Source organism: Gopherus evgoodei, chromosome 2, assembly GCF_007399415.2.
Source record: "Gopherus evgoodei ecotype Sinaloan lineage chromosome 2, rGopEvg1_v1.p, whole genome shotgun sequence".
NCBI lineage: Eukaryota > Metazoa > Chordata > Testudines > Testudinidae > Gopherus > Gopherus evgoodei.
This window is the reverse complement of record NC_044323.1, coordinates 30,870,249-31,014,427: the sequence shown is the minus strand read 5'-3', so window position 1 is coordinate 31,014,427 and position 144,179 is coordinate 30,870,249. Positions and strand designations below refer to the sequence as shown.

The 144,179-nt window shown below is 43.6% G+C and overlaps 2 protein-coding genes across 5 annotated transcripts; one reads left to right on the top strand and one right to left on the bottom strand.

Moving 5' to 3' along the window:
* Positions 1–48,931: 48,931 nt before the first annotated feature.
* On the bottom strand, positions 48,932–74,688 carry MAP3K8 (mitogen-activated protein kinase kinase kinase 8). Of its 2 annotated transcripts, none has more exons than XM_030550272.1 (8): positions 74,615–74,688; positions 64,669–65,023; positions 61,472–61,636; positions 59,723–59,984; positions 55,246–55,352; positions 52,861–53,013; positions 51,931–52,177; positions 48,932–50,346 (listed from the first exon to the last, which is right to left on the bottom strand). In XM_030550272.1, exons 2-8 carry the CDS (start codon positions 64,996–64,998, stop codon positions 50,213–50,215), a joined length of 1,398 nt encoding a protein of 465 aa, XP_030406132.1. In that variant the 5' UTR covers positions 64,999–65,023; positions 74,615–74,688; the 3' UTR covers positions 48,932–50,212. The 2 variants fall into 2 exon arrangements, with proteins under 2 accessions (XP_030406132.1, XP_030406131.1); XM_030550271.1 differs by lacking the exon at positions 74,615–74,688 and adding an exon at positions 70,545–70,906.
* A 409-nt stretch (positions 74,689–75,097) lies between these two features.
* Positions 75,098–97,743, top strand: MTPAP (mitochondrial poly(A) polymerase). Of its 3 annotated transcripts, none has more exons than XM_030550270.1 (9): positions 75,098–75,188; positions 78,186–78,358; positions 79,006–79,239; positions 82,016–82,240; positions 88,098–88,309; positions 92,410–92,636; positions 94,016–94,108; positions 94,189–94,262; positions 96,840–97,743. In XM_030550270.1, the coding sequence occupies exons 2-9, from the start codon at positions 78,284–78,286 to the stop codon at positions 97,203–97,205; spliced, it is 1,506 nt and encodes a 501-aa protein (XP_030406130.1). In that variant the 5' UTR covers positions 75,098–75,188; positions 78,186–78,283; the 3' UTR covers positions 97,206–97,743. The 3 variants fall into 3 exon arrangements, with proteins under 3 accessions (XP_030406130.1, XP_030406128.1, XP_030406129.1); XM_030550268.1 differs by lacking the exon at positions 75,098–75,188 and adding an exon at positions 75,240–75,414; XM_030550269.1 differs by lacking the exon at positions 75,098–75,188 and adding an exon at positions 75,788–75,887.
* The last annotated feature ends 46,436 nt before the right edge of the window (positions 97,744–144,179 follow it).

Genomic DNA, 144,179 nt, shown 5'->3' with positions numbered 1-144,179 from the left:
TGGCTCACCACAGAAAAGAACATCCAGCAAACTACACATTTTACACAAAAATGGGACGTAACCATGTTTTTCCTCCCTTGGAAGAGTTTGAAAGTTCTGTGCTGATGCTTTCTTGGACTTTCCAGTGAGATCACTTTTGAGGGATGGGAGATAAGTTTAAAGGTTAAGCCGAAAACTGAGTTCAGGGAAGTGACCTTTGTGAAAATGGAGTCATGTGAATGGACACTTATAGAGTTAACGAGGATTTCTGTACTGGTTGTAGAGTTGGGCCAACTTTTTCTGAAAATATCAGCTAGAATTTTAAAACAAATTCCTCTTGACTGTCCACACTCATGCTATCTGTAATAATGTAAAGAAAAGTTTAAAACGAGAGGAAAATTGCAAAAGGGCCATTTCCTGCCATTGTTCTGTCCCACACGTGGGATTCAATGAAACTGCTGGGAGTTTGCTCAAAGATCAATGCAGCATATGGCTTTTACACAGTTGCATTAAAGTATCTTAAAAACAGTGCTAATGAACTAGTAAGGCCATTATTTAGCCAATTCACATGTGTTCAGGCTTCTTACTATAAATCTCAATGTATCTCTGGCTAACACACAGATGTCTCAGTTTCCCCATTTCAAAGTTTTCTGTTTGTGAACACCCTGCTCGAGAGGACTGAATTTAGGTGACTGGTAAAACTGTTTGATTAATGCTTGATGTTTTCCTGTCAACAATTTACCTAGGTTATTTTTGTTAATTGCTGTACGATTTGCATAGGTCACTTTAATATTTCATAGTATGTCTTGCATCTGATGACTTTAATATTCTATAACATCTTAGGGTTGTACAAAAATTTTCAACTGTTGAATCATTTGGAGATTTTACCCCTAATTCAACCTGTGTAAAGACATACAGAGGCTCCAGGATATGCATAACTGTGGATTTAGACTTTTTTTTATTCTTATTGTCTCCTTTAAGATGGGGGGAAGGAATTAATAACTGAAAAGTCACCAGTGTTTTCTAGATTTTGAACATGCAGTACAAATTGATGGCTGCTAATGTACTTGGATTACAGCAAATTGATCGATAGCATATCTATCTGCACGCTACGAAGTGTGTTATTCATACAGGGATACATTTGGGAAAAGTGACGTACACAGTAGATAAAGGCTGCTTTGAAAATGCTTATTATAGCATAACACTGAGAAAACTTGCTAAGTTGCCATTTTTACTGCAGTTGTAGTAGCATTGTTCTTTTTCTTCTTTTTCTTCCCATACCTTTGAGGATAGAAACAGCATGCTTAAATTTGCCTTTAAAAAGATTAAGGGAAGTGTGAAATTTGAAGAAACATCACTAGATGGCATCAGAAGTTTTCAATCTGATTGTCATGCAAGAAATAAAGTTCTCAAAGAAATTGCATGTTTATGATTTGTATCAGAAGGTAGAACCGTGCTTTGTGCTTCCTATTTCCAAACAATGACACTGTATGAAACCTACAAACAAATGAATCAGGATTTGTTGGGCCCAGTGCTGGAGTCTGGCTGATCTGCACAGAGCACAGGTCAGAGGATGTGAGAAAAGATTTCTTATTTACACCCCATGATCCCAAACAGGGCTGATCTCCCTGTGCACTGGTTCAATTTCACTGGCTCCCAACAGTCCCAAAGGGCCAAAACTGCTGTTTAGGATTGGTATGGCACAGGGGCATCTTAGCTATGCCTCCTTTCCTCAGGTCAGGCCCTTTTTGGCCCAGTTAGAGTGGGCAGCAAGGTGGAAAGGGGACCTAACTGACCCTGTGCTGACTCTGTCACCAGAGGATCCAACTTCTCATAGAAATGTCAGGCTGGAAGGGACCTCAAGAAGTCATCAAGTCCAACCACCTTTGCTGAGGCAGGACCAAGTAAACCAAGGCTACATCTACACTACAGCATAAAATCGAAATTACTAAAACCGGTTTTATAAAACTGATATTATAAAATCGATTTTATGCGTCCACACTAGGGCACATTAATTCGGTGGTGTGCGTCCATGGTCCTAGGCTACCATCGATTTCCAGAGCGGTGCACTCTGGGTAGCTACATTAAAGGAATGAGACCAATAACTTCGATTTCCGTCCACACTAACCCTAAATCGATATAGTAATATGGATTTTAGGGTTACTCCTCTCGTTGGGGAGGAGTACAGAAATCGATTTTAAGAGCCCTAAAAATCGATTTAAAGTGCCTTGTAGTGTGGACGGGTACAGAGTTAAATTGATTTAACGCTGTTTAAATTGATTTAACTATGTAGTGTGGACCAGGCCCAAGACTGTCCCTGAAAGGTGTTTATCCAAACTATTCTTAAAACCATTCAGTGATGGGGATACCCCAACCTTGTACTAGGCTGGCTTTCCTCAGGCTGGTGATAGCACTTTTAGGGCCTGCCTATTCAGACATGAGGTAATCAGCCACATTCTACCACACACATGCTGGCTCATTGTATTAGAGTTATAGCTTCGGCTTTCTGCAGGAGCTGTATGACTTTTTAGTGACCAGAGTCTCAATTGTCACATCATTCAGAGGCAAAGCGTTTCTATCTGTTCACTTCCTTGGGCATGTCAAACTCTTGATCACACTCAGAGCCTCACACCATCAGTCTTACTGCACGTGGTCCTTTCACCACAGCATTTCCACATGGCAGCATCTTCATAAATCATAATTACTCCACCTCTTAGTGGGTAGTTTTAATTTGACTCCTGATGCAAAGAGGGAGGGAGATTCAATGTAATATTATTTAGAGTAAAGTCATCACCAAGGGAGTAATTTGCATGACACAGTGTTAGTATAGTCCCGAGGGAGGTTGTAGGAGGCAAGTATTTTTGTCACACGTGGTAAATGAGATTAATTGGCTTTTTGTAGAGCTGACCCTTGTTGTCAGGCAACCTGCACAGAAATTTCAGTTGAGATTGAAGTGAAAATTAAGAATGGGTTCAAATAAATTGCACTCTGCATCATCTCTTCACCATCATGCAAATTCACTGCAGCAGAGACACAATTAATTGATCCTCTTTGGAAAATAAATGCTTTTGTCACGTCAAAACATGCCCCTACTCAAAATGTGTCTGGGGGCCATCTTAACTTTGGGCACTGTAATCTTTGGTTGCACATTTTAAGGGGAATGAGGGGCCCATCGCAATGTGCCCAACCTCTGAATTTCCCCACCATCCCAAAGAAGACATATTTTGATGGGTATGGAAGCCTGAGGAAATGTACTCATCTTCCAGATTTCACCTCTGGCCCAGGAGATGTCACATTTTGCTAGGAATGGAAGGGCCATCAAAATGTGCCTTCCTTAGGGCCAGGTGTAACAGTGCGTGTTGGCATGTTTTGGTGGATTCTCTGTACTGGTCAAAATGTGCCTTCCCCATGCTGGAGTGAAAGCTGGGAAGAGGGCACACTTTGATGGCTTCCCATACCTGTCAAAATGTGCCCTCCTATCGACCTTTCCTGCTCAGTGTATATCGCATGCCTCTCATGTTATAAGGTGAGTATCCAGATAAAGTCTGAGCTCCACAATGTAGATAAAGCAACCTTAGATCTGGATAAGAGAGTCTTCTTTGGGGTTTCACTACCATCTACTACAACTCCAGTCTCACATATCAAGCTATGGTACTTATATGGCCCCCCACTATCACAGTGTCTGAGCACCTCACAATCTGTAATGTATGTATTTTCACAATACCCCTTGTGAGGCCAGGAAGTGCTATAATCCCCATTTGACAGATGGGGAACGGAGGTATAGAGTGGCTACATGACTTACCCAAGGTCACACAGGAAGCCTATGACAGAGAAGGAAATTTTATCCAGGGCTCCCAAGTCTCAGGCTAGTTCCGTAATCACTGGGCCATCCTCACTCTCACACATTGTTGCTGTGCTGACTTGGTGTTCTTGCTGACACTGAGAATAAAGTGCAGAGTAAAAGCAGGGAGGGGACCAGATGTGAAAGTAAGCTGGTCCGGTCTGATACGCTGTGCCGGACTGGACCGGCTTCTCTGGCAGCTATTTAAAGGTCCCAGAGCTCCGGCCACTGCAGGGAGCCTCGGGCCCTTAAAGCTCTGCCTGAGCACTCCGGAAGCACAACAAAGAGCTAGAGAGGTGATATTTTGAAACTCTGGAATGGGGAGGATGGGGTGGACTCAGGCCTGCACAGTGCGGTATAGACACTGGAGCCCCAGATTGGGACCAAGAGTTCAACAATTCCTAACCTCAGGTTACAAATGAGTGTAGAGGCTCAAGCCCTACGTTACCAAACCCAGAGTCTGCTAACTCTAGTTCTGTGCAGTGTAGACAGGGACAGACAACAACCCTGAAAACCAGGCCATAAGTAACTTGCCTGAGGTTACACCCCAAGTGTGGGGCAGGAATAGAACTCAACTGTACTAAGTCTCAGCCTTGTATCTCATCTAGTAGACAAAGCTTCTACAAGTCCAGCACGCAGTTGTGCTGGGTTTGGTCAGAGAGATCCCGTTGGGACTATTACCTGATGTGCTGAGATTACCTCTGAGCCCGTTTTCCCTACCAATTTGGGACTCCAGAACCCTGCCTTGTTGAGCCAGATATGCTAGCCTGCTGCAACACAGACCCCGGTCTGGTCCACGCCCCCAAAGCTGCAGGTTTAACTGAAAACAGCTTAGCAGGTTACCTGCCTCCAGCACTCAGACACTCAGCTCCCAATGGGATCCAAACCCCAAATAAATCTGTTTTACTCTGTATAAAACTCATAAATCATCTGCCCTCTATAACACTGATAGAGAGGTATGCACAGCTGTTTGCTCCCCCAGGTATTAATCACTTACGCTGGGTTTATTAATAAACAGACATGATTTTATTAAGTATAAAAAGTAGGATTTAAGTGGTTTCAAGTAACAACAGACGGAACAAAGTAAGTCACCAAGCAAAATAAAGAAAAAAAAACACGCAAGTCTAAGCCTAATGCATTAAAAAAACTGATTATAGGTAATATCTCACCCTCAGAGGTGTTCCAATAAGCTTCTTTCACAGACTAGACGCCTTCCTAGTCTGGGCCCAATCCTTTCCTCTGGTACAGTTCTTGTTAGTTCCAGCAGACATCTTAGGTGGAAAACAGGGGCTCTCATGAGTGGCCACTCCCTTTATTCTGTTCCACCCCCTTTTATAGCTTTGGCACAAGGAGGAATCTTTTGTCTCTCTGGGTCCCCACCCTTCCTTCTAAATGGAAAAGTACCAGATTTAAGATGGATTTCAGTATCATGTGACATGGTCACATGTCACTGTAAGACCTCATTCTTCATTACCCATGGGCTGGCCCACACATACACAGGCAGGCTTTGTAAAACCATCTACAACCAATTGTCCTAGTCAATCGGAGCCATCAAGATTCTAAACCACTATTAATAGCCCACACTTTGCATAATTACAATAGGACCTTAGGGTTATATACTTCATATTTCTAGCTTCAGATATAAGAATGATACATACATACAAATAGGAGGAATATATTCAGTAGGTTATAACCTTTGTTATAATACCTTACAAGAGACCTTTCGCTTAAAGCATATTCCAGTTTACATCTTATTCACACTCATAAGCATATTTCCATAAAACATATGGAGTGCAATGTCACAAGAGTAACATTTTAATTCATAATAATAATAAAACTATTATATAATTATTTTCACCAGAAGATCTCAAAGCACAAATATCATTATCCTCATTTTACAGATAGGAAAACTGAGGTATGGAAGGGAGTTGCCCAAGATCTCCCAATAGGGCAGCAGCAGATCAATGCATAGAATCCAGCTTTCCTTAGCACCAGACCAGTGTTACTGCCTCAAGCCTATACCACTCCTCCCACTATGGCCTAATAGAACAATTTCAACAGAAGGGCATTTAAGGTTTTGACCTAAGAGCTGTTTGCTTCAGATTCATTCACATATTACAGATATTGGGTAAACTTTACAAGCTGAAGCTGATGAATATTGACTTTTAAATGATTTTACAAAAAATGCAAACACCTACACACAAGACCTTACTGTTTCCATATGTGTCCCTCTGTGTTTTAATCTGTATTTGCTGTTGTATCTGACATTATATGTATGATCTCTCCCTCACACACACACACACACACACACACACACACACACACACACACACACACACACACACACACAGATGCCTGGGAAATACAAAATACCCTCAGACATTGCCTATCCTCTTTTGCAAGGTCTGCTTCACAATGTGGGAATGCTCGAGATATTGCAAGATCTGATGAAATTGTGTGAACACTTTCTCTGTTGATATTCTCACTACATTCATTAGAGTTTCACCCATCTCTAGAAAATAGGGCAATGGTTGCTGTTAGTAATAGTTCTAAGCCTTATACCTAGCCCCTCAAATCCAGCACCCTGCCCTTCAGCATCCCCATCCCTCCACTTCACAGCACCCAAAACCCTCCCTTTTGTTCTTCCTATAATCTAAATACCACTATCCTTTGGGACACAGAAAAAATTATGGTCCTTTTTTGGGATCACTGACCCCAAAAGGTTGAGAAGCACTTCACTAGGAGGCATATGAGCTTTCCTGCATGCAGGGCCGGTGCAAGGATATTTTGCGCCCTAGGCGAAACTTCCACCTTGCGCCCTCTGCCCCCACCCCTCCCCCCAGAGCATTGCTTATTATAAACTTTCAAAAATGAATACTGCATAATGTGGCATTGTTCATTAGAATTAATACATATTCGGCTTGAAAATTTATTAATTTCATTATTTAGCCTACATATTTAATGAAAATAATTGAATAACCTGACAGGGTGTGGAGCTGGCTGGCTCTGGGCAGGGCAGGGGATGCAAAGCTGGTTGGAGATGGGGTGTGGGGTTGGCTGGAGACAGGGGGTGCGGGACTGGCTGCATGCAGGGCAGGGGGTGTGGGGCTGGCTGCAGGCAGGGCAGGGGCTGCAGTAGGGGCTGGATGGAGACAGGTGGTGTGGGGCTGGCTATGGACAGGGCAAGGAGTGCAGGAGAGGCTGGCTGCATGCAGGGCAGGGAGTGAGGGGCTGGCTGTGGGCAGGGCAGGGAGTGAGGGGTGGCTGGAGACAGGAGGTGTGGGGCTGGCTGTGGGCAGGGCAGGAGATGTGGGGCTGGCTGCAGGCAGGGCAGGGGGTGCAGCAGGGGCTGGCTACGGGCAGGGCAGGGGGTGCGGGGCTGGTTGAGGCAGGGAAGGGGGTGCAGGGCTGGCTGCGGACAGGTAGTGAGGAGCTGGCTGGATACAGGGGTGTGGGGCTGGCTAGAGACAGGGCAGGGGGTGTGAGGCTGGCTGTGGGCAGGGCAGGGAGTGCAGCAGGGGTGGCTGCGGGTAGGGCAGGGGGTGAGGGGCTGGCTGGAGGCAGGGAAAAGGGTGTGGGGCTGACTGAAGGCAGGGGAAGGGGATGAGGGGTTGGCTGCAGTCAGGATAGGGGGTTCAGCTGCCATGGATGGAGCTGGAGCACAAAGAGCAGCTGCAGAAGGAAGAGCTGTTGGATAGAAGCTTCTGTGAGGAACCGGCTCTGTCCCATGGAGAGGTACCACTGCGGGATCTGCGTTTTAAATAGCAGTGGGGACGCCCCTGCAGCGCCTTGCCCTCTCAGCCTCCTGGGCACTGGCTCTCTGCGGCTCACTCCGTAGGGGCTCAGCCCTGCTCTTCTTTCCCCCAGTCCCTCATTAGGCCCGGGTGCCTGTAAAGCATGCAGCATATCTTTGTACTGTGTTAATGACTCCTGAACTGGTGGGGGCTATGCCTAATTGCTGCCACTATCTCTTTCTTTGCTGGGCAATTAGATGACAATTAACTTGGAATAGCCCAGAGGGGTCAGAGTAGAGAAGGAGGGAGGAGAGACCTTTAGGTTTCAGTTCTGTGCAAAGCCGGTTAACTTTTCTTTTCAGCTGCCTATAAACAAACCTAGTAGAGAAAAGAGTTTCTTCCCCACATCCCCTCCCCCAAAAAATCGGTTATGATTTTAATGGATCCAGAAGCAAAATAATTCTGTAATCAAAAAGACAAGTTTCCTGCTTTCCCTTCCACAAAGATCTATTTCCAACCCAGGTAACTTCTTATTTATTATCTGTAGTAACTATGTTCTCACATTTGAATGATACACTGTAGTGGTGTTGGAGTTCTTTGGAAATCCCTCAGCTCTTTTGCGGTGTTGGGAGTGAATGCTAGACCCTTGGTTAATTACTTTTACCTTACTTCACTGCCCATCTTTTGGTCATTAATTTTTGAAGTTAAATTAGATTTTCAAAACTCAGCTTTAAAATGATGTTCATGCTGACAATTGCAATTTAATTGTCCAAACGGGGAAATCGATGCCTTGAAATTATGGGACCTAATTTTAAAATTGTATTAAAAATGTGGCATTATAAAGGGGAACTATTTTAAAAGGTTTTACCAGCATCCCCATTACTGTTACCCAGGATTCTGCTTCAAGCAGTAACACAGGAGGGAGAGGGCAATGGACAGATTAGTGTTCAGTGGTACTTCAAACAAAAAGACATTTACTCTTAAATTATCTCCTTGATGCCTAATTGACGATCTAATAGCATGCATCAAGTACATCAAAACTTCACTGAATAAGCTTGTTAGCATTTCTAAGGGGGACACTGAACATTCCAAACAGTGATAAGTGGTGCCTGCCGTCGGTCCACCGGAGCTGCGTGAGCAGCCGACCGTCCACAGTCACGACTGCGGCAGCTCAGACTCCCTCTCTGTCCCAGCAGCACTGGCTGCTCAACCGTTTAAAAAAAAATTTGAGGGCGCTTTTTGGTGCCCTCAAATCTCGGTGCCCTAGGCAACCGCCTAGTCTGCCTAAATGGTTGCACCGGCCCTGCCTGCATGATAACTGAGAACCTCCACCTCTGCTCACCATCCAGAGATGATAATAATAATCTAGCACTTCTATATTATATATCAGGTTCATCCGTAGATCTCAGAGTGGTCAGTATCAGTATCCCCACTTTGCAGAGGGAAAACTGAGACACACAAAGAAGTGAAGTGAATTACCCAAGGTCTCCCGCCAGGCTAAGAGTAGAGCCAACCCAGGTTGCTTGAGCAGGGCGGCCCGGGGCGGGGGGGGGGGAGGGGCAGCAAGTGGGGCAATTTGCCCCAGGCCCTGGACCCCATAGGGGCCCCCATGAGAGTTTTTTGGGGCCCCTGGAGCAGGGTCCTTCACTCACTCTGGGGGCCCCAGAAAACTCTCGCGGGGCCCGGGCCCCCGGAGCTTCCACTCCAGGTCGTCGTCAGCAATTCGGCTGCGGGGGGTCCTTCTGCTCTGGGGCAGAAGGACACCTCGACGTTGACTTATCGCCGAAGACCCATCACTTCGGCAGCAGGTCCTGCTTTGGCAGTAATTCGGTGGCAGGGGCCCCCCACTGTGGATCTTAGGGGCACTTCGGCGGTGGGTCCCACAGCAGAAGGATCCCCCGCTGCTGAATTACCGCCAAAGAGGGGGCCCCCCGCCGCCGAAGACCCCACACGCCCTGAATCCTCTGGGCGGCCCTGTGCTTGAGTCCCACATCGGTCCTCTATCCACTAGGCTACAATGCCTCCCATACAAGAGCAAACATTCCAAGCATCACACCAAAGTGATTCTTTCTGAAGCTAAGGAAAAAAATGCCCACTGTGAACCGTGCTTGTCAGAAGACAGAAATTATCCATAAGGTGGGTATTTCAAAACCCTTTTTCATCTAACAAGATGAAGCACATGTTCCTTGGTTAGGACTACATAATATATTTGCCAGTTACCACCAAGCTTTTCAATAGCACCTAAGGGAGTTAGGAGCTCAATTTTCCTTGAATTCAGTGGTAGGTGGGAGCCTCACTCCCTTAGATGGTTTGGAAATTCCCAGGATATGATTTCAAATAAAACCATTTTTGACTAACCCATGCACAGACAGAGCAGCTGACAACTTAACAGAAACAAATTGCCTCCTCCCGCCATACGCCGAAATTCAGTTAATGCAAAAATGATTGAATGTGTTTTTTACAAAAAAACTTTCCACAAAACCAATTCACTTCTGCGCTGATCCCATGCATGAGAGATTTCAGCTTGAGAAGGCTGTAAATAGGGGAATAAACTGCAAGTTGCCATCTCAACTGGAACGATTGGGTCATTAACTGGACATGATCATTTCTCCCTCATCTAGCTGTCGTAGTAGCTAATACTGTACATGTGCTTACTAGTGAAATGTACAGGTCGCTTGACAGATGACTCACTGTAGTGAAATGTTGGTATGGGGAATACCAAATGTCTCCTACCCTAAAACCACAATAAAGGAAGAGTCATACAGTTTTTGTGTGCAGTACCCAGGCAAGTGCACGCAAATGCATGCCAATTCTGTGTGCATGTGTATTGCTGTTTACATATTCACAGGGCAAGGCAGGCACAGATCTAATTATGAGCCCAGTTGCACACATAAGACACACACATCCAGTGCTGCTTGCAAATACACTCATATGTGAGTATGGAGAATTAAACCCAAATGGGCCAAGTCATTCTGCCCTACTTCCATTACCACATTGTAATTTTCTGAGAATTTTAAACAAATGCAATATCTGAGCATATGTGAGAAGCCGATTTCTGCATTTCACATCAATGCAAAAGTGGTTTTCAGTGTCCTATTGTTGTTTTGCTGGTCCTATGTACACATGGCTCTCCTACATCCCCCTCCTCCTTCTGGGAAAATGGTAGGGATTACTGGGGGAGGTTCTATGGCCTGTGTTATGCAGGAGGTTGGACTAGATGAGCATCATAAAATCTATGTGTCAATGTCTCTTATTTTTGTTTTACTCCTTTTGCTCCCAAAATGCACCTTTCCTCTCTCCTTCCACCTGTGCACACAGGCACAGCAAGTCTAGATACTTACTGCCCGGATTAAGCTGCACCACTCAGTGCCAAAATCATGGCAACAGCACCGATATCCCCTTAGGCAGGGCCGTCCTTAGGATTTATGGTGCCCTAGGCGGGATTATTAAACTGGTGCCCCTGTGCCTGTCTTGCTCTTAGCAACACAAACATAAGCTTACAGTATTGGAAAACTTGCCACAGGCATGTTACTAAAACCAGTTTAACTTAATTAAGCACACTGTAATACTGATGAACTAACACTAAAAAGTTGCACTATAGAAAAAATTCTGATTTGACAGAATGATGCAAATAATATATTTTTTTAAATTTGTCAACATTTTATTGGAAATGTATATGAAGAGGTATTGAAACAAGGATTAGTTTTTGATTAAAAGCAATCTTTCTGGCTTTTTTGGCTGCAAAATCAGTAATAATGTCATGGTATGACAAAGACAAAGTGATGTCTTGTTCGATTGTCAGAATAGCAAGACCAGTCAAGGTTCCTGACTCATAGTAGAGTGCAGATAGTTTTTAATGAGCTTTAGTTTTGAGAAACTCTATTCTCCTGATGCTACTGTTACAGGAATTGTCAGTAGAATATGAATGGCAAGTTTGCTGGTATGAATAAACTGTACAATGTCCATCACTGATTTTGCATGTGGCAACAACTCAGTTCTTCGTACAGTTCAAGTCCATTTAAATCAAAATGATCACCATGCTTCAGGAGGCTCTCTAGGTCAGGGATCCACAATGTGGTGCCCGCGGGTGCCATGGCGCCCACAGGGGCTTCTCAGTGCACCCACATACTGGCCGGAGGACGAGCATCTGCAGAAATGTTGCCGAAATTCGGTGGCATTTTGGCGCCAATGCCTCTGGATGACACTGCTTGCCGTCGAATTTAGGCAGCATTTCTGCGGATGCTCGTCCACCACCACGGTCCTTCGTCTGGCGCACGCCAGACGAAAAAGGTTGGTGACCACTGTTCTAGGTTCTTGCACTTTGTCATTAGTTGCTCTTGTTTTCCTATTTCGTTGAATTTAGTCCCACTCAGCCTGCTGCCAGCTGAGTGAATAGAACACCAGGCCGACAGTGGGTTGAGTGGCTCAGCTAGGGTCTCAGCCGCTGGCCTGCTCAGCCTGCTGCCAGCCTGGGGTTCCTTGGGGGTCTCCAGGCCAACAGCAGGTGCTGAGTGGGGCTGGCAGCTGGGACCCTGAGTGGCAATGGGGCAGCAGCCGGAATCCCAGAGCAGCGGCGGGCTGAGCCATTCAGCCCACCACTGCGTGTCATCAAAAATCAGCTCATGTGCCACCTTTGGCACATGTGCCGTAGTTTGCCAACCCCTGCTCTATACACTAGTAAGGAGATGAGCATATTACAGTTGTTGGAGGGCTCTATTTAGCAGTAACAGGCTATAGGAAAGTCAGTCAACATTTTTTGTTTCTCTGATGAAAACTGGCCCACTCCCTTCCCCATTCCAAAATTGTCACAAATAATTGTCAACAACTTAATTTTCTGTTTTTGGCTAAGATATTGATTTTTTTAAAAAAAATATATATATATAGAAATTGAATTCAGGATTCTTAGCAAGCATTTTTAGCAAAAAAATTTGCTCAATGACAATCAAAATGGCAACACGGTACCACTTTCATGCTTGGCTCACCCCCCCAGCCTGCTGGTTCAACAGCTGCAGTAGAAGAGGAGAGGTGGAAAACTGCAGGACCCCAAAATCCACATCTTGGGGTGCAGAGCGGCAACAGCAGCAGCAAATCCTCAGGTCTGATCACACACCAATGGGCACCACCGCCAGCTCAACGGACCATGGTGAAGTTAGCACAGCATCTGATCTCAGGGACGGGGCACCCATGGAGCCACAGCAGCTCATCCTGCCCTGTGCAGCTCCCCCCGGATGAGATGGATCACTGCCAGTCCGGGGGAGAGATGCACTCCCCAGCTAGGGTGACCAGATCCAGATGTCCTGATTTTATAGGGCCAGTCTCGATATTTGGGGCTTTGTCTTATATAGGCACCAATTACCCCCACCTAGGGTGACCAGACTGCAAGTATGAAAAATCAGGATGGGAGGTGTGGTGCAATAGGAGCCTATATAAGAAAAAGACCCAACATATGGGACTGTCTCTGTAAAAGTGGGACATCTGCTCACTCTACTGCAACCCCCTGTCCTGATTTTTCGCACATGCCATCTGGCTATCCCCAGCCCAGCTGTGTGTGACCATTCCAATCCTGGCTGCCTGCAAGGAAGTGAGTCACTTTCGCTGTCATTCCTCAGCAGGTAGGCAGCCAGCCTCACCTCCCCCCCAGCACCTCACCCAATACAGCCCTGACAGCCCTCACGCCAGGGGAAAGAGTCACACTCACAGGTGAGCATAGGCAGCAAGTTTGTTTAATTTTTGGTGGTGCCCAAAATGGTGGTGCCCGCCCCCCTCCCCCCCGCTGTCGCCCTGTAAGCCGATATAAAATGAAGCTACAATGCGTTGGCACCACAAGATTACAAGGGTCAATTAAAAGTGTAAACTCAGAAGCAGCACTTGCCTGCTTCAATATACAGTATTATATTTTGTTGCACTTGTGAAAAAGTGGGAATGTTCTAAATGTTTTCTCTGAATACTGTGTGGGTGCCTCAGTTTTGCCCTGCAAGGTGCCAATTGAAGGTGCTGGGGACAAAGGGATCAGAAGAGATCCAGAAGAGACACAAAGGCTAGAGGAGGGAGTGTCAGTTTGGAGCTGACTGGGGAAATGGGGAGAGGCCCAGAACTTGGGTCTAGGCTCCCCACCCTCCAAGATGGACCTGACTGAGGGGTCCTGTTTTCTGTACCTATAAGCTTTGTTTTAGACAGTGATCCTGTCATCTAATAAACCTTCTGTTTTACTGGCTGGCTGACAGTCACATCTGACTGCAGAGTTGGGATGCAGGGACCTCTGGTTGCCCCAGGACCTGCCTGGACAGACTTGCTGCGGAAAGCGCACAGTGTGGAAGGGCATGCTGAATGCTCTGAGGTCAGACCCAGGAAGGTGTAAGCATCTTGCTCTGGAGACAGTATGCTCAGAGAGAGGAGGCTCCCCCAGAGTCCTGACTGGCTTTATATGGAGTAGTTCCAAAGCATCCCAGCATCCTCTTCCACACCATGCACTTCCCGGAAGTCCAAACAGGCACTGACACTCTCTCCTCTGGCCTTTGTCTCTTTTCCAGGCATTAGGAGGCCACCTGATCTCTTTGTTCTCCAACACCTTCAGTTGGCACCTTGCAGGAGAGCGACCCAGGCCATCAGTTGTCCGGAGACAGGGTTTCAGCCATTCTCTGTGCAAACGGCATCACACTGGCACTCTAGGGCTCTACAACAATCACACATCCTTATCCCACCATCTAGATCCTTGAGAAATGCATAGGGGAAACTGAGGCACCCACACAGTATTCAGAGAAAACATTAAGAACATTCCCACTTTGTAATACCTGTATACTTTAAAGGGTGTAAAATAATCAAGTATTGTGCTAAACACAATGATACTCCAAACTGACCACCAAATTTAAGTTGCATGTTTTTCCCCTCAAGTGAGGGCTCTGGGATGGGGCTAGGGATGAGGGGTTCACACTGCAGCAGAGTGCTCAGGGTTGGGGTGCTGGGGTCACAGGCTCTGGGGTGGGGCATGGCTCGGGATAAGGAACTTGGGATGCAGACAGGCTGCCCAGGGCTGGGGCCAGAGAGGACTCTCCCCCCTCCTTACTGGCAGAAGCAAGCTCCAGGGAAGGGACCCCTCCTCTCTCTCCTGCCCCCCACCCGCAGCACACTCATTCTGCACCACAGTCATTGCACGTGCTCCTAGTGACTCTCTCAGGTCCAGAAAGCCCACTCGCCTCCCCTATGATGGGTACCAGGGCGGGGGGGTTGCCATCATGTGTGGCCTCCTCATCCCTGCTGCTGCCACTGAGTGCCGGGGGGGCAGGGGAGAGAGCTCCCAAGCATGTGTGTGCCTCCTTCCTCCTCCTCTCTTCCTCTTCCCCTCCCCCAGTGCTCCAAGAGGCTGCCTCCCAATGATCTCTATAGCCTTAGGCAAAAGCAGCCCAAACAAAGGAGAGAGGCACTGGCTGTTTTCTTTCAGCCAGGGAAGTTCCGAGGTGGGGGCAGAGGAGAAACCCAGCTCCAAATATTGGTGGAGCACAGCCCCCAGCCTTGAATATTCCTGGTGATTGAGCACCTTGAGCCCCTATAAGCTCCCACCTCTGCAGGTGAGTTCCTTCCCCTACCCCTTCCCAGAGACTTCCCAGCAGCCAATCTCCTCCCTCAGACTGTGCTGCATTCGGCTCTCTCTAGGACCCAGCAGGCCTGCTCTTACATTCTCCACTGCTTCCCCTCTGTCTGGGCTCCCTGCAGAGCGGTGCCCCCAGACCTTTTGGTACCGTAGGCGGCTGCCTATTCTGCCTATGGCTAAGGACGGCCCTGCCCTTAGGGTATGTCTACACTGCAATTAGACACCTGTGGCTGGTCCATGCCAGCTGACTCAGGCTCACGAGGCTCCGCTAAGGGGCTGTTTCATTGCAGGGTAGATGTTCAGGCTCAGGCTGCAACCCAAACTCTGGACCCTCCCACAGTGCAGAGTCCTAGAGCCTCGGCTCCAGCCTGAGCCCAAACGTCTATACTGCAATTAAACAGCCCCTTAGCCCGAGCCCCTTGAGCCTGAGTTTTAATTGCCACGTAGACATGCTCTTAGTGTCTAAATACAAATGTAGGAGTTTGAGAGGGAGTGAATAATAATCCTTGCTGTATTATCCTGGTGTGGAAAGCTTTTATGTGTAAGATGACTATTTCTTTTATGAGGTGCTACCTGTTTACAATAGCATGGCTTGTTAGATACAGCTGACCAGCTATTGCTGTGGCAAAGGCGGTGCCATATTGCTTTGTATTGAATTCTTGAGGTCTCTGCCCTGTATGAAGTTAGCAGCTGAAGACAATTACAGGGGCCCTCCCAAAGGTTAATAGCTCAACCATGAGTAATTACGCAACAAACAGGTAGCTAGCAGTTAGAACAGGAGCGTTGTGTAAGAGGGAGGATCGCTGAATTCAAGTGGGTTTCCTCTTTGCTGGCAAGAAAGCTCCAGACAGATTGTATGGGACTTGCGGGGAGATCGGGCAGATCGTACAAAATGGCTGATACCATCTTGGGGGATAGTGATGCCTAAATGAAGGCCAGACACAGAAGCACTTCTTAGGTTGGATTGGTAAGAGGGATTTAGATACAGAGTCTGATTCAGGCTAGGTTAGGGTGGTAGTAAAGGAGGACAGAGAGACACAGGAAAGTTCTACATTGGAGCTCGATGTTGTCATTTCCAGCTCTAGTAGCCATATTTGTGCTAGCATGTTAAAAATAGAAGAGTGGCTGCTGAGGCATAAGCAGGGAGAGCCTACAGTCCCATATCACAAGGGAGAGCCCTTATTTTATCCTCTCTGTACAACAAGATCAGGAGTTGTTGAGTGCTGCAAACAGCAGCAGGAAATAGCCCTGGTGAATGTAGGTGAGTACTGCTCATTATGATGATGATGATAAAAATTATAATAATATCAGGCAGAAGGGTGGGGCATGGCAGATGTGCTAAAAAAACAGTCCCTTCTTTTTGAAATACAATGTTGGCAACCCTAGGAGAGGGGCTAACACCACCCCCCTAAGGACAATCCCATCCAAGATCCTAGGCACATCCCCAGGTAGCCAGCCTCTCCCACTCCGCCATGGCTACACTTCTATTTTTAGCACTCTAGCTCAATCAGTGCCGGCATGGGTATGTCCCCTCAAGCTGGGAATGACACTTTCCAGCTCCAGTGCAGACATAGTCACAGACAGCAGTTGCTCCTGGCTAAAGGGGTGGGACACACACACATGTTTTAGCTGAAGTCCTAAAGGCAGTTTAGGAAAAGCTTGTTGCTTGGGCATTTTACCTCAAGGTGAAGAGAAACTTGTGTAGATATAGTGAACTAAATACACTCTGGAAAGTATCCTGAGGAGATCGTGTGTCGTACGTCCTACAATGACCAGTCTCTTCCATTTCCCATTGCAACCATCTCAGGGCTTGTCTACACTACAAAATTATGTCAACCTAAGTTATGTCAGCATATGGCCACTGCAGTAATTAAATCATTTTTGGTGTCCACGCTATGCTCTGTGTGTCAGTGGTGCGCATCCTCACTAGCAGGTAGTAGCACTTGCAGCGATGCAGAGAGCACTGCACCCTGGGTAGCTATCTCACTGTGCAACATACCACTATCTAGCACAGGGTGTTTTGGGCAGGTTTTGCAATGCCACCATCTGTGTCGGAAGCATTAGTCCTGCACAGCTGTGCACTATTGTGATGAGTGTTGTGAGCACAGGGCGCCTGATCCTGCAATATTTGCAGAGCCACCAGAGGAGCCGCGGAGAACATCATGATTCCTTGGATCTAGACTGCTGTGGGATATAAAAAGAAACTATTCAAAGTTGTTAGTAGCATTCCCAAAGCAGCTGCAGGTGGTGGCGTGCCAGTTCTGGGCCCGAGAAAGGAGCACTGATCAGTGGGATCTCATTGTCATGCAGGTTTGGGATGATGAGCAGCGGTTGCAGAACTTTTGGATGCCCAAGACCACATTCCGGGATCTGTGTGCAGAGCTCGCGGGCCCAGCAACACCAAAGTGAGATCTGCACTGACAGTGGAGAAGTGAGTGGCAATCACTCTGTGGAAACTTGCAATGCCCGATTGCTAGTGAAAGAGAGCCTGAGACATGATGCCTGGTGTAAGGCCTGAGGCCTGAACTAAAGTCAGGCCGTGCTGAGATGAAGCAAAGTTAGCAAGAGTCAAGCTATGAGCAGAAGTCAGGCCCTGTTATAAAACATTCCTATTTGCAAGTTCACAGTACCTGGCAGAAACAGGGCTGATATTGCAAAAACAGAAGCACTTCTAGTCACTAAGTGTTCACGTAAACACATTCCAGAACACTCCTGTTAAGGCTGATTCCCCACTCTTGACACTTCAAGTGCAGAATGTGGGGGCCCACAAGGATTCTAAAAATTAATACTGGCCACTCCAGGCTTGTATTAAACTCCATAGGTTGCAGCTTTTCTCTGACCTTGGACTGGTAGATGCTGCCACCACCCAAGTGCAGAAGCCCTTTGAGAACCCAGGAAGGAGCACTTGGGAATTCCTTCCTGTGGGGTACCCTCAAGCCCTTTCACCCACCCCTCCCCCATGAAGAGCTGAGAAAGAAGAAAAAGGGAAATCAGCAGTTGCCACCAGCGAATTAAACAACATGTACACAGAACTCTTAAGACACAAAAATCCAATTCTGTTCTTAAAAAAGGTAAATTTTATTAATAAAAAAAAGAAGAAAATACATCTGGAAACTTAGGCTTTTGCTAGATTTAAAAAAAAAACAATTACAAGGATTAAGCATCAAGAATAGCTTTCTTGAGGTCCATCTTAAAGGTTACAAGCAAAATAAAAGAACTTGGGGTTAGCACAGAGGAGTACACAAGCCATAAAGAAATAAAAAGAGATTAACCTAATCACGTCTTCCTAGACATTTCCTGATCTATTTACATACCTGGGCTTCAAATGAGTAGTTTCTAGGTATGATACTGAGCAGTTTTCATTCCTGGCTCCAAACTTCTTACAGCATAACTCTGCCCTGTCCCCTCTCTCTGAGAGAACAATCACAGACAGACAAAAAGGGGAGTAGTTTTTCCATTTTAAAAAGTTCTAGCCTTCCCATTGGCTCTTTTGGCCAGGTGCCCACTCACTTCCTTTTACCTATGCATAGCAGTGAGACTTTTTTACCCTTTTGAGGCAGAGCGATTATAGAACAGCTACTAAGAGGGATTTTATAGCTATTGGCTGTCTGGGTGTCCATAAAAAGGAGCTTCCTCCCCACACACCCGCTTTGTTTATCATAACCCTGATACAAGGTTATGGTGTAAACACACTCCTCGAAGATGATTCAGGGACACAATGGCCTGTCTTAAATATAAGGTCAGGATGACAGCGTGATAGAAAGATGTTTTTATTGAACCAGCATGTACTAGGTGAAGTGTGGTAATGAACCATATCAGAGGGGCAATATGTAACTTGTTTGTATTGACATATAAAAGGGGGTCATAAAGGGGATATCTTTGTCTGGTCTTGAAGTGGGGAGGGGAGAGAGGAATGGAAAGTCCCACCATTCAGTGAACTGAGTCCATTGTCATGGGAATATACATCTTATTATCCTCGTAGAGTCTGCCAGGTGCTATTACCGTGCTTCATTGACAATAAACCTGGCCAGGTGCCTTTGCTACAGAACAGTCTGTGGGTTTCTTGGGCAGTTGGATTGGAGCCTGCTGTATGGGCTATCTGGCCAGAGCCAATGCAGTACGCAGAGAACACACATACGCAGCCAACAACTGATGACGCCGATCCGTCGGGAATCAATCTGGAGCTGGGAAATCAGCCATGGGGGTTGTTTTGATGCAAGTGTGCAGGGCCATTAATCACCTCTTGCTAGGAAAGTGTGACTCTGGGCAGTGTGCAGAACATAGTAGATGGTTTTGCAGCAATGGGGTTTTCAAAATGAAGTGGGGCGATAGAGGGCATATCCCTATTTTGAAACCAGAGTACCTTGCCACAGAGTATGTCAACAGAAAGGGCTACTTCTCTATGGAATTACAAGTGCTGATGGATCAGCAGGATGCTTTACCAACATCAACCCAGACTGCCCAGGGAAAGTGCATGACGGCCACATCTTTAAGAACACAGGACTGTTCAGAAAGCCACAAGCAGGGACTTTCCAGACCATGGATTACCACTGGGGATGTTGAAATGCTAGTAGTGATCCTAGGAGACCCAGCCTACCACTTAACTCTTGTGGCTCATGAAGCCATACACCAGCCACCTTGATAGCACCAAGGAGAGCTTCAACTCACAGGCGCTGACTTTTCATTGTCCTGCCTCAGGTCCTGCCCCCGCCCCACCTTCCCCCCCCCCCTGCCCCGCGTCTTCTGGCCCGTTTTTCACCCTGCCCCGCTTCTTCTCGCCCTGTTCCGCCCCCTCTCCCAAGCATGCTGCATTCTCACTCCTTCTCATCCCTCGCAGACTCCCTCCATGCCACAAAACAGCGGATTGCGGCGGACAGGAGATGCAGGGAGGAAGGGGGAGGCACTGATTGGTGGGGCCTACCAACGGGCAGGGAGCACTGGGGGGACAGGGAGGTGCTGATAGGGAGGTTGCTGGTGGGTGCTCAGCACCCACGATTTTTTCCCTGTGGGTGCTCCAGCCCCAGAGCACACACAGAGCCGGTGCCTATGCTTCAACTCCAGGCTCAGCAGACGCAGGATGACAGCTGAATGTGCCTTTTGGCCATTTGGAAGGCCACTGGCACTGTCTACACACAAGATTAGACCTCAATGAAAAAAAAGTATCTCAATGGTTATAGTTGCCTGCTGTATCCTGCATAATGTCTGTGAAGGAAAGAGGGGAAAGTTTCTGCCGGGGTGGAGGTGGAATGGCTGTCTGCTGATTTTGAGCAGCCAGATACCAGGGCTACACAAAGAGCTCAATGAGGAGCTATTCGACTCAGGGAGCCTTGAAAAGACCATTTCAATAGTAAGCCACAGTAATGTGTGTTGCTGTAGTGTGCTCTACCTGGCATTGCTCTTTTCCACCCTGGTATGAACCTCATAGTGAGTAGTCCAAGCAGGAGTGCATCTGCGGTGTGTATCAATACCAGAGAGTTGCTAGGTGTGCTCTCCAAGCAGGGCAATCAGGAAATGGATTTTCTAAAATTCCTGGGGCTTCAAAAGGGCTGGGTATGTACCTGTGTACCAGGCCACTGGGCAGCAGGGTTCAAAACGGTGACCAGAGAGGTCAAAGTAGCATTGTGGGACACCTCCTGTAGGCCGCTAAGGTCAAAGTAAGTAACATGTCTACACTGACAGTACGTCAACCTAATTATGTTGACCTAATCGCTACGCCTCTCATGGAGGTGGAGCTATTAAGCCAATGTTATAGGCAAGTTATGTCAGCAGGAGCGAAATTTTAGTGTAGATACTTGCAGAGTTAGGTCAACATAAGCTGCCTTGCGGCTACCTAACTCTGTAGTGCAGACCAGGCTTCAAAGTATGTGTCTTATTCTGCAATACTAAGCAGTACTGGAGCTGCACTGGATTTACGGTCTCTTCTGCTGAGAGTTGTTTGGGGTGCAGAGATCAAGCGCAGCTGGAGAGGAGGGTATGGATCCGTTTCCAGTGATGACACTCGAATGGGGCCGAGACAGTGTTAGTCCCTTCTGCGGGCTAGAGTTCCTCTTGTGTCTGCCAGTTTTGGGTATAACGATTGTATAAAAGTTTCATCATCATGCAATATAAGGCCGTGCCAGCCAAGATTTCACATTCTCTCTCCATACAGAACTTTCATCAATATCAGTGGGAGGTTTGTACAAAGAAGAGAATAAATCTCCTGTTTAGAGGAGAGTTACAGTGCTAATTCCCAGGCGGATTTCAATTCACAAAAGCCATCAAGTTAGGAGACCATGTACTAAACTTCTGGCTCCATCCTCACCTGCTCATGACTTGCCCCCTCTATGGTGGAGAGATTTTCATGGGCTTGGAGAGTACACTCCTGAGTCAATGCTATCCCTTTCTTGCCTCCAGTTGCCAACGCAAGTGGAGGGAGCATCTGGTTATTAGGGCCACCTGCAGTCCTGAAAAAGCATTTCAACATTTGGCCTCCTGGCAAATGATGGGGGGTTGTGTCCTAGTGCCAGACAGCAAACTGTGGCACTGCTTCTTCATGAGGTCTACCATGGAGTTGAAAGACGCTTGTCCAGGTTGTCTTTTGCTCAGAACCCAGTTCCATTGCTGGCCAGATTTCTCTTTAATTATGTTTCTATTTTTAAATGATTTGGGCATGTTAGTAGGAGCTGCTGTGAGGCAGAAACACCAAGTGCTGGCTGATTTGTTATCCCAAGGGGACAGAGCCAACTTTGTCCTGCCTTCTAAATGCTGGGTGCTGCTATTTAGTGACATGCAGCTACATTTACAGTAGAGTGGCTAGAAGTAGGGATGGAGGGACCCCCTGTCATGGGCAGTGGGTGAAGCTTCCCCTGGGAGAGGGTAACTCCCTTTTCCACCTCTTTGACCTGTGGCCCAACTCTTCTGTCCATGGTTCCACCCACATTTCACCCCCACTCTGCCCCAGCCTCCCTCCCCACTTGGCCCCCCCACTGCTGCTCACCACATTCCTCCTCTTCTCCTCCCCCTGAGGCCCCCACCACTCACGGTTCTCCTCATCCCTCCTCTCCTCTAACCTCCTCCCTTGTGAGGCCACCACTGCTTATGCTCTCCGTGTCCCTGCTCTCCTCCAAACACGCCCTTCCTCCACAAATCCTCCACCTCCCATAGGGACATGGCAGGCGGGGGGGGGGCTCGCGAGGAGAGTGTTGGAGGAAAGGAGGAACGCAGGAAGTGGGGGGGACCTCCAGAGAGGGAGGATGGAGTGGAGGAGAGGAGGGACTCACTAGGCAGCAGCAGGTGGTGGGGGCCTCGGGGATGAAGTTGAGCAGGGAGGGGAAGAGGAAGAGTGCAGGCAAGGCCACCACAGCCCAGGCATCCAACATTGGGGTGTGGCAGCTGCACCAGGGGAGGCTTAGCCTCCCCTTGCCTATTACACCCACTGCCTGTGCCCTATATGAAGCAGATAGAGACTAGAAAAGCCATCTTTTCAAGTAGGCCCTTAAGAGAGAGGTATTCTTTTGGTAACTGAAGTTGGATAAGCAAACAATGCAGGAAGAATCAAGTTGGTAGCAGGTTTTGGGAGACTTCCATTGGCTCTAGCAGATAATGAGATGAGGAAAGATCCAGTCGAAAGACTTGCCAAGTGGCCATGTTCCAGCAATCAAAGTAGAACATCTGGATAAAGCAGAATCCCTAGCAATTAAGGCATTGTCCTCCTTTCTCCTATCCTAGAATAAGAGGAGGCGGACATTTGCGGCAAGTCTGAGAGGCATGCTTAATCTGGATCAGACTGCAGCTTCCCTCCTGCTTAGTCCCACATCCTAGGCTGAACCTGAAGCACAGCTCAGTGAGGTGATGAAAAGAAGTGCTGCTCCCTTCCACTGACTGCTTGCAGCCCCATAACATCTATCTGCCTGTTGGCATTAATCCCACAGAAATACCCAATGCCTATACGAATACCCATCTTGCACACTTCATCATGGCAATTGACCTAAAAAATTAGACATAAGTTGCACATGCATTTTATATGTTCAATTGATTGCACACAGTTTTTAAACTCAAGCCCCAAACCAACATGCCACTAAGTTTATGCAATCTCAGTTTATTGATATCGACATCTCAGCTAAAGAAGCATGCACTTAGGATGGAAGAATTCCATTCACTGTTACAGACTAGGGACCGAATGGCTAGGCAGCAGTTCTGCAGAACAGGACCTAGGGGTTACAGTGGATGAGAAGCTGGATATGAGTCAACAGTGTGCCCTTGTAGCCAAGAAGGCTAATGGCATTTTGGGCTGTATAAGTAGGGGCATTGCCAGCAGATCGAAGGATGTGATCATTCCCCTCTATTCAACATTGATGAGGCCTTATCTGGAGTACTGTGTCCAGTTTTGGGCTCCACGCTACAAGAAGGATGTGGAAAAATTGGAAAGAGTCCAGCAGAGGGCAACAAAAATGATTAGGGGGCTGGAGCACATGACTTATGCAGAGAGGCTGAGGGAACTGGGATTGTTTAGTCTTCAGAAGAGAAGAATGAGGGGGGATTTGATAGCTGCTTTCAACTACCTGAAAGGGGGTCCAAAGAGGATGGATCTAGACTGTTCTCAGTGGTACCCGATGACAGAACAAGGAGTAATGGTCTCAAGTTGAAGTGGGGGATGTTTAGCTTGGATACTAGGAAAAAAATTTTCACTCAGAGAGTGGTAAAAGACTGGGATGGGTTACCTAGGGAGGTGGTGGAATCTCCTTCCTTAGAGGTTTTTAAGGTCAGGCTTGACAAAGCCCCGGCTGGGATGACTTAGTTGGGAATTGGCCCTGCTTTGAGCAGGGGGTTGGACTAGATGACCTCTTGAGGTACCTTCCAACTCTGAGATTTTATGATTCTATTCTATGTTCAAGCACACTTTACAATGATGGTTCATTTAAAAAAACACAATATTTCAAAGCTGACCGAGTTCCTTTGGAATTGAATTCATATCTCATTTGGTACTCAGTTACTGGCAGCTTGATGCTATTCCAGACACTGTTTGCAAGTAAAACACTCAATATGTCATTTCTGTCTGTCAGGTGGTTCTGGCTTTAATTTTGCATGCATGCAGCTTGCCTCTGCCAGAATTGCTTCTCACATAGCAGTGACTGTGGTGCACTGAAACCACTTCCTAGATATAAATAGAAGGGATTTTTTTCTGTTTACAAAAACAGTGTAATAAGTGAAGTGTGGTGACCTTCACGATTGTAAAAATTAGAAAAATTATGTAAAAACATTAAAAAGGACAGTGTGAAAACATGGAAGTATGGTTTATGGCCAACTTCTGGCTAATAAGCCAGCTCACTGCAGTCTGAAATGGGCATAACTTTCCTTAATACAAATAGTGCTTTCCCACTTCCACATATGAAAAAATAGCTGAAAGGAGGACAGTCTATTACTGTCATCACTTATATAGTTCCTTATGCAACCCTTCTGTCAGGTGCCAATGGCATCAGCAAGGATCAGGTTCAAACTCCCTAAGGGTCCCCGAGACGTACTCCTACTTCCAGCCCTTGGAAATTAAAATAAAACAAATAAAACATTGCCAGTCTGCCTTGCATGTGGTTCTTCCCCTCTCACAAGCACTCGAGGTCCTATAGGAACATGAATCCACAAGTATGTTTTCACCAGAGGACAAGGAAAAAACAATCAAAAGAAACACAAAAGTCCAGTTATAACACAGAGACCCATAGGTTCCAGTTGGCAAAGAGCTCACTACTCTGTAACAAAAAATCCTCACAGGCCTAACAAACTCACTACACCTAAGACCTTGCTGTCATAGTATTTATCTATAAAGAATATTGTGTGAGATATCAACACTGGTCATCATAAACATTGCAAAATGTATGTATGGTTGGTGTGTAAGGACTTATGGTACCTACTAAAATACGTTTCAAGCTATGTAGCCAGCAGGACTTGACAAACAGATTTCTTCCAGACAGGAGATAAGATGTGTATCTCCCTGACACATGTAAATTAAGCATTACAAGCAAACCACAATGGGAGCTACACTGGCATTCCAAGTCAACATGAGGATGTGAAGTCAACATGGGATGATACTGGAGATTAAAATCACAAGTGGTTGTCTTGTCTTGGGTGCAGAGACAATGAATTGTGGGGTATAATAGGAAGGCAAAAGGATCCTGTTTATCCATCACTGAGGGAACAAAAAGGACTTTATATTTTGTTACTATGAATGGTAGCTCTCAGCCATGTGGGCTGAAGGCTTTGGGAAATTGCTTTAGGTGTGAAACTTCTTTAGAGTACGATTTTAGCTTATAAACATTAGGTTTAGACTCTAATAAAAATATATTTACTCAAGTATACAAACTTTTATTTCATATGTAACCTGTCATTCTTACCATCCTTGCTCTATCTCTTTAAATGTCTGCTTTTTTAATAAACTTATTCTTGTTTATATTATAAACACATTTCAGTGCTATGGTGTTAAGCAAAGTGTGAATCTTCAGTTGAATCAAACAAGCTGGTGTGCACACTCTCTTTTTGGAGACAGCTTACCTGGTTATTTCTGTGAACGTCCAGTGACAGGAGTGGATACTACAGGGAGACGCTTCTGAGCAGGGCAGGGACTGGGGTACACCAAGTGTTAACCTGCAAGCCAAAGAGGGGGTTGGCAAAGCCCCAAGGAGAATGCTGAGGAGCTGAAGGGCTAGCAGAGTCAGGAAGCTGACATCCACCTACGACAAGAAAGACCCCTCTCGCTAGAGGCAGGAGGGTAGCATGGTCACACCACAGTCCTGGACACCCCCAGAAAGTGTCACAATAGCATATTTCCATACGAGAAACTGAACAACCCAAAACTGCACATCTGGAGACTGGTCAAAGCCCTAGTCCCAAATAATAATGGCCTGGCGTCTTGAGGTTCAGAATGCTTACTTCCATCACAAGACCCAACCATGTATAACCCCACTTACAAGTCCAGTTAAGGTTGGTGATGGTGATGGTGAAGGTGTGGGCTCTGCTGATCTGCTCCACACCATAGAGGATGGCTCTGCCAGATCCTTCTCCGATGTGTAGCTACCTGGCTCAGCTCTGTTATATTAGCTCTGATTCCACAGGCTTGATAGGCCAGCGTGCTGTGAAGTCAGCTCTACATTGTTGCTGGGCTGGTCAAACCTTGCTAAGAAGTGAGCTCTTCACCATCATCATTGTTGTGGTCATCATCAACACCAGTCTATTCCATTCAGGGTACAGAATCTCCAGGTGAGGACCATAAAGCAAAACAGGACCATTTGGATAGAGCAGGGGTAGGCAACCTATGGCACGCGTGCCAAAGATGGCATGCAAGGTGATTTTCAGTGGCACTCACACTGCTCAGGTCCTGGCCACCGGTCCGGGGGGGCTCTGCATTTTAATTTAATTTTAAATAAAGCTTCTTAAACATTTTAAAAACTTTATTTACTTTACATACAACAATAGTTTAGTTACATATTATAGACTTATAGAAAGAGACCTTCTAAAAACTTTCAAATGTATTACTGGCACGCAAAACCTTAAATTAGAGTGAATAAATGAAGACGCGGCACAGCACTTCAGAATGGTTGCCGACCCCTGGGATTGAGTCTCTGCTCTTGCGATTGAGCTCCTGGCTTTCCTGTTGAGCTTAGATTTTGTTACCAAACTTAAGCTCACTGCCTGTGACCTCAAGGTGACCCACTCACTCCAGGACATATCCTGCACATTCTGGTGCACTTTCACAAGTAAGTAAAAATAACAACCTATGACCATTTATACTAGGGGTGGCTAAACTTACTGACTGTCCGAGCTGCATACGACAATCTTCAGAAGTTTAAGAGCCAGGGCGCATCTGCCAGGGCTTAGGGCTTCAGCCACGCTGGGAGGGGGACTTGAGGCTTCAGTTTAGGATTGCCAGCTTTCTAGCTGCACAAAACTGAACACCCTAGCCCTGCTCCTGCCCAAGACCTTGCCTCTGCCCCTCCCCTTCCCCAAGGCTCCACCCCCTACTCACTACATTCTCCCTCCCTCAGTGGCTCATTCTCCCTCCACACACTCACTTTCACTGGGCTGGGGCAGGGGTTGGACTGTGGGAGGGGATAAGGGCTCTTACTGGGGGTGCAGGCTCTGGGGTGGGGCCAGAAATGTGGGGTTCTTGGTGCAGGAGAGGGGTCTGGGTTCAGGCTGGGGGTTAGAGTGCAGGAGGGGTGAGGGCTCTGGGCTGAGGATACTAGCTCTAGGGTGGGGCTGTGGAAGAGGGGTTTGGGATGGAGGAGGGGGCTCCATGCTGGGGGTTGGGACCAAGGGATTCGGAGTGGGGAAGGGGGCTGCGGGTGCAGGCTGGGGGCTGGGGTGCAAGAGAAAAGGATAGCTCTGAGCTGGGGGGTGCAGGCTCTGGGATGGGGCTTGGGATGAGGGGTTTGGGTGCAGGAGTGTGATCTGGGTATGGGGGTGCTCAGAGCTGGAGCAGGGGGTTGGGGCGCAGGGATTGGGATGCAGGTTTATCTCAGGTGGCTCCCAGTCAGCGGCGCAGTGTGGGGGCTAAGGCAGGCTGCCTGCCTGTCCCAGCAGTGCACTGCATGTGCCCCGGAAGCAGCCAGGAGGTCCAGGTCCTGTGGGGAGGGGTCAGGAGACTCCACAAACCCCTCTCACTTGTAGGCACCACCCCCCGCTCTCATTGGCAGGTTCCCAGCCAATGGGAGTGTGGAGCCTGTGCTCAGGGTGTGGGCAGTGCACGGATGCTGTGCCACCCCTCCACCCCTCGCACCTAGGAGCCGGACCTGCTGGCCGCTTCCGGGGCGCAGCACAGAGCCAGCCAGGACAGGTAGGGACTTACCTGCCTTAGCACTGCAGCACCACCGACCAGACTTTTAATGGCCCGGTGAGCAGTGCTGACGGGAGCCGCCAGGGTCTCTTTTCAACTGAGTGTTCCAGTCAAAAACTGGACACCTGGTCACCCTACTTCATCGCCATGGGAGGCGCCTGCCTGGGCTCAGGGCTTCAGCCCCACTCCTGCTGAAGCCCCAAGCCCTGGCAGGCACACCCCACATGGCTGAAGCCCCAAGACCCTCCTCCCCGCTGTGCAGAAGCCGGAGGTGACATGTGCTGGGGGGCACATGGGGACACTTGTCCCTCCAGATTTTTGCCAGGGTTTGCTGACCCCACTTGGTCACATGGTGCCAGTAGGCCCCCTCCCCCACGGCAGCTGCTGGAACAGGGAAACTGGGAGCTGTGACCATGGGGAGAGGCAGCAGCAAACAGCTGGGATCTGCAGGGAGATCTCCTGCTTTTGCTGCTGCCTTTCCCCACAGAGCTAAAGTAGCAGCCCCTGTCATCTCTGGCAGAAGCCCCAAGTGCCCCCCCTCCCCCCCCCACAATCTGGCAGGTGGAGAATGGGGGGACATGGAGGGCTTCGCGAGCTGCACTTTAACTGTAAAAGAGCCTCAGTTTTGAACAATCAAAACAAACAAATTCCTGCGAAAGCGACACAAGTCAATAGATGGAATTCTGGGTAAACAATATTATAATTCATTTAAATGAAGCTGGCCAGAGCTAACTTTTGCCTTCTGCCCTTACAGAGGGAGCAGAGAATTCCATCCCTCTAAATCTTCTGACCATGAGTTTCACATATGGAGTCAGGGCTCCACATCACAATGATTTTACCTCTCTGTTGTGATGGCAAACTATGAACCTTGTGAACAAGGTAGAAACAAGTGGCCAGGATCTGATATGTTTCTCAAGTAAACTAGAATATTTCACACGAGTGGCAATGCTGCTCTTTCCCCTGTTCCCATGGCTTTCAGTGTCTGGGAGTATGCACAAGAGTTATTTCAGCCCAGGACCCAACTATTCCACATGCTTCTGAGGCCTGCATATGACTAGGGTAAGTTTTGATTTAACATGGCTACTTGTGCACTTAAGATACACATGAGTTTTTGTTCCTTTGATACTAGAATGTGGGTGCACATGAAGAAAAGTGCAGCTATGGAGAAGTGCTCTCCACATGAAATTGGTTCTGTGCAGAGCTCACCCCATAATTTAGATAATAGCTGAAGTTAATGCCCATATTTGTATTACAAAAAAATGTTTCTAGCCAGCCAACCACTATTTACGTGCAATTCAGAAGGAAGTGCCACATCTCTCTTTTTCTCTTTCATTTAACTTTTCATTTCCTGGTTCTTATCAAACACATGCAGTGTCTTCATACCAAACGGTTAAAATAAAATTGTTTGTAGAACAAACAAAAGTGTTAAGTGTGCTGCACAACCTGAAAGATGTGGTGTGAAAACCACTAGGAGTGTTACATAGCCTGGCTTGCAGAGAGACCTATGGGCCTGCCAGCCAGTGGACAGCACTTGTTACAGGCAGGGAACCTGAACCAAACGTATGAAGGCAGAACAGAAAAGGCATCCTCTGTAGCTGCCCAGGCCACCGCCCAAATGAACCCCATAGAGTGTCACATGGAGAATCAAATTAGTTTCTTGAGGAGTCAGAATGAAAAGCAATTGAACTAAATTATGAAAGTGTATACACAGATGAAGGATAGTTCTTGTTCCATGTGATTCACAGAGCCCCCAACCCCATCATAGCTCTACAGCAGGTATCACATTGCATCATCACAACATGCTCTCATTGGCTGACCCTGGCCTTGATTCTAGGCTGTGCTAAGCTCAGCTCAGTGCAGTGCAGTCTGGGATGGACCCAGAAGGCTGTATACCACTTTTGAAGGCTCCTGAATGCTAGGGCTGGCAGGGATCCAGTCCCAGGTGTAAGCGAGAGAAGCCAGAGGGCTGCTTTAATTTACATTTGGTTGCACTGTCCTGAAAGCCTCCTTGAACATCAGGGGCAACCTGCTCCTCTCTGCAAGAGGAAACATGGTCACTTCTGGAATGTGAGTAGAAGACACTGAAAGCTTAATCTGGCCCTGTGGGTGCTGAGCACCCCCTATATTTTTTGGTTGGTGCTTGAGCCCCAGAGCATCCACAGAGATGGCACCTCTGGACAGAGCAGTTAAAGACTTCCTCTTTGTACAGAACTCATGAGGGGTTGGGTTTGGGGGGGAGGGGGCGCGGCGGAGGGAATCTAGAGTTGATCTTGAATTACTGTAAGTGAGAGTTAAAGAGGAAGGAAATCTTGCTTTTCTCTCCTATTATTGCTGTTTCAGCCTCCTCACTGTCCTGTGACACAATCTAGCCACTGAGGGTGTGAGAGCTCTCTCCTCCCACAGTTCCTGTCATCTGGAAAAGCCTTCCTGTGTATCCAACAGAGGGACTCTCCACATCTCACTTCAAATGAAAGATTAATACCCTGTCCCCACCACACCGCTATTCTATCTCTCTGAAATGTACTATTTCATTGCGTGGCATTGTGTTAGACAGTTTGTATGAGAGACAGTATCCAGAGTAAAGCTGGATTTTTTTTTTTTAATTTCACACATCACAGTCAATTTGTGTGGTTACGGTTTTGCCTCTTTGCTCTGGATTAAAGAAGAGCTATCTAGGTAATACTTAGGGTATGTCTACACCACAGGATTATACCAATTTTACAGAAGCCAGTTTTTAAAAACAGATTGTATAAAGTCGAGTGCATGCGGCCACACTAAGCACATTAATTCGGCGGTGTGCGTCCATGTACTGAGGCTGGTGTCGATTTCCAGAGCGTTGCACTGTGGGTAGCTATCCATAGCTATCCCATATTCCTGCAGTCTCCCCCACCCTTGGAATTCTGGGTTGAGATCCCAGTGCCTGATGGGGGCAAAAAACATTGTCACGGGTGGTTCTGGGTACAGCCTCACCTCTCCCTCCATAAAAGCAGCAGACAACCGTTTCTCGCCTTTTTTCCTGGGTGAACTGTGCAAACATCATAGCACAGCATGCGTGGACCCTGCTGAGCTCAAAACAGCAATCATGGACGTTGTAAACACCTCGCACATTATCGTGCAGTCTGTGCTGAACCAGCACCTGCAAAACCAGGCAAGGAGGAGGCAGCTATCGCAGCACGGCGATGAGAGTGATGAGGACATGGACACAGAATTCTCTCAAACCGCGGGCCCCTGCGCTTTGGAGATCCTGCTGGTAATGGGACAGGTTCTAGACATTGAACGCCGATTTTGGGAAACAAGCACAGACTGGTGGGACTGCATAGTTTTGCAGGTTTGGGATGATTCGCAGTGGCTGCAAAACTTTCTCATGTGTAAGGGCACTTTCATGGAACTTTGTGACTTGCTTTCCCCTGCCCTGAAATGCCAGAATACCAAGATGAGAGCAGCCCTCACAGTTGAGAAATGGGTAGCAATAGCCCTCTGGAAGCTTGCAACGTCAGACAGCTACTGGTCAGTCAGGAATCAATTTGGAGTGGGAAAATCTACTGCGGGGGCTACTGTGATGCAAGTAGCCAAAGCAATCATTAAGCTACGAAAGATTGTGACTCTGGTAAATGAGCAGGTCATAGTGGATGGCTTTGCTGCAATGGGATTCCCTAACTGTGGTGGGGCGATAGATGGAACCCATATCCCTATCTTGGCACCAGAGCACCCAGTATGTAAACTGCAAGGGGTACTTTTCAATGGTTCTGCAAGTACTGGTGGATCACAAGGGACGTTTCACCAACATCCACGTGGGATGGCCAGGAAGAGTTCATGACGCTCACATCTTCAGGAACACTACTCTGTTTAAACGGCTGCAGCAAGGAAATTACTTCCCAGACCAGAAAATAACAGTTGGAGATGTTGAAATGCCTGTAGTTATCCTGGGGGACCCAGCCTAACATTTGATACCATGGCTCATGAAGCCATGCACAGACAGCCTGGACAGTAGTCAGGAGTTGTTCGACTACAGGCTGAGCACGTGCAGAATGGTGGTAGAATGTGCATTTGGCTGTTTAAAGGCGCGCTGGCGCACATTACTGACTCGCTCAGACCTCAGCCAAACCAATGTCTCCTTTGTTATTGCTGCTTGCTGTGTGCTACACAATCTATGTGAGAGTAAGGGGGAGACCTTTATGGCGGGATGGGAGGCTGAGGCAAATCACTTGGCCGCTGATTAAGCGCAGCCAGACACCAGGTGATTAGAAGAGCACAACACAAAGCGGTGCGCATCAGAGAAGCTTTGAAAACAAGTTTCATCATGGGCCAGGGTACGGTGTAACTGCTGTGTTTGTTTCCCCTTGATGAACCCCCCCATTTGATAGACTCATTCCCTGTAAGCAACCCACCCTCCCCCTTTGATTACAGCTTGCTTAAGGAAATAAAGTCACTATCGTTTAAAAAGCATGTATTCTTTATTAATTCATTATAAAAAAAGGGAGAGAACTGACAAGGTAGCGGGTGTGGTTTGGGAGGAGGATAGGAGGGAAGGAAAAGGCCACTAAAAGAATTTCAAAGTAATGACAACCTTTTGGCTGGGCTGTCCACGGGGGTGGAGTGGGCGGGTGCACGAAGCCTTCCCCCACGCGTTCTTACACATCTGGGTGAGGAAGATATGGAACATGGTGAGTGGTGAAGGTGGTTACACAGGGGCTGCAGCGGCACTCTGTGACCCTATTGCTCTTCCTGAAGCTCCACCAGACACTGGAGCATGTCAGTTTGATCATGCAGCAGCCCCAGAGTTGCATGCCGCCATCGCTGAGCTTCCTGCCTACACCTCTAATCTTCCTGCCGCCACCTCTCATCTCGAGCATCTCTCCTCTCCCCATGTTGGTCCCTCCTGTCCTCACGTTGGTCCCTCCTGTCCTCACGTTCACTGGCATCTTTCCTGTAATTTGATACCACGTCCTTCCACTCATTCAGATGAGCTCTTTCATTGCGGGTCACCCCCATGATTTCCGAGAACATTTCATCTCACGTCTTTTTTTTCCTCCGTCTTATCTGAGATAGCCTTCGGGATGGAGTAGGGAGGCTTGAAAAATGTGCAGCTGCATGAGGGAGGGAAAAAAGAGAGAGAAGTATTTTAAAAGATACATTTTACAGAACAATGCTTATACTCTTTCACGGTGAACAACACTATTCACCTTACATAGCACATGTGATTTCACTACAAGGTCGCATTTTGCATCTTAATATTGAGTGCCTGCGGCTCTGTTGTTAGAGATCTCACAGACACAGGTCCAGGCAGCAGAATTCAGCTTGCATGCGGCCATGGTAAGCCATGGTCTTTCGGCTTCTGCAGCCTTCATATATCCAGCAACCTCCTTTATCAAATAGCAAGCAAAACCCGTTCAGTGCTGCTTCTTTCCTGTTAACATGCAGCAGCAGAAACCACTCCCCCATCCAATTCTCTGGGTTGATCGCTTTACCCCTACTCCCACCGTGTGGCTAGTATCATGGAAGATCACTGCTAAACACCCTCCCCCCCACCGCGTGGCTGGTAGCAGGGAAGATCCCTGCTAGCCAAACATGAAAAAGCTCAGCGCCAATCACCTGCCCCCCTTCCCCCTGCTTGGCTACCTGCAAGGAAGGATTTCTTTTAAGCAACAGGCAAACAGCCAAGTAGGAATGGCCATCTCTGTCCCCTTAATTAAATGCCTGAATTTCAGCCAGGTTACCATGAACGTTATCACTCTCCTGAAGATAGCACAGCGAGATAAAGAACGGATGTTGCTTGAATGCCCGCAAACACCGGGACCATACGCAGCTGGGCTTTGTCATGCAATGATACCAGATTACTTGCTACATGCATGGCGTGGTCAAGTGTCCTACCATGAAGGACGGAATAAGGCTGCCCTACCCAGAAACCTTCTGCAAAGGCTTTTGGAGTACCTCCAGGATAGCTTCATGGAGATGTCCCTGGAGGATTTCCGCTCCATCCCCAGACATGTTAACAGACTTTTCCAGTAACTGTACTGGCTGCGAATGCATCCCAAGTCCTCAGGGCAAATTAATCATTAAAAAATGCTTGCTTTTAAACCATGTTTTATATTTACAAAGGTGCACTCGCCAAAGGTCCCTTCCATGGCTTCATTATGTGGGATAGTGGCTTGGGAGGGCTGGGAGAGTAATTCTGTCAGGGTGAGAAAAAGCTTCTGGCTGTTGGGGAGAATGGAGCGCTGTGTGCTCTCTGCAAGCTCATCCTTCTCTTCCTCCTCCTCATCTTCCCCGTCCACAGAATCCTCAGCCATGGCTGAGATTACCACCCCCACCTCGGAATCCACAGACAGGGGTGGGGTAGTGGTGGCGGACCCCCCAAGAATTCCATGCAGCTCAGCGTAGAAGTGGCATGCTTTTGGCCCTTCCCCAGACCTTCCGTTTGCTTCTTTGGTTTTCTAGTAGGCTTGTCTGAGCTCCTTAACCTTCACACGGCACTGTACTGAGTCCCTGGTGTCGCCTTTCTGCATCATGGCCTTGGAAATTTTTTCAAATATTTTTTCATTTCGTCTTTTGGAATGGAGTTCTGTTAGCACGGAATCTGCTCACCATACAGTGATCTAATCCAGTACCTCCCGTGCGGTCCATGCTGGAGCTCTTTTTTGATTCTAAGGAGACTGCATTGTTACCTGTGCTTATGAGCTCTGTGTGGTCACCTGTGCTGATGAGCTCTCCACGCTGGCCAAATAGGAAATGAAATTCAAAAGTTCGTTGGGCTTTCCCTGTCTACCTGGCCAGTGCATCCGAGTTCAGATGGCTTTCCAGAGCGGTCACAATGATGCACTGTGGGATACCACCAGGAGGCCAATACCGTCAAATTGCGATCATACTAACCCTAATCCAACATGGCAATACCGATTTCAGCGCTATTCTCCTCGTCAGGGAGGAGTACAGAAATCGGTTTTAAGAGCCCTTTATATCAATATGAAGGGCTTCATTGTGTGGACGGGTGCAGGGTTAAATCGGTTTAACTCTGCTAAATTTGGTATAAATGCGTAGTGTAGACCAGGCCTTAGTGTTACAGCCCCCTACTGAGAAGCTATGGAGGGCCATCGCCCATGTGTCACAGTTTCTTCACATCACCAGAACAGCAAACATCAGTCCAAATCCTCCTCAGCTAACTATGTGTATCCTGAAGTGCAGATCCGGCTGCAGGAAGGTTTAGGAATGCCCTCCTCAAATGCATGGTCACAAGAACTATAGGTCTATTTCTGTGGCTAGATTTAAGTGTCTGCTTGTAGTATGACATGCTGTGTTGTGGATACCAGGCAGAGACCAGGCTTCCTAATTATTCTCCAACATGAATGTTGCAGTGTGATCATTTGTGATGCTGGTGTTGGGTGAGACTGATATGATGGGTAATGGATGGATTTACTGGAGATACCTGAATACATTTCATTGAAAAGTTTTGAGTGTAGTATTTCTAGGGCAGGGATGGCCATTGCTTTACTTGTCTGTACAGCTCCTGGCACAATGGGGCACTAACTGGGACTTCTAGATGCTATTGCAATATAAATGATAATACAGAATCCTGACAACCATACAGTGTAACCCTGAGCTGTATAGAGGGCTAATAGAAAGCAGGCATCTAAGAGTAATGTAAACAATGTGGATTTCTGGGGCTAGATTATGATCTTAGCCACTCTGGTGTTATTTGACCAAACTGGTAGGCTGAGGCAGCCTGGACAAAAGCTTCCGAGAGGCTCTCAGAACTTTGCAAAAGATCCATATGAAAGATACAGTGTGTGACTATAGACAATAATTATTTCTATCAAATCCCGCTCCCTCCATCCCAACCACCACAAAAATTCACCAGTTCCACCCCCAACCTGCCACAAACTCAGCACTTCCCCTACCCTGTTGTGCACAAAAACTCATCAGTCCCCCAGCCCACTACACACAAACAGAACCATCATTTTTCTCTCCCCAAACAAATCCATCTGTGTCCAATCCCCCTTCAGACAAATGCATCTGCTCCAAGTCTCCAGCCCCCTTTCATCTTCACACACACACACATATACACTCATGTGATTGAAGCAGAACTGCAGAGGAGAGAGATACCAGGCCTGGGGATCCACATCTGCAGAACATTTGGGAAACAATCAAGAATCAGGCTGCAGCTGAGGCTGCTGATCAATGGTTCTCTTTATGTGACGAGTCACAGAGTGATATAGTAGCAGCCAGTAGAGGATGCTATTTCTGTGGGTGCCTCCTGAGGCACTTGTTGGGGAAGAAGAGCCATGGACTGCAAGCACTAAGTACACATGTGAAAGAGACTAACATAAAGAAGGGAATGGCCCATGAGGACATGCCTGAGTGGCCAGAGACCCAGTCCAAGTTGGGAGTAATTCACTGAAATCACACTGGATTTATGCTGATGTGGCTAAAAGCTGAATCTGGCCCCAGCCAATGGGGTTCACAAAGATATTGTTGCCTTAGTCTGAGTGGTTAGCCACTGTTCAGGCATTGCCAGGTTGTTTCTGTTAAGATGATGGAGTCTGGTATTTTCTTTGGTGCAATCCTTTTTATTTACAAAGAATGTACAAAATTCTGTTTCTCTGAACACAGCAGAAGGCAGTTTCCTTGCTCACAATTTCCCAGCCTTTTTCCAGCCAGCCCTCTGCCCAAAAAAAGCTCGCTCTCTCGGCTTCTCCCCAGGGACACATTCACACTGTTTCTCTCACTATCTGATCACTTTCTCTCTTCTTATGACACACTCGGACTCACACAGCTTTATCTATCAGTGCCCCAGTCCCTGCATTTGCAGTCTGTCCCAGGGAAAACCTTCTTATTCTTCATGAGTTATTTTTGTTCAGGCCCTCCCATGTAGTCCAATTATTTGGGTGGTAGCTTCTGTTGTTTCAGGTACCTTTCTCCACAGAGGAGCTTAATTGCTTCTTCTGTTTAGCCAGAACAAAAAGTGACAAGCACATCCATCAGCTTCAGCAAGGTCTGTGACTGTTTATAGATCAAAGACTTGCTTTCTGATAGACAGCAACATTCTCCAGCATAATATGTTAGGAGAGTTTTATTTGCATTTTTACTGTAGTTCTTCCAGAACTTCTCAAAATTAACCAGACAAATCTCCAGTCCTGGATATAGCTCACTTCCCAACCCCAGAGCATAGAAACAGCAGCAGTTTTGAAAAAGGAGAAGGAACAAGGGTGCAACAGTTTCGTTCCCCTCCTCTGTCCTAGTAAGAATTTGCTTACCAGAATTTTCTGTAACACTGGGAACTAAAAATCTCATCCTTCTAAAACAAGGAGTACATACTCTCCAACTTCACAGGGAGAAAGCTTTATTCCTTTATGCATAAAAGAGTGTAAGAACTATAAATCTGTTACAGGTCAGATATTTGGATAGTTGGGATTTGGAAGGCAGAATCAACATACAGATTAGAATCCAACAGCAGAGAGGAGCTCACCTGGTAACAAAAAGAACAGGAGTACTTGTGGCACCTTAGAGACTAACAAATATATTCGAGCATAAACTTTTGTGGGCTACAGCCCACTTCATCGGATGCATAGAATGGAGCATATAGTAAGGAGATATATATACACACACACACAGAGAACATGAAAAGGTGGGAGGTGCCCTTCCAACTCTAAGAGGCTAATTAATTAAGAGAAAAAACTTTTCTAGTGATAATCAAGATAACCCATTACAGACAGTTTAACGAGAGGTGTGAGAATACCTAACATGGGGAATAGATTCAATGTGTGTAATGGCTCAGCCATTCCCAGTCTCTATTCAAGCCTAAATTGCAAAAAAGGGAAGTGCCATCCCCTAATATAAATGTTGAGAGTCAACAACAGACTTTGGGTACTTTCATAGCACCTGAAGAAGGGGGACAGAAATGAAAAAAGGTGGCCCTGACAAAATTTAAAGATGGAATAGGGGATGATTGGAATTGGTGTTGCAAAGGGGACACTGGGAATGACAAAGTAAGTGCACAGGAGGAAAAAGTAGCAAACTATACTTTCACTAAATTGGTAAATCAGAGGAGGGTAAAAATAGAAGAGTTAACAGACCACATCAGAAGACAGGACCTGTGATATGATCGGAAGGGAGTGGATAAAAAAGAATGTCAAGGTGAAAAACCAAGAGTGAGAAGGTTAACACCTAGAATTGATACATTAACACATGACTTTGCCCAGAAATGGTTAACAGCAGCAGGGAAGGGCACTCCTGCAATCCATTTGACATGCAGACAAAAGCAACAGACACTGGGGGAACAAATTCAGGTTTTGCAAGAGCAGGTAACAATCCCCACTCTCCTCTCAGAGCCAGGATAAAAACCAGGAATATAGGTTTCCAACTCCCTGCTTTAACCCATGGAGCCCCACTCCAAGCTCAGAGTTAATAATATTATCTTCTTTCTCAAATATTTTACATACCAGTTAATTTTTCTTTTATATCCTCTCTCAGTTTACTAAATTTGCTTTTGCTGCCCGTACTTTAAGATAACTTGACAGAGTTCGTTTCTCTTGGCTCATGCTTCTCTCCATTCCTAGGCTGTACTTCTCCTTTTCCCCTGCTTTCTACTTTGTTTTAAAAGTTAAAAGTGATAGTCATTACAGGAACTTCAACTGCTGAAAAAGAGGAAGCAACCGAAAACAAAACAAAACAACAAAGAGAAAACAAGGTAAAAACTTTACTTTAAATAAGCCCAGTGAATTAATTATTTTAACCCTTCAGGAGTGCAACAGCTGGAAATAATTCTAATTTTCTTGAAGAGATGGTTGCCAGCCAACAGAAATGTAAACTCTACCTCTAATCCTAATCCCTGACTTATATTTGAAATATGGGCTTTTCTTATTTTCATTTAATAACATTTTTTAAAATAATTGTATGTTTGCTTTGTTTGTCATGTATGTTGTCCTGTGTTGTATATTTATGTATGTCACATGACCATTTTTGTCTGTTTGTTTTAATTTTTTTTACAGAAAAAGTCAATGATATCCTTTTTTAAAATATATGTAGTAGTGCACTATTTTAATATAATGGTTGCCATATAACCATCATAATACCAATTAATTTTTTTGCAAAACTTAAAATGGCCTCAGTTATAAATATGTGCATATATTTTTGCCTCAACAAATAATGCAATTACAAACAAAAATAATTCTCATTTATTAATCACAGGTGTTTTATTCAAAGTTTAAAATATAAAGGGAAACTTCAACATTAATGCAAAAGTAATATTAACAAAATGTTGATTTCTTGTTTGGCCTTTACTAAATATTAAAATATAGTTATAAAAATGTTATAACAAAAAAGTTAAAAAATATAACAATATATACTATATCTGGTTATGTTGCAAAATGTTAAAGTTAACCACATAATTTCAACAGGTTTCCACTTTTGAATTCCAAATACAACCAAGTGTCATGAAAGTTTAATACCTTCAAAGTGTTTGCATAGACCTGTATTTAAAATTCACTCTGATGCAGAAACTACAGAACGTAAACCACCAAAAAAGAAAATCGACCTTCTACTGGTGGCATCTGACTCAGATGATGAAAATGAACATGCGTCAGCCCACCCTGCTTTGGATCGTTATCAAGCAGAACCCATCATCAGCATTGAAGCATGTCCTCTGGAATGGTGGTTGAAGCATGAAGGGACATATGAACCTTTAGCGCATCTGGCACATAAATATCTTGCAACGCTGGTTACAACAGTGTCATGTGAATGCCTGTTCTCACTTTCAGGTGACACTGTAAACAAGAAGCCGGCAGCATTATCTCCTGCAAATTGTAACCAGTCTTGTTTGTCTTAGCGATTGGCTGAACAAGAAGTAGGACTGAGTGGACTTGTAGGCTCTAAAGTTTTACATTGTTTTACTTTTGAATGTGGATTTTTTTGTACATAATTCTACATTTGTAAGTTCAACTTTCATGATAAAGAGATTGCACTACAGTACTTGTAAGAGGTGAATTGACAAATACTTTTTTTGTTATTATAGTGCAAATACTTGTAATCAAAAGTAAAGAGAGCACTGTACACTTTGTATTCTGTGTTGTAATTGAAATTTATATATTTGAAAATGTAGTAAACATGCAAAAATATTTTAAATAAATAGTATTCTATTGTTGTTTAACAGTGCAATTAATCACGTGATTAATTGTGATTAATTTTTTTGATCGCTTCACAGCCCTAATTACTGAGCAAAGTAAGTTCATTTGCCTGTGACTTTAAATTTTTGTCACTGAAATATAGATGAATTTGGCTACTGTGTAAAAGCAACTGTATTATTGCTGTATATTTCTTTGTTAATTGATATACTAGCATCTTATCAGGATTGTGCATAAGACTCAAGGGCTGGGCAAAAGTCTGTAGTGGAGTCTGGTGTCTTTCAAAACAGGAGACTCCAAAATCTAGATGAAATTATTGGGTATATTGCAAGATTATATGAATCTGTAATATCCATTTGGAACAGGGGTGATATGAGAAACGTGTTTGTATTTATGGGCATATATACGTATGTAAGCATATGTGTGTGCGTGTTTGTGTGTGTTAACTATTAATATTAATTATTTTGACCACCACGCAGCAGAAACTGTCTCTGAACCTGTAATTCATGGTATTAAGGGCTGCCGCCTGACTAGTGAAGAAACAGTACACCATTTACAATGTGCATGAGATTGCCAAACTGTTTAACCAAATACAAGTAAAAAATAACAAACTAATTGCAGCAAACAATATAAAGGCAAAGAAAAAAACAAATTGGTAAAGAAAGGTTGAAGGTTGTGGCATATACACAAAATTGGGTGTTTCTCTAAGGCAAAACAATTGTACTTTAGAAGGCCCAACGTGATTCATGGATGTGTATGTAAATAAAACCCATCTGTTTTGATAGCAAATAATAACAATACATGCAATAAATAACACAAAACTCCCCACCCACTCTGAAGTAAGCACCTCCACCATAAAGTCTTTTAGAGCGAGCCAGAAGGGACACTGTGGCAACCTCAGGCACTGACTTCCAGTTTTCCCCTGGGGTGCTCAACCTCTGCTTAGCCCCTTCCCCCAAGACCCCACCTCACCTCTTCCCACCCCCCCACACACTGCCTCTTTCCGCCCTCTCCCCTGAGTGCCCCCTGCCCCGCTCTTCCGCCCGCCCTCCCAGTCTGCAGATGAAAGATAACATGACAAAGGCTATGACACAGTGTTATCTGCACAAAATTATCTGTAAAAGCAGCCAAGAGTCCTGTGGCACCTTATAGACTAAAAGACATTTTGGAGCATGAGCTTTCATGGGTGAATACCCTCTTCATCAGATGTATGTAGTGGAAATTTCCAGGGGCAAGTATATATAGGCAAGCAAGATAGAGATAACGAGGTTAGTTCAATCAGGGAGGATGAGGCCCTGTTCTAGCAGTTGAGGTGTGAAAACCAAGGGAGGAGAAACTGATTCTGTAATTGGCAAGCCATTCACAGTCTTTGTTTAATCCTGAGCTGATGGTGTCAAATTTGCAAATGAATTGAAGCTCAGCAGTTTTTCTTTGAAGTCTGGTCCTGAAGTTTTTTTGCTGCAGGATGGCCACCTTAAGGTCTGCTATAGTGTGGCCAGGGAGGTTGAAGTGTTCTCCTACAGGTTTTTGTATATTGCCATTCCTAATATCTGATTTGTGTCCATTTATCCTTTTCCGTAGCGACTGTCCAGTTTGGCCGATGTACATAGCAGAGGGGCATTGCTGGCATACGATGGCGTATATTAAATTGGTGGACGTGCAGGTGAATGAACAAAATTATCTGTTACTCGCACACTCTAGGGGCACCGATCCTTGCCATGTTCCTCGGGCTCAAGCGTAACCCTGTTAATTTAGGCTCAGGGCTTAACCTTTACTCTGCGGGTTTGAGGGGTCTTTTACCAGTGAAAGAGCCATGCACAGTAATATCCTACTTAGCCTCTATTTGTTAACAATTACCAAGCAGAATACACATGCTAAGCATACAATGCTATACTCACCAGTCCTGATCAGACAGGTGGAGTTTCCCTGTGGGCCAGGCAAGGTCAGTCCCATCTGGATTCTGGTTGTTGCATGTCTTGGTTGTGCAGAGGATTCTTAGCAGCTTTGATCTTAGGCTGTGCCTTAGAGGTGAGTTCTTTTTCTCCTTCCAGGCCTTTCCTTCTCATTATTCTCCGTTCCTTCTGCTGGTCTCTGTCTTGGACCCCCGTTTATGTAGTGAAACTTTAGTCCTGCTTATCTGTACCTTAACCAATCATTTTACTAAAATATTACTAAACAATTCTCTGACCAATCCTACCATATTGTAGAACAATTCTTTAACCAATCATACCCAACCACCTTAATTGATTTACACCTAGCAAAATTAAATATGTAACAGAGAGAAACAATCAAAGAACCAATAGAGAAGTGGGGACCATAAAGACAAAACAATAAAGAAATGAGACTTTCACAACCAAAACTATTGATAAGGGATTCCTTGCCACAGAAATGCTGTCAAACTAAGTTTTCTTTAATCACCCTAAGATCTGTTCCTTTGTCTGGTGATGGCGGGTGCTATTAGGACAGGATTGCCTTCTTAACAGCCCAATATTACATTGTTTTAATGTCATTTAGATGGAATGTGAGGATGTGACTTTCTGCTTCTTGGCTAATGGCTGCTGCTCTCCAAATATGGCTGCAGACAAAGGCCTTAGGCCTTACAATACGGCTACAGGAAAAGGCCTTCTCCTTACAAGACAATACCGAATGGGAGTCACTGGTGACTAATCTTTTTTGCACCCAGACCTCCCTTGTCCATGAATACCGCTAATTTGGTACAAAGGAAAATAGGGCAATTGGTGCCCATTGCCCAACTAATAGCCAAGCAACAAGCAATTGGGGATAATATTGTTTAGGGAATGGAGACGCCCTGGTGGGCTGCACCAGAGGAGGTGAGCTTGCACATCCTGGTTCATACTTTAAGCCTAATATTAATGGTGATTCAAATTATTACAACCACTGTAATCTTGGGAATGTGCTGCTGGGTAATAAACTTGGAGGAGGGGAGCACAGAAAGACAGGAATATAATGCAAATCAAATGAATACTAATATAAAAAGAAAGAAGCAGAGGAATGTAGCTGTGGCCTGGCCTGACATGAGTAATTAACACATGGAGGGAGGCCTCATTTTTTGGAAGATAGGATTAGGGAAGGAAATAAATGATTAGGCTGAAAATAGAACATTTGTCTTAAATAAAAAAGTAAATAGGTCTGTAGGCTAAGAAGACAGAACACCTGAGCCAACTCAGATAAAAAGGAGAACACCCAGGGAACTATTTACTATAAATTCAATAGCTAGGGACAAAGAATGTAGAGATGAGGTGAAGAGGAAGTCGAATCATGGTCACTGTGTGGACAATGCATTCCTGCAAAATAACCAGGCCAAAGCAAAAATGTGTGATGCAATGTATTGCAAATGCAATGAGAGGTGTAACGTATATAAAGGGAGAAGGCTTCTGTGTAACTTTAGAGCTGTGATGTACCCTGCCTCCATCCCTCCCGCATTTGAATTTGATCAACTCAGCATAGCACTGCTCTATATAACATGCCATTAATATAAACAGATTTCCTATTAGTATCACTCAAAATTTGGGGTCAGTGACACTGCATTCTAACTAAGGTACATGTTAGTCAAAACAATTTTGTTCAGTGTCAGGTTACCAATATCGAATCCTGACAGGAATATTTGATAAATTGGTTACTGTCCATTCAGTAGGTCATCTGGAAGACAGCATCTACAACAAACAAATGAATCTATTTTAACTACTGGTGTATCAGAGAGCAATGCAAACCTAAAGAGCACCACACCCAGCTTGTTATACCAGGAATGTTGTTAACATTGCAACTTCAGTGTGTGGCCACAATAATTGAGGCCAATCCAATGGAACAGAGAAGCTTTCAAGATGGTAACCAGCAGTAAGGGTAATCTGTTAACATGGAAGGACAGTCCTGTGTGGTAACTAATTACAATAAATTTATACATGAAGTCCTTATTTTTTATGTCACTATTCCCAGTTCCTGTTTTACTTCTCATGTACCTAGAACTGTGGAACATATTGTACTAGTGCGTAGCTCAGTTTTTCAAAAAGAATTTAAGACTACACCTCTCAACTAAAGTCTTGGATCTAACATTCCCAGGCCCACGTTATGGGACTAAGATCAAATGACTGAAGAAATCTGTCAGCATGTCGTATGAGGGAACGTGCAGAACACTGGACACTTGGGGCATGAATGTATGGCTGGGTAAAGCAAAATGGACAAGAAACAGTGTTTAGCCCACTGGGTCATTCTCAGTTCATGCATTATGCTTTTCTGGTGGGTAAATGTCCTGCTCATAAAAAAAAAAATCAAAAGGCAGGGGAATGTAGAAGAGAGAAAGAGAGCCTGGAACATAGGGCTTGATGCAAGCTTTGAGGCCTGAACCAAAGGCTGTGAACCAGAGTAGGCCTGATCTTGGCTAAATAATAACACTTGTAAATTTGAAATACATTTCAGAAGGCTTCTAGTACAGATACACCCCGGTCTGGTACAGGATAAGCTGGTTTGACAGAACAAAGAGTAGGGAGGTTGTTGCCGAGATATCAGGAACAAGGGGAGGTAACAAACAGATGTCCTGAAACACGTAAGGTGGTATGTAAGTTGTTTATCTCAGTCTATAAATGTTGGGGTACCTTGCCTTGATCCTTTGTGTGGCCTAGGGCAGAACTTCCCAAACTTTTCTCATTGCATACCACCTTCCAGATCTACTAGCTGCCTGCATGCTCATACCCTTCTCATCACTGATACTTTGTGCATTCTTCTTAACGCTACCTGTCTTTAGCCATCTATCCCTATTTCACAGTTACATACTGATATAGTTGTAGTGCGACATGTACAACTGGGGAAAAAACAACCCTAAGTTCTAAACTCAGTTAGATTTGACAGTTCCTGGGCAACTGAACCCATGCTGTACGCTGATTGGAGGTGAGGGTGCTGTACATCAGCAACTCTATGTATCTGTGTTCTCGCTGGTACATCTTGAAGTAAATTAACTGCCATATTTTATATAATAAATTCCCACAGAGTTTTAAAGCTTTGTCTCAGTAGCCTATTATGAAAATGCAATAAATAAAATCCACCATTACGCAATTTCTCCTGCATACCCCCGCAAAGCTGTCTTGCATATCCCAGAGGTATATGTACCACAGTTTGGGAACCCCTAGGCTGGGGGACAGCAAAGACTCCTGCTGTTGACTGAGCCACTCCTTGCCACTGGGCACTCATGGGTTAGTGTACCTGTAACCAAGGAGCCAGGGCACGAGGGCTGTGCCTTGAGAGCAATAAATCTGGCCGAGTGCCTTTGTCACCAAACTGGGCCCGTGGTCTTTATGAGTAACACTGAGGTCCGATGAATTAGTAAGCTGCATTATATCCTGTTAGGACAAAACCACTGAGCAGCCTGAACAGCATTACCAAGGCAACGACATTGCAGCCTTCAGTAATAAACCAATACTGGGCCTTTCCCTAGGACTTAGGTGCGGGACAGACATCTGGATGCCTATGGGGAGGCTGCAGTGTGCATGCTCAGAGGCTGAAACATAGATGATTAAGGAACTTTTACTGCAAAAACTTGGGCTCTGAGGGATTTTGAGTGGCTATGAAGTTGAACGGCAGCTGAGCAGAAGTTTTGTGGATTGCAGTGATGCCTAAACAGGTATTTGAAATAGCAGTGTTTTAATGCAGTAGTTCTCAGCCAGGTATACATGTACCCCTAGGTGTACTCAGAAGTCTTCCAGGGGGCACATCAACACATCTAGATATTTGCCTAGTTTTATAATAGGCTTTTTGTTCTTTTATCAAAATTAATCCGGTATTCTGAACTCTGTGGGTAACTCCAGTGAAGATGGTAAATTATTGTATATTGTTCCCTTACAGGGTTAACATATCTTTGTTATCTGAACAGTCCAGGAGAGGGCTGGACAGTGCCTACAGAATACACATTCCTGGGGGCGGAATTTGAGACTGGGAGTATGCTGGGGTCACCCTGCAAGTAATAACCAAGGCTGGTGGGAGCCAGAGTTTGGTTGGTGTCTTGCTGACAAGCATCTGTAGTGAGAGTTGCTGAACCAGATCTGTAAAAGCAGCAAAGAATCCTGTGGCATCTTATAGACTAACAGACATTTTGGAGCATGAGCTTTCGTGGGTGAATACCCACTTCTTCAGATGCATGTCTAAGTGGGTATTCACCCACGAAAGCTCATGCTCCAAAACGTCTGTTAGTCTATAAGGTGCCACAGGATTCTTTGCTGCTTTTACAGATCCAGACTAACACGGCTACCCCTCTCATACTTGAACCAGATCTGTGGCCCTACATGCAGGGTGTGACCTGTATGCTGGCAAGCTGTTTGTGAGTGACTCGGGAGGGAGCTATAACAGCAAAGCATTGTGAGGCACCCAAGCTCACAGGGCAAGGGTGACACAGCCCCTCGCTAGTCTGGATTGCACCTCAAAATGCCATAGGTTGTCACTGATGGTCATGAACCACTCCAGACAGCATGATACAGAGTAGGGAAATTTTGCGTACACCAGCAGGGTCTACATAGGCCAGTTAGTGTGCAGCACATTGGTGCGCTTTAGAAATCACGCCCCTCTAGTGCACATAGCTATACCACACAGACAAACCCTGAGTCAGTTATACCGACAACCTAATCCCTGTTAATTTTGTTAGCCACAGCCAATATGAATGGGAATTCCCAAATTACCATCGAGTTTATTAGTGATGTCACACAAACTGTCTAATATTGCAGTGTTATTCTCACACCAACATTTAGACGTTAGCAAAATGAACGCTGAGAGGGGATATGATTGTTATCTATAAATTCATTAGGGTGGTAAACACCAGGAAGGGAGAGGAGCTAGTTAGACAAAAGACAATGCTGGCACAAAACCAAACGGATATAAAAACTGGCCATGGACGAACTGAGGCTGGAAATTAGAAAAAGATTTCTAACCATCAGTGATGTTAGGTTCTGGAACAGCCTTCCAATAGAAGCTGTGGAGCAAACAACCAACCTAGTTTTAAGATGAAACTCAATACATTTATGAACAGGGTTATAGGATAGGGTTGCCTACTGCAGGGGACTGGACTTGATGACCCCAGGGCTGATGGGGAGGAGGAAGGGGGGGGGAAAGCCGGTACAAGCCTGGCGGTCCAGAAGGGGCCCTGGCTTCCTTAGCCCTGTTTAGCTGGTCTGCCCTTGCTGTGGGGCCTGAAAAAAAATTTTCACCGGGTCCCAAACCTGTTCTCAGTAGCCCTGGATGACCCAGGAGGTCCCTTCCAGTCCTGTGCTGGATAAAATAAAAGGGAATGATCATGTGATTTCCCCCTCCCCCCCCCATGAAAGATCAGAAGCTATGAGTTGAGAATTGCTGAGCCCACTACACGGCCTTTTCCCCCCCTCGCTGCTACCTCCCCATTCATCCTAGCTCCAAGCAAAGAAGGGTGGGAGTTTTTTTCAACTACTCTGGAAAGTGAAAACAGGCACCTTCTTACCTAGCAGATCTTGTGCAAGTCCACTCAGTTGCAAAAAAACACCAAGATTTTACCACTTTCTACTCCCATTAGTGCTGCACAAACTGGATTTTGTCCAGATACAAGTTTGTGGTGTTCTCCATTATGGAAGTTCCATCATCAATTTGCCAGAGGTTTGTATTGTTAACATTGAAGAGTGACAAAATTTAGGTAAGGAGTTGGGGGATCTTGAATACACTTGTTATTATGAATGTGTCCATTAGCTGCAGAGACAGAGATACGCTTTTGTAAAGTGACAGTCTGTCGGGATAGTGAAAGGGCAGCTTTTTTCTATGACATCCAAGTGCCTCTGTGACCCCATTTCCCCTCATTCTTGGGCAAAATCTTCCCTGAGCTGGTATGGAAATTTCACCCTCCAACCAGTTCAGAATTCCTCAATTTCTGGGGCAAACGAAAGTCCAAATGATGAATCACAACTATCCCAAGTCAATCCTTGTCTTCCTGGGGCAGGAGTATCCTCTCTCCACTCCAGGAGGTGCAGCAGACATTTGGGGGAGGTCATAGCCTCCCTCTGCCATGGGTTGCAGCCCAAAGACCCTAACTAATGAAGCAGCTGTCCATTTCAGTCTCAAACACCTAAGTCACTCTTCCTTTGGGGCTACTTCTTACAAGGGAGGGCGGGGATCCCACACCAATTCGCAGCTGTAGGGTGCAGTTCTGCTAGTACTGCCACTAATGGCTCTAACTCCCTTCCAGCTGACAGCAAGCTGTCTCTGCAGCTGAGCTGGCTCCCAGGCTGAGTAGCCAAAATGTCACCGTCCCAATGAGAGTAGGCTAAACACAGGATTGAGAGCCACAGGCTCCTGGGTCAGTCCCAGCTCTAATATCAACTCCCTTGGTGGCTTTAGTTAAGTTAACGCCTCTGCCTCCAATGTACCATGTGAGAAACCAGAACACAATTCCTGACATACCAGCCCTTGGAGGGGCAGGGTGACAAGCAGTTAATGTTTGTGAAATGATCTATACAGCTGCCTAACATTCACCAGAGTGCATACAAAACCCTCCGATTAGAGGCTTAGCACCCCAAGACCTCCCCTATCCCCATCCTCACCAAAGTTTATTTGAAAGTTGGTACCTTGGAAACTTTTCTAAATGTTGGCAACTATTGATAAGCAGATGGCAGGAGATGGCATGAAGATCACTCCTTTTTCCCTGGTAGTTCAGAGGTTTGAGAGCACCCATACAACTGTCACACTGATCTTCCCCCAAACCCTCACGTTGTCACTGGACAAGAGTAATTTACATTGGCAGGGGAAAGTGTAAACAGAGTTCCACAAGCCCACTGTAAGCTCTCCCAGTTGGCTCTGCAATTCAGCTAGAACTAAATATCCCGAAAGAACTGACAGAATGAACATTTCTTAACACATCGGATTTATTCATCCAATCATACTGGTATCAAAGTGAAAATAATCTCTTGGATAGGCGCCATCAAATAATTTACATCTAAAAATGAGGCCTTGCTTCACAAGGGATTTGCTACACAACATACATAGTATGCCATCTTTAACAAATGCTTAACAGAGATATGATCCTAAGCATTGAAGAGTTTTATAAAAGTTTACATTCTCATCCCATGGGATGTACAGAACTATGTAGTTTACACAGTTTTACTTTCATCCAAAACAACATGTTTTAGATACATTAGGCATAGCGAGAACAAGATAAATTGTTTCCATAGGAACGTAAACACAGCTTGTCACTATTGACATGCTTTCCCATACATAGTTATTAAGTCAGTTCAACATGTACAGTTTTAAAGCATTCTGTTCAGCTTATTAGTGATTAATACAACAATCAGGAATTCTCTCAACATTACTGGCAGCAAACTCATCACTGCCCTAGATATACTTGCATTGGCTCTAATGTACAGAACGTTCAGAATCACATGTAGGTTCAGGGCCAGGATGCTTGGCTTGTGAGGGGAGGTTGCATTGCTCTCATAGCACAAAGCTGGCCTAAAGCCTGTGGAGGATTCTCCCTTTTCAGAGAACCTCCATGTGCTGTGGAACCACCTCAGAAACTCCTACATACCCCCCACCTTTTTTGTGGTGTGGTAAGGACAAACACAGAGTGACCAGTACATCCCCGTGCCCCAGTGATGCATAGCTCCAAGGCCCACTGGTGGCTGGCATGGTTCACATCAATCTGAAGGCTGCCCTAGTCTGCCCTGAGAGACTGGCTGAAAGCTGAGCCAGTTGAAGATTGGATAGGATTGCCAAAGATGGCCCAAAGTCTCCCCAGCCAGACTTACAGCGAGTGCAGCTCAGTCACACTGGAGGATCTTCCCCAAAATATTCAATTTTTTTAAATGAAAGGATTTTTCTACTTATATAAAATGTAAATAGCCCACAGCATGTAAAGTGCACATACCAAAAAAAACCTCACAGTGCAGGGAAAGTCTCCAGATAACAATATTCCCAATAAGGTGTTCTTTTCTCCTTCATATTGTTGGTTTGCTGTCAGGGAACATGTTATTGCTTGCTTGGGATACATTTACCAGAGTCCACAAATTGGTTAGCTTAATCATCTGTACAGTTAAAAGCAGTTCACATTTTACAGCTCAAAAAGGCACTATTTTATAGACAAAATTAGCTTGAAGAGACAGATTTCCAACTCTGACCAGCAGACACAAGAAATCACTAGAGTCAGTCGTATTCTAATGTTGGTGGTCCCCTAACAATGTTAAAGTAGCCAGCTAAAGCACCAAGGTCTATGTACAGTGACCTTTGCCTTTTTAACAGCTCCGATTCCTCCAAACTCCCTGTACATGAAGATGAATCTGAAAAGGAAAGAGGTGAAATGCGTTAATACCTTAGAATCTAAGATAAAAACTCATTTAAAACACTGCCAACATTTTTGAATGGCCTAGTTTTTATTTTTACTTTTTTTGGACTTATTCAAAAAAGCTTAAATTTTTAAACAAAATATTGCAAGTCATCAGCATCTCCAGACCAAAAGGGCCAGATTCATTCAGTGGAGGTGGGTGGACTGGAACCGGTTACAACTTCTAGGTTCCCAGAGCCCGGATAGAGCAGAATGAAAATTGTATCTAGTCTCTAAAGGCCCATACACCAGCTGGGAATTGCCAGAAGGCAGCAGAGCTCCATCATCTCCTGACATTCCCCTAAGCCAGGATTCCAAAGGACAGGCTGGCGTAATAGAGGGAGCTCTGCTGGCATTATGCCAGTTGAAGACTACCCTCACTGGTCAGATTACATCTCCATTTAGGCAGTGCAAAGTGCAGAACTAGGGCTGGGCCTCTGCTTTATTTAGCACATGTTTTCACAAATTGCAATGATTCTGAAGAAGCTGTTGCAACCTCAGAACTCCCTTGAGCACTTTTATAATGAGTGTCCTGGGCACTCACACACCGAACTCAGAGTCCCAGATTAATGGCCAAATGCCCCTTGATTGTCAACAGAACCCTACCTCTGGAGTGCTGTAGTGGCCAACGGACTGTGCACCTAACAAAGCAAACAGCAGGATCATGCCATTATAGAAACAATTTTATTTACTTTAATGCTGTTGGGGCTTTGTTGTACTGTATTACTGATTACTCATGGGCATAGGTGTGATTTAAATAATTTAAAAATAAAGTAAATAACAGAAAGCATTTCATCAGGGTTAGGGCTTTTGTTCGGTTGTGTTTTGTTTTTCTAAGTGCCTACTGCCAGGATGCGTCCACCAAATTTTACAAGTATTTGTAGACTACAAATATTTTAAAAGAAAGGAAAAAAGAGAAATACAGGCTGTTAGCAGCTTGCCGGTGTCAGATCTCCCTTTGGACCTGATATTATATTCTTGAACCCTGTAAGATTTTAACTGGTTCATGCCTCACCCTTCATAAGCATGTATCACACACAGTATGGTGGCTTGGTATGTGCGCAATCATTTGCATTTTGTTTTTAAACAGTCCTTTTCAGAGGCCTTGCATGTCAGTGCTGACACTCCTCAACTTCATGGTCAAGGTATAAAGAGTTTTTAAAATAAAACAAAGTCATATTAAAAAACTCCCAAACTAATACCTAATAATAAAATGGCCTTAGTACTGGAGAGAGTTCAAACAATTCAGTAAAGTAATATGTACTTTTAGAAGACTGTCCTGGAGGACTGCCAGGGTTTTCTGGCAAGCTGATTCTTCTGGAATTACAGAATTTAGGCCAAATTCTGGTCCTACTGAAGTCAATGGGAATATTGCCACATATTTTATTGAGACCTGCATTTGACCTCATCTTGTCAAGATTTTTACTGAGCTCTCTTGTCAAGAGGCCCTGGATTCCTTTAGCTTTATCTGTTTCAGTGAATAAAATGTAGATGGGGAATAGAGTATAAAAGCACAAGAGCGGGATGCTCACTGTTGTACCTGCAATGTTTTCTGGCAACTCCAGCTCCTTTCTTGTCAGCAGCCTTTTCCTTTCAAACAGGGCTGAGTCCAGACTTTGGCATCGTGGCTGGTCCTCTGGTGGAGGATGCAAGGCCTCATGTTTTAGTAAGTCTGCAGCAGAGAGTCTGTGATAAGGGTTCCTTTCCAGAGCGGCTTCCAGCAGCTCTCTCATGCTGGTGCTGCAATCCTCTGCAATGTCCTCTAACGGGGGCGCTTGCTTGTGTATCTAGCAAACAAGAAAGAAAGATTTCTCAGCATTAAGATGATAACTTCCTCATTGCCATTGAGGGTTTCGACAATTGGGAATTCCCCTCTCATAACTCACAAGTTATAAAAACTTGCCACTCTGGCACTGTTCTGAACAGTCACAATGGAACAGGTAATCCTGCAAACCTAACCTGCTTTCAGGTTTAAATGTAAACCGAAGATTCAGACTGGTTCAACCAAAGGCCTGTAAACCTTTTAAGCAAACTGGAGCCCATTTAAGGCATTGTGCATGAGAAATTCACCAGGCTTCAGTGCAAAACTGGGTGAAATTGAGAGGTTTTTAGTTAATTTCGCTCTGGGATTTTTAGGTTTGTTCAAACCCCATAATGGCAACAAATGTGAACCCACGTGCACTTGAAATGACTGAGTTTTGCATAACTCTAAGGTCATCCTCACAGAACATCCAAGTGCCGCAGAACTGTAGCCATTTAATCTTAATATTGGCTCTCTCTCAGTCTCCTAAATTATCACAACCTGCTTTTCTGCTTTATAATATTTCTTTCAGAGCTGGGCTAATGGTATCATTTCTCTGGCAGCAAATACTTTCAGACTCCCCTGGAAGGTTGGGAATTTACCAGCAAGAACCCAGCGGGGTCTCTCTCTCTTTGGCTGGCTGACCTAAGCTGTTCTATGGATACTTACTATATAGAGGTATGATGGATATGAGGTGCGAGGGTATCGATTCACCCACGGTGGGCTGCCAGTCTGCATGTGAATGATGGTAGCCCCCATGCTGTAGATGTCCGCTTTCGTTGTGTGGCCTCTGCAGAGTATCACTTCGGGGCTCATGTAAATCTGGGAAGGGCATTGAAAGGAAGGTGAGCCTCTGCTTTTGCCTTCCCCCTAGGTTAGGCACTGCAATTGGACAGTGACATGCTCCCTTGTCATTTGTTCAACTGTACACCCTGCATGTCCTCAATGCGCAGCCATCACACTTTCCAGTTCAGCCTGGAGAGAACTTCACTTGGAGCCATCAGCTTCATTCAGTAATCATTTGGCCCGGCTGCCGGAGGCACTCCTTCTTGCTAGGGGATGAGGATGCTGCCTGCACAGCACTCCCAGAGCTCATGGGCCTGGGGAGCTAAATTTCAACAGGCCATTGCATTGTCCACCCATTAGGTTTGCAGGCCAGTATATTTGCTTTAGTTTACATTATCCCCTCATCCAATGCTCTCTGAACAACTGGTAAAACAATTGGTATTATCCGAAATCACTCTGCAACAAGAACTTGACCTTGGAATGCTCTATGTGGCAAGTCACACAGAGCACTACCACTCAAATAACAGAGCTGTGATTACAGTATAAATACCTGCCTAGACAGAGACTAGCAGTAACCATCCCTCTAGAGCTTTCAGAGGTGACACAGGTGGGTCACTGGCAGCTAGGCCATCCGCTGATGGCACAGCAACCTTGCAAGCCAAGCAGGCACTGCTGAGGGTGGGGTTGGAAGGAGATGAAGGCCAGCAGGAAGCACAGCATGAGTCTTTCCTTCTAGGCTCTAAAATTCATGGGGTAGCCTGTGTGTATTGCCACAAAGCTTTACCTAAAGTTTGAGTCTCCCCACCCCCATTCTCCACAATCTCACCTATGTCTCTTATGGGGCTACCATGAACCAACAGCACAGAAACCACCGAGGACCACTGCCCCCTGAGTGTCTTTCTCCTCCCCCCCCCGAGGAGGTGGAAGATGTGTCTATGCACTAAGGGACTAGATGAATTTGTGAAGATACAAGACTGTGAGCACTTAACTGGCTTCACACTACAGAGTCGTTTAATCAATCCTACATAAATAAGCAAGTGTGCTTTTCCTCACTAAGCAGAACTTGGCTCATGCACTCTTGGTCTAATTCCAAGCAAGCCTAACTCCACCTTTCCATGCCACAAACCTAAATATTCCCTATTTACACACATCTTCTCCCCCCCTTGGAAAGTCTACCTCAGTATTTCCCTTCTTTCCCACCACACAGCTCCATAACCAACACTGTCATAACAGAATGAAAAGGCATTGTGTCAGCTTAACGGCAAGTAAGGTATTTTTATTATTTTATTATTTTTAGTAAGGTAAAAGTATCTCAGTTCTGAACTCTTCTGACTGGAAAGCCAGAAAAAACGTTCCAGCATCCTCCTGAAACAAAATGTTCCCTGAAACATCAATTGCGTCTTTGAAATGTACTAGTGTGTGCTGCCCTTGCAAGTAGCACGTCATTCCTCTGGAGAGGGTTACGTAAACGTCTCCTTTAAACACATACTTATTCTCTGCTCGGAAAGGCTATCAAAATGACAAGAGAGTCAGCATTCCAGTGAAAACATTTCCTGTAGCACAGCCTCTTTGGCCATGCTTTTTTCGTCCATCCAAGCCAACTGCCGCTTCTCGTTTGCTAAGCAAGACCCCAATTCTGGGAAGACTTAAACCTGTGAGGAGCCCCACTGGCTTATCCAAGAGCCTACAGCTGTGCGTAATTGGGGCCCAACATATATTTTAGACACTTGTATGGGAGAATGCCAGGTTTGAGGATCCTGCTGGGGCTTAAGCAAGAGCTAGGCACCAGGTGTCAGGATGGAGGTGGATTTGCGTGTGCTCACCAGCAGAAACTTAGACACCTAGGAATTTAGACGTCTACAGGATTGGCTGCAGCTGAGCAGGGGAGTTGGTATCCAAATTTTGGATTTGTGGAGCTATCCCTTGGAGTGAAACCTGAGCCCTACTGAGGTCAATGGGAGTTTTACCATTGGCTTTAGTGGGGCCAGAATTTCACCCTTGGATCTGGATTTAACCATAGTTAATAAATTGACTAGTTTGAGGATAGATAATAAATAAAATTTACAAGATAGAACAGTTACACTTTCCCAGTCACTAATCTAAAAAGTTAATTGTAATTACGACTATGTCACAAAACCAATTAAGTGCGAGACAAAAATGATTTTTAAAAAATAAGACATTAATTTCACTCAAGTCTTCTGGAAAGTCTGAGAATCGTTACAACGCAACAACGCAATCACAGGGCTTTCCTTGTGCACACATTCTTACCTCTGTTCCTCGGAGGTCTTTGGGGTAGTAGGTGTCGTCTGTCATTTGAACGCTTAGACCAAAATCCACCAAAACGGCCTTAGTTGACATGAAAACAATGTTGCTGGCTGAAGACAAACAAAACAAAAAAGACAAGGGTTTAGGGTCTATCAAGCTGGTGCCATTTATTGTGCAACATAAATGTCTTGTGCAGAACTAGAATGGGAAAAGGGAAGACAGTCCGAGTTGTAGGAGTGTATTCAGCCTATATCTCACTTCACAGATCAATACCATCACCAGCAGTAAGTTATTTAGCTCTAAGTATTACATGGATCTTATAGGTCAGACAATTTTCCAACAGTGAAAGCCATAGGGATGGCGCTGACAATTCTACACAGGTCACCTCGAGGTGTTTGGGCTTCATGGAGCAGGTAAATGGCAGAGCCGCCAAATCCTTAGGGGTCCTAAAATTCAAAGCAGAGAGGGATTTCACACATAGGATTTTTCTCTCTGCAGCGCTCTGAGCTCTCAGCCTCATTGGCAGCTGTCACAATTCAGCTGGCACAGTGCTACTGGATTCCCTCACCACCCCTGTGCCTCACTGCCTCTCCCGTACATCTCAGCAGTGCGGAATCGAACTGAATACTGTTCAGACCAATAACTTCCTGATGATTTTCCTAGTACAGTAACTCCAAGCTTAAGATTGTAGTTACGTTCCTGAAAAATGCGACTAAGCAAAACGATGTTAAGCAAATCCAATTTCCCATAAGAATTAATATCAACGGGCGGGGAGGAGGTTCAAGGGAAATTTTTTTCATCAGACAAGAGATATATATTATAAACACACACTATACACAGAGTTAAACAAACAATTTAGTATTGGTACACAGTGATGATGATTGTGAAGCTGGGTTGTGGTGGTGAATTCAGAGGGAGGGATATTTCCCAGGGAATGCCTGACTACTAAATGATGAACTAGCAATTGGCTGAGCCCTCAAGGGTTAACTCATTGTTGTTAATGTAGCCTTACACTCTACAAGGCAGCACAAATGGAGAGAGGGAAGACAGCATGACAGACACACACCATGTGAGAGAGAGAGAGAGATGTGCATTACTCCATTAAGTACGCTGACCCCACTCTAAGTACATTGCCTTTTTAAGTAGATCAGCAAGCTGAGACTGCAGCTGCTGCCAGGAAGCTCCTTCTGTCCTAAACCCTGTTGTGTGTGTCCCCTGCTCTATGGAAGATGTGTTAAGCAGGGTGCAGGAGCAAGGAGGAGGGGGCCACCCTGACATTAGCCTCCCTCTCTCCCCCCTCCTGCACAGCAAGCAGGGGGATCCGGGGAGCAGCTCTAAGGCAGAGGGCAGGAGCAGCACATGGCAGTGGCAGGAGGGACAGCTGAACTGCCAGCAACTGATAACCTGCTGGGCGGCTGCCACACAGGGAACACAGGGGAGCAGGGAGCTGATAGAGGGAGCTCATAGAGGGGCTGCTGGTCCACCTTGGTTCCAAGTCCCCACCAGCTAGCTCCAATGGGCTGCTCTTTCTGCAAGCAGTGGACAAAGGAGGCGGCTGCCAAATGACATTATAAGGGAGCATTGCACAACTTTAAACGAGCATGTTCCCTAGTTGATCAGCAACATAACGAAACAACGTTAACTGGAATGACTTTAAATGAGGAGTTACTGTAAAAATTATTGGGAACAGAGCATGGACGAAATGGCTATGCCCCTGGCCACAGGCCTGCTCTGAGTCTCTTTCATGATTTCCTACACCCATGCAGAATTGTCTTTTAAATCAGAGTGCAGGTTACATGCTACGGTAGTTATCCTGGAACTTGAATGCAAGTACCAAGTAATCTGCAGAATCATATATTTATTATGTAGTTGTATTTTTCAGGGTAGTGAACACCATAGTTTAAGTTGCAAGAAAATTCATTAGTGTGGTTTCCAATTGCTCAAACTCAAAATAAAATAAAATAAAATAAAAAACAACATAAAAACACCCAACTCTTTGGGGGATGAAACTTTCCATGTTTAAAATAAACCTATGGGTTGAGGTTGGTTGTTTGCGTGTGGAAAGTCTGAGCTAAATCCTTTCAGCCATTCTTCTTTTCAAATGAGTAGTGGAAGATATTTGTATTTTAAAAAGGGGATTTTCTGCTTGCCCAAAACTCAAAAACCAAAACCGCATCCAACCTTGTGGTCCCTGAGAATCTGCCCTCGTGCAAGTTGAAAAATGAAGCAGACTCGTCATTTTGCACCTTACTGGTTCTTCAAGTGAGCTTTCAGCTGTTTTTCTGGTTCTGTGTCTGCTCTCTGCTTTCACAGATTTATTAACATCTGTTAGCACAGTTGTGAAGACACAGATTAATATAGTACGAAAGTGAACAAGAGAGTGACCCTGCTAGAAACACAAGTAGTAACTGAGATAGGTGCCTGAACCGACACTTATTGTTCCCTAGAGTAGATTACAAAGTTTGAGATACAGGCTTGAAATCTTATCTGGGTAAGCTCTAGCACAAGACTTCCAGTAACTCCTCATTTTGGAAGGGCTGCAAATACCAAGGGCCTGATCCTGAGCTCACTCAAGTGAACGGAAGGACACCTGTTGACTTCCATGGGCTTTGGATTGGGCCTCAAAAGAGCAGAGTTTCTTGATATCATAGCATCTTAGCCAGAGGTTAAAAATAAGGAGCTCAGAGAGGTGCAGCTGAAAGCCAAGGGGGAGTTTCTCCTCCTGACCCTTGCCTAGTGGAGCTCTGCTTCCCTGAATTTCTCTTCCACTGGGGGATGGCGAAGGCAGGATTTGCTGGTAGGGGAATCTGAAGCAGATCCTGGAGTTTGAGCTTTCCCCACCAACAGAATCTGGAGGGGAGTCCTTTTTGACCTCTACTCCCTTAAAGAGAGATTCATCCCTTCCACCAATGCCCCCTCTCTTCTACCTGGAAGGCAAGAGGAAGACACCCACTACAACCTGCTCCTCCTCCAAAAGGAGACAGGAGACTCCATTGCCAGCTCCAGAGATTTTACATAAATTCACTTCTGAAACTTCAACTTGTAGAATGGATGAAATATCTAAAAGCTCCAGGAAGCAGAGACAGTCTCCTACTCCCCCTCCATTTTCAGTTGGTTTTGCACCAATACAGATTCTCCACCATGATCAAGCTCTTCATTCAGACAGAAACAGGAGGAGGGGACCACCACTGACATCTCTCTGCCCCACTCAGTACACTGCACACACACGTGCTTTTGTCTGGCTAGCTACAGGCTGCTTGGCTCCTTTTAGACAGAATTCTCCTCTTATCCCCATTCTCTTGCCAATGATGCATCTCATCACCACAAGATGATGCGATGCATCACCACCACACAGCATCCAGGCCTGTGGGGACACCAATCAAAACTGGTGCTCTCAAGCCCATCTTTTGATCTACCTAACCAATGCTCCTAACCCAGCCCAAACAGGGAAGTGAAAAGTTGTTGGAAAATTGGGGGGGGGGGGCGGAAGAGTTTAAACTCTTTCAAACGTCAAATATGTATCACTCATATGTGGTGTTTAGAAAGGCTTTTAATTAATTCCATTGTTACGGTCAATGACTGAAGAGCTCCGGAAGATATTTACTAGAAAAAGACACAAAATGCAACTAGGAAAAAAATGATTTAACTTAATAGTTGCCACTGTTTCAAAGTTTACTTGTAAGATTAAAAAAAAAAATCATATGCACAGATTTAGCAGCTCTTAAACTACTGGGGCCACCATTTTGTGTATTGTTAGTCTAACAGTAAGTTCAAATGTTTCAAGTCCTACTTTTAAACCCCCATGTTTAGCAAGAATCAGCAGCAAAATAAATATTAGAGGCCAAATATTAATTAAGACCCATGCTTCCCTGAGAAAGTAGGATTTGACCTCTGTGGTGTTGCTAGGCAGAAGTAATATTTATGGGCTCTAGCATTTACAGGTGCCTTGATAGAAGGTAAACTATAATCCCCAATAAAAATTTAATGATGTGTCTGGCTCAATTACAGAGTGGGAACAAAGTCTCAGAAACAGCAATGCAAAGCCACAACACAAACACCAACAATGTAAAAGTAAAATAGAAGGGCAAACTGTTTATCCTGGGACAAAACAGACAGAGAGAGGCAAAGTTTTGGCCCAGTCAGAGTGTTTGTTTGAACTCTTCAGGTTCTTTTTTTCGTTTTGTGTTGGATTACTTAAGAGGCTCTAATGGTTCCCCCTGGAACAAACAGCGATGTTTCAGTGCACCAGAATCATTAAAGAAAAGCAGTAAAAAGATCAGTTTAAATAGCTTCTATTCCGAGGGCCTGATATTGTGAGATACTGAGTGTCAGTCAGCCAATTCCCCTCTAAGGCCAATAGGATTTGATGGTCCTCAGCACCTCAAAACTGTCCTCTAAAGCAGAAGCATTAAAAAAAAAAGTAACTATTCCATGTGTAAAAGGAAAAGAAATAGCCTTTTAAAGAATGAAAGATACATACGTTTTATATCATGATGGATGACTCCTTTTGAGTGAAGGAAATCAAGTCCTTTGAGGATATGCTTTGTCACCCAAATGATCTCGAATTCTCTCATAGGCCCACAGCTCTCCAACTTTTCCATGACAGATCCTCCCTCTCCTGCTTCCATAAAGAGATGGATAGTCTCATCCCACAGAATAGCACCATATAACTCTGCAATGTTCTCATGGCGGAAGCGGACCTGGATTTCAACATCTGATGGTTTGAACTGTTCCACTGGAACCTATCAAATTGAGACAAAATGAAGACAGATCAGCTTGAACAAAACTTATTCTGAAGTTAGCTGTTCTACGGCTAGGTTTTTTATATGTTAACTAAAAACAAAGGCAAATTCAATTATTTACTCATTAAAATAGGCTTATTTTTGCTCTTGAATGGTTTCTCCTTTCTGTTTCAGACACATCCTGTGTAAAACAGACACAGCTTTTGGACTTATGTCCAAAGGGATTGTAATGTCCTAGACAAAAGTGATTTAGCAACATCCATTCCCATCAAAACCTAAAGGAGTAGGCAAAATTATGACCAGACTTCCTGGCTTAGGAGAAAAAAAAAAAGCTTCATTTTCCCATTAGCCATCTGAAGTCTCATCTATATGCTGAGAATCACCTGCTGCTGCTAACATCTGTCTGAACAGGTGTGTCTGCCCCTACTTACACTTGCAGCTAAAAAGTGCCAAATTAAAGGAGCCCTGGTTTGGGTGTATGGGGCGGGAAAGTGCATGTGAGCCCCTCCTTCCAGGTCTTCTGCACAAGGGAAAGCCAGGTCCACGTTCCCTGAGCAAAGGCAAGGAGGGCACCCACTCTTGGCACTGCTACATGGCCCATAAGGGGGGGATGGGAAGACATGGAGCATGACTCCACCTGAGCCTTAGTTTGGCCTGACGGGTTTATTACTAAAGACAATGTAGTACTTTGAAGATAAATGCAGAGTTGTTTTCATACAAGAGATGGGCCTGACACAAAACCCTAGGCTGTGGAAAATCACTGATTTTTTTTCTACTTATCCTTACAATACACTCAAAGCAAATATGGAAATAGCACGTATTTAGTCTCACTTAAGCTGATATAGGAAAGCATTTATACATGAGCTTAAGTCCCAGTGAAATCAACAGCATGTAAGTATGCTGCTGAATTGGGACCCTAATGCAAGCCTTTCCCATTCAAAAGAGAGTCAGGATGAAATCCTGGCTCCATCTGAGTCAGCCAATGAGAATTTTGCCATTGAATTCAATGGGACTAGGTTTTCATCTCCAATGTTGTGTCATACTGATGGCTGTAAGATTTAATGTAAAGACTTCAAGAATACTAGTTAGGCAACAGGTCTGCACAGCACTGTAGTTACACAAATCATTGTATGTTTTCAGAATGCTGAAGCTGTTACCTCTTACATCCCAAAATGAGGGTTTTCCTCTAAAGAAATGCGCTCTCTTAAAAAATGCAGAATGCAAGATTTCAACTTTTTGCTGACAGTACCGCAGGAAAAAAGCCATGCTTAGTAATTCAAACCCTAAGCACTCTTGAAAAAAATTTTTATTAGTGCAAATATTAATTGTAGAACATTCCCCCCCCCCCACACCATCTAATCCAATAAAACCAACAGCGATACCCCAACTGGCACTGAAATTAAATGCAGAAATATCCTCTTTTAATGTGTTAAATATATCACATTGCATGATATTTACTTGGGGAGAAAAGCACCATACCAACATACCAGCTTGCATGCCATTCGCTTTTTTGTCTCTCTGTCTTGTGCCAAGTAAACTTTCCCAAAAGCTCCACGAGGAATAAAATCAGAGCCAATATTCCTGTAAGTCAGCTTCCATGGAAACAAAAGCACATCGGAGTCAATTTGATAGCGTCCGTTTTTCGGAGTGATCTATAAAAGAAAAAAAAAGCAAAGAAACAAATGTTAGAAAGGTAGGTACTTCAACTTCAGAAAATTCTACATGTGCAGTCATCATGTCATCACTTAAGTCTACTTAATTCAGCATTTCCTGATCAAACACCTTTGCACACATGTGATTCCTATGATATGTTCAGTAGTCTTTATTTAGAAACACAGAATGAGAATAGCGTGAGGCCTATTCATTATTTACATTTTTATCTAATGATTAATCATTTATAAGTTGCAATTAATTGCCTGGCAGCACAACTACATTTACTGAGACTAACCATGAGGGTTGTGCAAGTTTACCTGAAGGCTTGTTTGTTCTTTACTGGAATCTGATAACCTGTTATGCCACATAGCTATTACTCACAGAGTATCTTACTGAAGATGAGTAAGACTTTCTGCATTTCCTAACATCACATGTAGTGCAGGGGAATAAGACTTACAAATGATAAAGAAATGAGATTTTCTGCAGCTTACTAAAAGGCAGAAATATGGCTTAAACTTTGCCATGTGTCCTCACATTGTTTGAATTATGCCATGAAACAAAGTTCTCATGATTTTATAAATCTGTAAATTTTATACTAAGCACTTCAATTTTTGATGCTATTATACTTCCAGTGAATAAGTTTTCAATTAATTAAGTCTTATTTTACTGTAAAGATATATTCCAGATATGGATAGTCTGTTTTCTGGGATTCTACAAGGTTCTGAATTCATATAAAGAAACAAAAATGGACCAATGCAGTACAGTAACTCCTTACTTAAAGTCGTCCGGGTCCCCTTATGATATTGTTTGGCAGCTGCCTGCTTTGTCCACTGCTTGCAGAAAGAGCAGTCTGTTGGAGCTAGCTGATGGGGGCTTGGAACCAGAGTGGACTGGCAGCCCCCGCCCCCATCAGCTCCCCTAAGTTCCCTGTGCCCAGCAGGGTATCAACTGCCGGCAGTTCAGCTGTCCCTCCCCCCACTGCTATGTGCTGCTCCTGCTTGCTCTGTGTGTGTGTTTGTAAGAGGCGGGGGGAAGAGGGAGGCTAATGTCAGGGTGTCCCTGCTCCTTGCTTACCCCATCTTCATAGAGCTGGGGGGGGGCAGGGGGACACAACAGGGCTCAGGACAGAGGGAAGTTGCTGGGAGCAGCTGCTGTCTCAATTTGCTGATCTACTTAAAAAGGCAATTTACTTAGAGGGACAATGCGCGCGCGCACACACAGTGTGTGTCTCTGTCTGCCATGCTGTCTCCCCTCTCTCCATGCCTGCTGCCTTGTAGAATGTGAGGCTACATTAACAATGAGTTAACCTTTGAGGGCTCAGTCAATTGCTAGTTCATTTAGCAGTAAGGCATTCCCTGGGAAGTATCTCACCCTCTGACTTCACCACCTCAACCCAGCTTCACAATCATCTCTGCTGTGTACAGTATTAAATTGTTTGTTTAAAACTTATAGTGTGTGTGTATAAGTCTTCTATCTGGTGAAAAAAATTTCCCTGGAACCTAACACCTCCCCCACACCCCATTTACATTAATTCTTATGGGGAAATTGGATTCACTTAACATTGTTTCACTTAAAGTCTCATTTTTCAGGAAAGTAACTACAACATTAAGCGAGGAGTTACTGTACTTTAGTTTCACACCTGTGATGCAAGGTGTCTCACATGCTGTATTGCAAAGCATCTCAGTTGCACACTACATAAAATAGCATGTTGTGGAGATTAATGTTTTTTTAAAGTGTCATTCAGGTAAAAACAAATCTGATCTATCTATGCTTGAAATAACAGAAGATGTTTTTCAATAACAAAAGGATTTTCTCAACTGACAAAATTGGTATTTATGTATTGCACCTAGCTGAAATAATGAGATTGTACATATTTAATATTAAACTTGTTTCAAGATGTTAAAATAATGAACACTTTCTGTTTATATTTTGATGATTATGAGCAGACACAAAGACCAGTTGTTATATTTCAAATTACACTACACACACACACTGCGGATAGTGGAGCAAAAACTGATGCAAAGAAGCATACATTTAAGGTCCACCTCTCTGTTCATTCCATATATTACTAGCACAGAGGCTGAAGAATTTCATATTTCTCAGGAATTTTCTCATCTTTTAGAAATTAGCAGATACATTTGTAAGAAACTATTATGGCCTCTCCTTCTGCCACAGATCAACCGTGAATTTTCCCATTATAAAATTTCTCACATTTTCCGAGACCAAAAGATATCATCAGGAGGTTCTCTCCACTTCCAGAATTCTGCCAGAGCAAACTTTGATGACTCTGTCAGACGGTGCAGAAGCAATTCTGTATTCTGGAAGACATAGGACTTTTTTATCTTGAAGCCCTAAAAACATATGAATGGCTCCATGGGGAAACTAAGACCAATGGAAGAATTGGTAATTTCATTTTTTGTTAAATCTAGCTACTGGGTTGTTTAGAAAATGGAGATGCTTTGAAGTAATCTTCGGGGTTCAATGATAATTTAAAAAAAACAAGATGAAACTTTATTAAAAATAAACTAAGAACACTCTGTTCCATGACGGTTTATTTATGGATATAAGTAGTTTTCAACAACAGACTTCTATGGAATGCAAATAACTTTGGGAACAAAATGAACAATGTACCTCAAAATGAGGGGCATTTGAGAGTTATGGTAATAAAGCGTATTGTAATTCATAAACATTCACTGCATTGCTAACCATTCCTTATTGTAATTTTCTATAGTCTAAATAGACTGTGTGTATGTCAGATTATCACATTTTGTACCAGTAAGCACTAAGAGGGGGAAGTAGTTCTACTGAGAAACACTGTTCCAATATTGAATTTAATCAAAAAGCATCCCCCACAAAAGTCAAGTGGAATAATCTTATTGATCACTTTTTTCCTACAATTATAACATACCTCCTATTGTTATTGTTGGGTGTCACTATGTCAATGTGTGTTTAAGAATTTGTAGGTTTGTTTTTAGTTTGCAGTAATTACATTCAAAAATTTCTATTCTCTTTTTCATGCAAAATGACATACCATGTTTAATAGGATTCCAGATTCCTGTTGTCTCTGTCCATTAATTTGCTTTGCAGTGTTGGACACCTGATTTGCAAAAGCGAGCAAGTCTTCCTCAGTCCCGTACCTGACACATGACAGCAAAGAAACCTCTCTTCCACGGAATAATAAGGATTCTTTACATCCCCCATTTTGATTTGTTTCTTGGTGCATAGTAATCAGACTGTCTTCATAAACTGCCAGCTCTCCATTTGGGTAAAAGTTCTCCATAATGTCTATCACATCAGACATATTTAAGTGCGTTAGCAACAAGTCAATCTCCTTGTCACTATCAGTGCTCATATACTCCATTACTATCCGGTTTTCTAAACTTCACCTGTAAAAGGCAAACAAAAATAAACGTCAGAATCATTACTAGCATCTAAACAAACAGTTTTGGCTAAATAGGCACTTAAAGAACAGGATGAGGAATGTGTATTTGTTATACAGTTAGATTTTTCCACATATAATTAGTAAATCTGCACATAATTAGCAGTACACTGAAATGTTAATAATATACCTTGTTTTTATATCAGAAGCGAACAACAGCTTTACAAAAAAGTGTCGTTATTTCTCCTTCGCCACTATGACTCCCAAAGAACACGAAATATCCCATAAAGCATTCAACAATCAAGGATATTGATCAGCAAACAATGAGAGAAGCAAAATGCAGGTTGTGTAACTCCATGGTACAATTAAATGGTGCATAACCACTAGTGCCTGCCACAGGATAATCTATACAGTATAAAAAATATGGAGTTTGACTTTAAGGGGCAAGTATATATATGCTACAAAATGCTCAGTATTCAAACCTGTAAGAGCATAAGGGGATCCAGAGGAGCCAATAAAATGCTACAGTTTCGCAATCTGAAAAAAGTACGCCTGTCCTTACCATCCTCCTCTTTATTCCAAGTTTATAGATTTTTCTTCATTTGTTTTTTTAATTTATATAGAGCACTTTTCCACTAACAACAATTCTTAGCATTAATTTTAAATTTTTGTATTTCAACCAAATTACTCCTCAACACACAAACACTAAGAACCTTCCTACTCAAACTGCATCCACACACCAGCCTCCTTAAAATCCATGTTAAGTAAGACTAGGGGGCTCTCTTTCATGCAGATTTCATTAGCCAATGAACTCGTACCTGAAATTACTTCTGGTTGCACTGCACAAAACCATTACAAAAAAACCTCTAATATAATGAGTTAAATCAGATTTTTCTCTATATTCGGTCCCTCTTCACAGCTGACTGCCCAAAATTCTGCACTTTTGTTTGTTCTTTTCAAAACACTCTGCAACCCTGTCCAGAAGTGACAGACCTCATAACACTGAATGACTGCTCCATGCTCATATGATCATTCACTCCACTGATCTCATGGAAAGAAAAGCAGAAGATCATAAGGTTCAGATAAGGGGAATTTTTGAAGAAAAAATATGAGTGCACACCAGAATCAAAAAGATCTAGATTTCCGAGTAGGGTAGGAAATCAGTCCTGCAGTGTTGACTTCCACGTTTTAATTTCTATGCCTGCCATTTGGAAACACAAGAGAAAGAGGATCTTGCCTTTCCCCTAGAATGGAGTAAAGTGCATCCCATTCATAGAAGTTCTGTTTGCCTTTTCCATAATCTACCCTGAGTATGTGGTTGTATTAGAAGAGGAAAACCAGAAAGTGACACCTAAGAGGACATAATCTGCTAAGACTGTCAGGAAGTGCAGTATGCCTAGCTGTAGTTTCTGGTCAAGATGTTATCTTTGTTCCCTACCCTGTGAGGTCATGGAACCCTTCTGGCACATATTTCTCAAGTCACACATAGAGAGCATTTACGTCAGAACCAGTGTTGGAGAAAAGTAAAGAAAATGACATGGCTGACAACTTCAGACCAAATGCTGCAGGTCTGAGCGTAGGTCAGGAAAATTCAGCAGATCTGGACCACAGAAAGGGAAGTGGCAGCTCTGCAACATGCTCCCCCGCTTCTCTGCAGTCCCTTCAGGCTCCATGGCTAGAAAGAGAAGGGGGCAGAAAGCAACAGCATCTCACCATGCACACATGCAGCGTAAATTAATGTTGCTGCATTAACCTAGACCAGTTCAGATCACCCTGCGCCAAGTGAATGCAAGCACATATGCCCCTGGCCTTAAGAAGGGAGCTTTCGGGGAGCGAGGAAAGCATGGCACTAGCAGGAATTACTAGCATTATAAGGGTGGGAGGGACACAAAAAAACCAGGATTTTGTAGCAGACACCGACTAACCAGAGGCAGATATGAAAGAGGAGAGGGAGGGCACATACCAGAAAGACGGGAGGTAATGCACTGGTATGAAGTTTACCCCAATTACTACCCCAGCCATTGGGGGAAAAGAAAGAGCACTGGGATTTCGACCACAGTGCTATCCTTAGACCCTACTTTGGGGTCTTTCTTTTTGTATCAGACATTGGCAAGTAGATGTATACATTCCAATCCTCTCTCCTGCCCACCCGTAAACCGCTAGAACAAGCTTTCTGATCCTTCCTCCCTGCTCAAAGCTTGCTGGCTGCTACAGATGGGACAGGTCTTCTATTGTAAGGCCAGGTCTTTTTTACAAATCTGTACTGTGTCTGAACACACTTGCCAATCATGTAAACTGGCATTCAGCTAAGACAATTATTGACAGCTATCATGTTCAGATATCATGAAATCTTATAGAGTAGATAAGACCTACCTCTCCAACAGCCTTGGTTAGAAGTAACTCCACTGCCTGACTTCACTGCTGTTTCTCAAGACTTTCCCAAGGAGCAGCATTTTACGCACATTGACAGTTCTGCTGTTGCCCACAAAGGTCTGAACAGCATGAAAATGGCCAGAATATTGTCAATTTTACTTATTTATGGGTTGGGAAAATGCAGACTGCATCAGAGACTTGGGAGTTTACTGCAGGTGAGGGAAAGCAACAAACGACACTTTTTTTTATTTGGAAGATGCTTTTCATTACAATAAGGTTTAGAAAGTATTTCTTTTAAAAAAGGAAAGCTAAAGTTCTGCAGAAATTAGCATCTTAAGCACCACGCAACAAGGATGGCTCCCATTTGCCCCTGGCAAATTTACTTTTTCCCCCCCCAAGCCTACTTAGTACTGCATATATTTGAATGTGCAAAATTGGGATCAAGTCACTGTCACTTTAATTCAGCATTGTCCAAATATTTGTAGAAATCAAGTCTGTAAATTGGTTTTACTCATGTTTTTAAATAGAATTCTGTTTTCACCTACAGAAGCCAAATAAAATAAAATGTATGCATTTATGTAAGCTGACTAAAGTTTAAGCATGAGACTTCCTTTATTGTCTGTCATCACCTGATCATCATCATCACATGAGCAATTAGATGATTTTTCAAGAGCAGTTTTTAGTCACAAGCCTCCTCACAAAACGAAAAAAGAAAAAAAGAAAAAAACTGTTGCTTTAACAACTTCTGCATTTTCAGTCTTAAAAAGAAACCCTAAACCCTACACATAACTGGAAGCCTCAATTTTCTAAGTCCCTGGGGCACCTGCATCCATGCAGGATTCCTTGCAGAATCAGGGCCTGAAAATGAAAACTAATTGACTCAATGAAAACACATCTACTTATCTTTTTCCTCATTTAAAAAAAAAAGCCACGGTATTAATGTAGTGTGACTGGCCATCAATTATACATAAAAGAGTAAATCCTGTATGTTTACTTTAAGTGCTTTCAAGGAAAGATTGACAGGGCTTGATAAGTACACTCTCCCACCATGGAAGAAGAAGAAACTTTCCCTACAGAAAAGCCTATGCCATTTATTTCTACAAAATTTAGGCTCTCAACAGGAAAAAAAAACTTCTAGCCCTAACGATTGTAACTGATAACCTTCCAGACGTGAACCAACACAACTATATCTCCTTTAGTCTGCAGACAGACAGCTCCCACAAAACCGGAGGAAAGACACCTGCAGCAGTGTAAAAATCTAAATGACTCTAAATTGTCTTTAGGGCTGTTCAGACTGGGGAGTGGAGCCACGAAATTGACAAGAACCATGTCAATTTCAATCTACAGTTTAAGGAACTCTAGGGGAAATTTCAAACTTAACAGACTGCTGCTAGACACAGGCTAATAAGTTAGACAGAACCCCTGAATATGAACAGTGCTTTGACAGAAATCCCAGCACCTTCTAAGCAACATCCCTAGGCTTCTTATCAACACATAGTTCCTGGACTTTGTTAGTACCAGCTCATTCCCCCATTTTTATATTTGCCACTAGTTACTGATAGTGGGCCAAATTCTATGCTGAGTTCCATAGACAGACATTTGGTGTTACTTCATTAAATTCTGTGGAGTTACATTAGACTTACATCCATGTAATACAAAGCAGAATTTGTCCGTGTTTTTATCCCATTAATTTAATACAGACAGTGTGATGGAAAATTTTCTGGACAGTAATCTTCATTAGGAGACAGGGATCCCTTCAAAAGGGTTTTCACTGGCAAACTAGAACATGCCTGCACCTCACTGCTACTTATACAATGTCATTAAATAATATGACCTGCTACAACTGTGGTACCCTGAACAGCCATCTGTTCTATCTATATTTAAAGTGGACCCTGTCTAGAGTTTATGTAGCCTTAAACAACGATGCTTAACATAGTGCTTAACTAATTCAATGGGGGGTGGAAAAGATTCCTGGGTATCAGGGCTTTATCAGCTAGTTAAAACACAATCCTGGCCAACTCAAGCTTTAAGTGTGTGAGCCACAGACCCATTAGGAGCATACACAGGCACACCTTCGAGCATTACATCAGTTGTGTTCCTCTTTAGCAGGGACATAACCTAATTTTGGAAGAATATGTTTTCTGACTACATCTTTCCAATACCCGATCTAAATACAACTCGCCATAGTAAAACACATGACCAAAGCAGATAATTCATGGTGGGACCATGTAAAGACCTAGAACACATATTTCAATGTGGGTCAAAGGAATATTCTTTTTCCCCTCTCCAGAAGTCCTTTAAAAAAGCCTTCAGACATTGCCATTTTCCCCTCACAACTGAGGAAAACTGATGTGTGCTAAGATGGTGTGACTGGAGAGTAAAGGAAGAGATGTATTTCAGTTGTTTACAGGAAAAGTCTTTCATACGAATTTGGTTTTGAATCCCTATGCTCGTAGCCAAGGAGGCATCGCGCAGGGAGTGCTAATTTGTGAGCAATGCCCCCGCTGGAGCCCCAGGGAATAGGTTGCGTTACACTAAACATTTCACTTCAGCAGAGAACAAGGTCTACAGTACTGCCTGCCACAGTCTCATTCACCACTTCTTCTATCTTTACATGCGTGCGTCATTAAAACCCACCAAAAGTGTCATGGGGAAAAAGCGAATAATCCATCCACTCTCCTCCCTTAACTTCCCCTCCTCCCCAAAATTCATATTTTTTTACACATTTCCATTCTAAGCAACATTTCTTTCCAACAGCAAGGAGCATCCCACTCCAATACAGTGACCAGCTTGTGCACAGATCGTTTCCCCTCCAATTCTGGCAACAGCTGCCAAAGCATTTTACAAACAATACCGATTAACTGCAAATTGTGTTTGAACAAGAGAAATCCAGACGGCAGCTCCAGAGATTCGCAGCGTCTGGGAAGCCCCAGTCTCATCTCGAGAGCAGTTCCCGGACCCGGTGTGTATGGAGGGCGATATACAGGAACGCCCACCCCAAGAGCAGTTACATCCCCTAACACAGGGGCAGACGCTCTCGCCATGTGGGCCACTCTGGGGAGCTCAGGGCGGCCCCTGAAACCAGCGGCTCCATCACCCGAGGTGGGGATCCCCCCGCGCACATATCGCCCAGCCCCGCTCCCAGCCAGCATTACCTGCCACTATGCGCCCCCGCGGGAGGCAGGGCTCCAGGCAGCGACTAGCGCATCGGCAGCGCGGGGCTCCAGCTGACCGCTCGGCGACAGGCGGAAGAGCAGGTAGCTCCGAGTGCCTGAGCAGCCGCCCTAGGGGCGGTGACGCACTCGCGGGGAGGGCCTGAAGTAGTTTCTACTTCGCTTGCCGGAACCCGAAAGGGAAAGGCCAGCGCGGCGTGAAACTGGCGGAAAATCCGCCGCCCCCCACCTGAGCTCTGCTGGGGGAGGGTCTTTCCTAGCCCCGAAGAGGGGTCCGTGGGGCCACAACGGCACCCCTTCTGGGCAAGGCATGGCAGGAGCAAAGTCTCTCGTCCCCTTCCGCTGTATAAGGTGCAAGTGAGCTGGAGCGGAGCTGTTCTCTGTGAACATTGTCCCGACCCCCACCCCGATGCAATGCAAGAGTGCTAACGGAAGAGGGGGTGTGCCTGACCAAGGGTCGGTGCAATACGAGAGAGCAGATTGGAGAGGGGGAGTATTTTCCTGACCCTCAGCCCGGAGGATCTTATTCCTGACTCCCACCCCAGTGCAGTGCCAAGGAAATGATAGGGGGCTGTACTCCCTATCCACCTGCCCCCCATACCATGCGATGCAATGCAATGGAGCTAATTGGGGGGTATATTCTCGCCCCTGGGCCTGGTGCATTACAAGGAAGCTGATGTGGGGGTGTAGTCTCAGCTCAGTGCAATGCAAGGGAGCTGATGGGGGTATATATCGGGCCCCACCCCCGTGCAATGCAAGGGAGAAGGGAAGAGGCTAGTCACCCTCCCCCATCCACAACGGAAAGTGCAGATTGTTCTTGGCTTTTGCTGACCTAGTTACCAGAAGTCCCCGCCCAGCTGCCCGGCCGCCGGCCTGACCGTTTCGCAATGCCAGTCCCCGTATGATACAAACGAGGAGGGGGAGGCCTTTCGGAGATCCATCATATACATGGGGACCAAACAGGCCAGGGCTCCTGCCTGGGGGAGCACCTAGGTCTGCACAGCCTGAACAGCATAACCCAGCAGCTCCTCTCCAGCTCCCTTAGCTCACAGAACTCCACCCACACCTCTTAACAGCAGATTACTAATTAAGTCTCACAGCCCCAAATGTTCAAAAGTCATGAATCAAGCATACCAAAAATCATAAGATTGACTTTAAAACAGGGCTTTGGAGCTGTGCTCTGGCTCTGCTCCACTCCAAAGCCCTGCTTTAAAATAATAGATTTGCTGTTCTTTTTATTTGCCTTCTGCTTGTTGAGTCTTTAGGGTGCACCTGGGGTCACATTTCAAAGCTTTCTCCACAGCCATGAGGACTAGAAACTTAGTTTCTCTTTAAGAATGAAGGCTGAAATTATCACATATCCACTTGACTCCAGGAGTGGGTGCTTTAAGGAAAACAATAATTATCATGAGACTCATGACAAAATCATTAGAGTTGGCAACCATTTCGCTTACCACTGAAATGCAGTCACCTATTGTTGGACCAGAGATGCCATTTAACAGCAAGACACTGGCACATTTAGAGCAGGAAGTGACTACCCTCTTTAGCTGAAACTGCTGGAGTATTTAGGCAGGCAGTGTAAATAGCTTAGAATTTGGTGAAAGCCCTGGAGTGAACCACCTTTACTCTTGGAAATCACTCCAAATGTTCAGGACTACAGTTTTACATTTCATCCAAACATAGCAATGCATAGAGGGGCCATGCAGCATCAAGTGCTCCCCAAATTTCTGCTCAGCCTGCAGGGGGAGGCAGGAAGGGCTCTGTCCTGCTGCACCTCTCCCCTGGCTTGTTCAACTCATGTCCCTGGCAGCTGGGCCTGGGCGGGGAGCAGGACCAGCCCCTTCTCAGGCTGCGTTTAAGGGCGGCTGCTGCTTTCTGCTGCATGGCGACTGTCTGCGAGAACCCAGCTGGGGAGGCAGCTTGGGCCTGGCTGTCAGGGACAGGGGCCAAGTGAGCCAGAGGCCTCCCTTCCCCCCCTATATTTTTGGCTTGCTCGGTCCCTGTCCTTAGCAGCCGGGTCTGGACAGGGAGTGTAGGCGGTGGGCTGCTGCCGCCTTCCTAGCCAGGCGCTCTCATACAGCTATCACGCTGCACAGAGTTAGCAACCTGGAGCGGCCATCTTCAGCCAGCGTAAGAAGCAGCTCCCTCCTGTTCCCCACCCAGAATTTGCTGCCAACGAAAGTGGCCAAATATGGGCAGGGCACGATGGGAGAAGTACAGAGCCCTCCTCCGCAGGTAACTCTGGTGGGGTGGGGAAAGTGCAGCAGGCCTGGCTGGGTGCAGGGGTCACTGGGGATGGTACCAGGAGCAGGTTCCCTGGCTTCTGGTTAGCCGGATGTAGGGGCATTTCCCATGCCCCTCCCCCTGTTTAGGTGCCCAAGATTTCCAGGAAGACCCTGGTGCTATGAGTCTCCCCGGGCCAGGGCTGGCCTCAGCCGGGTGCCAGAGGCACATGCTCTCCGCTCCTGTGGCCCCAGCTCCAGAGGAGCTGGAGGAATTGGCAACCCTGGCCCAGGGAGGTGGGGCTGGAAGTTCCCTCCAGAGGCGACTTGGGGGGGTTACATGTTCCCCCCTTTTACATTGTGCCCCCTCAGTTACCAGGAGGCACCAGCTGTCTATGCATCCAAAAGGCAACAGCTCCAGCAGCGTAGCTCCATCTAACACTCTGTTCCAGTAAGTTAGCACTTGGTTAGTTAGAGGGAAGAGAGATCCTCCAGAATTACAGACTGCCACCTAGTGAGCACCTAAACCACTTCCTGCAACACTTAGGTGTCCTCTAAGACAGTGCTTCTCAACCAGGGGTACCTCTGGGGCACACAGAGATCTTGCAGAGGGTACATCAACTCATCCAGATATTGCCTAGTTTGACAATAAGCTACATAAAAAGCACTAGTGAAGTCAGTACCAACTAAAATGTCATACAATGACATGTTTATACTGCCCTATATATTATACACTGCAATGTAAGTACTGTACAATATTGATATTCAAGTTGATTTATTTTATAATTATATGGTAAAAAAAGAGAAAGTCAGCAATTTTTCAGTAATAGTTTGCTGTGCCACTTTTGTATTTTTATGTCTGATTTTGTAAGTAAGTAGTTTTTAGGTGAGGTGAAACTTGGGGGTACACAAGATAAATTGGACTCTTGAACAGGGTACAGTAATTTGGAAAGGTTGAGAGCTCCTGCTCTAAGAAATGAGAGCTGGGGTACCGAAAAGGGTGGAGTTGCACAGAGGCTAGAAGTTGGGAGGATGAGTTTGAATAACACAGTTTTACTGGTGGGTTATGTACCAGCTATCATGCAGCTGGACCTTAGCTATTATTCAGGAACCTGGTGGGGTTGTTAGTTTTCTTACACCCACAATTAATTTTAATGAGATCATTTTTCTTTTAGACCAACCTCACAGGAAGAAGAGGAGGAGTTTTGCTCTTAATGACCTCAGTGAATTTATGAAGAATGTGTCACAGTATTCCAGAGGAAAAACACACAGTTACTACATATAGGTGGAGAACATGGAAATGTTCTGGTCACATGGAAGAACAATTCTAGAAGTAATCTTTAAAAGATCTTCCCCCGTCCCGTGTCATCCTAAAACCAAGGCTAAGATTACAAAATAATTATTTACACTGATATGAATGTTCATCCATGAATTTCAAGGTACTGTACAAAATCAGATATTTCCATTTGATAGACGGGGTAACTGAGAATGAAACGTGGTGTGACTTGCTCAAAGTCACACAGTCTTATCCCAAGTTTCTGATCCTACAACAACTCATATGCTTAACTTTATAGACCTGTGCAGGACCAAATGAACCCTCCAAAGAGACCTCTAAAAGATATAACCAAGGAGAATGAATAGCTGTAACGGTTCACTATGGTACGGTTATACTACTGACAAAGTTAGGCATGTTGTCATGGCTGTATTGCAGTAAAGGTACAGAGTCTGTATAGTGACTTTACTGCAGTAGCTCATCGTGTGTTTACATCAATAACAAGAATAGGGAATATGCAGTGTTGTTTCACCCTATCAAATAATCAGATCACTCACAACGGGGTCCTGACTGCATCATCCCCCAGACTGGCTGCTTCCTCAAACCCTTGCCCGGCTCGTCCCCTTTTCTTCGGGGTTTGTCTCACCCCCGCCTTTGCTTTTATGTCCCGGGAAGGAGGAGCCCGTGGGCCCGGTCACACTAGGCAGTGACAGGCTGCCCTGCTCCGCCCACGGGAGGGTTAGCACGTGGGTTATTGTTTGCAGGACCGGGACCCTCTCTTGTGCCTCCGGCTGGGGGCTGGACTCCAGCGAGGAGCCCCTCGGAGCGCCTCCTTCAGCCGAAACGCCTGTTTCCAAGCCCGGCTCACAGCAGCAGGAGCGGCAATGCGCCGTGCATGAAAGGGGGGAGCGGCTCTTTGCCGGGGACCCAGCCTGCGGGATGCTGAACGCCCAGGGGAGCAGGGGCTCGGAGCGCCCTCACCCCGCAGGATCAGGCCCGAGCCCGGTGAGGCGAATGGGTCCCGGCCCACAGACGGGGGCTGGAGGATCGGATCCCGCTCCCACTGAGCCCGGCTGGAGGCTCCTAGGCGTCAGGCAGGGCTGGACTCCGCTAGCCAAGCAGCAGAACTAGGTGCGAGATTTGACTCTCGTGCCGCTCCGTACAGCGCGCGAGTTCGCGCCTGCGCACGGCGGTTTACCCTGGCCCTCACCTCACGTTCCGGTAATGGCGGCCCGCATGAGGCTGCTGTTGTGGTGCCGGCTGTGCTTCCCTGCTCCGGGGAGGCCGCGCCTCAGCCAGGTCCGGCTCAGCTCCAGCGAGGCCGCCGCGCAGGGGGCCCCTGGCCGAGAGGAGGCAGGTGAGGCGGCGTCTGTGGCGGGGCAGGGCCTGGCTGGGGGGCGGCTGCACTGGGCCAAGGCGGCAGCTCCCGGCTCCGGGGCTGGGTGCTGCCGGGCAATGGGGCGGGAGGCTGCTGGGCGCCGGGGTCTGGCTGGGGCTGCGCCTCCGCCCTTCCGCGGGCCAGGGGTGTGATAGCGCCGAAGCCGGGTGGGGCTGTAGTGCCCTGGCAGCTCGGGGAACCTCGCGAATGGCGCGCAGCGGGCTGTGACCCGGCTTCTCTGGGGAGCGGTCGGGTCCGCCCCGCCGCGTGGGAATCATTTGCCAGCCCCCTTGGCTCGGGTTAGTGCTGGGAGGGGCCAGGCTCTGTCCGCTCGAGGGGCTGCGTTGGCAGCTTGTGTCCAAACCGGGCGGGTTGCAGCCTCTCTCCGAGCTACCATCGGGAACAGTGGTCTGCAAGTATTACAGGAGCTAGTAGCCTTCCCTCAGGCTGAGGTGTGTACCTGCCGTGTAGGGGCTGGGGGCTGCCCTGCCCTGTGAAATGAGATCACGTTGCAGAATTCCTAGATTCCAAGGCTAGAGGGGATCACTGTGCTCATTTAGGCTGACCTGCTTAACACAAGCCAAATACACTGTATCAATTATTTGGAGAGAGGTGCCATTTAAAAAAAAAACCTAACCTTAATTAAAAATTCCGAGTGATGCAGAATCCATCATTACATTTGCCAAATTACTCCAGTGGTTGATTGTTCTCATTATTAAAAGTTTGACGCCATCTGTCTAGTCAGTGGGCTGCATTCTAGGCACGACTATGTTAGAACGTGGCAGAGCTGTCACTGTCTGCCATATACTAGTTCCTGAATATGCATCACTAAGATCAAAAGAGAATAACCATCCTGTTTTTGTCAAAACGGGGGTGGGATGGATATGTGTCCAGGAAGGATGCGGTACTAAGCATCTAGTTTTGAAGAGCATTGTCACGTGCTTTACTGTTCGTGTTGAAAATTCCAGTGTTCTGTTTCAGACTCTAATCAGGACTTAAATTGTATCGGCTTATATTTTAATAGCTTTTGCCTTGCATACCCGGCAAGTTAAAATATCTAATTCTAATCTCTGCAAACCAGAAACAACCCATTTGAATACATCCTATCTTGACTTTTTCCCCAGAATAGTCATGTTAAGAAACAAAGTTTATTTCAGTTTTAAACTTATTTTCAGCATCTAGTGGCTAGGTTTTTTTTTTCAAGATCGACCTTTTTTCTCATTAAGCATATCAGTTGAACTTGTGTACAGGTATTTTTTTTTAAGTTAAATACAAAAGACTGAAAAAGGTTCAATATACTTCTTCATAGAGTACTGCCAGTTATTCCTAGAAATTGTTCAGGAATCATTGGAAGTTGACTTTATGGAATCTCTGGGTTTCTCAAAAGAGATGTTTCATATGTTAAAAATAAATAAAAGTCCCTACTAGGAATAGCTTTAGAAAGCATCACATAGAATGGACAGTGATCATATTTGTCATGTGTTTGCACAATACATATTAACGGTTACTGTTAAAGTTCAGTACCACTTTGCTACTGTGTAAACCTGATAATTTGTTTTTAAACCCAGCTGCAGTGCTGCAGATTGTGGCAGCAACTCATCCTCTTTATTTCTGTGTGTTTTCCCACTAGCTCGTCTTCAGGTGACTCTAAATAGCACCGTAGCCTGCCAGCTCTGTCCAACAGGCACAGACAGCATGCGAGGAGCAGAACTCTCTAGTGCAGTGGTTCTCAACCTTTGGGCAGCCCATGTGGCATCTCAGGGCCATACAGATAGTATATATATTATGTGGATGAGGCCCACAATGGTAAATAGGGTGAGAACCACTGATCTAGTGACAGAACCTGCAACAGATAAAAGGTGGGAGAGAAAAATAAGCATAAAGTAGTTGGGAAATGAAAGAGAAAAAATCCTGGGGGGTGGGGGAAATAAAAAGCAGAAAGCGAAACTGAAAGAAAGACAGAAAAGGGAAAAAACAAGGATGGGGGAAAAGAGAAATAGTTGGGGCATGTCAGAAAAAGCGAGATGTGATGACTACACTAAGACATGTATGTTAAGGGGGAGTTGGCATGGGTTTCCAGACCCAACATCGTTGCATATTTGTATAGAGTTTAATGATCAAGGAAGGACAGGAACTACTGGTCCAGGCTGAAGAATGTGTCACTGTCTGATTGTTATGCGTTTGTATCACAGCTGCTCTCAGCTGTAATATGCTCTGGCTCAGTTTAAATAGATGTTTTACATAGAAAATATCAAGCCAGTCGGTAATGTCAACATAACAGGTTCACTATAGAAATACATTTTCTGTGGAATGGGAATTCATTGTTGTGGGTTTTCCCCCCTTATCTGACTTAGTAAAATTGTGGAAGAATTGCACTTACACTTTCATATAGCACTGTGGTTTTTGTTTGTTGGTGCTTGATTGATTTTGGGTTTTTTTGTTCCCAGTTTCACTGTGGCTCCTGTCCGTGCCATTGGGGAAATACTATGTGCTGAAAAAGGGCACTAGTGCAAACCTCTTGGGAGTGCACACATGAGAGGAGAAGGGAAAACTAGAGGTGAACAAGTAAAACAGTAGGGAGGTGAAGAAAAATTGATGCAAAGGGGAGAAAGAACCTCTCTTTTGGGGGATTGCCCATTAGTAACTTGGTTTTTAAAACTGAGTTCTGTACATTTCTTAACATCAAGCTACCTGAATCTGTATAAAACCTACATTTTTATGCAGAATTTTTTTTCTACCCCTTCCCACAGATTCTAAAGTCGGTACCCGAAAGAAGACATTTTCTGAGGTGCAAGCAGAAAGGCTAGAGCAAGCACAGCGGACTGTTTTAATTAGCTGCCCAGCCAAGATGAGTGAGAAAAAATTTCTCAAGTATTTGTCCCATCATGGAAAAATTAACAGTCACTACTTTTATGAAAGCTATGTACGTACTTGGAGTATTTTAATTTGAAATCTTTTGTTAAAAGCTGTATTTGGGCAAAAAGAAATGTCAGTGACTGGTTTGCAAGAAACTAGTTTTTGTCCCTCTCAAAAGTTGGGCATCTTTGACAAATTACTTGTATGTATTTCTTTTCACGTTTGTTAAATTTTACAAGATGTTATGTAAATTAAGCATTTTTATTCCTACTTCTCGATGTTTCAATCAAGATTTGTTTCTTTTAATTGAATAGTGACACCCAAAATGAGTTGAAGATAGCACACATTTTTTGGGCGAGGCTAAAGCTCTATCAGTAACTTTCATGCCACATGTTTGCTTGCCTAACAGCAGAACATATTTATTTGCACTCCATTCACTTCCTAAATCTAGCAGTAGTGGAAATAAATATTTTCATTAATTTGCTTACTTTCTAATGCAGAAATGTGCTCATTATGTCAAATGGTATACAGCTTAAATTCTCTTTTTAAAAGAATATAAAGGTGCTGAGGTGTGAATTAGTGTGAAATGCATAGGATAAAAATCGTATTGTAGCTAGACAGCTATGATTACTGTTGCAACGGTAATATCAATGTAATTGTTTCTGCCTTGTACCAACTATTTTACCACGTCTCTTCACTTTTTAATGCTTTTAGGGTACCTACGCCGTGGTAGAATTTTCTGAAAAAGACAGCATAACTTCACTACAGGATGTTATCCGAACCCCAGGCATTGAAGAGGAATGTGCTGTTCCATTTAAATCTAGACTTTTTACTTTAATGTTGAAAAACCCATCAACTCTAGCTGCTGATCAGGCACCAGTTCACTGTCATAAGCAATCCACCATTCTAGTCAATGATCTTGTTCAGAAGCTTTGTAGTGCTGACAGTGTAAGTCTATGGCAGGGGTGGGCAAACTTTTTGGCCCGAGGGCCAGATTGGGGTTGCGAAATGGTATGCAAGGCTGGGTAGGTAAGGCTGTGCCTCCCCAAACAGCCTGGCCCCCTCCCACTTCCTGCCCCTGGACTGCCCCCCTCAGAACTCCCGTCCCATCCAACCCCCCTGCTCCTTTTCCCCTGACCACCCCCTCCTGGGACCCCTGCCCCTAACCGCCCCCCAGGATCCCACCCCCATCCAACCCCCCCCGTCCCCTGACCGCCCCCTCCCAGGACCCCCTGCTCCTAACCACCCCCCTGGGATTCCACCCATCCGGAACACTCCCCTTCCACCCCAAGCCCCTTTCAGAATGTGGCCCTGTGAGCATGGGCGGAGGACTCAGGAGGAACAGGGGAAACTGCGCAGCTGGAGAGAAGCGGCGGTTTCCCCTTTAAAGTGCCGCTTCTCTTTGGACTGCTGCGGCTTCCCTGTGCTCCTCCTGAGTCCTCCGCCCGTGTTCCCGCCGCCCGCGCCGCCCCTGCTCCCCTGAGGCTGCAGGTGAGCCTCTCTCCCTGCTCTCCCCTGCAACAGCACAGTGAGGTGAGTCTGCGGGGGAGGGGGAACAGCAGGGGAGGAGCCAGGGTCTAGCCTCCCCAGCCGGGAGCTCAGGGGCCAGGTAGGACTGTCCCATGGGCCAGATGTAGCCCATGGGCGGTACTTTGCCCACCTCTGATCTATGGCTGTAGCTCTCTTAAGGGTTTTTTTTTTCTTTTTTTAATTTTGTGTATGGAAATGGAAAAGCCCTTTTGGGCTTTTACAGCTTAATTCCACTGATCAGAAATATTTATCTGAGCTATTAGGGGGTTGTCTTGGATAAATGCATTTCATAAATTGAAATAAATATATCAAGTGGTTACTTTATTTGTTATGACCATTAGTGTGTGTGAAAGCAATCTCTGAATGAGATGGTCTACTTCTGTTCAGTCTTGCAAATCTTTTTAGCACCTGTTCGTATTAAACAGTTAACTCTTCAACAAACTGATATTTATTTCCACACCTTATCTTGAGGTTTGAGATTTCTGATCCCATATCTGAATCCATCAGTAAAAACAAGAAAGACTTGGCCTTCCTGATATTTCTAAGCTTTAAAAAGTAGAAATAAAAATGGTGGAAAGAGATGGAGGAGAGAGAGATGTTTAAGTGAACTACTGTGACAGTAGGACTGATACCTTGAAGCATAATGTCTGAGTAATGCAACATATCAGACTAAGACGAGAATATAGAGGACTTGTGCAATTTCACTTCAATTTTTGAAGGAAAAAAATTATCAGAAGTCTTACAATACATTAATATTTACCTTTTTTTGAGTCTTAGTCCAGAGCACATTTTTTTGCTCTTTATTTATTACTCTAAGTAAAGCTTCTATTGAAGATAATATGAGTGAGGGCTTTTGGAATAATACAATATGGGACCAGGTTCCCAGGCTATAAGTAAAAAAAACCCCACCTCTTAAATGTATTTTAGTTTAAAAACAAAACAAAACAAAAAAAGGTGGATATATGTACTGATCAAGTCAGAAGTGACTGGTGGACTTAGGATTCCATGGAGGAAAATTGTAGAGAGGGGCAGTGTTCCCTATATGGTAGCAGCAGAATTCCTGATTAAGCATTCCATACTACCCTATCCCAGGAATGCAGGCAGGCCAGTGGAGTTACTCGGGATTTATACTGGTGTAAGAGCTTAAATCCAGACTAACTCCATTGACTTGTGCTGAGTTACTTTGGATATACAGTGCTGTAACTTGAGATTGACTGCCCACTTTGGTTCATATATAGTGATTAGATTCTTGAATGATGGTGAGCAGTGAGTATGCTCGGAGAGCCCCAAAGAAGAAAGTCTTAGCCATAAGCTAAGTAGGACGTCACTTACAATGTTAATGTCTGAGAGACCTATGGAATACTACCAGTGTTGTTCTCCAGCTGAAGAATGTATCCCTCTACCTTTCTTCGTGCTCCTCTTATTTACCTATGAATTTCTCTTTGATGCACTACTGCTCTCAGTACAAAGATATTTGGGATACCTTTCAGAGCTGAGCAAATGGCACCCACTGCAGATGACTGAACAGAAATGGGGGCACTCTCCTGCAGTAGGAAATTGCACCAGTAATGGACTGGATAACTTGATAGGATGAAGGGATCTGTGGAGGTGAGGGGCACATTCCATTTCTTCTTCAAACCGAAAAAACACTTTTTTTTTTTTGTTTCTTTGGAAAAGCCATTACCAAATTGCAACACCACAGGAGAGGTACTCTGGGTTAGAGCTAGATTAACCCCTAATGGTGAGTTGAATAGCCTGGGAATTGGGGCATTCAGGATGCATTTGCATCATTTATGGTGAATACTTTGGTATCTGTTAAGAGTCAAAATGCTGGGTATCATGGCCAACAGGCTTCATGTTTTCATTTAGATCTATTATCTTCTTTTTTTTTCTTTCGGTTTTACTTTGCTGCTCCATAAGGAAAAGTCCTCAATAATATCTCTAAATGTGTTGGGGGTGGTTTCTGAAATGAAGAAACTGGTGTTTAAAGCTCTAGAGGGCATCTTAATTTGTAAATATTTTATTTACTTCTATAGCAATGTAAGTGACATAGCACTGACATTCATTTTAAGAAGTTGAAGAATAGCCTCTGAGGAGGGTATTAAATTAGCCCAGAAAGACTGGATGCTAAGCAAAGAAATAAATAAGAAAATGGAACTAACATATATTTTAATGTTTGTTTTTTCTTCATTAGGTAAGTAATCAGTTGTACACTCTAATGGAGGAATATCAGCTAACAGAGGAGAACATTAAGCTCCGGTTTCTAGCCTGTTCTCTGATTCAGGAAATTGCATGTGCATATTTCCCAGAGTGCACAGTGAAGCCATTTGGCTCCTCAGTGAACACATTTGGCAAATTAGGATGTGATTTAGACATGTTTTTGGACCTGGATGAAATTGGAAGGAGCCCTACAAGAGCGGTAAGGATAAACTGCATGTCTCTAACATGTAGGAATTTTTTGACAGATTTAACCACATAAAGATATAAGTAAAACTGGATACACTATACTGAGGTTTTCAAAAGATTTCAGATAGTCTCTCACAAGTGTCTGTTAAGAGGATTTGATGTTTTGTGGGGATGTACAGAGCTAGAGACTTTAATGAATTAACAACTGTGATCTGGAAACAGAGTAAGAATAAACAGGTTTTTCTCATCATGGCAAGAAGTAAACTGCAGTGTCCCCAGTAGTGTTCACTGTACTGTACAGCAACTGCACTCCATAGTTAATGCTGAGGCATTCAGATGCCACAGTGACAAGCACCCTTACAAAACCCTTCGGGCTTAGAATAGAAGTCTATACTTTAAACCCCCAAACTGAACTTGCTGAGTGAAGTAGCCAATTTGTTTGCAAGTTGGCTTCTTTAAAATAAGATGCAGAATTTTTTTTGTAGAATTTAGAGCATGGAGGATTAAAAACTTAATATAAAATTGTTAAATTTTCCATGCATGTCCTAAGTTTCTAGGACACCATATTTTGTCTGTAAGACTAGGACTATGTTTACACTTAAATTGCTACGGCAAGGCCACTGTACTGCTTCAGTGCAGACACTCACTACAGTGAAGGGGGGGTTCTCCTGTTGCTGTAATTGATCCACTTCCCCAAGAGGTGTTAGCTGGGTTGATGGAAGAATTCTTCTGTCAACCTAGAGCTGTCTACTCCAGGGGTTAGGTCAGCTTAATTATGTCACTAGGGATGCATACTTTTCACATCTCTGAGCTACATAGCTGTATCAACCTAACATTCTAGTGTAGACCTGGCCACAGTTTAATGACTCCTCACTTCAGCTCTCCAGCCTTCCTTTGTGACCCACCACCAACTTCTGCTACTGTGTTTCACTGCCACGTGGAAGTATATGAATGAGTAGTGCTTATTTTTCCGATTATTGGCACTTACCAGTGGCAGTTGGGGAAGTTTATACTGGGTTTGTATAACTTACCATACTTTACTGCAGTAACTAACTTCATTAATCAGAACAAATTAAGAAGACATCTGCCAATAAAAATGAATGCAGTGAATGTATTGGGCTGTTGGCAATTTGCATTCATAGTTCCTCTAAATACTTTGTTAGTCAGTTTTGTTAAACTCAAGAACTGTGTTCCATAGGTGAACCTCCTTCTGTTGAAATCTATCTCAGCCATTACCTGGGATGTGAGCAGGTCTGAGATGTCTTGCTCTGGGTTTTCTTTAGTAAATCAGTCCAGCTGGCATCTAGCTCTTTAGTGTAATAGGGTAGATTGATTTAAACCAGCAAGCAGGAAATCTTGATTTAAATAATTTAAATCTGGTTTTGCATTTGTACTTAGTTATTTTCCTAAAAAAAAGTTGATTCTTCATTGGTTGGTAACCATTAAAAATGTTGATTTGCAACTAAACATAGCCTTTACATTAAAACTGATACTGCTTCTTGCTAACCAGGAGGACAGACTTTATCTATGAACATTTATTTAAGCAGTTTAAGCTTAGCGTATGTTTATTCGTTCTTAATTTTTGCATTTTTTATTATGTTAGAAATTTGAGAGTTATGTATTTTCTTTACTAGATTTAATGTTTTGCTTGTGATTTGTCTCAAGCTGTATTTGGAAACTGGAATTAACTGCATAAAAGTTTTTCAAATAGTTTTATTTAATTGATAAAATATTTTAAATGTGCTGGATATAAGAGAAAAAATGTAAGTTAAATGCAAAAAATATTTTGATAGAAACCTAACTGATTTTTAAACAAAAAAAGTATATGTAGTTAGGGAATTGAACTGATCTGTTTGCTATGTCCTTCAGGATTTCAGAACTGTAGATCTCATCTCACAATTAGTTTTTGTTCATAGATTGGAAGAGGAAAATAAGCTTTCCTAGTTCAGCTGCCAGTCGGTTTCTTAAATTTTCATGAACTAGTCATTGAACTGAACCAGTGAAATAAACTGAAATTAGGAAAATATCTTTCTGCACCTGCAAGAAGGCTGTCAAAAGCTGGTTTACATGTGCTTAGCCATTGACTTCCGCCAGTTCAGTAGTTGTGACTTTCTTTAAAACTTTGGCCACAAACATGTCCTGCCTAATACTTTTTCTAATTAAAATGATTTTTATAGATTATCAAAGTGTACTTAATTTAAATAAGAGTTCCATTTAATTGGAAATCAAATTAAAAAAAATAGCAATTCAGTTTTGTCCACCTGTATTGTAAAATTAAAGCTACAGGTTATCTTGTTTTCCCTAAGCCACTCTATTGTTTGCTGATGCCATTTAGTAGCACTCTAAAGCCTCTTTCTTTGGCAATGCTGTTATTTTAGTTGGCGATGTTGACACACATACTCAGTGGGGCTCTGAAAGCCATTTTGGGTTTTCTCATTGAGCTCGTCCAGTTAGAATATTGTCAGAGTAGTAGCAACAAGTAGACTTGAAGATAAAAACAGTGTCCATATGTAATGATGTTGTGTCAAAAGAAGGAAATAGTACAAAACTTTGTCATCACTGCATGTAATCATGGGGTAAGTAATGGTGTGGTTGCCAGCCCTGCTGCTGTGCGACCACATTGTTGATGATAGCAGGTTGCTGTCACACCCCTTATCTGCACGGGCTGTGACAAACAATACAGCTGTCTGAGCTTGTAATTTGGGATTCATGATGCCACAACTCACTGTGCTCATATTCTTGGGTTGGTGTTGTGCAACTTGTTAGTTTACTGTGTGAATTGTTGGCTGGCATGGTCTAGGCCTATGAAATTCATTTCCTGGCAGTAACGTAGTTGGTGTAGTGTTGTTTTACTATATGCTGGCCAAAGATATGGCTATGCCTATCCCTAATTACCAGAGTCTAAAACTTTTTATGGAGGCAGTGATTCTTTTTCGTGTGCCTGCACCATCTGCTACCAGAAGATATTGGCAGGGGTTTCAAAGGCTATTTTGAGGCTAGAGAAGACAGAGGCAGCGAATTGCTGTTAGAAGTAGCATAGCAAAAGCAATTCCAGAGGACCATCTGGACACGGAGGCGTGAATTGAGTGGGTATTGTTTGTAATGGCAGATGACCCCTACTCAGACCACTGCATCTGGGTCAGGAATACAAACATTTGCTGGTGAGACCTTTTTGTGATGGAAACATGAGATAACTAGCAGTGAGCCCAGAACTTTCATATGAAGACACATTCATGGAGCTGTGTGAGGACCTTGCCCTTGCAGAAAGCATGAGAGCCGGTAATGGTCCTGAATTGTGTTGCTCTTTGCCTTGTGAAAACTGACAACCTCAGACTTATACAGATCTGTTGGCAATCCATTTGGGTTTGGAAAATTTACAGGCAGTTCAGTGATTATTGAAGTTTGCAAGGCATGTAATGATGTATTGTCCTCCAGACTTGCCAAAATTGGAAATATTCCTGATATAATTGCAGGGCTTGAACAAACGGGCTTCCTGAACTGCACAGGTATGATTGATTTGGACATATATACCCATCCACCATCTCAAGCGAGCAAGTATATTAATAGGAAATGATACTACTACCTCATTATGCAGGCTCTTGTGGATCTCCAGGGCATGTCCATGGATACCTACATCAGATGCACTGGCTGGGTTCGTGATTCCAGGATGTTCTAGAGATCTGGCCTGTTTTAACTTGAGCAAGCTATGTTATCTCCTCCCTGCCCCTCTCCAGGAATGGACCAAAATCATATACAAAATAAACTGCCTGCACTGGTGGCATGAGGTCTGAACATACAGGTGTTTGGGATAGTGGTGTGTGCCTTTGAGTACAATTTTATGGCAGTTTATATTTTGGCCAGGATATGTCCACAAACCTTTACACTTTTTAATGTTAGATGCTTTCATTGAAAAAAAAAAAAAAAAAAAAGCTGCTGCCTTCAACCACTGTGAAGTTCCAGTTTGCATTCTTTTTCTTTGCCTATACGCCATTTTGACTCATGATTGGAATAAAGGGATGGGGTGGAAGATATTCAAGCATAATGGTGCTGCATCCACCCTTAACTGAAATCAAAATTAGGATTATAAAATAATGTATTTATTTTGTAATATTCTGCATAATAACGAAGATGACAGCCTCCATCTTACTGGCCTGAGATTCTGAGTCCTTTATTACTTCCTCTGCCTGGGATGCCTGTACCATGTTGTGACTTCCTGGGATGTATAAGGGAACAGCTCTTGTAAATTGGGGCCAAGGTTGCCTCCCAGGCTAGGGCCACCTTCCTCTTTCAGTTCCTCTGCTTCATCTCCTTGATGGTTGTCCAGGAGAGGTTGGGTTGTATCTTCACAGACATGAAGGTTCCAGACTCCTTCCCACACTGTCTCTAGAGATGAAATGGACTTCTCTCATGTGGGTTCTCAACACATCATAAAATGGACAAGTTTTGGGGACTCTCACCAAATTTCTTATTTTTATTTCTGGCCTTCCAGTAGCTCATCTTGTGTCCCATTTATTTTCTCCCTGTCCTGCTGTCCCATCTGAGCAATCTCATGATCAACCAGCAGCTATTTAGATACACCTTCGTACAGTGTGATATTTTTTCTCTGGTATTTGATGTGGATTTTTCTCACTTTAGCCCAAAGCTGCACCAAGATTCTGGTGTGTTCATGTGGTCAAGTGGCTGATACACTGGCTTAGGGGCTGCTATTCTGTTGTTTCAAACACCAGAGGTGGACAATTATGGAGAAACTCCAGATAGGGTGGACCATGGATGCTGAGCAAAGGGATATGAAGATAGACCACTTCCAGTCATGGGTGAGAACACCAGTAGATGGCAAAGTAATACATAGGAGTGGTGCCCAGTGAGTTAATGGAAAGGTATTGGAGGACCATGATATCTTGATTTGTTATGGGTGTTCACTTCATTAAACCTTGTAGTAGCAACACTCATTAAAAGCTGCCTTATGGCTTAGCGTGTGCTGGTGGCCTTGTGGCAGATGTGGATGTGTGAAGGCAAACTATACTAAGGGGGAAACAGGCTGACCACAAGGTTAGCATGCAGTCAAGACAAGGCCTGAGAATTTTTTTAAATATGCTAGAACAGTTATTTCACAAGTGTGAATAAAAATTTATTACTGTAACCTAAACTGGACATGAATTAGCAGGTATAAAGACACATTGTAGGAAAATACACATTGGCTTGGTTAGAATACTGCTATAGAGAATTGTGCTGACTCTATACAATACATAGAACATTAGCTTTCTTTTCTGAGATAATGAATTTAAGAGTCTTCAAGAAGCTGGGCTGCATTATGAGGTAATGATAAACCAATGTGCTGAAACTCTGGGATTTTCCAAAAGATTAAAAGGAAATGTTCTTTAACAAAGAACCTCACAAATGGGGTTTTTACAAGCTAACAAACACCTTGGTCAAAAGAGAGGAAATAACATGTTTTGTAGCTTGGTTGTACTTCTTGTTTCTAGTTTTTTTTTTTAATTAAATTAGGTTGCTGAAACAGTGTGTTTCATCTTGACCTCTCTGTTTTTACATTACGGAAAAAATCTTGGAAATTACTGTACTACTTACTTGTATACAATAGTGAGATTACAACATTCATATATTTATCTAAGTAACTGCATTTCTAATTCCCCAGTTGTTAATCTGGAAAAAATGTAAGAGAGGCAAAGATAAAGTGATGTTTTAAAATGTTTTCTTTTATTGAGTCCTAAAAACTACTTGCAATGTGTGTTTTTAAAATCTTTAATCACAAACCATTCTTTGCAAGTGATTCCAGATGTCTTTCAGAAGTGTCCCAGAATCTTATGTCATTTTCAGAACTGGTAATTTACCTTCATCTTTTTTTGTGTTAGAAAACAGGTCCCTTTTATATGGAATATCAGATGAAGAGAGTACCTTCTCAAAGAATAGCATCGCAGAGAATCCTCTCTGTGATTGGTGATTGCATTGACAACTTTGGCCCTGGCTGTGTGAGTGTGCAAAAGATACTCAATGCTCGCTGTCCATTGGTGAGATTTTCCCATCAGCCAGCGGGGTTCCAGTGTGACCTGACAACTAACAATAGGTAATGAAATGGCAATAGCATTTAAAAAAATTTAAATAGAACAATAATATATATGTGGAAAGCTGTAATGAAAATTACTTATATACACTTCTCTGTGTGTCTGTTTATCAAACAAATGATACATTTGAGAAGTTTTTTTCCTTTTCTACATAAGCCTAAAGCAGGAAATATATTTGACAACTCTTTTAAAAATAAAACAAAACAAGCACCACATTTTCGAAGACTAATTTTGAGGACTAGTCTTATTTAATTTAGAAGTAAAAATACAGATTATAAATACTTTTTTTCTAAAACTAGAGATATGAAAACTTACAATAATGGTCACAAAACAATATAATAAAATGGGTATGAAATCAGGAACATACAGTTTTTCATTAACCTTTCAATAACTTTTTTGATTCTCTGTTGCTTTTAGGACTTGTATAATACCAACGTTAATTTATATTCCTGCATTAACCTGAAGTCTGATCACTGAAAGGCGATTTGAAGTTCTCTTTTTCTTGGACTGAACACAGGCAAACACAGAATTATTTTATATTAGCCTAGCATTCAAGATATATTGCCACCTAAGCAGTGCAAACAGGCAATTGTTTTTAAGAGAAAGGAAGTGAGACTTGATGTTTCTGTACTTGATGCCTTTTGTGATGATGTCCAATTGGGGGAGCAGATTTCTTGAAAATAGCCCTATGGCCTGCCACTTCTCTTCCTAGTTTTGCTTTAATTTTTTGATTACATGTACCAAATAGCCACATGATTGCCAGTGAGGCATGTAAATGTTTTGTTTTTATTGATCATGGGTTGGGAGAGATTGGTGTGCTGTAGAAGACACTGGAACAAGCTCCTGAGTTATGCCTGTAATTAATTTTGGTGTTCCTCCTCTTTACTTTTCTGACTTTTCCTGAGACTGTTGCATCACCTGCAGTATTTACTTGTGATATCTTGTACATTAGTGATAAAAGTGATAATACAAGAGAGGAAGAAGAGAATAGCAAAGTAAGAAACTACATTTAATCACTGACTATGGGCCAAAATTTAACTATACTGTATGGGCAGTATTGTTGTAGAACCAGATGAGGTTGTCTTCTCTTGGTAACTGCAAGACTTAGTGTCATTTACAATTAATCAAATCTATCAGTTTTTAAAAAAAATTATGCTTACTATTATTTGTATTACTGTAGCTAATAACTTCTTGAAAGCTTCCAACTGAAATCTGTTTCTTTACCATTTCCCTGCTGTCCATTGCACACTTGTTTATTTTAGTTACATTTCTTTTGACTTATGAGCTGCTGTTCTCTTTTATGCGTATAAAGGTACACACTCAAACCCATAAAAACACAGGAATATGTCCAGTGATAATGGAACATTTGGAGAATTTAGTTGCCAAATTTTTGCAAATCTCTACTAAGTATGTGAACAGATTTTTCAAAAGTTTATAACTTTGGCCACATTTGGGTGATATTTCATGGGAAGAGAAAAAGGCACATCCTTGACACAGTGCAAATCCCTTGCCAAATTTCAGGTCCCAGCTCCAAAGCACAGAGGCACTAGAGATGCTTAGTGGAATGTGAATTTTAACATAGGCAAAAAGTGTTTTTTCCCTGGTCCTGTTCTGGGAAATGGCTGAGCCATTTTCGCTGAAACGTTGCAAAAAAATGTATCATAAGGCATACACCTGGCATGGAAAATTTCAGCCTGTTAGTTTGGCAACTGAAAACAGGATCTTAAAAATTGCCTGCTACTATAGTTTGTATGCCACTTAATTCTTTCACTGCATTATCATTTTTAAGTCAGAGTTAAACATGTACCCTTCCCTGCTCCTCCAATTCTTAACACATTCTACTTGTGGACACCCATGTGAAAAAGGGAGAATGTGCTAACTGAAGTGTATATGTAGACTGATCTTTTTTTTTTTAATAACATGATTGTAATCCCCCTTCCTTTTTTTAACTGCACGTAAACTTTAGAGAAATTCCTTTGCATTTTTTTAATCTCGTACTCAGCTCAGAGGTGAATTTTTTTTTTTAAAAATTAATTGAGTACAATGTGTGCCATTGTTGAAATTTTGACATGCTAAGGGTATGTCCACTTTGCATTGTAAACCTGGGTCTGTGGGACCTGGACTTGTGGACTTTGTTTCCAAACCTGCACTTGAGCATCCACAGTGCATTGTAAATTTGGGGTTAGTATAGCTGAGAGCCAGGTCCAGTACTTGTAACACATCCATTCTGTGCTACGCAGACCTTCTGTCTTGGGTCTGCAGCTTAAGTTGCAGTCACCATGCAGAATGACAGAGCTTAGACCAGAGGTGGGCAAACTACAGCCCAGGGACCACATCCGGCCTTCCAGACGTTTTAGTCTGGCCCTTGAGCTCCCACCGGGAAGTAGGGTCTGAGGCTTGTCCCGCTCAGGTGCCCCAGCTAGGGAGCGGGGTCGTGGTCTTGCTTCATTCCGCACGGCTCCCAGAAGCAGCGGCACGTCCCCCCTCTGGCTCCTATGTGTAGGGGCAGCCAGGAGGTTCCGCACACTGCCCCCACATCAAATGCCACCCCTTGCAGCTTCCATTGGCCAGGAACTGCAGCCAATGGGAGCTGCAGTGGAGGCCCCTGCAGACAGGGCAGAGGGGGGGAGTCAGAGGATGGACATGCCACTGTTTCTGGGAGCTGCTTGAGGTAAGTGTCACCCGGAGCCTGCCACCCTGACTCCTTCACGTGCCCCAAAACCCTTGCCCCAACCCTGATTCCTCTCCCGCCTTCCGAACCCCTCGGTCCCAGACCAGAGCATCTTCCTGCATCCCCAGCCCCTCATCCCAAGCCCTTCCGCACCCCAACCCCCAATTTCATAAGCATTCATGGCCCGCCATACAATTTCCTTACCCAGATGTGGCCCTTGTGCCAAAAAGTTTGCCCACCCCGGCTTAGACCTTAGTCATGGTGAGACTCTCTGACCCACCCGACTAGCAGGGTCCTAGAACTTTGGTCCTAAGTGCTTACTGACCGAAGTCAGGCAGATTTGGGTGTGGATGATAGGTGGGCTTGGGCTCAAATCTGAGTCAGAGCTTGGGTTTAGTGTACAGTGTAGATATACTCAGTGAGGCTGTGGAACAAGCTAAGACTGCAAAGTGCGGTTCAGTAGTTTTGCATGTAGAAAGCTTCCCCTCCCTCCCCCTCCTGTTTTGGTGCATATACAGATGGAGGAGAAATTGTCTTCACTTTTGCTTGTTTTAAAATAGCATAGAACATTGAGGCTAGTGTAAAGCACTTCAGCACAGTCTAAATTTTAAAAGAAAAGTAACTTTTCTACTCCCAAAATCTGACTTAGACTTTACGACGCTTATGTTTGTCCTTTTGAGGTGGTACTGCATAATCTAGAGAAGTACATGCAGTGCTGGGAGCGAGTAACTCGTGTATCTGTACCTGCCACTTGTGGTATTAATAGTTTGATTTAAAAAAAAACTTTACACTGGGCTGTCAAAAACTTGGGGATGTTTCACTTTAAACCTTCATAATCTGAAAACTGCTGAATTGATTTTCTTCAAATGTGGCTTGTTTTGTACATCTCACTGAGACTTAGTAGATCTCATTGAAATTAAGATCTTTAGATTTTACTTGATTTTTGAATGCATTGTATTGTAACCCTTTGTATCCAAGGTTATCTAAGAAATTCCAGATTGTGTTTGGTTTTGTATTAAATAATTTATGACAGATGTTGTCTATTAAGATACTCAGAAGCATAAGAGTCTCATTTAAGTCTGCACTTTGAAAGTTAATTTTGCATTTTCTGACTCTGGAATGCTTTATTTCTCCTTTGTGAGGTTGCATTAATTTTTTTATGGACATTTTACACAATTTCACTTCTAAAGCATATTGATAGTATTTCTCTTCCACTGTACTTAAGTCTCTAATTATAGGGCAATCTGGAACTTCATCTTAGACATTTTCAGGTGTTTTCTCCTACTCTTATATCATATGCAACAATTTGGAAAAAAGATCCTCTTTCTTTATAATTATTACGTCTTAGAGCAGCATGAGTTATGGTTACATTTGACAGTTGGTGATTCTCTTTAATATTTACAATTTGTTCCTTGGACTTGTGTCTCACAGAGTTGCCATGAGAAGTTCAGAACTCCTTTATATATATGGTAGCCTTGACTCACGTGTAAGAGCTCTTGTGTTCAGTGTGCGGTGCTGGGCCCGTGTACATGGCATCACAAGTACCATTCCCGGTCCTTGGATTACGAACTTCTCTCTAACAATGATGGCCTTGTTTTTCCTTCAGAAGAGAACACCACCTATCATTCCAACACTAGACCAACTTAAAGATCAAGCAGGTAAGAACATTTCCATTTTGGAGTAGGACTGCACTAGCTCTCATGTGTTTTCTCTCCACTCTGGTTTCATTGAGTTTAGTGTGAATTAGTCACTTTTGATGGTCCAAAATAATCTTGCAAATGCCATATATTTGAGAGAACATCCAACTCGTTGAACATTGGTACTGATTCACTGTTGCAAGGTGAATACTTTGGAGAATCAGACACTTTGATTGATTTTGGCTTTAAAATAAATTTTCCTGTCACAATATTAAATTCCATTGACAACGTTAATTTGATACTAAATTATTCATTTAATCCCAGTAGGAGAGCTGCAGTACTTATAGAAAAGCTTTATTTTAACTGGCTCAGAAATGGGATTGTTCTGTGCATTAGGCAATTAAAAGTCAGCATTTTCTTAAAAGTCCAGGTTGTTGTTTCTTCTGGTTTGTTGATCTTCTGTTCGTCAATAAATTAACCATAAACTACCATGTAATATTATCTTTTCACTGTCATTTGGTATAATATGTTATTTTGTAGTCATCAACTTTGACATCAGTATCAGACTTTTAAAGAAATTAAAAGCAAAAGATCTATTTCTGACTGATAGCTTTTACTGAAGAGGGCTCAGTGACTTATAAATAATTCTCACAATGTCCCTGTGAGGTAGCTTTTACTCATTTTATAGATGGGTAAATGGATTAAGTTTTTTGCCCGAGATCAAAGAAGGTATGCCAGTGAAAAAGTGCAGAATAGAATCCAAAAGGCCTGACTCACCAGTCATCTGTTCTAACCTTTAGATGTGCTCCCTCCCAGACTTTGAAGTGGAGAATAAAGGCTAAGGTGCATGCTGAATGTTAGTAGTTTTGAAGTGAAAACAACTTTTAAAAGCTTTCAAAATCAGTTTACCAACAAGCTTTATTTTTTAATTCCCTTTGAAATTTTGAGTGTGGACATTTGAAATGTTACAAGAAAAATCCCAATGCTCTGTGGTAAATATCCGAGAGGAAGGATACTGATCATGCAAGCCTTACTTGTGTCTGTAACCTCACTGATTTGTGATGGTACAGGCCCTAAGTAGGGCCTCCTTGTGTAAGTGTCTTAGTGGTTGATTTTCAAAGGAACAAATAGGATTCATGCACTTACCCATTTGTGCTTTTAAAAAATCTCCTGTTTAGTCCTAAGCACTTTCCCTCCCCCATCCATAAATTTAAACCATTTAAATCTTTAACTAATTTAATTGTAAAAAGTAATTTACCTTCTGTACCACTTGCACTGATTTAAGGTACTGCTTTCTTTTTGAAGAGGATGTCTGAGTAATGCTTAATAAATATGGGGGACTTTTTTTTTTTTTACGGCATATCACATTTAAACACATTGTTCATAACTTGTCATTTCAGATGCAGAAGATAAGCATATAGTCGAAGGTCATGACTGTACCTTTGCTAGCAATTTAAACAAAATTAAGCCTACAGAAAATACAGAAACGTTGGGTGAGTGGATCTTCATTCAGTGGTTTTTCCATTTCTGTGAGAACCATATCCCTTTTCTTATTTTACCTTTTTCCTTTCAGATGTGCTGCTGAATGACTTCTTTGAATATTTTGGGAATTTTGCTTTCAGTAAGAACTCTATAAATATTCGAAAGGTAAATGCATTTTAATCTCTTCCCACTACTCTTTAACTGTTAAAGTGCTCACTATATGAGAGAGGTAGAAATATGCAATACTGCGTAAAGGGCCAAATTCTGCTGCCCTTATCCATTTATCCTACTAACTAATACATGACTAACTGTCTAATGGACATTTCTTCATAATCATAAAAAATAGTTTTCTTATCATAAGGAAATAGTATCATTCAGGAAACATTTTGTGTTTTGCAATTGTGTGGCACATTTTGCAGTTGCAGAAATTACACATAGAATACCTGTAAACTGATTTTATCCATAAACTGGCAGTCAAATTCACAGAGAGTTAAATTCTGCAGAACAAAGCAAAACCACTGATTACCTACTTCTTGATAGTGCTGCAGCACTAATTTATTTGTTGTATTATAAAGCACTAACTATAAGCCAATAGTCAAGTATCAGAGGGTAGCCGTGTTAGTCTGGATCTGTAAAAGCAGCAAAGAATCCTGTGGCACCTTATAGACTAACAGACGTTTTGGAGCATGAGCTTTCGTGGGTGAATGACATGCATCTGAGGAAGTGGGTATTCACCCACGAAAGCTCATGCTCCAAAACGTCTGTTAGTCTATAAGGTGCCACAGGATTCTTTGCTGCTTTTATAAGCCAATAAAGCATCTCAGCTGAATGCTCTGTTACATGAGAGGTGTCATTGTTCATAGCTGCCTTCTTTGTCTCACTTCTGTGGTTAGAGAGCTTTTTAAAAAAAACAAACAAACAAACTTGGACTGTACAACACAATCCAACATTTTTTTGGTCTTTATACAGTGTATCCCTAAAGGCTTTGCAGTTTTAAATAACTGATTGGGAACCCAGAGTTTAGACCCCCTCCATACTTCAACTTTTAACTGAGTTTGAAACTATGTACTGGCATGGCTGTTCACCACAGTTGGTGTGCACACACATAATGGATACAATTTCATGAGTAACTGTGACAGTTAAGTGTTTTGTGTCTGCTTAGGGACCTATGCTGGCACATGAATTTCTTCATGTAATTCATTCTGCACAGTTGTTTGCAGTGTTTACAGAACTCCCTAACCATGTTTATGTAACTGGCTTAACCAGTACCTGTTTTACTAGCTCTTTGTGAGATAGGAGATCCCAGAGTATATTGTCCCATGTGCTGCTATGTGGGTGTACCCTTTGGGCACTCAATTTCCTGCTCACGCACTAGGAGATACCTACCCAGATTTTCTCAGAAGACACTGACACAAACACTGCTGGATGTTGTGGTATGTGTGGACTTATCGGTTGGTTGAAATGGCAGAAAAGTTACTTTGCAGATACAATCTGAACATTGTTAACTTGTGACTAATTAAGATAACCCTTTTTAAAAATTTTTTTAAATTTGCATATATCTAAATAAATAAGACGGCCATGCTCCAAAATGCTTACCTAGATCACATTTAAAAGTTGCTGTGTGGATTGGGCCTTCAGCTCGTCTATGTTGTTGCTTTCTGTTACATGTATAAGGAATCCCTTGCCTCTTTCTTTCAAATAAGAGAATTTGTTGTTTGCATGTTACCTATTACCTATGTGTAATTGGGTAAAATAGACAGGTCAGAGTTAAGGGCTACCTTCCTGTCCCGTGAACCAGCAAGTGATTTAAAGGAAGAGTATGTTCTCCTTTCAGTACTGAGAGAGCCAAGGAAGAAGCCTTCAAGGACTGCAGGGCATGGTTGGCAGGAGAATTGCTTTGTTTTGGTGTTACGCATGAGTTTTCTGTTAACCAATAAATTGTGCCCTGAGGCAAGGACCTAAAACAGACTCTGGCATGGCATTGGTTCCTTCCTTAGTTTGTGAGAGAGCCCATGAGCTTTACAGTGTGCAGCAGTTGGTGTTGCCCAGACAGCTCACAGGAGCACTTTAATAGTGAAAAGGCACTTGGGAATACCCATTAAAAATATGCTTCAGTTTCGACAACATGCTCAGCGCTGTAGAAAATACAAGAAGGCAGATCCTGCTGTGAAAAGCTTCAAATCTGAGAGATATGCAAAGGGCAAGAGGCACTGGGGGAAATCCAGGGAAGGAAATAACTTACCGCTTTTAAAAAATTATGAACTCTTTAGTGTGGGCATTGTGAAAGAATGGAGTGTTTTGGAGGGATTTTCGTAGCCGTGTTGGCTTAACAAATGGAGCTATAGAAATCATTCCATGCATACAGGGCACAATGGGGACAACAGTGGAAGGCTGAAACTTGTCTTGCTGGTGTAGAAGAGAGAATGGGAGAATTGCATCAGAGACAAAGTCTGAGATGTGAAGATGTGCATTGCCTTGAACGAGATGAGACATTTAAACATGCTATGGTGAACAAGAAGTAGCCATTGAAAGGGCACAAAGAGTGGGAATGACATGGTCAGATTGACAGGCTAATTAAGTTGATGAACATTTACTTTCCTTTTTATGAAAGTAATTCCTTATTAGGTCAAAGGACCTTTGCAATTTAATATTGCTGTAATAACTTAGCTGAACTGTTCTATTTGCTGTATGTATAATACCCATGTGAAATATTTGTCTTTCCTATCTTTAAAATATCTGCAGGGAAAGGAGCAAAATAAGCCTGAGCCTTCTCCTCTCTACATCCAGAACCCCTTTGAACAGGCCCTCAATATCAGCAAGAATGTTAATCAAAGCCAGCTGGATAGATTTGTAGCTTTGGCCAGAGAGTGTGCCTGGATTTTACAGCAGGAAGATAAAGGTCATTCTTCATTGAATAATAGCCAGCCTTGGGGACTGGCAGCCCTACTGCTACCATCTGTAGCAAGTAATTGTATCAAGGGCAAGAAGAGGAGGAGGGGACCGGCAAGTGAACGAATCAAAAGCCTGTTGGACTCTTTGAAGATGAATAATGCAAGCAGTTTGGTGAAGAATGGCGGGAAAAGGACCTTTAGCAATCAAACACGGTAGCTGCTACTCTGTTGTGAGAATTGCTTGTGGTAATAATTGGAAGAACATTACTTGAACTTAGTTTCTACTTGAGGTGAGATGGAGAAAATTACCTCCTACTGCCACTGTCCTAAAACTTGTGCAGAACTATTTAGTTTCTCTGGGCATTATCTCCTCTAAAGCTCTCCTCACACTTCCGCCTGCCCTATGCATGAAGACCATTCAGACATCAGCTTTCATCTCCACCTTCTTAGGAGCAGCCTTATTCTGGGAACAGTTCAAAAAGCAAAACAGATTGGGCCTGGGGAAAGGACTTCTGGAATCCTGTCAGCTAATGGACAAACAGTGCTAACAAAAGGAAGTGTCAGAAGCAACTTCTTTCCAATGAAATCATGGCTTAAAAGATGATGCAATGCTAGCGCAGCCCCCCTCTGCACACACACACATCAATGCACTAGAAACTATTTTAACTCAAAGTACTTGTATGCCTTTTCGTAACCGTTTTTCACACATGTAAACGGTGCAAGATATAATAAAGAGACTGGAACTTGTTAGTATAGTTAACATGTAATTTCATATAGCAGTGCTCTCAAGGCATTTCTTAACCATTTCAAACTAAACAAACAAGGGTTTACTGCAGTGCAGGCTTTGTCAATCCATGGGTCATGACCCAAAATTGGGTTGTCTTAAAGCAGTGGTCCCCAACGCGGTGCCCGCGGGCACCATGGCCCGCGTCCTGGCCCCCAGGAGAGCACCCGCCGAAATGCCGCCGAATTTCAGCAGCATTTCGGCAGGGACGCCTCTCAATGACGCCGCTTGCCATCGACAAGTGGCATCATCAAGAGGCGTCACCCCCGAATTTCGACAGGGACGCCTCCCGATGATGCTGCTTGCTGTTGACAAGTGATGTCATCGAGATGCATCGATCCCATATTTCGGTGGGGACGCCTCTCAATGACGTTGCTTGTCGACAGCAAGTGGCATCATCAAGAGGCATCCCCACCGAAATGCCGCCGAAATTTCTGACTTTTCCTGCTCCACTGCCGCATCAAAGGATCCCAGGGCTGCTCTTCATGATGACAGGAGAGTGACTGGACCAAATTTGAGTGGTACTGCAATCCCATGCGCCAGGTCACATCCTCCTCTCCCCGCTCCCTCCTCAGTCAGAGGTGCCAGGGTGGTGCTCTGACCCTGGAGGTAATGCTTGGAGTGGGGAGCCAAGCCCCCTAACCCCCCAGGATAGGAGCTGGGAAGGAGCGGTTGGTGTCATGTTTTCCAGTAAATACTGTCCCTCTGATGTATCCCTTCCTCCATCCCAGGTGACTTCCCCTGTGCCATAACACCCATCCTGGTCCCCAGCACCCCAAATCCTCCCACTCCATTACCCTCTGCCCTCATGAGTTGTGTGGGGAGGAACTGTGTTTTTTTGGGGGAGTTATTGACTTGCTGCCCCTTACCCTCTGTATCTTTCTCCCAGAAGTCCCAAAACTTCTTCACTGTATTTTCAATTTCCCCACTTCACCTCTGGGCCCCCAGATTTCCCCCACTCCTTACCTTCTGTTCTCAGGGGCCAAGAGGGGGAGCGCTGTGTGATTTTTGGGGGCTGTATTGCTCTCTGTCCATCCTCCCACAATTAGTGGGGAAGATTCCCCAGCTGTTCACATCTGGCTGGAGCATCTGGAATCCTAGCTCTAAGCCCCTCTCCTTCCCACAGACATCAGGAGGGGGAAGCATCAAGTCTGGGGGTGTTTTTGGTGGGGACAGTCTCTGGGTTGTGACAAGTCCTCAAGGTTTACAAACGAGTCTTGAGCCCAAAAAGGTTGAGAACCATTGCTGTACTGTACACCAAAACTAAAAAGTAATATTGACAATGACACTTTGATACCTTCTTTGCACTTCAGAGAAACAGCCATAATTAGAGCATCATCTAGCCACGATATTGAGATTTCTATTTACCATTTATTTTTAATATTTCAGACTTTTCAGAGTTGCAGTGGTATGGCTTAGGCTTGGTTTTCCTTTCTGGAACTGCAGTCTGATCTGGTATTGTAGTATTAACTGCAGAAAAATGTAGTTCCTCTTGCCTGAGGTGTGGTGGCTGAAAACAGCATGTTCCTGTACAGTTGTGCACATCCCACACAGCAAGGAATATTACTTTTCAACAGACACCACTATAATCTGTTAGATTCTTCATGTGAGTTAAAAGTTCTTTATTAGATAAATTTCATATTAATATAGTTTTTAAAATAGTAACATCCATCTGAACGTATGAATTTCTGATTCACAAATGCTTTGTCAACAGAATGACTTTTCCTTTATTCATCATCTTAGCACTAGAAGTTAATTCCCATGTTAAAAAGCAGACTTGATAAGGATTTGATATGAATGTTCAGAAGCTGTTAGTCTATAGTTGAAGGTATGGAGTCCATTCAAATCATATTTTATCTGTCTAATTTTAAACATTACTAGTGTCAACGTCTTATGTGAAAATGTGGTTCCTTGTGCCTAGGTATATTTGGTATGGTCCTTAAAAAGGTTTGTAGCCCTGGGCATGGTAACTATGTAGCTATTAGGGCTGTCAAGCGATTAAAAAATTAATCGCAATTAATCACGCGATTTAAAAAATTGCGATTAATGGTGAGATTTAAAAAATCATGATTAATCACAGTATTAATAATAGAATACCATTTATTTAAATAGTTTTAGATGTTTTCTATATTTTCAAATATTTTGATTTCAGTTACAACACAGAATACAAAGTGTACAGTGCTCACTTAATATTTTTTATTTGCACTGTAAAAACCAAAAGAAATGGTATTTTTCAGTTCACCTCATACAAGTACTGTAGTGCAATCTTTATCATGAAAGTTGACCTTACAAATGTAGAATTATGTGCAAAAAAACCCATTCAAAAATAAAACAATTTAAAACTTTAGAGCCTACAAGTCCACTCAGTCCTACTTCTTGTTCTGCCAGTCGCTCAAACAAGTTTATTTACATTTGCAGAAGCTAATGCTACCTGCTTCTTGTTTACAATATCACCTGAAAGTGAGAACGCATTCGCATGGCACTGTTGTAACCGGTGTCATAAGATATTTACATGCTAGATGTGCTAAAGATTGATATGTCCCTTCATGCTTCAACCACCATTCCAGAGGACATGCGTCCATGCTGATGATGGGTTCTGCTCGATAACCATCCAAAGCAGTGCAGACCGATGCATGTTCATTTTCATCGTCTGAGTCAGATGCCACCGGCAGAAAGGCTGATTTTCTTTTTTGGTGGTTTGGGTTCTGTAGTTTCTGCATCAGAGTGTTGCTCTTTCAAGACTTCTGGAAGCATGCTCTACACCTGTCCCTCTCTGATTTTGGAAGGCATATCAGATTCTTAAACTTGGGTCAAATGATGTAGCTGTCTGTAGAAATCTCACTGTGATGGGTTGCCCCCTCCTTTCGGTGTGCCTCTTGAAGTACTGGGTTCCCACTGAGCCTGCCCACTCCACCAGTCTGGGCTCTCTCACCCTGTCCTGCTGGGCCCGGCCCTCAGGCCTTTTCTAACACACACCGGTAGGGACACACCCAGCTGTAGAATCACACACAGTCTGCAATCAGCTGTGTGTGGGAAGACTCAGCTCAGGCTTGCCCAGCACTCAAGTGCATACACCCTCTGGAGTGTTAACCCAAAATTATATTGTCTTGTACTATATAGAGATCTATACAATTTGCTCCTTCTCTCAACGTGGGGGAAGATATACACAACTTTTTACCCCCCAGCTTCACCCCAGTTATGAATTGCACAAACTGAAATTTAGACAACAAAACAAGTTTATTAACTATAAAGGATATATTTAAGTGATTATAAGGGATAGCAAACAGATCAAAGCAATTACTGAGCAAACAAAACACTCAAACTAAGCTTAATGCACTGAATTGACTGCTTAATAGTAGCAAATTCTCACCCTAAATGTTGTTTTATGCAGGTTGCAGAGTTTTTTGAAGTTAAACTGCACTGCTTGCAATTTAAGTCTCCAGGTATTCCTTCTATAGGCTGAACCTTTCTCTCCTTGGCTCAGCTTCCCCCTTAGTTCCTTTGTTTCTTCAGGTGTTTTCAGCAGTCTTTCTTCTTGAGCGCGGAGGCAGTGGAGAAGAACGAAGATTAATTCATTCCCTAGCCTTAAATAAGATTTACATCTGGCAGGAATCCTTTGTTTCCTAGTTTGATCCCCACCCCTTCCAGCGGTGAAATACCAGTAGTTCAAGATGATATCCTGTACAGGTGACATGATCATATGACTCTGCAGTGTCAAAACAGGGTCCCAGGAAGCTTCTCAGAAAGGTGAAGATTAGTATCTCCAAAGTCCTACTGTTCTTCCTAATGGCCCATCCAGGCTGATTGCCTAGTGTCTAGTGGGTGTTCCCCAGCTGCAAGCACTTTTGTAAATGATACATAGTTCATATTCCTAACTTCAGATATAGAAATGGTACATGCATACAAATAGGATAATCATATCCAATAAATCATAACCTTTCCAATGATACCGCACACAACCCTTCTTGCATAAAATATATCTTAGTTATGCCATATTCATATAACAATATTTCTATGAAGAATATGGGCTGTAATGTCAAACTCACATTGGTGTCTTCTTTGTGTTTTGTCAAATGTGCAGTGAAAGTGTTCTTCAAATGAACAAAATATGCTGGGTCATCATCCAAGACTACTACAACATGAAATATATGGCAAAATATGTGTAAAACAGAGTAAGAGACATACAATTCTCCTCCAAGGAATTTAGTCACATATTTAATTAACAAATTTTTTTAACGAGCATTATCAGCATGGAAGCATGTCCTCTGGAATGGTAGCCAAAGCATGAAGGGGCGTACAAATGTTTAGTATAACTGGCACACCTTGCAGTGCCGGCTACAAAAGTGCTATGGGAAGACCTGTTCTCACTTTCAGGTGACCTTGTAAATAAGAAGCAGGCAGCATTTTCTCCCATAAATGTAAACAAACTTGTTTGTCTTAGCAATTGGCTGAACAAGAAGTAGGACTGAGTGGACTAGTAAGCGCTAAAGTTTTATATTGTTTTGTTTTTGAGCAGTTATGTAACAAAAAAAATCTACATTTGCAAGTTGCACTTACACAATAAAGAGATTGCACTACAGTACTTGTAGGAGGTGAATTGAAAAAGACTTTCTTTTGTTTGCCATTTTTACAGGGCAAATATTTGTAATAAAAAAGAATATAAAGTCAGCACTGTCAACTTTGTATATTGTGTTGTAATTAAAATCAATATATTTGAAAATGTAGAAAAAATCCAAAATATTTAATACATTTCAATTGGTATTCTATTATTTAACAGTGCAATTAAAATTGCAATTAATCATGATTTTTTTTTAGTTAATTGTGTGAGTTAATGGCAATTAATCAACATCCCTAGTAGCTATACAAAGCTTTAAAGTGTTGCAACCCTGTTACCCTTGAAACCCTGTATATCTTCTTAGTATTTGCATGTGAACGTAAAAAAATCTTCTTAGTATTTGCATGTGAATGTAAAAAAGGCAGTAGTAGTTTGCTGTAAAGACAGGTGCACTTTGGCTTAGACAGCTAGTGGTCAGAAAGCTGGTAGGCCATGTAGTGCTGGCAGCTTCGCCTTGCTTTCAGATGCTTCTTGCAAAGAGGAACCTAGATGCCTGTAAAACATCTGGAAACAAGAAGTCAGCCTGTTTCCACGAGGGGCAGCTGCTACACAAGAGGAAGACAGGAAAGAGGAGCTGTCATTAGGAACTGAAGCTGCAAACAGAAGGGGAACTCCGTGCCAAAGGGACTAAAGCTACTTGTGAGAAGAGAAGCATGCAGGGAAGAGGAGGGTGAACTGTCAAGGGGCATGTGTGCCTGGGGAGAGGAGCGCAAAGGAGCTTGTGTAGCAGGGAGATTACATGATTACCCTTTTCCTAAAATGACACAGTGCGTATCGCATTAGAGAGTTAAAAATCATGATGTTTTCCTAAATATTGTTCTTTCCATGGCAGCAGCTGCTGATATTTGTCACAGGGTTGCTGTGCCCAGAAAGTAGTCTGCTAAGAAGCAGTTTGACAACTTCTGGTTTAAATGTGACAGTTGTGTACAAACAATCTAACAAGAGGAATGGAGTCTAAGTAGATCACCCCTTTGTTTTTTGTTGCTGATGTTGGTTATTGGATTGCTTCCTAGGGAAGGGTCTGTGGGCAGAGCTAAAGAGGTTTGAGATCTTAATGGCATTTCCATATTTTTAAGTGCAACCTCAACTGTAAATCCCTTTGTTTTCGAATTATTACATTATTTAAGGAAACCTGCAGCATTCTATTAAGGGTGTCTTGCCATAAGGTGGTAAATATAATTTAACTGCAAGTTAACATAGCCTTTTACTCCAGGATTTCTTTAGATTTTGAAGTTGCTAAGTGAGTGTCCCAATGGAGCCTGCAGGTAGTGTTGATGGAGGCTGCTGCCACTGACCCCTCAACCCTCTCCCCTTTTTCTCTACCTCCTATAGTTTCATTTTGCTCCCAAGACTGGAGGTCTTCACCCTCTCCCTCACTCTGTCAGACAAGAATCCACCTCCTATATGATTCTGTGCCCAAGTGTAGCCACAAAGTTAAGAATTCCAGAGCTGATCGTACTCACTCTGTTCTGCCATTGACAGTAGCCTTGGTACCCTCGTTGTCTGTTTCAGTTTCCTTTCACTTGGTATGCCCTTCCTGGTCCTGTTTGCCAAGCCATTTTCTCTTGTCACTTTCAAATCCCTTCTAAAAATGTGTTTCTATGAAGCCTGGGGCGATGGGAGGGCCGTGGAATGTAATACAACAGAAAAGTAACATATCTGTCAAGATGCGTACGTTCTTTAATGAGAAACCATATTCTTCTTGTCACCCTTAACATCCTCTCCTCTTGCCCTCTCCTGCCCTACATTTCTCTTTAATTAGTTCTGTCATATTGAACTTTGTATGGTCTATGAGGCAGGAACTGTGGTTTTTACTTGTGTGGTGAGACATCCAACACAAGTTTTGGGTACTTGGAAGAATAAAGATACATAAATCATTTTTACTTCAATAATTCTGCCAACGAACTAGTTGAAAATTCTCTCCAAGATCAACTAACACAAGCTTAGGATTTCTAGACTGAACTGTTTTGGAGCTGTTATGAAGCAACAGTTGGGAAATGGGTCAAAAATGAGATCCTTTTTGAAACCTTGTGTCTCCCAGATGCCTTGCTCAGTTTCTCAAAATTTTCAGTAAAATTCTACCCTCATATAAGATCATGCCATGACACTTTGAGTAGATTGATTTAGGTTTCATGTTAGGGACCAAGATAAAAACTGGATTTGAAAGAAAACTTGAATCTTAGCTATGAAAAGGCTAATATTTCTCCTTACACTACAGTTTTTAGTAGCAGTGTGTTATCTGTAAATACGCTTCTGCTGCGTATTGTTTTAAACAGATTCTCCAGTTCCTTGAGGATCTGCATAGTGACCCATACCTTTTACAAGGGTAGATTTGTGTACCTCCTTTGGATCCTGATCTTGCATTTGTAGTCCCTTGGGGACTTCCGTGGGACTCCACACAGGGAAGAGGATCTGCCGTAAAGGATTGGATTGTAGGATTGGGGCCTTGGTTTATAGAGCAGGAGGTGATGGGCCTTTCAGTATCCTGCTTCATGAGTGATCTTTCTGGTCTATCACTCTCTGCCTGTCTGTCGTTCGTTTTGGTAACCTGTCTGTTCTTACTCTAGTCAGTCATCTGAGCTGGATGACATATCAGGTGATCCCAGAATTCACAATCCCCTTTGCCAGTCTGAAATAAATGGGAGGGTGATGAGCCCGCCAAATCTAGTAGGTAGGTTGTTTGACGTGTGGCTTTGAAAATCTTTAACTAAAACTGATTCTCAGAATCATTTTTAATCCCTCTCTAAAACAGTAGATCTATTTAACTGTAATACTGTTCATGGTACTTGTTCTCTGAGGTAGGTCTTCAACAGCTGTGGCTGCGCATTCTTTATATTTGACCTTTTATTTAAATCTCACCATTTAGTGCCATTGTGATGTTGATGAAAGATTCTTTCTCCGGTGTTACTGTTCTATAAACATTCTGCTTTTGTCCTTCTAGGCTCATTTGGGTTTTATTTGCAAGCAATAACATTAAAGTCAGTTGATCTGGCCACAGCCATTGGCATCTTGTAGAGACTGTCATATCCAAGAAGTTGGGGTCATTTTTAAGTGGCTCTTCTCAATCACTGTGCATCTCACTTTCTTCTGCACTGCATAAGTCGTCTGTCTCAAGCCTATGAGCACCACTGCCCATGCCTATTTAATGGACTAGTATTATGAAGTAAATCTTTGTGGCCAAAGCTGGACTTTAAGAGTACGTCTACACTGCAATTAGACACACGTGGCTGGCCCTTGCCAGCTGGCTCAAGCTAAGAGGCTCTTTAATTGCAGTGTAGACATTCGAGCTGAGTCTGGAGCCTGAGCTATGGGACCCTCCCACCATACAGGGTCCCAGAGCCTGGGCTCCAGCCTGAGCTCAAACATCTACACTGCAGTTAAACAGCCTTTAGACCAAGCCCCATGAGCCCAAGTCAGCTGGCCCAGGCTAGCTGTGGGTTTTGAATTGCAGTGTAGACATACCATAAGTGTCAGATGACTTATATATTCAAGATTTGCATGAAAATAAGTCTCTTCAGATAAGGAATTATTGTTTAACTGTCTGCAGTATGGGAAGTTATAATGTCCATTTAGAGTGCCTGAAACTTCTGTGACAGTTTTCCATTTAACTTTAGAAGTAGTTCTGTTTTTCGTTAATGATGAGAAACTTATTTTCAATTTTACAGAAAGGCCTTAGTTACATTTTAGTTCTTGTGCTGATCTCTCATTTATGGATACAAATTCATGTTAAACATAAACATTACAGCCTTGTTTTGGAATTTTACATGGAACTACTCCCAGAAAATGTCTATTCTACATATTATCTTTATAGTCTGATCCAGGAAGGAAAACCACCATGAATTACTGAGACATATACTCCCATTCATTTTTCTGACATGATTCCTCAGGATATAACCACTGCCATAACTCTGTATGACTCTTTCCCATTTCAAGCACGATAAAACTCCACTGTTCTCTTTCAAATAGAGGAATATGTACATATTTTTGAATATTCCAAGCTGTTAACATCAGCTTTCTTTTTCTGTCTAGTATTGACTTATTTCTTCCTCCATCCCCTCATTTATTTGCATCTTAACATCGGAGGGTGTTTTAAACCCTGCTTCTCTGTTCCCTTTTGGAGTTTTTCAAGGAGGGAGAACAGGGCCAGCCCACATTTTGGCACCGGAGGTGGGGAGCTCAAATGATGCCCCCTGCTCCCTCGCTTGGGCCAAAACTTTGAAGGGTCTCAATTCTGCCTTCTTCCTGTTCTACTCCTCTCATGGTACTGCTCTGCTACCAGCCCCAATAAAGGAGAACTAACAACTTAAAATGCCTTGTTCAAAAATTTTAAGTAACACTTAACTTTCAAATGCCTGAACAGCAAACGTAACTTTTCTTATCTGCCTAGTAAACATTGGCATTTTTATCAGTTTGAATAATCAAAGTGGTGCTTTCTGTGCCTTCTTGGTTGCAAAGATTTGAACTGCTTCCTGAAGGTCCGCAGTCTTGGCCAGCTCATGCTCTATTGAGATGGTTGCAAGGCCGATCAGCCAGTCCTGTGTCATTGTGGAGCATAGATGTGTTTTTATTAACTTCAGTTTGGAGAAGCTGAGTTCTCCACTGGGAAGTGTTAGAAATATGTGCAGAGCAACAAAAGCATTTGGAAAGAGGGTGGTCATCGTATTTGTGCACATATATTCCAGAACAGCATTTGGAAGTGATCCTTCTGAAATGTATCTTGAAAGGGCTTTCAGTTCATCACCTAAATCACTTGTATCAACATCATGCATGTCATCATGTGTCAACACTGTCTCTAGTGTCCTGCATTGCTGATGTAGGTCTTCTTCAGGTATAATGAGGAGTTTTGGACTATCATGGAACATCCCAGATATACTGCTGTGTTCCTTGAGCTGCATGAAACATTCTTCAACTGACTGTATTGCACAATCTGGCACCTGGTTAAAGAATTCAACTTTGAATTGTTGTTTGGGGTCTCTTACGGGATTATCCCATGCTTCATAATCAAAATGTCATCATCTTCGGTGACTCTTGTATTCTTGAATGGGTGGGAAAATAGCTTCAGTGTGAAATTCCTCTGCCAACTTCTGTGCACTTTTCAGAACGTTTTGAAATCCCTCATCTGACCGGTAAGACTGTAGGTATGACTTTGCTTTGTCCAGTTGTTCCATTGTTTCAGATATATCAAGGTCAACACCTTGGAGTCTCTTGCTTACAACATTTATTTCAAACAGTATGTCATGCCACAACACTAAGCCACACAAAAATTTGAAGTTACGTATGTATCTAACTTCTCAGTTTGGTGTTTGATAGGCTTTATTGCCTCCACTTGACTTTCCCATTGTGTGGCACTCAATGGTTTCAGTGTCAGAGAGTATGTTCCCAGATGTTGCTTCAAAATTTGCCATCGATGAGTTGATGTAGAGGAAATATACATAAATGCTTTGAATTACATTAAAAAATTCAGCAGCCTCACTAGAAGCTGATGCTGCATCACTCACCACCAACTTCAATGAATGAGAACTGCATGGGACAAAAAAAGCTTGAGGGTTTAACTCTCGGATCCGTGTCTACACTCCTCTATTCTTTCCTCTCATGTTGGCACTATTATTGTAGCCCTGATCTCTCATGTCAGCTATCGCAATTCCCATATCTTCCAGCTTTTTAAGAAGCACATTTGTCATAACAGCTCCTGTAGTATCATCAATGTCAATAAATTCTAGAAAATGCTCTCTAACAGCCACCGTTGCAGGGACATTTTCACTAGGTTCTGTAATTGTTACAAAATGCACTATTAAAGTAATTTGTTCTGTATGGCTGATGTCAGGTGTGCAGTTCAGAATAACAGAGTAATATTTTGCTGACTTCAGATCTGCCACAATCTTCTGTTTGACTTTTGTTTCCAGTAACTGTATGATCTCATTTTGAATTGTTTTTCCAAGGTAGTGGTGTGTGTACATTTATTGGGTGGTGACTCTTCTTAGATGCTCCTGGAGTACAGCATCAAACTCAGCCATCAGCTCCACAATTTTAAGGAAGTTTCCATTGTTTAGAACATACAGCTGATCTGAAGTGCCATGCAGTGCTAGGTTTTGGGTAACAAGCATTCTCACAATGGCAATGAGCCTTTTCAGAACATTTAGCCAGTAAAGAGACTCTGATGCAATCTTCTCTTGATGCTGATCATCTATGGTGGCCTTTAACCTTAGTCTCATCTCAAGCTCTTTCCACCTGTGGAATGCTCCCTGGTGACTTGCAGCCTTTTTATGGTATGCCAGATTTTTAGCCAGATTTTTCCAGTCCTTTGTTCCTGTAGAACACAATGTGGCTGGAACGTTAGACTGGAAGGGTCTGCAACAAAAACGGTATGCAGCATTCTGGGTTTTTGAGTACATAAGCCATGGCCTCTCTACTTTGTCACCATTGGGGATTTCACACCAGTAATGTGTTGGATGGAAACTTCTATTTTCATTGTCTTTGGGGAACATGAAGTTTTTCACTTGCTGTGGCCCATGCAGTAAAAGGAAGTCTCTCAGGCTACTGCTCAAGTGGGTCCACAGTCCTGGATCATCTAGACTTAAGGAACTAAACTCAGCAGCAGCTGTTTCTTGTGCCTCCACCACACTCTTCTCTGATCTACACTTTTCTTCAGGAATGTGCATGGTTACATCCATTTGAGATGGAGATGTGGATCCTGCATTAGCTGCCAGCTCACCTACACTCTGACTAACTGGAAGATCAGGCATCTCATCACTCACATGCCCACTGGGGCCAGAAGGCTTACCATGAACATTTGTGTCTATGTATCTCAGGAGAGCTCAGTCCTGCTTAGATAGAAAAGCTTCCTTTTCTTTCTTTTTCTGAATGCTGCCCCAGAGGGGCGTTTTCTTCTTTCACTCTTGACTGCTGTTCTGTGTCAGCTATAGTGGTTCTCAACACTCAGTTGAAGGGGACAAATAAGCAGGCTGGTAGCAAGGCCTGAGTGAGGGAAGATATCAGCATCTTAAGGGCTTAACTGGCTCCGACTACCTCAGTTGACTGCCTGTTCTCAAGTGGGTTCAGAGAAGCAGCAGGAAACAGGAAGCTCTCCCTGCAGCTCCTGCTGCTTTCTGTTACTCCCTCTCACCTTTTCTCCTGCCTGCCTGTTATGTCTCTTGTGCCCTCCTTCCTCCAGCACAGCACTCCACCATCTCTGTGCATCTAGAGCAGAGAGAGTACATATGCACCAGCAGCAGACACAATTTTCTACATCTGGGTCCTAGTGGCGCCTTCCCCCCGGCCCCAGTCTGGCACCTGAGACGGCTGCCTCAGTTCGCCTCATGGTAAGGCCAGCCCTGACGGAGAAGAATCGTTTAGAATGGTACATAAAGTTTTCAAACAATGAGTAATTGGATACAATTAAGGGAAGGTACAATTAGGCTGAATATCAGGGAAAACTTCCTAGCAGGAACATCTATCTATTATACTGGGAGTAGGAAACAATCCAGCATTAGTAGGATAAACAATTTTCTAAGAGTCTCTGAACATAAGTATATTTATTAAATTATTCTATTGCCCATGCCTCCTATTCCTTAATGATTAATCCAACTATTTTTTAATTTATATGTATGATTCTAGTTTGTTTCAGCCAAAGATTTTTTCCTTAAGTGGTTAAAATTTCCTTTATATTCCAAAACTTTACATTGGCATAGCACACTGGTTCAGTATCTTTTTACTTTTGGATTTGTTACCTGTTATTAGGTAACTGTTTCATATTGGAATGGGGGTCACATTCTCTTTTCTTTTAACAAAATATTACCCTTTCATCCTCCCAGTCTCATCTGGTTTGATGAGCAAGAAGTAGCATCAGTGTGATCTGGCGACAGCAGGGAGATCTAAGTAGCCCTTGGATAATATGGTGAAGTTCTCTCTATAAATACCATAGATTGGGGCACTGAAAAGATTAATATTTTTAGATAGCCTTCAGTTTTGCTCTTATTTCCTAGTTAGTCCCTCTGAAACTCAATGTGCTGTGTGTGCAACTTCTCAATGGAAAATTCAGACCTTTGGAAGTGTTTTGATCCATTGATGCTTTCTCGTTATCTTAACGGCTACACCAAATTCTTCTGCTTCTTTTCAGTGTCCCTTTTGCTTTTCAGTTCAGCAGGTGGTTTACCGTGTGGTTGTTTGTTTAAACTCCTCTCTTTCAGTTAATCTTTTAAAATGTTGTTAGGATTCCAGTTTTTTGTCTTTCACTTTCACTTTCCACTTTCATTTCCCTGTTAACAGTACATAATCAGTGAGCAGCTGCAGACTTAATATGTCTCTGTTTACAGCATATGCTTTTTAATTAGACTAGATAGCATTCTAAAATTAATACACAGTAGAAGGCTTTTTCCTGGTTATTAGAGCAAGATTTTAACTCAGTTTGGAAATACAGGTTCCAAAACATAACGATACTACTTAAAAATTAGGCTGGTAACACATTGAAATTTTAGAAATACATCTCTTCCCTGACTCTCCAACCTAGTAGCATTGGTTATGCTTTTCCTGTTTTTATGTGTCTTGGGCACATGCCTAGCTGCTCTCTGTTGTGCGCAACTGCCCAGCTGACCATGCTGGCTACATGTTCCTGCCTGGCTTAAACAGGAGATAATTGGATCTCCTGGGCCTGTGGGGAGAAGAGGCTGTGCAGACCTAGCTCCCAAACAGCCGTAGAAATATTGACACCTACTAGCAGATTGCTCGGGATGCAGAGAAGTGATACGATAGGGACCAGAAGCAGTGCTACGTGAAAGCAAAGGAACTGCAGCAGGCAAAATAGAAGCCCAGCAAGGCTAACAGTCAGCTCAGTGCCAAGTCTCAGACCTGGCACTATTATAAAAGAGCTGCATGCCATACTTGGAGGACCACCACCACCATTTTGCACACCACTGTGGATACCTCTGAGGAGCCCAAATCACAGGCCTCTGCCATGAACAGCAAGAACCAATGAAGAAGAGGAGTAAGAGTCTGGGAGATGGGCAACAAAGGGATCTGGCTGTGCCGTGAGCCAGGACCTGTCTTTAACTCCTCCGTAATCCAGTCAAACACAGATTAGCCTGATTCCAGGAAAGGAACCTTGGGTAGGTGTGTAAATTTCCATAACGGTGATAGCATCCCCAACTATCAACTGTTCATTAGTTTACTCATACTACAAGAGGTAATGTAACAATAAAGATAGGTAGAGGTGCTGTCTTCTTTTCATTCCCCTGTAGAGTTAGGCAGGGAACGGGGCATGCTGATCGCTTTGTTTCTGTACATAGAGATGTCCTTTGAATCCTCCTCAATGAAACTTTCAAGGAAGTTCACTGCAATTCTCTCCTGAAAGTTTCTAAGGATTTCAGCCTTATTTCTTCTTTCATGATAGGACACTTTCCCATGCCAGTCAGCAACAACTTCAGCAGACAATATTGCAGTCCACTGGCTAGCAGCATATAGGCCCAGACAGCTTTGAGACCCCAGCAGCAGCTGTGCTCTTTGCTCCTTTGTTACCCCCAAGGGTGATAGATCAGCTAAAACCATGGTGCTAGTATTCAGTGCCATTGCCTTATATTTATAATTTTATTCAACTGATTAATTCCCTTCTCATTCCCATGACCCCAGTGGGCCACACTCACTGTGGCTTGAGCTGAGTGTGGCACCAGGAATCAAGAACTCCAAAGCACGAGTGTCAATAAGCTTGTCTTGTTTAATATTTAAGGGAAGGGGGGAGTTCTGAATCTTAAGTTTAGCTTTCTGTTCCTACTCTACTCACAATAGTACTTTTGCTGTGTTTTATCTGTAGCTGCAGCCATTGTGGCCTTGCGGGGTATGGACTGTGGAATGACTGTCTCAGATGAGGAGAAAAAAGAGGACATGGGAGGACTCGCCCTGCAAGATACTGCAAGCCATTGCTGCATCCAACCTTGGACAGAGGGCCTGTAGGGGGAACACTGGAAACTATATGGAGAAGAAAAGAGTGGAGAGGAGAGAGGCCCAGGAAAAGGAGAGGGAGACGCCCCAGACTGTAATGGGGCTTCTCCGTCAGCAAACTCAGATGCTGCAGACTCTTGTGGACCTCTAGTTTCATGAATTCTGGGCTCAACTCCCATTGCTATCTGTGGAGAACTGCAGCATAGCAGCATTCCTCATGGCCTCAGGGATAGCACGCCTACCTCTACCACTCTACACTAGGGCAACGCATGGACAATCCCGGCTTCACCTACGCTGACCTGTGAGAGCCACTGCTGATGTGTAGCTACAAGTAACATCATTGTTCCTTTCTCTGGTGAAGGACATAAATCCACACCGTGTAGAGGTCAAGCATAGGAGTTTATTACACACAGCGCTGGCAGAGTGTCACCTTGCTTATTAGGCTCTGAGACACTGTCAATCAGTTGATTACAATAGAATATATAGATTTTCCATGGGTGGGAGAAAGTGACAGGGTAGGCAGTTCCACACCCCGGGATAGGTTTTGCAGCAAGATAAGATACCACAGTAGCCAATGGTTAATAGGTTACATAATGCTTCCGCCAATGGTCTCAAGTTAGCAAGTTAACATTTAATTAATACTTTGATAAAATGTTATTAGTATAAAATATATATGTTGAATTCTGAGATGGGGTCCATAGGAATGGGTAGCTCCTCTGATTGTCCAGCAGATACATTCCTAGGGCTTAAAGCAAAGAAACAGTGAAAGCTTATGGCAATAAAGATTGTCTCCTTTGTGTTTTAAGGCAGGCATTGGTCCCTTGCAAGGGGAGGTGGGAGGATGTCATATCTTATATTGATATGTGCCAACTTTTTATAAATACAAGGTTGGATCTGTGGGAAGATCATCTCCCTACAGAAGAAACTAACACACTAGGAACAGGGATCCTTTGTTCAGTCTGCAACTCTGAATAAGACACAATTATTTAGTTCTTAGCTCCAACACCTGGCAATTTGCTAACTAGTCTTATTTTAGCAAAACAAGAGTATCTGTTTACTCCTGCTTTCTTTTAGCTGATCACTATTTGCTAGGCCTCTGGTCTGTTGACCATACTCTAGACTTTGAGTCTGGAAAAGAGCTGGCACAGTCCATATACCAGGTTATCTAAAATGCACATAAATTTTAATCCTTTACTCCCTCCTCTTGACCCTAGGGTTCCCTAATGCGCCAGGTCAAATATATCAATCATAATGTACCCAGCCTACTGCGGAGTCACCGATAAAGCACTAGTAACATTAGGAATGTCAGGATAGATACTGCCCACATAACTTGACAAAATAGCACCCAGATCCATCCGCAGGGGACCTTATTACCTGAGATTGCATTGCCCATAATTATTGCTTTAACCTTCACCGCCTGTTCCATGCCTTCGCCTACTTCACATCGGCCTGGTCCACAGTTTCCCCTATCTGAGTGTACCTCAAACGGCCTTCCCCAATATGTCTCTGGGCTTTGGCCACCAACTCCTCGATTTTCACCTGCAGGGCCTGTAGACCCTCCTCTAGATACTTACTGCTGTAATGCCATTCCGGCTCCCATGTTAAATTACCCATCATTGGTGGAGTACGGTGAAGCCGCATCCCATCAACAGTCAGAGTTGACCTTCGAGGGACTGTTATGCACACGGATGGATGTCAATGGAGTGGTTCTGGGCAATCACACACCAGCAGGTACCATTCATTTGGACCAGCTTCGTGTGCGCCAGTTTCTCAGTGATGGCCACTTTGAACCTAGATAGATTCATTAGAACATTATATGGGCATGTACGCAGAATTTCTTGCACCAAACCATCCTACAAGGGTATCTAGTAATCCCCTCCTCTGTCTAGTTAAGTGCTCACCAATTTGGTTTGTTCGGCTAGTAATGTTTCTACTCATTCAAGGCCTGACCATTGCACATTGTTTGTTCACTTCCTCTAAAGGAATATGCACCTCGACCCTATAGGTGTGGAACACTACCGAGGTGAGGACCAGTAGCGCGGGTCCTATTATTATTAATCCTGGTTCTGGAACAGGGATTTGTTCAGGGCATAACACACAGTCGGGTGGTTCCACTCTGTCTCTGATAACCCAGTTAATTGTTACCAGTCATGGACATTCTAATTTGGGCCAACGTTTAACAAATGTATGCCATGCCTTTGGGGTTACCTTCGTCCGTGCTTTAAGTGGTAGGCCCCATCCTGAATCAGCAAGCCCAACCTGTATAGGTACCATGTTAGTATAATTGGCACATGACTTTTTATGAGTGTTTGTTTCTTCCCCCACAAAATCCCACACAAATTTCAGTATCGAAGTCTGTGAGATTCCTCCCAAGCCATCGTGGCAATATGCCATGTAATTGTGTTTAAATGAGGGATAGGCTAACACTTTGTAGTCCCCTTTACTAGTACTACGTAGCTGTCCTCCTTTAAAGGTAATTCAGGCACTGGTTGCATTAAGTATAGACGCTGTCTCTCTAAGAGGGCCACAACATCGTTTAAGAGCGTCACCTTGCTCAGAGGGGCAGCTCATACACTTTGATGATTCCTTCCAAATGCCTCCATGAAACTCCATAATCTGACACCAGCGGGTAACAGGGCACTCAGCCGTTATCAAAATTGTAATGTTACTAGCCTCCCTGTTGTTATGAGCATTAGTGTGTGATTTTATTTGGACCTTCGTGCATTCTGCTGTGTGCTCATGTCCTAACCACAATGCTACCTTTACTTCTGGCCAGACTTGTTTCTTGGCTACTGCAAGTGTTCTGCAAAAGCTAAGTGTTTCCTTAGTGTGGCAGTTAAAGCAAAGCAAACCCAGAGGAGGGAGGTTAGTGACTCATTTCCAGTCCTCCTTTTCACATGGCACACTACTTGCATCCTTCCTCATGCACCACAGGGACAGCAGGAGCCTGTCTATGGTCTCTCTGGTTGTCCTGGTCACCCTTCAATTCCTCCTCCTTCACTTCTTGTTGTTCACCTGTGGAAACATTGTTAGCATTGACAGATGCTGATTCAAACAATTTTAACTGATTTTGGTGATGCCAAAATGTTCCCAATTTCCCCCCAATCTTTGCACATGTATTAGTAGTCAGAAGGACCCTCATAGGGCCTTGCCATTTCGGCTTTAAAATTCTTTTAACCTTTGGGTAAATGTGACATATTTGTGGCAAGAGTCCAGTAAAATCAATTTGCAAATTTTGCCATGGTCACTCTGGTCATGCTTGGTGATTCAGAGGGACCTTTTTCCTTCTACTCACATTTACTTGTGCACATGTCACACGTCTTTTGAGAAATTGTAAAGCATCTTTTTTCATGGCTGGCCACCACCAGTATTCCAGGGTGGCCCTCATTTGTCTCCACCCCAAATGAGCTGGAGAGTGGATGGCATGGAGCAGTAGAGCCCGTATGCACTCTGGGGCTACCAGCTCCTCCCCCCAGCCCATACCAGAGGTGATTTTTATATACACAGCCTTGTTCTTTTAATTTACTTTTCTGGGCTTATGGTTGCATATAGCTTTTTAAAATTTATTTTCTCTTCTGGCACTCTAGCTGCACAAACCTTAATAAGACTTGCTTGTGTGATTTTTTTTGGCACATTTATCTGCCCAATCATTTCCTTTTTGTTCCTCACTTGAGATCTTATTGTGTGCTTTTATTTTTACTACTGCTAGTTCTGATGGTAGTTTGGCGGCTTCTGTTAGTCTTTGAACTGCTTCCATATTATTAATTGGCTTGCCAGTTGTTGTTATAAAACCTCTGTGTGACCACATGTCCATGTAGTCATGCACTACTCCAAATGCGTATCTGCTGTCTGTGTATACAGTGAGCTTTTTGCCTTCCCTCACTCTCAAAGCTTCAGTGAGAGCTGATCGCTCTGCTTCTTGTGCTGACTTTGTTCCTTCCATCTGACCTGACGCTATCACTGTCCCGTCACCGAGTACCACTGCCCATCCGGTGTGCAGCACTCCATTTTTATACTTTCTTGATCTATTTACCTACAAAACTATATCTGGATTCTTTAATGGCTCTTCTCTAATTCTTCCCAACACGTCGTCTTCTCTATCTATAAGATATTCGTGTACCTCCCCCTCTATGTTCAGATATTCAGCTACATTTATTCCCTTGTCTTTTACTATGGAGAAGTTAAGGGTTTGCAAGCACAATGTTGATTCCCACTGACTCCTGTGGGTATCTGTTACAGATCTTAGTCGCCGGGGCAGCTCTAGACATTTCGCCACCTCAAGCACAGCGGCATGCTGTGGGGGGCGCTCTGCCGGTCGCCGGTCCCGCAGCTCTGGTGGACCTCCCACAGGTGTGCCTGTGGAGGGTCTGCTGGTCCTGCGACTCCACCGAAGCCATGGGACCAGCGGACCCTCCGCAGGCATGCCACCGAAGGCACCCTGTCTGCTGCCCTCCCGGTGACCAGCAGAGCACCCCCTGCAGCATGCCGCCCCAAGCATGCGCTTGGCGTGCTGGGGCCTGGAGCCGCCCCTGTTAAGGAGATCAATAAGTGTATGGGGTGTATGGAGTACTAATTTTCCCATGAGAGTGTATGATTCACAAGCTTTCACAGCCCACGTAGCACAATCTAGAGCTGCTACGCACTCTGGTAATCCCTGGGATACAGGGGGTCTTATGGTAGATAGGTATGCTACCAGACTCTGCTTGTTTCCATGGAGTTGAGTTAAAACAGCTGAATGCTGGGTATCGCTGTGACTGCAGTAAAGGTGTGTCATAAACAGATAGCTAAGGGTTAATGTTCTTTTACCTGTACAGGGTTAACACAGGGAACCTGAAACACCTGACCAGAGGACCAATCAGGAAACAAGATTTTTTCAAATCTGGGTGGAGGGAAGTTTTGGCTGTAAGTTCTTTGTTCTTTGTCTTGTGTCTGTGCCCTCTTGGCTCTGAGAGTGATTTTTCTATCTCCAGGCTTTCTAATCTGCTGTTTCCAAGTTGTAAGTACAAGGATAGTAAGATATTAGGTTTATACTGTTTTTTTGTATTTACATGTGTGTAGTTGCTGGAATGTTTTAAATTGTATTCTTTTTGGATAAGGCTGTTTATTCTTTTTCTTTTAAGCAATTGACCCTGTATATTGTCAACTTGATACAGAGCCTATTTTTAATGTCCTTTTTTCTTTTTTTTTTATATAAAGCTTTCTTTTTAAGACCTGTTGGAGTTTTTCTTTAGTGGGGACTCCAGGGAATTGGGGGGAGGAAGAAGTCAAGGGGAAAATCTCTTTGTGTTAGATTTACTAAGCCTGACTTTGCATACCCTCTGGGTGAGAGAGAGAGATTAGATCTCTCGGTACTTGTGTTTCCAGGACTGGAAGCAGGGAATCTCCTAAGGTCGTCCAGGGAGGGGAGCCTGGGAGGAAGTAACAAGGAAACAAGGGGAGGAGGATATTTCCCTTTGTTGTAAGACTCAAGGCATCTGAGTCTGGGGGTCCCCCCGGGAAGATTTTGGGGAGACCACAGTGAGCTAGGCACTGTATAATTCTTAGCTGGTGGCAGCGGTACCAGGTCCAAGCTGGTAACTAAGCTTGGAGGTTTTCATGCTAACGCCCATATTTTGGACGCTAAGGTCCAGATCTGGGAAGAAATGAAATGTTATGACAAGGTGGAACCAGCTTCCCTATATTGGGTAAGCCCAGGCTGGGGGCGGAGGCTAGAGCCTGTTTTATTTTTATAAATGCCTCTTCTTGTTCTGTGCCCCATATTACTAACTCATTTGCAGGCTTTCCCCCTCTAGTGAGGTTTTGAATAGGTTCCACCATCTCTGAGTACTCCAGTATATAGGTTCTACAAAAATTAAGGAGTCCCAGGACCTTGTCTGTGGTTTTTTTAACCCTAAAATTGCCTGCTTTCTGTCTCTTGTGTGTGTCTTTTCTCCCTTGGAGATGTTATGCCCTAGGTATAAAACCTGCTGCTGTTACAATTGAGCTTCCTTCGGGTTTAATTTAAATCCTGCCTTGCGAAGATATAGGAACAGTCTGTTCAGGGTTTTAAAATGGTCCTTTTCATTTGAACTGGCAATTAGCAAATTATCTACATACTGCAGTATCACAGTATCTCCTTCCAAAGGCACTTGTGCTATTACTTCTGCCATTGCCCTGTGGGAGATGGAGGGAGAATTGTGGAATTCCTGAGGTACTCAGGTCCAAGTGTACTGCTGGTCTCCTACTGTAAATGCAAATTTTCCCTGACTCTCTTTTGCAAGAGGAATACTCCAAAATCCATTAGCTACATCCAGGACTGAAAACACTGAGTGTCCTGGTGTTAGCAAATTAAGAATAGTGGCAGGGCTTGCCACAATAGGATGTGCCTTTGGAGTCACCCGGTTAAGGTGGATGTAGTTTATAGTTAACCTCCAGGTCCTGTCTGGCTTCCTGATGGGCCAAATTGGGGTGTTAGTTGTGGAGGTGGTTTTTCTAATTACCTCTCTAGATTCCAAATTAGTGACTATATCTTTAACTGCCTCTAAGGCTCGCGGTTTAATTGGGTCCTGCCTGTGGGCTTTGTGAGTTGGTCCTTCTACAGATATAGGCTTCATGTTTACTAGCCCACAATCTTGTTTATCTGTTGCCCACACTTCAGGGTGAAGGGAACACAGGGTTCTACTGGACTTCCCCCCTACTCTGGTATTATTACCCTATTACTGGCAATCATGACTATATTTTGAGATGATCTTTCCTGTTTGGACCCTCCAGCCCATTCAATGCTGCTAGCTCTGGGGTTGATTACTCCCCCGATCTCCTTAAGGAGATCTATGCCTCAAATTGTGTCTCCCTACTCGGGGCAAAACCAGATTTGACTGACTGGGACCATATCTTTAAATTCTATTTCTACTGGGTGGTTTAGGGTTGCTTTTAATTTTCCCCTTCCCACCCCTTCAATCCATATGGTTCTACAGGTGAGAGGGAGATTTTGGCTGGTTATCGATACCGAGGCTCCTGTGTCCATTAACATGTTGCATGGTCGGCCCCCTACTCGTTCATTAAGAAACATCCTGGGTCACCTTTGATTCCAGCCACAGAGGCCGCTGATACCTATTCGCTAGCCAGGAGTTTGAGCAACTCCTGGGTTTGTTTATCCTTTTCTTGTTCTTGGGCACTAGCTGTAACAGTTTTATTTTGCTTGTTTGGCCACTGCCCTTCTTTACCCCCTCCGGGGTGGAAGCAGTCTTCCTGTAAGTGTCCGCTCCTTTTACAATTACTGCATGTTTTGATTTTATTTTTATTTTTATTTTTACAGTCACATACCAGATGTCCAGGCTTATTGCACGTGAAGCACGTAGTGGTTTTAACTGCATGAACCGCTACAATTTCCTCGGAGGGTGTGGTTGCTGCTACCTTCCTCTTTTTTCTGTTTTCTACTTCTGTGGCCCATTTCATTACTGCTGAGTATGTCTCTTCCACTGAGATGCCTAATGCCAGGACTGCTTGGTGTTCTGCAGACAGCCCTTTCTTTAGGATTTGAAGGAATACATCATAGTCTCAGGATGTTATATTCTCCAGACCTGAATAAGCTCAAAATGCATTCCATTTCTTTTCAGCATAGGACATGGCAGACTCCCACTTCTGCTGAACCACAGATTGCAGATCCCTCCAGTTAGTGGTCTGGACTCCTAGAACAACAGTGCATTCCTGAATTCTGTTACAGTGCCTGCGTCTGGGTTTGGGATTCCTGCTGGTTCTTCAGCCTGATCCCCTCCCACTGGGTTGGGGTTATTATTTTCAGCCCAGCGCCCAATCTTCCATTTATTATCTAGGTTCTCCCACATATCCATGGGGCACTTGCACTTGACCAGGATGTGAACGTCCTTCCTGCGGGGGCCATGTGATTTCAGTCAGGCCATCCAGCTTGTCCCAGAACTCCGTATTTTTGTTATTACACTTGAGTTCGGGTAAATCAGACAATAGTGTCTGTTTTTCCTGGGGGGTGAAGGGACAGTAAACTTCAGTTGTTTCTGTTCCAAGTCCCCTTACTGGTTCACCCTCTGCATTAACATTTCTGAACCTCCTTAGCTGTGTTTTGATTGGAGCCATACACTGTACTTGCTCCCCTGGGTCAATTAATCCTTGTGATGCTCCTTTATTATCTCTGTGGGTGCTTAAATTTGGCCTGTCATGCGAAGAAATGTATGGAGGAGGTTCTGATTCCTCCCCTTTGCTTTGTGCTGCTGAGTTTTCCCACAGATAGTTAATTGGTGGAGCAGTTGGCTGACAAATGCCAGGAGTGTGCTCTCCCCCTCCCAATCTGGAGGTGTGTCCCAAGCATGGTGAATGTGATTCTCTTGCTCTGGGATCTTTTCCAATTTCCAGACAGTTACATTTAGAGCACAGGCTCTTATCTTTCAGAGCCTAGTTGTCAAATCTTAAAGTTGCAACCCCTTTCTCCTTTATGTTAAGAATATCCAATAGAACTATTACTGCTTTGTCTGTTTTGTCACTTTTCTGATTATTCCACCAAGTAACCAGATCCGCCTCTGGTCTGGCTGCAGAGTATTTTGCTTTTTTAGCTGCTGCCTGCTGAGTTTTGACATGTTTATATTCCAAGTTATCTCGAGGACTAATTATCACTTCTCTTTTTGACGCCATGGGTTTTTAGTCACCCCGGCTACTGACCTTGGAAACTTATGTTTTCCCCCCCAAATGCCATAGTTTCAATCTCCACAGCCTGTCATCCTTGATGAGGAGTTACTTTCCCCCCTTTTTTATGCTATTGTCTCAAATCTCTACAGCCTTGACAGTTTTATGAGGACGTCTCCCCCCTTTTTGAATACCGCGCGGTCTTTAGGACTTGCAATGTTACATGCAATGAGGAAATGGACCACCAGTTTGCACTGCCTACCGCTTGTGTACCCAGCCAATCCTGGGTTTAACTCACAGCCAATCGCTTGCTGGTGGTTTATCCAAGTCCTCCGTAACACACCCTTAGTTTAAACAGTACATAACCCTCTTGTACAAGTCTTCCCTCCCAAGTGGTACCCTTATTTAACCCCTCTGCTTGGAATACACGTGTCTAGGTTCCTCACACAAATTAAAAAAAGGAAACAAGATGTGTCTGAAAGGGGATGAGAGCCTTCTGTCCCTGGTCTAATGAGGTGGTAAAGTAAACATACTCACCTCTTTTGGATTTCAGTCTCAAATCCTCAGTCAGTTCACAAGTTTGAATCCCGGACAAGCCCCCAAACTGAAGGACATAAATCCACACCGTGTAGAGGTCAAGCATAGGAGTTTATTACACACAGTGCTGGCGGAGTGTCACCTTGCTTATTAGGCTTGGAGACACTGTCAATTAATTGTATCAGAGGGGTAGCCATGTTAGTCTGGATCTGGTGCCACAGAACTCTTTGCTGCTTTGTCAATTAATTGATTACAATAGAATATATGGATTTTCCATGGGCGGGGGAAAGTGACAGAGTAGGCAGTTCCACACCCCAGGATAGGTTTTGCAGCAAGACAAGATAGCACAGTAGCCAATGGCTAACTGGTTACATAATGTCTCCACCCATGGTCTCAAGTTAGCAAGTTAACATTTAATTAATACTTTGATAAAATATTAGTGTAAAATATATTTGTTGAATTCTGATATGGGGTCTATAGGAATGGGCAGCTCCTCTCTTCGTCCAGCAGATACATTCCTAGGGCTTAAAGCAAAGAAACAGTGAAAATATGACAATTAAGATTGTCTCCTTTGTGTTTTAAGGCAGGCATTGGTCCCTTGCAAGGGGAGGTGGGAGGATGCCATATCTTATAGTGACGTGGCAACTTTTCATAAACTCAAGGTTGGACCTGTGGGAAAAACATCTTCCTAGAGAAGAAACTAACACACTAGGAACAGGGATCCTTTGTTCAATCTGCAACTCTGAATAAGACACAATTATTTAGTTCTTAGCTCCAACACCTGGCAATTTGCTAACTAGTCTTATTTTAGCAAAACAAGAGTATCTGTTTACCCCAGCTTTCTTTTAGCTGATAACTATTTGCTAGGCCTCTGGTCTGTTGACCATACTCTAGACTTTGGGTCTGGAAAAGACCTGGCACAATCCATATACCAGGTTGTTATCTAAAATGCACATGGATTTTAACCCTTCATCTGGTTTACTTATTAAGGTTCTGATATTTAAGTTCAATTGCAAGTTAATAAGACTCTTTTGTTTTGAAAGTTATTCATCTTCGTTAGTTTACAACACATGGTGTGTAATGACTGCTGGCAGTATAAGTAGTGGTCTTTTACATTCACAGAATCAGTGCCAAACAGCATAGCTGTCATAAATGTACAGCAGGCCCCCCAACATGAATAGGTGCATCACCATTGATCTATGCACATATGTGCAGCAAGCACCACACAAATCGTAACAGGCCCCCAAACTGCTGCCCAATGCTAAACACAGTACACCACACACGTGACTGTGGCTTGCTGTTTAAGTGCTCTTTCAAAGCCTTGCTAAGCTGCATAGCTTCTCATTGAGCTTATCTGGTAGTCCTTGTGTCTGGCTGTTCAAACTCAGCAGACAGCCACTCCACCTCTGCCCTCCGCCTCTGGAGTAAGTTTTCCCCCATTGTTTCAGAGATGTTGTGCAGAACAGAGCAGGCAGCTATAACCATTGAGCTATTTTTCACACTGAGATCCAGTCTCGTGAGTAAACATGTTAGATACTTGTGGGCAATTGTTCAATGCTTTGGATGAAAGGACAGGAGTCTGAGCTTAATGTATTATACTGTAAATCCTTAAGCGCTCTGCTGAATCTGGGCTATAGTCAAGAAGTCCAAAATTACATCACACAGCAACAGTAATATGGCCCTATTTTGCATATGTAGTGTTTAAAATGCAGTTCTTCTATGAAAAGTGACTACACAATGTCATTCTTCCTGAACAGACCTGTCTGCTAGGTCAGAATCTGATCTCACTCACATCAGTGTAATTTTTGTCAGCAGTGGCCGCAGGTCCGTGCCTGTGCCTTAGGCACCTTTGTGCTGTGGCACAAGGGAACATAGGGAAAGGCAGACTCACTGCCACTTAAGTTTCTTCTTAATCACCTGTGTCTTGAGACAGACCATCACGGTGCACATCTCATTTATTTTGTTTATTTTCTTAATATACTTTTTTAATTAATTTTTTTTCTGTTACTTAGAACAATCTAAGTTTGGAGTTCCCTGCTTCTTCTTCCCCCTCTTCCCCCCCCATCCCCCAATCTGATCCTTTATTGTTTTGTCTTGGGCCTTGATCCACTGCCTCGAGTTCAGGTTATTCCCAAGACCCCAGCTTTCAAAACCTACCAGATTTTTTCACTGCAGCAACTGACATTCCAGCTGCCTCCACTGCCTCAGGGAGTCTCACATCCCCTCCAAATGCAAGATCTGCTCAGATTTCAAGAGTAGATCTAAGAAATTGAGCGTGGACAAGCTAAAACACCTGTTAATGGACCACTTTGAGACTTGTAGGGTCCGAGTCACTGCCTTGTACGTCAGATCCACTGACAACCTCTGCTCCAGCAATAAGCAAAGACCCTGGCAGGCCCTGTAGAACCACACTGACTTTCAAGAAGAAAAGACCCCATAGTCCAGAACTGAATATGAGAAGGGGAAGGTCATCCCTCATGGTCTGGGTCTTAAGAGAACTTGCGTTCCGTTATGGGTACTGCTGGGGTTCTAGTCCCCTTTGGCACTGATACCATAGCACCAACAAAGAAGCCATGTACCAAGAAGCCTCCTACAAAGGCACCGACATCAGCACCGGATTCAGTGCCTTTGAAATATTAGGGACTCCAGTCAAGATGATATCTTCATCACACAACAATAGTTCTTCGGTACTGTCTCCATTATCACCTGACCTACTGACTCCTGAGGATCCCTATCCGGAGTCCCCGGTACTGTCCAGGCTCTTGTTCTACAAGGAAATTTGCACCCTGCAAGAGTCTGAATCACCTACTGAGCAGTACCGAGAGATGCTCTTTGCAGGTACTAACTCACTTTCCGGAACTTACTTACCTTCCATCACCATCATCTTCAACAGTGACTTGTCCTCCAGTGCCAACATGGTCCCCATACAGACTTTTTGAGGGTGCAGAGAGATATTTCCAGATGGTACTAAGGTGACATTTCCTGGTAGGTCCTCACCAGCCAACCTGTAATCAAATCTTGGTACCTACACAAGCTCAGGTCCCTCCCTGGGGCCCAGTACTGACTTGGCCTCCAGTACCACCACCTTCCACCCCTCCAATGGACATGGGGCACGACTCATCTGACTCTAAGGTGTCCATGTAAGAGTCCTCCCCTTCCTGCCTCCCAGTAGGAGATACATCCAGAGACCCTTTCAAGGACAATCTTTAAAGCCGCCCTTCTTTCCTTTATGCCCCAACTCAGTGGGCAAATTGGAACCCCTGGGCCCCCTACAGTGACCAGTTCTACAGGGTTTCATCTTGTAAGAGGACACATGAGGAACAACAACTGGTGCCCTTGAGCCTTGCTCTTCAGGTACATCCCACTGAGAAGCAGGAACCAGCTGAGGAGGAAGAAACACTTCCCTCTCACAAGTCCTCTTCCTCACTAAATGAGACTGTCATATCTCATCCACCATCTTACCCCGATGATTTCAAGGCCTTGCAAAATCTGATGAAACATATAATAGACAGTTTACAAATTCCACTAGAGGAGATACAGGAGCCTCAATGTTCCTTGTTGGACATTCTTCATACATCTTGCCAGGGCCAGATCTCCTTTCCCATCAATTACTCTCTTGGCCCTAGCACTCGCAGTACGGCAGACTCCAGCTACCATCCCACCAAGTGCAAACAGGCTGACAAAAAATATTAAATTCCACCTAGGGTCTCCGATTCTTTATTTTTTCCCTCTCACACTACACCCAACTTCGTGGTTGTTGAGACCACTCAAAAGAGAAACAGACAACACCATTTCCAGTCAACACCATAAGACAATGAGCTAAAGTGACTGGACCTCCTGGGTCACAAGAGCTACTGCTTGGCCTTTCTGCAGTTCAGAGTAGCCAGTGACCAAGCCCTGATGGTGAAGTACAACAAATTATTCTAAGTTCTCAGCCTTTATTGAACACCTGCCTCAGGATCAGAGAGAACAATTTCAAGTCCTCATTACAGAAGGCCAGACAGTTGCCAAGACGTCTATCCAGGCCTCACTCAAGGCCGCCAACATATCTGCATGTTCCATGGCTATAGCAGTAGTCATACTAATCTTCCTGACTGTAAGCCATCTGGCCTCCCACAAGAGATGCAAAACACTCTTGAGGATCTTCCTTTCGAGGTCCCAAGTTGTTTAATGATGCCGTGGATAGGTCCTTTCATTTTCTCAAAAACTCCCAGGTGACATTATAATCTCTGGCCATCTGTACACCTGTGACAAGAAACATACGACAGGTTGCAGAGGGATCATTAATCTCATCCAGTCTGACACCAGCTCACAAGACTGGCTGAACTTCTCAGGAAGAAGCCCAGATTCCATAAGAATGGGCCCTCCTCTTCAGCAGCCTCTCAGCCAGTGATGTCCTCAAAATGTCTCTGCTGAGCCATTGGTCAAGGGTCACAAACTACCTTCCACTGTGGATACCACACTGCACCTCTCTCCCCTTCATCCTTATGGTGATTATCTATCCCATTGTATACCTTCCTGGGAGCTCATCACCTCAGACAGATGAATCCTGCAAATGATTTCTACAGGCTATTCCATTCAGTTCAGCTTCTTATCACCACCTCACTCTCACTCTCTGTCCCACTTCAGGGATCCATCTCATGAGAATCTCTTCCCTCTAACACTGGGGGTTGTCATATAACCTAGTCCCAGATTTGGACCTTAGCGTCCAAAATATGGGGGTTAGCATGAAAACCTCCAAGCTTAGTTACCAGCTTGGACCTGGTACTGCTGCCACCACCCAAAAAATTAGAGTGTTTTGGGGCACTCTGGTCCCCCCCGAAACCCTTCCCTGGGGACCCCAAGACCCAAACCCTTGAGTCTCACAACAAAGGGAAATACATCTTTTCCCTTCCCCCCTCCAGGTGCTCCTGGAGAGATACACAGACACAAGCTCTGTGAATCTAAACAGAGGGACTCCACCCTCCCCGTTCCCAGTCCTGGAGAACAGAATTACCTCCCTCTTTACCCAGAGGGAATGCAAGATCAAGCTAGTAAATCTAACACACACAGAGTTTCCCCTGACTTCTTCCTCCCACCAATTCCCTGGTGAGTACAGACTCAATTCCCTGGAATTTCCCACTAAAGAAAAACTCCAACAGGTCTTAAAAAGAAAGCTTTATATAAAAAGAAAGAAAAATACATAAAAATGGTCTCTCTGTATTAAGGTGACACATACAGGGTCATTTGCTTAAAAGACTATTGAATAAACAGCCTTATTCAAAAAAGAATACAATTCAAAGCACTCCAGCAACTATATTCATGTAAATACAAAAGAAAACCAATAGAAACCTTACTGCCTTACTATATTTTGTACTTACAACTTGGAAACAGAAGATTAGAAAGCAGGAAACAGAAGTCCTTCCATAGCCGAGAGAGATAGATTCAAGACAAAGGACTCACACACTACAAACACTCCACCCAGATTTGAAAAAGTCTTGTTTCCTGATTGGTCCTCTGGTCAGGTGGTTTAGATTACTTCTTTCCAGGTGAAAGAGACATTAACCCTTAGCTATCTGTTTATGACAGAGGTAATAGAACCTGTTGCACTGGACTTCATTGGAAAGAGTTCTTTTCTCAGTACTTCCTGGTCCCGAAGAGATATGGGGGATGGAGACTAATTTTGGACCTTGGGACTTTGAACACTTTCATCTGTGCTAACTGTTTAGAATGATAACCCTAGAAATGATTATTCCTTTTCTGGAGATTGCTTTGTTTAGTCAAACTTAAGGATGCTTATTTCCATATCGCCATGCATCCCTCACACAAATGATACCTACGTTTCGAGGAAGGCAAGAACTACCACCTACCCTTTGTCCTTTCTGCCACCTAAGGGTCTTTCCAAGGCCCTATCAATTGCTGCGCCTAGATGGGAATAATTTTTTTCCCCTACCTGGGCAATTGGCTCCTGAAAGGTCACTCACTTCTAGAGGCTCAAACAGCAACCAGCAAGGTTCTATCTCTGTTCCACTCACTAGACCTCTGCCTCCATGAGAAAAGAATCTACCAGTACATGCACAGAATTCATGGGGGCCACTCTAGACTTCTGCACTGCCAGAGTATGTTTACCCAAGGACAGATTTACCACAACGTCTAACCTTGTTTCAAACACACAGCAAAGTCTGTAAATTACAGCACAGGTTCTGGGCCATATTGCAGCCTGTATGTTTGTGACATCTGTAGCAAGACTATATGTCTTCAAGCCTGGCTGAGAACTGTCTACCCACTCAACAAGCACAGTCTACACAAACAGATGTCTGTATCTCAGGGTGTCCTTGGCTCTCTAAATTGGTGGAAGGATCCACAAAAAGTGTGCATGGAAGTTCTATTCTTCCCATGAGAATCATCACCACAGAAACATCCTTGATAGGCTGGGGTGCACACTCCCAGAACCTCACAGTTCAAGGAAGATGAACCCCTCAGGTGGCTATCCTCCATATCAACATATTAGAGCTCAGAGCAGTTTGTTCCACTTGCCAGCACTTCCTATTTCATATTGGGGCCACCTGATCAGAATACACTGAAACAAACTGGAACAAGAAAAATTGGTAGCCATCCTTATAGCACCATCTTGGCCAAGATGGGCGTGGCTCCCAGAACTGGTTCACATGTCTTTATGGCCACCTTTCTGCCTTCCCTTGACTGTGAATCTCCTCACCCAAAAGTCAAGATCCATAACACACCCTAATCTTCCAGCACTTTACCTCAAGACGTGGCTATGAGGGCTCTCTGGTCTAGAACAAGACTGCTTCTCAGATGTACAAATGATTACTCCTGGGGGGATTCTTCATGATTGCGTGCCCACAGAAAATGCCACCCTCTCCGCCCACACACACACACACACACACACACACACACACACACAATTCCTGTGCTTCCCTGCAGAAAATGGCAGGGAAGCAAAGGGAAGCCATGTGGGGTAGGGGAGGGCCATGTGTGCAGTTTTTTTGGGGGATTGCCCCTCCAGACAGAGGTGAGGCATGGGGGGCACATGGAGTTACGTGCCACTGGCCTTCCCCCCATTTCTGCAAGCGCAGAGCTGTCCAGCTGAAGGAGGCTATCACTCAGTTCTGCTGACTCTGCAGCTGAATGCCGCCTCCGGGCCCTAGTGTCTCTGTGCTGGGAGCCTTCCTGTTTTCTGTGCAACAGTGGGTGCCCACGGTGGGACTGGGTAAGGGGTGGAGGAAATGAGGGAAGGGAGTAAGAGAGTATGGGGGAAGAGGCAGTGGGGAAGGAATGGGTGGAATAGGGCAGAGGAGGGGAATGTGGGAGTGAGGGGAGGGGGATGGAAAAGAAAATGGAACAGAGGAATCGCAGGGGAAAGCAGGAGCCCAGCATGCAGCATCCCCTCAGCAGCAGCTGGGGCTCCCCCGTTAAGCTGGCCTATCAACCCCTCACCCTGACAAGTCCTACCGCCCTACTCCTAGACCCCACTGATGAGACCACACCCAGACCCAACCCCACTAATCCCCAATCAGTGTCACTTGGACTTCAACCCATTAAGCCCCACTCCCCCAGCACCCGTACCCTGCACTGTGCCCCCAAACCCCCTGTGCTGAGCCCCAATCACCTTCATCTGGATTCCTTGCAGAATCCCATTGCCCCTTCACTTGAAACCCCCAACAAGCCTCTGTGCATCCAGATCTCCCACTAAGCCACCCTACACCTGGATTTCCCCACACTAAGCCCCTCCACAGTTGGATCCTGCTGGGCTGAGCTTGCCCATCCCCACGTGGTGCAGAGGGGCAGGGCCCCAGGGTATTCCTGGGGCAGACCCAGCCCTTGCACAGTGTCAAGGTCAGGTGTAGCCTCACTGCTGAGTCCCTTTACCAGGGGAAGTGTGGGCTTCAGGGTGATCTCCCACCTCAATGCAGTCAGTGGCCTGTGCTCCCCACTACCACACTAGAACCACTTTATTTATTGACATTTGCAGAATTTTGCAGAATTTTAAAATATTGTGTGCATAATTTTTCATTTTTTAGTGCAGAATTCCCTCAGGAGTAAATGGTATTATTTCATAGCAGACAACCTACAACAAGGAAAATTTATCTGCAGAAGTGGAAACAATTCCAGTCTTGGTACAGTCACTGATCTATAACTCCTCTTGAGTGTTGTCTTAACACTTTCTTGATTATATGTTTAATTTAAAAACCTCAGGATTATCATTGCATTCCTTTAAAGTTCACCCAGCTGCTATCATTTTTCACTCCCAAATCGTGAAGTTTTCAGTTTTCATCCACCCAGTCAGGACTAGGTTTGTCAAAGGCCTCTTCAATTTCTGTCCACCTGTCAAGGAATCAACTCTACCATGGGACCTCAACTCTAGTCCTCAACATGCTGAGGAAACTCCCATTTAAACTTATGGTGAACTGCTCCAATGGATCAGCATTTGCGACGCGTCCCTCATAAGTACCCAGCTGCAGCTTGTTTGTGATCTGAAGAAATGGAGAATCCAACTAGCAGATCAAAATCAAGGATTATTGCGAATCTCAGTCAACCAGTCAAACAGGTTTTGGATGATCATTTTCTAGTCATAGGTTGGGTACTTAAGGTCCTCCAGCTTAATGCTGAAGAGTTGTCTGCTGCCATGTGGAAACTTACTGGTGTTCTGGCAAAGGAAGTTCTAGCTGACGTCATTTGTCTACAAGAAATTCACATTGCACTGAATGAAGCACATCAGTTTAAGATCATTAGTTTTGATCTAAGTCAAGTCATGATCTTCATGTGAAATATGGCCAAGCCACATACATCTGTAATGATATATTGGATGCTATCTATATTCAATTTTCACCCTTTTGTGACATAATTGAAGCTGGTGGGTTTCAAATCACAAATATATATAAGCCATCAGGTGAAAGATGAGGTCCACAAGTTCTCCCAAGGCTTAAGCATCCAGCAGTGCATATTGATGACTTTAATAGTCATCATAGCAAGTGGGGTAATGCGACTGCAGCCTCAAATGGTGAACAGTTATTGAAGTGGGCAACAAATAATGATCTTGCACTGGTCCATGACTCTAAGCAGCATGGTACCTTCCATTCAGCATGTTGAAATAGGGGCTACTGCCCAGACTTGTGCTGCATCATGTCATTTGCCAGTCACCCGCAGCCAGTGGTGTGTGCTGTACTTAACGATTTTCCACATAGCCAACATCAACATTTGTTGATTCAGATGGGAATGTGTCTTCCGATTATAAGGAGTGCACTGAAGCCTAAATGCTTGCAGAGCTGATATGTCTTTCTGTAAAGCTGTTTTACCATCTGTATTGAATCCTCCTCGTTGGCACCACCTCCATGATGGGGGTACTGCTCGGTAGTCTCCTCAGATGGAATACCTATAGGGACACGACTTGAAGAAGGAGAGTTTAAGTACAGGGATGCCCAGAGGATTCAGGGGGTCTGGGGCAAAGCGGCGGAGCTGCGGTACTTGTACTTACCTGGCGGCGGTCTGGGTCTTCGGCGGCATTTCAGTGGCAGGGCAGCACTGTCTTCGGCAGCACTGAAGGCCCCCTCTGCCACCGAAATGCCACCAAAGACCTGGACCACCGCTGGGCCAGGGCTCACTTGCTAATTGCCCCACTTGCCCCCCCTCTGGGCAGCCCTGGTTACTTACGTTGTACAGTAACTAGAGTTCTTCAAGATGTGTGTCCCTATGGGAGCTCCACTACCCACCCTTCCTTTACCTCTGCTTCAGAGTCTCTTGTTGGACTTTCATGGTTGAGAAGGAAGTGGACTGGCAGCAGATCCACCCATCTCTATATACTTTCATGCTGGAGCACAAAGGCCTCGAAAGAGCAAGCACAGACCGGTGGACACCACTGCCAAAAATCTCCAGTCTAGAGTGCACAGGTGCGTACGTATCCTCACATGGAGCATCAATAGTGACACAGGCCTCGGAGGACTCCCGTTGCTGTACCAGATAAGTAATTTCTCCTTTTCAATTTACTACAGGACTTTCCAAAGAAACATAATTTGTTATAAAAGGCTATTATTTGAGATAGCTAATTGAATGGAAAGGATGAATACTAAAATGTACTTGAAGAGTATTTAGCGCTGGTATCAGGTAAATAAAATTGGGTGTACAGTCTTCTGGACTCTATTTTAAAGGTTTCAGATACACGTGGATTCAGAAATCTTTAGTGACTCCAAATATTGGTGTGTCTTAATGTGGCTTATGCTTTTTTCTTTTCAAAATGCTGTTATTGTTAAGACATCTGTCTGAGAAGGATCTGATGTAATTGCCAAACATATAAACTTGTCAAGTAAGACTTATTTTCAAAAAAGCATGAGATTTTCAAGCACTTTGTTTTGGACCACTAAATCCTACTGTATTACTAGCTGTAGTATAAAATACACATTTAAGTTTCCCTTGCTAAATTACGATTGGCTGGGAAATGTGGACTATTAAGATTTCCACTTATCTAGAGTATGCGGACAGACTCCTATAGTGAAAAACCAACTTTTGCACTGTCTTATGTAAGTTCTGTAAACTGAGGCCACCCCCACCGCCCCACACACACATTACAACTAATATACTTAGAAGAATAAAAACATTGTGCTAAGTGCTTTGCAACACACCTTTGCCAGGGGATGTTCTGGACCAAAAGTATAACAAGGTTCAAAAAAGAACTTGGTAAGTTCATGGAGGATAGGTCCATCAATGGCTATTAGTCGGGATGGGCAGGGATGCAACATCATGCTGTGAGTGTCCATAGCCTCTGTTTTCCAGAAGCTGGGAGTGGACAACAAGGGATGGCTCACTTGATGATTGCTTGTTCTGTTCATTTCCTCTGAAGCTCCTGGCATTGGCCACTACTGGCTAAATAGACCATTGGTCTGACCAAGTATGGCCGTTCTTATGTTCTTAATCCTCCCGTACCCTTACAGGTAAGTAACAACATTATAAGATCTCTGCATTACATGTATTTCAGTATATTACTGTTCTGTCTTTTAAGAAAAAAAGAGTAAAATGTGCAGTTCTTTCTCTCTCCAGATGTAGGCAAAATTAGTTTGCATGCTGAAATACATGTTCGTTCTATAAAGGTTATAAAATAATAGCCTCAGCATAGAATTTCCTGCCTCCTGTCACTTTGTCAGCATTCTATGATTAATATTTTGTCTGATTAAATGACAGTTATACGCAAGGTTTATTTCTTCTTGCTTATGAAGTATTAGTGATGGGATGGAAGGCTTCCTGAAGTGTTGTTTCACTGAAGAGATTGGGAACATTATTTGCAGCACTGACAATTTTTTTAAAAAACAAACAAAGAACAAAACAAACAAAAACTCTTACTGGGCAGAACTAAAGTTTTATTCTTATTTTAGCAGAATCTCTGAAGTTTTGAAGCCAGGACAGTCAGAAAATGTAGACTTTGTTGCAATAAATTACAGAGGGATAATACAGTTTGCCTTGCTTTAATGTTATCCCACATGTACAGAGTTACATGTGGCAGTTAGGCATAAATGATATGATTTTATGCTCTAAATACTGGTAAGAGAGATGCTTCAGATCACATAGGTCAATGCTGACTTGATTCAAAGACACCTTGTCTCTGAGTTTCCTGAATCGGTTTAACCCCCTCCCACCATTGCTGCAGAAGGCCATAAATATTAACCAGTGCCTGCTGTTCACTGTACAGGTTTAATTTCACTGTTCTGTACACTTGGAATTGGCAACCTTTCTGACAATGGGGAGCTTTTAATGTCAAGCTGATCATGGACTTCCCAGATCATCTGTTTGTTTTTATCAGCCTCTTTTATGTCTCAGAGAATTGTTTGTTTCTTACACAAATTTTACATGTAGTGTTCACAGATTAGGCCAGAAGGGACCATTGTGATCATCTAGTCTGACCTCTTATATACCACAGGCCACACAAATTCCCTCAAATAGGCTGTAATTCAAACAGGGACTATCTTTTAGAAAAACATCTAATCTTGATCATATTCCCACTGATTTAAATGACAGTAGATATCAGCTCCTAAAATTCTTAGTTTCATAAAGGTAAAGTGGGTAGAAATGTTATCCCAGGGGCTATTTGGAGGGAGAATATAATTGAGGAGTATCATTTTGAGATGATGGCCCATGGAAAGGGAAAGTAGTGTGCTCTGTTTTCACTCTGCAATGTTTCTATCACCTCTTCAAATGTTTGAAAATAATGTTCATGCTCCTAATAGCTTTCTCCTCTTTTCATTTGACATACTGGAGTTTTTTCCTGAGTTTAATGAGCCAAAGACAACAAAGTTATGCTTTGTTTGCTCCCTTGTTTGTCCTGGCAAAGCCATGGAAATATAATTTAAAATTGTGTTTTCTTTAGTGGGTGTTTTTTTCTCTTTTTGCTAGAAGAATACAAACTAGGTCCTTCACAGATAGTGGATATTATTTGCTTGTTTGTATCATGGGGGACTGCAAACAGTAGATATAGAAACCAGATGATATTCTGTAACAGAAAATTTTCAGTCGTGCCATGATGCCAGGGGACAAAGTAATGACACAGTCCAAATGTTTTTCTGATACATTAATAATGCAGTCATACATGTTGCAGCACACAAAGCATCATGGATTCTACCTAGCACCTTTGTTTGCTGTCTTAAAAAGGAGGCAAAGGACTGAATGGGGTTGGGGAAGGAATTATTGCATAGTCTCTTTTTGGTCCCTGCAGCATAGGGGGTAGATATAGGCAGCTTGTTGTAGAGCAACTCATGTCACAGACATTGCTGTACATGTTCTATAGTTAAAGGAGGGGGTTAATTTTCCAGGGCTGTAAATCTAGCCATTTCATGTGCACTAAATTCACATAAAAGTTTAAAGAATGGAAAAAAATTGCCAAGTAACTTGTATTTCTCTTCGGTAATATGGTAGCTTTTTAATGTTTGTAACAGGCTTTTTGAGCCATTGTCCACTCAGCTGTTCTTTCTCTTCTCCATTTGGTAAATACAGGACACACACACACGCCTATATTTTGGAGATGAAGTCAACGTGGGTATTCTTTTGTTTAATGCAATGCAATGTCTTTTATTTGGCATCCTTACTGCATCACCATAAAATGCCTTCTAATGAGTGTCAATTAACTTCAGCCAACTGTCTCTTCCTAAAACATCTTACATTTTACTGTGGTCAGAGATAATTGGCCAAAGCATGCTTCCTTCAACTCAGTTGTGAGAGCGTATCCATACATTCCACTGTATGAGTGAAGTGAACAGAAATAGGCCTAGGATCAGCCCAGTTCTTTAGATTGTAAGTTTGTTGGTGTGTATGCGCAGGTGTACAGTATCTAGTATAATAGGTCCATGATCCCTGACTGGAGCATCTAGGTGCCTCCACAATATAAATAATAAATATATTCTAAGGATAGTTATTTAGTTATGGCTATACAGCCAGAAAAGATGCACAGAAATCTAGAAGTACGTTAGTGATCTAACAATAGGTAACTATTTCCTTTCCCAGGCCACCCTCTTCTTCAAGAATGAATGTCTGTCTGTTCTCATATTCTTGGGGAAAATGTACAGTAGCTTACAGAATTAGGTGAATATACATTATGGCAAAGACTGCAGCAAAAAGATATTTTATCGCACTTTGCATCATTTGCTTTCAAGGACAGATTTATTTTCTAGTCTCCTAACCTTTTGACTCAAATGTGTCTTTGAAGCAGTTGCAGGCAATGTTCCGAGATCAGATTACACACCACTTATTTTTCTCTTGAAAAGAGTACATAAATCCTGGTGGTTGGACATGACATTGTCTAGTGATCCTACTTTTCTTGGCACATTTAAATGCACATTGTGGACTTTTATGAGACTGTTCCCTCTTTCTATCAATCCCAACTCTTTATAGAAAGCAGAAAGACTTTTCTCTAGGGTGCAATTATTTCATAAATATCAGCCTCAAACAGTTAAAAAAACCAACTGAGACAATAATAGATTTGAAGCAAAAATGTGCTTATGAAAACAATTTAAAGTTAAAACTTGAGGTTCTGAAGAGAAGTGAATGGTCTAGGATCTCTTTAAAATCAAAATCTCATCCAGAAGGCTAAAATTAATCTGTATCTTGTTAAACTGAAGTTTTATCAGCAAAAAAGTAAGACTTGGGAAATCCTAGCCTATCTAAAGGTCCATCTTCCCCTACTAATATTTTACTAACTAAGCATATTGGGATAGATCCTCAGTTGGTATAAATGGCTGTAGGTCCATGGACTTCTGAAGCTACAGCTACATGGATTTATGCCAGCTGAGAATCTTGCTCACTGTTGATGGAAAATGGTGCATAAGAAAAATAATAAAAGCTTTTCTTGGCTTTTATTATTACACTCTTGTTTATGGGGAATAGAGCAGTAGGACACCACATTAAAATATTTTGGATGATGTGAATAAGCATCTCTGTTTATGTAATCACGGTTGGAATTTTCAATTCTTAGGTGCCATTTGAAAACCCCAGACTACATCAATTGAATATATATTGCAGTATATATAGGGCATAAGGAAGGGGACATGCCTTCCCCTAAAGCACCAGATGTTTGCCACTGGTTATAGATTTGATGAACTGACAGGCTGGTCTGGCCTGGCACATCTTCCATTTCTATAAATGAGCTAACGTGCATTTAGAAGGAATGAAAGTCATCTTGAACTCAAAAACTGATCCAGCAAATAGACTAGGTGATCCTGGGATAAAAGTGTGATTGAACTTCACACTGCTGAATGTGTTCAATCATTCAGTCAGAGAAGATAATATAGTTGCAATTAACGGGTCCACTACTTCTTACTGTTAAAACAAGTATAGAAAGGCATGTGGGTCATATTGTAACACCTAATTTCCCTGTTTAATTTTTGTACCATCAACATGGTAGCCAAATAATGGAAATTTTAATAAGTTTTAAACACATAGACTTTATCCAAGGCTCACATTTGATGTTTGTAAGTCTGGTAAAGAGTTATGGAAAATGGAGAGAGTCGTGCACAGATATTATACAAAGTAGTATTTGCAGATATCCTAGATTATAGATATATAGAAATTATGCCTCTAATTTTATGTAGTTATTTTTAATAAAACTAATTTAAAATCATGTATTTCTTGCTTTAGTCTAAGTCAGTATATACAAAAAAGGTCTTTGTTAGGCATTCTCCCTTTATGCTGAAAAGGCATTTGACAGTGTGGAGTGGAAGCGTTTACTTGAAATACTTCTTAAAATTTTGACTTTGTGTAAATTAGAAGGATGCCTAGCAAGATTTGGGCATTACTTCTCTGATTTGTGTAGACATGTTTCTTCTTTAGCCCACCATACTACAGTGTTTTACGTCTATGTAGTAAATTAACTATAGAGTAGTCTATATAATTTAGCAATCAATTTTCAGAAATAAATTCATGTTCATGTAATTTAAAGAAAGCATGCTGAAATTCCGCTAGAAAAAAACATATTCAAAAGTTGTGACTGTGATAGTTCCAATCTTAATATGGACAGGGATTTTGAGTTAGGGACAAACCCAAGATTGTTAAACCTTTAATGTGAATCTGCTTTGACATAGGTGCCAACTGAAAGGTTTTACTATAAAGATTGCAATCACATAGTTTTAAAAAAAAGTATCTATCCTTTCTGAGTGTGGGGTGAGCAGCCTTATTTCAGTGAGATGGTCAATAGTTTGCTGCATCCAGACTATGCTAGATGGAATAGCAAAATTCTTCTAACATTTCAGTTCTGGAGATCTAGTATTAAATGCTCCCCTTCTGTAAGTGAATTCAGCTCCATTGCTATCAATGGAGTTGCCTTGTTTACACCAGCTGCAAATCTGACTGCTAGACTCAAATACTGAGTGAAAACTGTTACCAGTAAACAGATATGCAATTCAGCTCAGACTGAAACAGCAGCAAGGGGACTGCAGGAGCTAAGTCAGATGTCTTAACACAGCCATGAAGGAAAGCTTGCTCAGCACCTACCTACACTATTTATGGCTATAACCAGTCTTACATTTCTTTCACTTTCATAAGCAGTAAGCTCACCCACTAAAAATATGTGAGCAATCGATAAGAAAATTATAAACTGGTAAATCTACATCTTAAGCTTTTAGAAAGAGACAAGCATTGCTGCTTTCTATGAGTTTCTTGGCCATCTTCCTACATGACAAAAGTAACATGTCTATACACATTCAACACTGTTCCAAAACATGGAGACCTTTCCTCATGGCACCCATTACTCTGGCCCAGCAAGCTGTCACCATCTCTTGGGAATATGCTTTTCCCCTGAGTCTCACAATAAGCAAGTCATTGATATTCAGTAATTTGTATTTTTTCATCATTTTTATATATGTATGGAAGAACTGGGCAAAAACAGCCATCAGGTTGTGCACATGATTTAACCAAATAACCACATAGTTGTATTGCTGTGACCCTTGGCCTTAACCGTTTCAACTTCTGCCTACTGCTTTATCAACTTCACTTGTGTCGTCATGTGTAAAACATTGATCACAACTCTGGTTAGGTTTTCTTTGTGAAATCCTGGCCCCATTGAATGACAAAATTTCCATTGAGTGCAGTGGGGGCCAAGATTTCACTGTCTCTTACGTGAAGCACATAGCATAATTCTGGGTGTTACATAAATTGTGTTACAGTCCTGTTAGGGGATTAGTCCAAAGCAGTTTCTTCTAGCACAACGGTTGAGTGGGGGAGAGGGGGGGCAAGAAGAGACACTCCTGTCTACACTGGTGATTAGGCAGTGAAACATGTTGTAAATTCAGACATAGATTCAGTTCTAATGTCAATGCATGGGAGAGTGTGGTGGGGTTTCTTATGCTGTTCCTATAACCTCATCTGTAATAGTATGTCTGGATGTTTGAAAATTTACTGACTTAACTTAAAAATGGACTGGTTTATGGAGGGATTCATCACAAAGCAACACTAGGATTTGCACCTGTGTCTTGAAATTCAGCAGTGTGTTACTATTCTCATTGCCCTATTTTGAAAAAAAACAAAACAAAAACACCTCAAACCTTTTTCATGATAAAAACAGCTACAGAGTGAATATGAAGGGGTTTTGGAGCAGAAAGGGAGCTGTATTGCTCTGGGATGATTCCAAGCAAAAAAGACCACTTGCCTTTTTATGATGGTCTCTCTTTAAAAAAGAGGATTTTCTTTGGATCCAATAAGATCTGAGGGGGAATTGTGAGGTCAAAGACAGCCTTAACGCTACAAGAAATCAACCTCACACCAGATAAACAGAGACAGTTTATTTTTTATCACCAATCTGAAAAACCAGGTGGGAGACACTAAAGCTAGTGAGTTACTCCCATGCCAGTCTCTCCTAATGACTCTTTGCAGAAAAGTGACTTCCCTTCATGGACTTGTTTTGACTAGAATTTGTGGATGAATTATAACTCAATTGTTCCTCAGTTATGTGTCTAACTCACCCTCCATGCAGACTCACAAATCCTTCAGTCATGTGGTGGTTGAGTTACAGAACATGCCAGGTCAGGTTGGCAGAGGTCTAGGTTTTATCTCTGTGCAAGGCTCAATCATAATGTGAAAGATCAGTGCAAGTGTTGCTGCAAGTCAGTTAAGAGTTGTTCTCAACCATTTTTCATTTGTGGACCCCTACAAATTTTCAAATGGATGTATGGACCCCTTTGTAAATCTTACACATAGTCTGTGGGCAGAGGCAGTGGATGAAGCTTTCCCTTGAGGAGGCTAGCCCCCTGCCCTGCCTTTCCGGCCGAGAACCTGCCCCCCTCACTGCTTTCTACCCCCCTATGGACCCGGCCAGGGCAGGGTGCTGAGAGCTTGGTCAGGGCCATGGGGCAGGGTGGGCGGCTGAGAGCTTGGCCCTGTCCGGGACCACGGCAAAGCTCTCTGCCCTGGTGGACCTCCAAGCCTGGAGCCTCTCTGCTGTTCCGCCTGTGGCCCCACCCATGGCCCCATCCTATTCCACCCCTTCCCCAGCAGCCCTGCCCCTGTTCCGCTTACAGCTGCATCCCTGTTTCATCCTCACTCCGCCTCTTCCCCCCCCCCGAGGTCCTGCCCCCAGCTCACTCCTCCCCTTCCCCCCCAACAGCCCTAATACTGAAATGCTCTGTGCCTCTTCCGTTGCTGCAGCACTGCAGCAGGGAGCGAGAGCTCTTTCAGCTTCCCCTAGCCCCAGTATACACCACCCATGTCTGTGGATCCCCAGGGGTCCACAGACCACAGGCTGAAAACCACTGTTCTATGGTAACAACAACCTTTCGCGGACCGCTTAGACATAGACTGAGAACCACTGAATTAAGGGTTATAACAATTGATCAAAATCAGTTTTCCAGTGCTACTCCACAGTGTCCTGCAAAGTCACCGTTCTGAGTGTCTCCCCATGTACCCATTCGTAGCCCTTTGGATACATAAAGGAAAGTGTCATTGCATATCGTTGTCAAAGTTAGTGTCTTAAAAGCAATTCAGAAACAACAAATCCCTACCTGCATTTATTTATGACCTGAAGCTTTATTTTCCATTGTGTAAGCCAACAACCCTGACTGAAAGAAAAATTCCTCAAGGTTTGTTCATTTTCTACATTGCTGTTATATCTTTGCATCTTGTACTAAATGTTCATGTACTGGTGCTGTGTACTTTTAAACAGTTATGTGTTCATCCTAGAGAGAGCTGTACTACTGTGCCTGCGTACGTGTGCATAGACATGCACACAGTCTAATCTAAACAAAGGACTGATTTTAGGATTCTGATCATGTTGCACTTTGGTGTACACACTTCCATGCACTATTCTGCAGGCAGGTGCCTAAGATTCCAGTACTTGCATGTGTAAGTGTAACAGGGGCCCATTCTGCCCCCATCATCTTCTCTGCAGAAACCACAGGGACTCCACCAGGTAGGCTCTTCATGTAACTTTATTTTTGTTTCCCTTCACCAGTGTCACCACAGTCCCCTGTGCTCTTGCCTATTAACAATATTTGCCGAGCTTTAGGGTCTCTGAGCAGGATCTGAAGGGAACAGAGATCTGAGGCCTCTGTATGGCTAGGCTCAGCTAGCCCTATTCGTTCATTCCTTCCTTCCTCTGCACTTTCTTCCCGTGCCTCTTTTATCAGCCCTGGGCTGATGGGGCCAATTAAGTTCCTATCTCACCCAGCCCACCAGTCTGATTCAGATCATTGCCCTCAGTCAGCTTCTCCTGGGGCACTAATCAGTCTCTAGAGTGATCAGAGTGCAAGCTCACCTACGCACGCCCTGCAGTCTGTCACAGTAGACAGTAGAATTCTCCAGTGCCATATCCACTAGGACACACAAGTTTTACTAGTGAAAACTGTACTACTCCCCCTCACCCCATGTTAGGGTCATTCAGCTATGTGCACCAAAGTATCATTCAGCTACATGCACCAAAGTATGCTCATACAGGCAGAGACCTTACTGATACTTTAGCCCCAAATTAGTTACTAGGTTCTTTGGAATTGTCCTTGATCAGCCTTTTTATAAATGTAGCTGTTTTGTGTTGAATAGATTTTGTCACAAATCCATGTGTTTAGGCAGTTTAAGTGTTCTGCCCTAGAATCCTAAAGTGAAGGATTAGAGCTGAGTATTTTGCTTTATTTCTGTTCATATTCCATGCCCATCACAGTGACATGAATGCATTGCTGTGGTGCATTAAGCAGTCTTGTGTGACGACTCCTCTATTTCTCTCCTTGGGCAAACTGTGCCTGGGCTCTTTTTATTTTGTTCTGCTTTTGTTGGTGAAATAAAGATAAAAGAAAAGCACATTCTGTGCTTCTGTTTCATCCTTTCCTTTCACCTTGCTCAGAACGACCTCCCCTTCTTGTTCCGCTCCCTCCCACGTGCTGAAAGGGATGGTGGGTGGGTGGTTATCCATCCTCCTGCTCTCCACCCACTCTCTACCATCTACCTACCTACCAACTTATTCAGCATAGATCCATTTTGGGACTTGATGCTAGGAAGTCCCTATCCTGGACACTTGTGGCTCTCTGAGCTGGCTGCCCTCTTCTGCATATCTCCAAATCAGCCAGTGTGGGGGACAGGCCCTGAAAGTAAGAGTGGCCAGGCAAAATGGAGGCAGGGGGGATTCTTGGCCTAAAGAGGCAGTGCTGGATGGGACTGCCTTTGCCCAGGATTCTCAACCTGGCCTCTCACCAAGCAGTCACACCTGCCTCCCTATTACAATACTTCCTGCAACCCCAAGAAATAGGCTAGTTCTAATTTTGGTTTATCCTCAGCATTAATTGAAACAGTTTAAATTCACATTCATTTTTGGAGCAACTGATCTTTTCATGTGGCAAATGTAGTGATGTGTAAAGTTTTTCTTTCCATTATGCATGGGAATGGCAAAGTACAGAATTGTCTTAGCAATGGTATGTAATATACTGAAAGATACATTGGGTTGTCTGCCCTTGGGTAGCAACTTGGTGGGTGAGGAGCTGCCACACACCATGATTTTGCATGACTTCAGTGCTGCACAGAAGACTAAAATTTACACTGCTGTTCATTGTCAGAACATATTTGCTACTTAACTAAATGGAAGCAGTCTCCTTTTTCCATTACCTTAAGCACTGTAAGGCACAACAACAAGGTGTGGATTACTTGGCTGTGGGTACATATTTGAGTGCCTTGGTGTATGTTCAAGTGCTCTGGGAGGCTAAGCACCTTCAGCCACCCAAGGTGCACTGCAGTAGCCAAGTTACACATCCCAATGTAGCTTATTGGAGTTTAGAAAGTCACAACAGATTGCTTGGAAAACTATGAAAAATAAAGTGTGTTCCTGGCTCTGCCAGAAAAAATAGCTCCTAAGGAGGGAAAATAACTGCAAACTTTGATGAGGCGGGCCCACTTTTCAATAAAGCATATGACATCAAAACAGTGGTGTGGAGGTTAAAGGAGTCACTTAATAGATATCATAACAGTTTGGGTGCATTTTTTTAGTATGAGCTATATGTCAGTTCTGCTTTCCACTAGACTCTGATCCAGCTCCCTCCCAGCCTACAAACCTTGGTTTTCTAACACGGCTGTGACAGGGGGGTGCAGGGTGGGGGAAGGGGAGTTTTTGAAGAGTGTACTTTGAAATATGAAATTGCTCCTGCTGGTGCCAGTTGTGAGTATCAATGTACAAAAATACATTTGACCTTTGATTGTGAGGTTGAACCATTCATCTATCAAAGGGGCCTAAAGCAGCTAGATGCCCACCTCCCTTAGCTTGTTCAAGAATGCCAGGGATTTCCAATCCCTTATGGGAAAGCTCACTAGAATTTAATGGAAAACAGTTTTTCTGTAATGTGTTGAGGGGGGTTGTGTGCCATCCTATATAACTTATTAGAAAATGCCAGTTTATGGCTTACTACTTTCTATTAGAGTTTTAGAGCAATTATTTAAAACCTTATTAAATTTCTATAGAAATGTATAGGTTTAATCCCTGTGAAATTCAATAGGACTGTTCCAGCAGGAATGAAAGTTGATAGTCTAGAAATTATCAGATGCTTCTTATTAATGAAAAGGTCCACGTATTATTCCTTTTGGTAAACAAGGCGCTGAATCACATGAAAAGGTGGAACTCAGTAATCTGAGGCAAGCTGCTTCTAGGGCCATTGATTTTAGTGCCAGCCAGCACAGGCTCTGAATCTATTGAAATAGACCCCGGAAGATTTTGCTTATTTATTTCAACGTCTATTTGTGGTCTGTAGCATCTGCAGAATTAAATAGTGATGAAAGCAACAGGACTCTGTACACATTTGGTAGGTTTCTGTGGAAATTACTCTAAAAACCTATAGAATTTGATAGAAAACATTTCTATTGTTTTTTCTTTGAACCATTCTATAGAAATCAAGGACATAATTTGCTATTAAACTCTATGAGATGGTTTAAAATCCCATAAAGTTTCATTTTTTGTAATTAATTCTATTGGACTTTTCTGTAAAGGACAACAACTGTAAAAATGTCCCTGCATAAGAATTCAACACATCAACATTTAATTCCCTCTTCATTCCTCAACCCACCTTCTTCCTAAATGTCTGAGTGAATTGATGGGTTTTGCAGCATGTCCAGAAGTCTAACACATCATGACTCTGGGGACTAAGATCACATACTAAATCAGTTGCTGACACTGTGTGTGTGTGTGTGTGTGTGTGTGTGTGTGTGTGTGTGTGTGTGTGTGTGTGTGAGAGAGAGAGAGAGAGAGATCGCGAGCGCGCGCTACAGTGAAGGCTTTTTATTAACCTCATCCTACTGATCTTGCATACAACCAAGTAATAACAATTGACATTGTGAGGTCTCTAGTGAAGGGCTATTGCCAACAAATAGTCAGTATAAAAGGAATAAGAGATGTTCAAATATCTATATTAGCCTGAAGTCTAATGTATGCATAGGAATTTTGTGGGCTTGTCCTGAAAAGTTAATGATGATCAAACGTTCCAAAGGGAGAAATCAGCTGCATTTAGAAATGCATTCTGATTCTGGCACTGTAAAAGCCAAGTGCAGGGATAGAAGCAGTGCCTCTTTGCCCTACAAGGGAGATGTTCTGTCAATTTTAAAATACTGTTTAAGATCCCAGATCAGCTGTGTCAAATGTGTGGATTTAAATTATACCAATATATTTACACTTTTAATAAATAATCAAAATTCTACCAAGTACTGAATTCAGATTTGTCTCTCCCCAACAAGTGGAGAGAATCTCAAGCAGAGAATTGCTATGCTTT

Coding starts and splice junctions, on each gene's coding strand:
- MAP3K8 (XM_030550272.1), bottom strand. CDS start 64,998: ATGGAGTATATGAGCACTGATAGTGACAAGGAGATTGACTTGTTGCTA. Junction 53,014..55,245: donor AAGACCTCCGAGGAACAGAG/GTAAGAATGTGT, acceptor TGCCCTTCCCAG/ATTTACATGAGCCCCGAAGT. Junction 52,178..52,860: donor ATCCATCATACCTCTATATA/GTAAGTATCCAT, acceptor CTTGTTTGCTAG/ATACACAAGCAAGCGCCCCC.
- MTPAP (XM_030550268.1), top strand. CDS start 75,282: ATGGCGGCCCGCATGAGGCTGCTGTTGTGGTGCCGGCTGTGCTTCCCT. Junction 75,415..78,185: donor CCCTGGCCGAGAGGAGGCAG/GTGAGGCGGCGT, acceptor CCCTTCCCACAG/ATTCTAAAGTCGGTACCCGA. Junction 92,637..94,015: donor CCAACTTAAAGATCAAGCAG/GTAAGAACATTT, acceptor TTGTCATTTCAG/ATGCAGAAGATAAGCATATA.